The 127,611-nt window shown below is 30.3% G+C and overlaps 1 protein-coding gene across 3 annotated transcripts; it reads right to left on the minus strand.

Annotated features, from left to right (window-relative positions):
- Nucleotides 1-5,896: 5,896 nt before the first annotated feature.
- LOC125066979 lies at nt 5,897-98,573 on the minus strand. Of its 3 annotated transcripts, none has more exons than XM_047675322.1 (6): nt 98,443-98,573; nt 83,651-84,142; nt 29,893-29,938; nt 23,141-23,267; nt 7,997-8,106; nt 5,897-7,881 (listed from the first exon to the last, which is right to left on the minus strand). In XM_047675322.1, exons 2-6 carry the CDS (start codon nt 83,752-83,754, stop codon nt 7,522-7,524), a joined length of 747 nt encoding a protein of 248 aa, XP_047531278.1. In that variant the 5' UTR covers nt 83,755-84,142; nt 98,443-98,573; the 3' UTR covers nt 5,897-7,521. The 3 variants fall into 3 exon arrangements, with proteins under 3 accessions (XP_047531278.1, XP_047531279.1, XP_047531277.1); XM_047675323.1 differs by lacking the exon at nt 98,443-98,573 and adding an exon at nt 91,867-92,030; XM_047675321.1 differs by lacking the exon at nt 98,443-98,573 and adding an exon at nt 91,713-92,030.
- Nucleotides 98,574-127,611: the final 29,038 nt, after the last annotated feature.

Consider the following 127,611-nt stretch of genomic DNA (forward strand, 5'->3'; position numbering starts at 1 on the left):
ACAAAGTGAGACAAGTAACTTATAATTTAACAAAACCATACCGAGATCTTTTATAATTATTCATCATATAGCTTGGAATACTACATTACTGTTATAAAAGTAACACAAATTTATGTAACATTAAACAATAACGTCATATTAAACTATTATTCTCATACACATTCATAAAATAAAGTACACGAATAGTTTTAAAAATAGCGTCTCTTGATTCATACCAGGTAGTGGAAGACCGGCTTCATATTTGAACTAACTGTTAGCAAGAACCTTAACTAGTTTGTCCCTGTATCATGATTTTCGATTAACATTCGTTTAAGAAACTATTCAAACGTCGGAGCAAACAGTGTGTACACATCCTAAGAAGTTTTTCATTATTACCAATTTAATAGGAATTAAATGAAATATGTTTAGTTTTATGAGCATATATTTACATTGATTTAATTTATGTGTACATACAAATTAAAATAAACTATATCTAATAATAAATATATATCTATAATAAAATACTGCCTGGAATGGTGGTAAGAATACTAGCAGCATTCTCTCGTTGAGTCTCGTACTATCTAGACGATAAATTTATCACCTGCCATTTCATCAGGTGCAAATATAGCAACGTCAATGCGCCACCTACCTTGAGAATTAAGTTGTTATGTTCCATGTGCCCGTAGTTACACTGGCTCACTCATTTTTAAAACCGCAACACAGCAATACTGAGTATTGGAGTTTGATTATAGAATATTTTGTGACAGGGTGGTATCTATGGGGCTTGGGGCTTGCACAAAGCATCCTCTACTAGGTAAATTTTATATAAAATTAACAATAAGGTTATTCTTTTTCTCGAGAATAAACACCCAATACTGAAATTTTTCTACGGCGATGACGCCATATATTATACATACTTCAACAAAAGAAAATATAACACAACATATACTTATAATGAGGTACTTTGATATCGTCATATTTTGTGAATAAAAAGTATATATATTTTTCTCTACAAAAAACAACTGAATTATATTGATCCTAGTAAGATATTAAATAATTCGGTATGAAAATATAACAGAAATGATACAAGGAAAACAATTTAAAACTGCAACAATTTTACTGTAATTACACTTAATAAATCATAAAATTTCGTCTATTTTTAACCTATTTTGCCCTTTAGTTTTCCAAGATACGTTTTGTTAGTTTGAAAGGAGATGAGCATCGATATTTCATCCTCTCACACCCTGTTATATCCTCCATTACAAACACACCTGTACCGAAGTATACTAACACATAGGGCGTCAGTTAGCGCCTTCATCACCGTGTGTCAGTGTTGACAAAACGTCTACGAGTTTGGCTCGAGAGCTTACAGAGTAGATACACTATAGAGTCCTTCAAGTTTAACTTCATATTATATTTACTGAGCAATTGAATGTAATCAAATCAATATTATGTCTATATCTTAGCTTTTCGCAGGTGGCTAGATGGGTATCACTTATCAAATATTCTACCAAATCATTATCGTATTATGTAAAATGACAATTTATACGTAGTGACGTAACAAGAGCGTTAAAAACGGCAAAGAATGCAGCACGTGCGCACTATTACAATGTAAGTACACTAAAACTAGCAAAGGTAATGCATTATTGCTAGATTATGTCATAACTTGCAATGCGATTAGTGATTGCGTCAGAAACATAATACATAAAAATATTTTTTTAAGGGTGTTCTTTTATGACATAGGTCATCGGATGGGCAAATGGGCTCCTGATGGTAAGCGGTCACCAGTGCCCAAAGACGTTGACACCGTAAAAAAATTCAACCATTGCCAATGCCCCACCGAACCTATCAACTAAAATGTTTGTCCCTTGTGTCTATAGTTACACTGGCTCACTCACCCATCAAACACAACAATACTAAGTATTGCTGCTTGACAGTGGAATACATGATGAGTCGCGCCATCGACTTGACATCGACATCGTATTGAGACGGGCTTGCACAAAGCCTAAATAAAATGTAAAGTCTAAATATATATGTAATAAGTAATCAAATTTATACTTAAATATATTCAATTAGCGTATAATCATAATTAAACGAATGAGATAATAATATGTGAAATAAGATAATATAATTATTGTAATAAGCGGATTATAATATTTTTAAAATGCTTGAGTCATGTATATGTTACTGTAAAAGCTCGAACTAAAGTAAATCTTAAGATTTTCCAGTAAAACCTAAGATTTACCGATATGTGTTGGTAAATGTAAGTATTTATTATAAAGGACGACATTTTCGGACTTTTACCATTCCAACCTAACCTAACCTAACATGTAAATCCTAAGATTTACCAAGTGAATGATGGTAAAAGTTCGAATCCCAAAGTTTTATGGACATTTACCATTCATAATCGGTAAATCTTAGGTTTTACTGGAAAATCTAAAGATTTACCGTAGTTCGAGCTTTTACAGTAACATATACATGCTTACACTTGCAATATTGTTATTATAAGTGTTTCCCAATCGATTGATAATTTCAAAACAATATGTATTTACTAGATTTTAAAAATATACATTACAAATCTGGAAATTGCAAAATAGGTAGGTTAGGCTTCTTTCTATCTATACTTTCTTTGACTAAATTCCATCAGGTATAATTAATATCTTAAGTACACTACATACATGCGTCAATTTTGATGTAAACCTATAATACTATATATATAATTATTTTAAACGACATTAAACAGTTCTATTACAAAATATTTATAAATATTCCAGGAAGTAGTCCAAAACTCTATTCAAATATTTTTAAAAACAATTATAATTTATTCCATTGTTATATAATAATAAATATTTGGTCTCGTATTATATAAAGCGTGGCATTACTAAGCCAAGCGTTAAAAAAATGATAAATAATATGTAAAATACGTCACAGCGTGAACAAAGAGTTGATGAAAAATACATACTATTGTCATTAATAAGTACCGTAGTATCTATTGTTAATACTTAATTAAACATGTGACCCTACTAGCCTGGTCTATTATACATCAGTTATTGTTAGAAAGAAAACACCCGATAAAGGAGAACAAAAAAACTAGATACGAAAAGTTTATAAAAAGAAGCATAAGAAGAATATTTATACAAGAAAGTTACGGTCATCAAAAGTTTCAAATGATTGCATTATATTCAACAGTATGACACTATAGTTATCGTACAAAAATAAAACGCAACTTGTTTCGGGTTATTCTAGACGAAGATGACGGTTCTTATATATTTAAAGGATTTCCTATAGTTATTATTTCCTCACAGCATTGATATTAAAAGGTATTTTATAAACTAATTAGCTTCCACCCGCGGCTTTAACAGTGTTTGGACCGGGAGATGTTTCATTCGTCAAGAATTATTAATTAAATTATCTATATTCAAAATATCATCTTAACCCTAATTAAAAAGGAACGACAAATTATATACAATCGCAACATCTTCCTGTTCAGAAATAGTTTCTGGATTAAAAAGGCTTCTATGTATATAGGATACTTCACATTTATTATATTTCACTTGTGGTCTGGTTAGTGCCACCCACACAACTCGTTACAATGCCAAATATCAAACTTTTTATTGCTCCGGTTTGAAGGGTCAATGTGTAGTGTACTTACTTGAATAAGGGAAACAACTTAGATTCTATGGTTGCCAAGAAATTGATGTACCTCACCATTTTTTTTCCGATGAACACTCGATATATTTTGCATTATCACCGTAAAACAGTCTCGTCGAAACCAAAGTATATTTTAGGTTTAAATTAACGAAAAAATGATGAAAGATTTAAATATTTGTTAATTAAGTCGTTTTAATGTACTTGGTTTGTAAAGATTATCTATATAATTAGATGTATCAAATGAATGTACAACTGAATCGCAGGAATCCATATATATTTTAAAGACAAGTTACAAAAAAAAATTTTTTTAAGAAAGATCAGTATTGGTCCTTTTCCTAATAAATAATACACTAATTTAAGCATGTTTTGGCCAGTAATTCAAAGGATATGCTAAAGATATTTCAATAAAAATATATTTAAAAATTACACTGGCAGACATTGGATTAACTCAACGCAAGCGAATACATACTATATTATAATATTTATGTATGTATCTTTATTTAAAAAACGAATTTCATCATCGATTCTTCGTAAATATCACATTCCTAACCGGTAGTAGTTCTACGTTTAATTAACATGATTATCTTGTAAAATAGCCAACCAGAAGTGCTTTTAAATACCTACTAATTTAATTTAATTTAATTGTAATTAATTCGGAATCGAAAAGTTTAACTTGAAAACTTGACCTATTAATAGATTATATAAGACCTTGTGGGACATTGTTACATCGTTGCAGTCCTTGATAAAGTTAATGATATCAACACAAAGACTTGAGACGTTTTACGATCGTCCTACAATTTACGATTTACATAAGAGTACTTTATACACCCGTATTGCACAATATATTAGTTCGATATATTTTAAGTAAATTTCGTTTTTATAATGATAATAATAGAGATCAAAATGTTTAAATAGAATTATATTTTTATTTTGTTTCCAAATTGATCAAACTGTCTTTTAAAATGCAATAAATTTAACTTTAATGGGTAAGCTATAAGAGGACACTATGCGAGGTATTTTTCATAAATAATAAAATATAGATTTTATTGTATTATTAAAAATAAATTTCCATAAAAGGAATTAGAAGTTATAAATTTTATTAATGTATTAAAAAGCCTTCAATTCAATGACACTAATAGCAATTATCGGTCGCAGTACTTTGGAACATTAAAACTGAAATTATTTTATTAAACGCAAATTCGAAAAAGGAATATTTAATGTCACATTGACGTTTGACGAAACGTATGACTTTTTGTCTATGATTTTCGTAATTTATTTTTCTTAACATGAACTAAATCTTCTTTTAAAGATTTTTTTTAATATTAATTGCATTAAGACAAAAAACATATTGAAACGTTAGTTGTACCACTGCAATCTATATTTTACATACGATTACTAGTATGCCCATAATTATGTTCATAGACGTTTGTCTTTGAATCAACGGTTTGGTTTGGTCAACGGTTCATAATATATGTTTAAACAAAATTACCTAGTCACTGAAACCAGCTGACCACACAACTCCAAAGCCGTTCTCAAGGAACACACACGCGCATTTCCCCCAATCCATATGTTTGAACTGTCTGCCTCTGTTTTCAACCTACTCTCGGAGCCGACTAGGTGCTAATCGTAGAACTCACGCATATGCAGTATCGTACCTGTTAAACATACTCAACCCTGTTTATTCTTCGAGTTACGTTTCTCCCGTAAACGGCTTCTTCCGGCCAGATTATTGGAATCGCCTTTGGTTACCGACCGACTACTTTAAATCGATAAAAAAGCGAAATCTGTCGACATATCTGTTTAAAAGAAACTCTTCATGGAAACTCAAATCTAACTTTTTGCTATGGTAATGGAATAAGCTGACTCTCTGGGTTACATGGGAAGCTATCCCGTTTAATAAAATAAATGCCAGTTTAAAAAGTCATCAAATATTTTGATACTTTACAAACACGCATCGATTTCAAAATTATGGACTTAATCCTATAATAAAAAAGCAGTCATTTGCCTAATCTTTACAAACAACGTTGGCGTAAAATGCAATCCAAATGGCCCTGTCAAATACATTGAAATATAAAGTTAAAGATTCTGTTATTTGGAATTCTGTTCCAAGTAACCAATAAAAGAAACCCCAATTAGGTATTACACTAAACTAACAAAATTAAGACGTAGTCATAGAAAAGCAGTTATGTATGAATTGCATCACACTTTTCAAAGCTGTAGTAATTTTTTTATAGGATAAAGTAATAAAAATGAGTTTCGAGTTAAATATGATTTAATTTCGTAATTTTTCTTAGCAATTATATGATTTCGTTTTCAGCATCTGAATAATTATAAATATAGACACGGCATTATATAAACGGTGTCATATAACAAATTTATTGTGTATTTAAGCGCATACATCGTAAACTATTTTTACACTTCGTTTGGAATGTATCTATGTCATTTATACGTATTGTCGACTATAAGAACATCAATGAAATTATGGAATCTAAGGTGACGTTTACACTAAACGTCGAAAGCAACATCGAAACATTAGCATATACTGGATTTAAATAGACACTGGGCGTAGGATACACTATGTTTTTAATTCAGTTATTTGTCTTATGTTAAACAATTTTTATCTACTCACAGTTTACAGACATAAACTTAACACACTAGATACAATGCAAACACAAGGTCATACACTGCCACCACACTATGGCACAGATCTTAATAAAAAAATTAAATATTACAATGTCCTTTATCATTTAGAAACGGTTATGCAACTTTAGCGGTGCAGCACGTGAACAATGGTGTCTTTAATTTAGTTAAGTAACGGAATGTAGATTAAAATGTATCACGGAATATTATGACTTAGGTTGTTTCCATTAAAAATAAAGATACCATTTTACGTCGAGCATTCGGATTAAGGACCAGAAGAGATTCGAAACCTATCACTCACAAACAAACACTTAAAAATAATATGTACAAAACGCACAAATCATACACTTAGTTCAATTCAAACAAGAAATTAATATATAAAATATAAAGACAGACGTTTTTGGTGGAGGCAGAAAGAAATCTAGGTCATACATACATAATCAACTGTGGCTAATCACAAGAGAGCAGTTGGTCGGATTAAATACCCCTTTTTAAATACAAAACATTTTAATACAACTTTACACTAACATCTACGCTTACAAATTTTTGATTAAAGTTTTTTTTTTTTGATAAATAAGTAAACACATTTAGTATATTTACAAGCAGATAACACGATCCGTACTAAATTAACAGTAAAGCATTAAATAATAATACACTGAGAATTGACGTAAAGGCGCTGTAACTATATTATGGCGAGCCAGCCGGAGCAATCGAGGTTCGGAAACTCAAACGTTGTCATCTAAAGGTTCGTCGCAAGGAACGGACAAATTTCTTTCGACACATATTAATAAAGACGCGCCGCATAATTTCCACGTCGCGTACAAGCATCAAAGTTCAGCGGTGGTCTGTCGGAAGACTCGTGACTAGCGAGACTACTATTTGCTCTTTCCACAGAAAAACTTTTTTCCTTTTAGAGCACGAGTCCGAGCGCAGGCACAAGAGCAAACGAGCGCCACGATGTTACACGACCTTAAGGAATTTCACAGCTACAAACGTCGCCCCTCGGCTCGGCTTTTTCTCCTCATTCAAATGTTTGCTCTCTCTCTCGCTTCAGCTACCATTCATGCGACGTTTGAAACGCCGCGGCCATCGCGGCCGTGTGCTAACCTAACGCTATCCAGTCCTCGTCACTGTAATAATACTGCGGTAGTTGACTAATACTCTGTCCACTCACAAGGTCCATCGACAGCTGGCAACGAAACGCGCGAAGCGTTGAAGCGTAAATGAGCTGCAAATGATGAGACGCGTCGTCTACGTGCCCTCGCAGTTCCTTCGCCTCGGATGCCTGCTGTGGCGATGGCGGACGTGATAGGGTGGCTTATTGGGGTTTTGCGATGGAAGCCGAAGTCTACGCTGCGGACGAAATTTGGGCAGGTCGCCGGCAATCATAGTGTTGTGCCTGTTTATATCGAAGTCGTGGGCTTTCTTCATGAACGAGAAGCATTTGTGCTGACGCTCGGGTAAGTGACTTTTCCCGCGTCTCACCTGGGCCCCTCGCCTGTTGAACCCTATGTAACGGTCTTCGTTCTTCACTAAGTGATATCTGTTGTAGCCGTCTACAAACTCTTCTTTGAACAGGCAGTTCGGTTGTCTCTCCGCTTGAAGTCGCGTCTGTTGATAAAATGTTATCCGTTATATTTCTTGAAATAATACAAAAAATAACAATAAAAATCTTATTTGATCATAGAAAATAAATAAACGTTAGTTAAGTGAAATTATTTCTTACCAGTCGCCTGCCGACTAGTCGGGAACGGTTGAAGCACAGGTACATATCCTGTACCGGTGAATGGATGAGCAGGTCTAAGCTTAAACCGCGTGTGCTGATGGTGAGATTCGCTGCAACAATAATATAATACCAGTTAATTTTTTTTAGCCTGACCTTGACTTAAATCTTTAAGAATAGTAAGAATAGACTTAGTAGAAGATATAAATACATAAATGTATGTATGAAACTGATAATTAATATGCCTAATTATATCGTGTGGTAGAAATTTTATACAGTGATGATTAATCGCTCATAACATAAATGTCGACTGTACATCATAATATACACCTGCTTGAAATCACGCCGCTTGTGGTCACATCGTAAATTCAATTACCAATACACAACCATAAGAAAGGTTTAGGCGCAACAAACTAATCGTTAATGATATTTGAACACTTACAAAGTACAAAAATAAAATGTCAATAAATATTAATCTATTGCTGGACATCGAATACGCGGATTAAGATCGGATTACATAGATCTGTATGTAAATTTGAAAAAAAATCTGGAATTTTATAATATTTTAACAAACCTAAAGGTAATTCAAACGAGATTTATAACTATGCAAGTTGAATGAATTTTAATATTACATAATTCATATCAATCCCAAATGATGGATATGTAGGAAGTAAAGCATAGACATACAATTAAAGTTTCTAAGCAAAACTGTCGTATTCGAATTCGAAAAAAGTTTGTACAATTACTAAAATATCAAACCATCAGTCAAATATGTCATGCATAACAAACACGTAGCGAACTATATAAACAAAAAGATTAAGAAAATAAACACATATACTACATAATAATAATCTATCAACATTTACTCTTTATATTATATAATGAAAAGCAATTCTAACATCGTTGAAAATATGTCGTACAATATTCTTTATATACAAATCGAATGAATGAAGTCCTAAAACACATAGTTTAATGTGAAACATGTTATCTGATTTCTTCAAGCGCTAAAAGGAAGTTCCCATGTCATCGAAATTCGTGTCATGTAAGCCTACCCCGGTCATCGATTAGATAACATAAGAGAGGAAAGTTGGAGTATGGAATTCGATGACCAAACGCGATGGGACGCTAATAAAAAGAATTAATAAAAATAAAAAGTACAGACGACCGCCAGTGACACGGACCATGTCATTTCAATTAACATTAAAAGAAATAAAACCCTTCGAGCCGGTGCTCAGGAACATAAATTTGTTATAATTTCGATAGTCCCGGAGTGTGTGAATGTGATAACGCAGTTTACGGTTTAATGGTATGCTAGTACGTTTATCTTTCGCCTGTTTCTTTGACCTATTTCGTTGGAATTGATTGGTTAATTAATATTTATTTTAATAATTTATAAAAAAAAACATAATGTTATCATCCCATATTATAATACAATGAATAAACAGATCTATAAAGCCACGATGTCTACGAAAATTGTTTTTAATGAAGCATAGTCTTATACTATTTGATTAAACTCACAAAATATTGTTTATTAAAAGATAAGAGTCGTAAACTTTGATAACAATTGTTATAAAGGGGTTTATAAGGTAATCTAAATAATTAAGTTTGTTTAATTTTTTTGTTTGTTTATGACTTTGTGACGCAGAAAAGATATTCCGCTATCACGATCCTTATACTACAACTTATTTATAAGAGATTTTTAATAATTGTTGGTTTAAAGTTTCAAGTTCTTGTAAATAAAATTCTAATACATTTTAATGTACCAATATGCATTATAGAGCAGCGTAGTGGGATTAGCTACAAACATTCTCCTTAAAGCGAAAACCGCGCAATGGAACACTTAAAAAATTTTATTTACTTTTTTAAATTATATTTAAACTTTTTGTAATTACAACCTTTTTTGAAAATTAAAAATATTTTGAAATAGTATGGTAAATCTACTTATAGTTATCGTTAACATTGGCAGTACAATAAGTACATAAACACCTTTATTGTTAATACATCCTTGTCTGCTATTATTTAATACATTATATCCCTTGTGCCTGTAATTATACTAGCTCACTCACCCTTTTAATACACAACATTAAATAGCGAGTACTGATGTTTAACGGTCGAAATTGTTGGGTGGTATTTTTATTTATTCGTAGACAGAATTCTCATTATTTAATTGCCAAGAACTATAGCACCAAATATCACTTGCCATATATTCATAAATTATTCCGTAGTTGTACCGTACGTTCGTACACATACTTTTTCCTTAGTTAAACAGAATGAAGCCAATTTTACGATGCTCATACTTCATGTTTCAAGTAACAACGTGTATGGGTCTCTCAAATACTCCGACACAAACACTTATTCGAAGGCGGACAAACATAACCCGGTCCGCCAATGGGCCATATTTCTTTCGTAACAAGAAAAAACGTAAACATTGCCCAACCATCGTAATAGGCATAAGCTAATTTTTGAAAAGACAACGTAATCTCGACTTTACAATCCAAACATGACACTTTGATCGCGCCGACGCCACGCTTGTAAAATATTTTTTAATAAGGATCATAATATTATTTATATTTATAAAATTAACTGACCCACTCACTGACTGACAATGATCTGTTTAATTTATATAAAAATATTTTTATTTCACTCTATTATGTATCCTGTTGTAAACTCTTGTTTTTCATAAACATTTTATGACATTATAAAACAACACACCGGTAACCAAAAAAAATAAATTGTTTGTTCATAGTTGTTCTCTGCGACTGTCTACGCGAAATTGATTTGTACCGAAGATATCGTATTTCTAATAATTTATAACATATAATAATTACATAAACCTTATCTACTTATTACAAACTAATAATATTTTTTCGATAACATAACGAGCATTAATACAAGAAAAAAGTGCTTAAAAAGTTATTCCGCCGTTTTAAAATAACGTACGACTAAGTCTTTAAATATTCAGTTAGTACATTGTATAATACAATGGACAATACCAGCTCTTTTGTATTGAAAGGGATTTATGGAAACGAGATTTTCTCTTCCTCTTGTATATAGACGAAGTCGCTACAAATTTTCTCCCGTTCCATAGAATTCTTGATTCGATACGCGGTTAGAACGTGGTTTGTAGCGCTCTATTTCTATATTTTATCAGTCAAAGACTCATCAAACGTTACTTGTATGCCATAACTTTTGTAAACAATTAACGCGAGTTATTTATATGTGAAATTTCAACCAAAATTATTCTTTAAAATTAAATTTAATTTGACAAGCAAAGTATGATATGTGATAATTCATCTGTTTCTTTATCATATATGATTTTGATTTCTTGTAAATAATACGTTTTATTCGTTATTTATGAGATTTTAAGAATGAATGATGATGTTTATATCTTATCATAATTATGGCCAATTAGATTATATGAAGGATTAAATCAAATATAGTTCGAGAGAATTTAAAGTTAATAGTTTAAATAAATAAAAACATTTTAATATACTTTAATCTATGTGTATATAATATGTATACAATATATCAATACGTGTCAAATACGACTCCTGTTCATATCACAATTATATAAAATATCTTACGTAAACACATAGAAAATTACATAACACATACCTTGGCAAATAACATCGTATTTAAAATCAGAATTAATTGTGCGTAAAAATAGTATTGAATAATTCCATTAAATTTATAGTCACCGTTTGTAATTGGTAGAGCGACGAATCACCGGCCAACGACCGGCTATCGTCCTGATAGTGTTATATCGACATAATCTTATTTGTAACCTGCATTTTCTTTCGAACGTACGATCGCTGGCTACCTACACTTTTACACTTTATATTAATGGCTTGTTGATTTATAACATTGGTTATCTGTTTTAAAATTTATGCTTACTGCTTACGTAGAGTAAATTGAGTCGTTATGGCCGAATAAAATAGTGGTCAGAATATCCGAACCTTAACTGAAAATTGCGAGTTCAAACCCGGACTAGCAGCGCTAAATTATTTGCCTAATTTATTATAAACAATTCATCTCATGCTCAGTTGTAAAGGAAAACATCGTGAACAATCCTGCTTGTATTAGATAAAAGTTTGACATGTAATTCTGTATACACCAAACCGCATTGGAGCAGCTTAGTTAGTTTCGTTTTACGTTAGTTCACGTTTAAATATCACTAAGCATTGTGTTTTTAATAAATATAAGTAATTTCATCGATGTATGTTATAATTTATTAATATAATTAAAAATAAAATATATATTATTTAAATTAAGGAAATCGTTGGTGAAACAAATAATTGCCTGTTTCGAAATTTATCTTCAACATTTAATAATTTTGTTAATGTTATTGATATTGATTATTTAATTGTTTATGTTTTAATTAAATCAATACATATATTATAAAACAAACTTTGATATTTCGTTGAACAATTAATTTTGTAATAAATACGTTATCACCAGGACCTTGTGCTTGTAACGTGTCAAATAATTTGTGTACTTTTGCGTGATTTTCGTCATCTCGAGATAACTCGTGATAAAGGGTCACGACAATGTTTTACGTAGTTTTACGAGGAAAGTTATTTTTCGGTATAGATATTAAAATCTTAAACGTTGCGTATTTACTGCTTTTACGTAGATTTTATTTAAATTATAAACCAATAAATTATTCATACTAATTACTTTCTAATTGACTCAATTGATCGAAATTTTTTTAGATATTCTAGAGATTTCTAGAATAGCAATTCAACGCTTTTTAGTTTTGTAATACGTATACTACAGAATAATGAGAGATGTGTCTATGAAAACAAATGAAGTTTTTTTTTTATATAATGCCTAAGTGAAATATCTACTAAACCAAAATATATGAAACTTAAACCAGAAGTTGCAGTATTTCAAAGGTTATAGTATACATTATACTTATATAAGACGCTGCGCTTCGCAACTTATAATTTTGACTTGTAACATGACAAGAAATAAATCCATGTTATACATATAATGTTTATCAAAAATATGAATACGAATGAATTACTCAAAACATTCTATTGTAGTACTATAAGTAATTTTTCAAGAGTCTTCCTAATCGTTTTATAGTTCATTCTATTTGTTTTACGATGTTTATCTAAGAATATTGTCGGTGTATCACATGATTAAGTATATCATTAATTACACTTGGACTTAAAGATCGCAATAAAAATAATTAACACGAGTTTGTTTATAAGAAATTTTAAATATGTAAAATCAAATGAATACTTCGAAATTTAAAAAGTATTTTCATGTTGTTCTAAAAATGTTATATAACTTTTTCTGTATTTTAAAACATACTAATAGGATTAACTAAAATGAGAAATCTAAACTGAACGTCAACTAAAACACGGGATTGCAATTTTCTCGCTTCCTGCATTTGACATATAGTTTGGCAGTTTTAAAGTGTTTCCCTGTTCGGTTTTCTGAATTCGTTTTCGTTTACGGAAAGTACTCGTCAGCCAACTTACCTATCAAAGCAATGTGTCTTCAAAAAAATTCTATAAACGGCCAATTGATTGGCATAACAATTTACTTTTGAAAATTCTTATTTTATTATTTTGATGTTGACTATGTTTAATATATATTATAAATGATAACTACCAAAGATGGCGAAGTTATATGTGTTTTTATTTTATGATATATATAGGCAGACGGACTAATGGCCCTCATGATAAGTGGTCACCACCGCCCAAGGACATTGACGCTGCAAGAAAATTAATCTATATCTATAAAATATCAAATAATAGTATTTTTAAAAATATCTTTAAGATAATCTAATTACACAGGCAATTGCCAGGCAACGGAATTACGTCTACATTAATAATTTTAATTAAAAGAGACACTCACGTAAACGTAATTCCATAGCATAATATCGTATAAACATATAGTCAGTATAACATAACATCTATAGAGCTTTTCTTAAGTTATTTACTTAAAAACGGGAGACATCCGTCGCGTTCATGGCGTCACAGTTACAGATATCTGAGCCGGAGGACAAACACGTTTAGACTACTTAGTCAGAGATTAGAGTAACGACGTCTAATCCAGGGTTCAACTGCGGTAGGTAGACTGAAGAGTATCCTGTGTTGAATTCCTACGCTCTTATAGAAGCATCGGGTTTGTTTACATTGTCTCACGTTATATATATTCTTGATATTAATCGTAATTTCAAAGAAAGACTTTGAAATAATAACATTATTGATTATAAATCAAGCTTTATAAGCAATTTAAGTTAAAAAGGAAAAATAATTAAATAAAAATTATGTTCATAAATAAATGAATGTCCCCAACTCGATACAATAAAATGTTTTTAATAAGCTTAGAGGCTTGATATAAATTATTATAGCTATTTGTAAATGTTGAGGTATTATAAAAAAAAATGATCTAGATAATAACTAAAAAGTTTGTTTATTTAAACGCTGTATTTTATGTAATGTACACGTACGAAGTATTTTCGTGAATTCGAGTGAAACGACGCGGATCAGAAATAATGAAGTGACAAAATCCTCGAAATGAAATCATCATGGCGGTCAGAACGTTGATACAAAGAGGCTCAACTATTTACAAGTTCATAATGTCTTATTAAAACTGTCAGTAAACGTTAATCCGAGATAACGGCCGTCTGAAATTGTACCACTTATTCCACATAATTCTTTTATAAAACATTTTTTTATCAATATAATGTAAACCGATTAATCCCACCTTGTACTGTAATTTTGGAAATAAGTCCGCCTTTATAAATGTATAATTCTAAAGCCAATTAACTAAATTTTGTGTATGTGTGCTTTAAAGATAACAAACACCAAACAAAAACGATTTTGTTTATTTATAGAGATTAAAAAACTTAAGACTTTTTAATTCGGGCGGTATTTATCCAGTTACATCAATTTACACTGATCACAAATTCAACTTTTAATCACATCTATAAAAGTAATGATTTAATTATTATGGTTGGCAATCCACAATGACGACAAAACATTTTTTTTTTGTAACGTGCAGATACAAAGTAAATAAAATAAAACCTATCGCTTAATAATAATTTATTAGATAAGAATCTACAATAACGAATAAGTTATATGTGTGCGTAGAGCGTATATGAGACATGTAAAATTATTTTTAACATTGGTAATATAAAAGTAATATTATTGGATATCTTATTCATTAGCATTATGAAATTATAATCGAGTGTCCGTTACTACAACCAGTTAAAAGATACGACCGAAAGTTACCACGCCATCTTTCAAATATGTAACTTTCAATCTAAGTAAAATATTCGTTACATATAATTAATTGCGTACACGCACTTGTTACAACGATAATCGTTTCTGTTTGTTGGTGCTGTTGATTTATCACTGAGAACCTTAGAACAGGAGGCTTTCGAAAGTGTACTGACTACATTAAATACTATTAGTGTTTCATCGAAGCCAGAAGAATAGCTGTTAAATTACAACAGAAACGATTATAAATAATAGTGATAACTCAATGTTTAGTTTCGTCACGTGAATCTAAGCCAAGACAGTAGCTTCAAGCGTAGATAACCATTTAATTTCCAAGTGCTTAATTTGTGGAAGGGAAGTAAGGAAAACATGTTAAGAATTTTATTTGATATGAGAAACCTTCTCATATCAAATAAAATTCTAACACGTGTTCACCAACTTGCATTGTGGATTAAATTCAATTAGAGGAGAACTTAAAGGAGAGCGGGTAATTCAGAAATGAGGCAAAAAATAATAATACGAAAAACAATATTATAATCAAGAAGATATTGTAAATATTATAAGTATTAAAGTATCTGGAGGGGTCATTGAACCCTTATATATAATTTTAATAAAACTCATATAACAAGTGACGACCAGAGACTTACCGATTAAGCATTTACATATATAAAGGCACTTCCAATACAATCGCTGTTCCAAGATAATAAGTTTAATCGTATTTCTTAATTAGTCTTTCATTATAAATGTTACATAGTTATTTTATTATAAAGTCATCAAATTATATTTTAAAATTTATTAACGTAAATAAAATATACAAAAATACTTCGAAGCCTAAACAGACACGTGAATTCGTTTCCTAAAATCGTATAGTTGTTAATAAATTAATCTAAGAATACATTATAAATGTCGTGATGTAACCGCTTGTTTCCACGATTACTTATTGAAGCTGGGTATCACTTAATAAAACATGTATGAAAATGATTCCTGCAAATATTGATTTAAAATTATACGATAGATAATTCTAATGCTAAAGTCTTGCAACAGCTACAATATTACAATGTAAACATAGAAAACATATTGCTTTTACGTATAATTGTGTAAGTTTAAACGAAAATAAATACAAAAATAAAAAGTGTTCATTGAACACGTACTAAAATTAATAAAATTTAGAATAATGGATTGTAGTATTGTCACACACAACGGTGGCTTAAAATTCCGTAACATTTTGATCTCCACATACTTATAAGGAAATGTAATTAGCTTGTAAATCTACTTGTAATTACATCTGCCTTTTAGTTGAATTCATTTAAAATCAGTTGTCAGTAAATAGTCATATCTAATTATATAAAATGCTTACTTTTCGGCGCAGCAATTGCCACGTGAATTTTGTTACTTTTTAACTTTGAATTGAATTGGGGAACCACGAATTAACAATAATTTGTTATAATACGAGAACCAGCTTAACATACTCCGCAAAGCTATTAAAGTCACTAACAAGGATGTCTTTTTTACTTAAAGTCGAAAATCGTGCGTTCAAATTACAATTTCACGATATATTTATGTTATAATAAATATTTTATTTGCTCTGATCGTATCAATATTTCAATAGATGTTCAACTCCTTGTCCAAAATATTATTATCATATTTAAAAAATAATAATTATAATTTATTTTAATGTGATTTTTAACCTTGTAAAAATCAGTGAATAAACGGTATGTTCTAGTTATCGTAGGTCTCCAAACATAAACTTAATGTTATTTAAAAAAAAATGTAAGCAATATTACACAGTACTAAAAAAAACTGTTTAGTTCTTGAAAAATTACAATTGACAAATTTATCAAGGTATTCATGTCGTTCCACTGTATCTAATCTTCCTCTACGCTATCAATAAATGCATTAGCCTACTATATCGGATTGCTGTCTAGTCTGACCAGACATGTGACCACTAACAATGTGGCATTGACACTAATAACCACGATTCTGCCACCCGAACTTATTACTGAATGCAAATATATTCTACATTATTGGAAATTAAGCAAAGGTCATCGTGCGGATCTGTGAAATTATACCGCATAATGCATGCACGGAATGCTGTATAGAATTCTACGTATAGCTGCATGGAAATGACGATTTAAAATTGTTAATTAACACATGTAATAAGTTGTTTTTCAAACCAAACGCAAACGCAGTAGGGATATTATACGACGACATGCGCTCGTCCGGAAGTCGGTTAAATCTTTGTTAATTATATTTAGTATCAAATTCGATATTATAACACTCAATTACATTTAGGTATTTTAAATAATAATTTTGAATTATTACAAAAAGTTTAACAGGCAGAAAAAAAATATAAACTAGTAACGGTTCGTTTCTTCAAGTACTGAGGTTCAGGTAAAAATAAAATGACAAAAATTAAAATAAAAAAAAGTGAATAGCTCTTAGACCAATGCTACGCTGAAGAAGAAATATATTTGTTACCGCTATTATTACTATACAATACAAATAATAATATTTATTTAAAAATTATTAACCCGTTAGCATCAACTCGAAAACATTCAGGACTACTTGACAACGAAACACTTGATTTGATAATTTTAGTAACATTCCTTTGTAATCTAGACACTCAACCGAACAAATCTAGACGTAAAGAGAGTAGGTGAAATCCGAATTTCGAACCTAAACTGTGTCAACAATTTATCCATACGTAGCCATGAAGATAATCAAACGAAAATACTTTTTATTTCGATAATCGGAAGAGTGAAACATAGCATTTCTCTTATCGAACGATATGACTGAGTAAGGAATTGTCACAACGTTGGAAATCGGGTCATCATATATTTTGATAACTAAGTACGTACGGACATCACAACCGATAATATATATTCGAGATTGCCGTCTTGTATTTCTCGAGGAATAGATTATTTAGACAGTTTTATAACCAGCGGTCGTGTGGTGTAATAAGAAATTTAAAAATTATTCGAGTTTTAGTTTTCCCTAAGACCTTAATGTTATCGAACGTTTAATCAAAATATAATATAAACACTCACGAAATACGCAAAGTGGAAAATTCCAGTATTATATTATCAGTTTCAGAATGTCAAAACATTGGATTTACCGAAAAAACTCAAGATAGTATTTTTATTATCCAATCTAAAGAAACATATCGATAATATAAAAATAATGATCTCCAACATCAACTCTGTTTAGTATTCTTTAAAAGATGTATTAAATTTTCATTAAAGCTTAACCTGTCTTAAAATCGGTGCTCAAACGTGTGGGATTACTCAAAACATTATCGTTTACAGAACGCGAGGCGAATCGAAAATAACATTTGAATTTGTGTAATTAAAGAATTTATTTAAAATACAAACACATAAAAGTAACGTAAGCACTTCAGAGAAAGCAATCGTTTAAAACAACTTAAAAATATCGCACCAGTCATTCATTAAACAACCTGAATTCGAATTTTATTACAATGTACTGTGTTTACTAAACAATGTATGTTATTTTTTATCCACGACAACAGGCCGGATCGACAGACGACCACCCAACTTGCAATTGTTAGCGAAAGATTTTTTTAACACAGGCAATTACATTGATAAGGAAGTTAGAACTTTAGGCACATAAATAAATGTTTTCATATCACTCGTTGGATAAGAGTAATAATAATCATTTTATATAAATTTGTTCTTATTTGAAATGTTATGAAAACATATGACTATTCCTGCATATTTTATAATTTTAAATTATTTTAGATTATTCGTGTGTTGATATCCTCGCGTGCTGCTACTCAGAATTTCCTGACATGAAAAACCTAATATGTTTGCATTGGTTCGACTCGGAGCTAGAACTAAGGACTACTGAATTAGTCTGGACATTCTCTTCCGGTGGAAAAAATAATTTAATTACATATCAGCCCGTGGTAATTTTACATTATGTTTTAATTAACATAACATTAACTAAATATAAATGTCGTCTTGTAAGTCATAAATCTTCGTATCATAATTACCTACCTAAAATCATAACATTAACAAAACACGTGAGAAAAATTGTAAAAACTCAAGATTTTTGGACGACCAAATTACGAAAGTCATCGAAAGTTTGAACACAAACAACTTGATGTCTGTTTCATTATTTAAAAGTGCTCCTTGACACGAACAATCGAATTCTTGGAACGTTAAAATAGAATCAAAGTTTTATCCCAATTATTTCTCCTCGGGCACAAAAATTGCTTCTTTTATTAGATTAAATATGTAATGGGGTTGAATGTGTGTGGTATGGTTTTTTGCGAAACGGAGGGCATTATGGGCATTTCATTATTATACTTTTTAAGTATAACGACTTAATTTGAGAAGGCGCCGCACCGCCTCCGTCGATTGATTTCGTATAATTTGCGGACCGACAATCCACTTTCGAAGAATCGCTACAAAAAATCTAGAAGAGGCGTTAAAGACTAAAGGCTCTGATTTTATTTTCATTTGTGTAACATACTTTTTGTTAAATCCTCTTTGGGTGGGTTGATTAAGTGGTTAAAGGAAATTGTGCTGAGATATTTTTTGTCTATGAGCAATAATTATAAATATAAATTTGTATCATACATTTAACACATAATATTATAAAAATTAAAATTAAATAATAAAAATTGTCTTTCCCGGCTTTAAAACTTTTACTGAGTACACGTTAATTTAATAATGATAAAGTCTGTTTACAAAACATGTAAATTTTTAAATATATTACGATAACTCTTGAGTGTTTTGATATTTGTACTGCTTATATTACGTAAGTACGCACTAAAATTTAAGTAGTCATTTTTATTACCCCAAGGCGTCGGCACTTCAAACACTTGCACAGTTCAGCTCTTCCTAACTCTATATGAATTATTGAATTTCTTTATCAGCGCATTCAAATCTAATTTTAATTAAAAAGCGTCACATATATTATGCGATATTGCGGCGGGGGGCGGCGCAATGCGTCCGGCGATGCTAGCCGACCAAATCACCCAGGCCTCCCAATTATTACAAAGTTCATAAAGAAAGTAAGATAAGAGGAGACCGTCTGATAGTGGCGGTTTAATATTATTTCGTTAAGTTTAATATTGGCCGTGGTTTCTTTTATTGCCTCCTTACTAACGCGTACTGTGTTCAAGTGATTTTTATAGCATTTATGACCTTTCTCACGCGATTAATTTATCACAGTGAAAGAAAAAAACCCTCAAATTTAACATAATATCGGAGCAAATATTTCATCGATAAATCGTAATATATAAAAAAATATTTTAGTTCGTAGTAGGATTTTGTATAGATATTACAGTCGCAAGCAGATTTACAATGGGATGAAGATGCAAGCTGGAGCTAATATATGTACATTCACCCTTTGCACAGCGGCTCCACGTAGGAGAAGACAAAACGCGTCTGGCTCAAGATAGCTATGCTATAAAAACACATTTCTATTAGATAAAAGAAAATAAACAAATTTATATATATTTAATTCCGAAAAGTTATAAAAATTATCCGGATATTTATATAGAACGACGTTGTTGTTATTATTGTATCTACAATTTTTCTCTCGCATACTCTGGAATCTTTCAATGCAATATACAATATGTAAAGATTTATATTTTGATAAAAAATAGTATTAATCTGAGCCAAAAAATATTATTAAAAGCGCAAATTAAGCACATAAAAATAGTGCTGATTGCCCTGATTTGAACCCAATATCTTGTTTAAGATTCACGTGTGCTAGTCACTGGACTATCTCGGCTCAATAAAGAATAATTTCTTAGATTAATTACAATCAACGTCAGATGTAATATAATTTATAATTAAATTCGCTCCATTATCACTAGTGTCTCGGCGTAATTATCTTTGAAATTTAGACGAAATGAAATAATACTGTGTCAATTAATTTGCCGATCAAGCGACTTGAACCTGCTATAAAGAGTTCAAATTCAGTTGATTCAACAATATCAACAATAATTCAAATTACCGCTTAGACATGAGATACAAAATATATTATTTTGTGTATCGTGTCTTATGTTTTGTTTTCTCTGAAATAGTTGGCAAATTATGTATTTTGATATTGTTTCCATTCCACAGAAATTTACCAACAATTAGACAACATTGTTTCAATTATTACTGACGACTTAAGTTCGTTTAAACGATTACATAAACTTTTATCACTAACGCTTGTTGACAACACAAATTTTGCATATTTTTCCTTTTATGGAAATGCAACTCGTTTCGGACTCACATTAATATGATATAAATATAATATCAGAGAAATACATTTTGTATGCTATATAAAACTTTTTATTATTATTATTATTTTATTAATATATAATCACAGTGTGAAATAAAGGCGTACCTTCGTATGGTTATTAAGATAAGGGTTGCCATATTACAGCAGATTGGAACCAGGACTCGTAGTAAATGATTTGTATGTAATTGTGCTCAATTCAATCAATCAAGAAAATCATTTTGCCTATATATTTGCCTCTATGCTTTTTTAACTAAGTGTAATAAAAGCTACTTACATCAAAAAAATACTAGCCATATGGCAGCCCTGAACTAGATCAAGGTTTACCACTACAATACATGAATATTTCTTATCAAATAAACAAAAAAGTAAATATAATAATTTACATTATTTATTTTATTCATTTCATTTTATGTTAATAAAATTTATATGTTATCGCACAAACAACACAATTAAATCTTTTTTAAGAAAGTAAATATCTAACCCTCAAATAAAACATGTCGTGTTTTAAGTAACGCCTTTAATTCCTTGAAGTTCAAGGCTTTACAATTACATGACCCTAACGTAAACATTCCATGTCTTGCTTTTAAGATTACAACAAAAAGGACAAAGGCGAATTCCTTTATTTATTTTCAAATAAAAAGGTCCTTCGCGTATACCGCCCGGTAAAGCGTGCGATAATTCTTGTGCAAACCACAAAGCGCTCACGAAATAATGCGAGGTGAAAGTACTTTTTATTTAGAGAGTAGACTATGCTAAAAAGTTGCGCGGATTTACAGCAAACATTGAGTAATGATGGCAATATATTACATATTTGCGAATACTTGAAATTCTTTCACTGAACAAGACAATGTACACTTAAGTCTTTCTGCTTTTGTGGCCTTTAACTCAATACTCGTTAGAAAACTAGTAAAAGTCTATATTATATTTTATTATGCTTCACTAATATTTTAGTGTGTGTTTAAGCTATTAATATATTATTTACTGATACCAAAATGAGAAGAAAACTAAACAATCGAAAAAAAACTGATATAACAACCATTAATAAAAATTGGTTATTCAGGATTCATTCCATTCATTCATTCGATTATTTAACTGTAAATATCTGAAACATTAATAAATATTTCAACAATTTGAAACAACAACGACAACCCCCCCGGCTTTACCTTTAACTAATATAACAACAATATTAACCGTAACTGTATTGCACCGCGGACTTTACCTTGCAGCACCTGGCCAATGACCCTTCAAGTATTGACATATTACTATAGTTTCTCACGTCTAGCTCCCGCCATGATTACAGCGAGCTTGGTATGCCTTTACAAACGTATGCCTTCGAAATTCCTTCGTTTATTATTTAATTAACGGCATTGAACTAATAAATTAGGACTTAACTATCAGTAATTATTTCCTGATTAAGAGAAATTTTGTTATTTTTAGAGTCAATGAAACGTTTGTAATGATTTAGGTTAGTCAAATATTTTTGAATTCAGAAGACGTAGACGAAATTGGAACTTGAGTTTCGATTTATGACAATGTGACGGAAGTGATCTATGTTGAAAGACCACTTCCTGTTACTCAACTATAAATGGAAACAAATATGTCATTTTTTTAAAAATGTTTATAATTATTTAATAATAGAAGAAGTACTTACGCTGGTCGTTTCCATCGGAACGGGCCATAACAGTGCCGTTTGGGAAGACGTTGACGTACATGTGAGAGCACTGGCTGTAGAGGCGAACCGATCGAACCATCGACGGCACCGCACCGCAGATTACCACCTGGAAAATTGAATGACTTAGTTGAGAATTATAATTAATGCATTTGACTCGACCGGAGTTATACTGTAAAAATAATTCTAGAAGATATTACATTACGTAGTATTGCCGCCACAAGACTGGTTCAATTTTGGAAATATTGAATGACTTATTTGAGAACTGTGGTCACTGATAGATTTAACTTGACATTTGTGAAATATATAACAACCTACTTATTTCTTCTGATGTTGTCAAGAGGTTTGAGTAATTTCGCCAAGAGTATCGCTATTGCGATTTAATGGACAAACGCTACCCGCATCATTACCGCCAATTTAAATATTTATTTAATTATATATTACAAATTATTAAGTTAAAATTATAAATTCGAAAATCACATTAAATTAACTGAATTGACCATCTTTTATGATTTGTTCGAATATTAAAATTAAATTAAGATTACAATTATTGAAATTAATGTCAAAACATGTTCGGGTGACATAATTGTTTTCCGCTAATTATTATTTTTTTTTCTGTTATCTAGTATATTGACAAAATATGTTATCGTAGGACTTATTTGACCTTTCATTTCAATTACCTCTGATAAATATTTATATTTATATGACTCTAAGATAACTCCAGCTGACTACCGGTTTCGAAGTAAAATTGTTGAAAACATCACGAAAAATATGTGCGTTTAGCTTCTTAATTCAAAATTAAAGTAATGACGTTTGTTTATAGTTTTAATTATTTATTTACACTTGTGCTTGTTTTCATTTTATTTTAGTGCACTTGGGTACACGTGCGGTGTGAATTTTCCAAAGCACCCCGCATTGAAAAATTTAAATAAATTTTCTTGCTCAACAGATTTTTTGCTGTTGCTTTAATGGCGCCTAGAATTAAGCCTATATACATCAACATTTAAAATGAACTTGTCAACTTAATATTAATATATTAAATATTATTTTTATTCAATTAACTATGGTATAGATACACGGTTATCAAAGTTGTCTGATTAAAGGCAGATACGAAATACTAATATCGATTAATTGTATCAATATACAAACTCGGCGATAAAAGGCGTGTTGCCATTTGGGATGTTATTATGTTAATAAATCAATGAGAAAACATAGAATATTCGAAGATCAAATTAAATTTTATATTAAATGTAATATAATTTTGTAATTATTACTAGAACCAACTATTCCGAGCACTACAATAAGGAAACAATCGATCGTTTTTATAGGTCAACCGTGCTCAGCTAATCCGTCTGACTGGGGGTTCAAATAAAATCTGTTTAGGCTATTTTAAGTTCTATTTAGTATACATTTGAGTTCTGTTCTCGTTTTTATCTGTTGCTGTTTTAAGACCATTCGGTTTCACGAATGTGGTGTCATATTCAGGTGGGAAAGCATAGGCTACCGCGTCGCGGTCACCATTCAGCCATATTGCGTTTCAAGAAGACTTTTATGAAAACAAAATTTTAGTTTTAGGAATTTAACATTGAGTTTTCAATGTCTTATAAAATGATTCTCTAATTGACGTTAAAATGCAGGAAGCATTTAATGTATTTAAAAATTTGATATTTTAATTTAGTTATGACTATGTATTTAAGGAATTTCAATATTAAATATAATTTTAATGACAAACCTTTATTTTGACACATTCCTTAGTAAAATATGTGTAAACCAGTGCTATAATCGTTAACACGTCAAAACACACCATATTCAAAACTAACGCCCGTATTCTGACATGAAAATAAAATGTATAATTATGTTAATCATATTTTTATCATACCTATTAACAAATTGCACTTTATCTTAAATAGTTAATAAAACACGATCTTTATACGTAACAGTCTGGTCGAGTTGATTAAAATCATAATAATTAATAATATTTACAGCTGTATATAATTGAATGTGTGCTGATTTCAATTAGCAATGGCGGCAATATTACAAATGTAATTGATTTGTTTTGATTAAAATTTACAAATAAACATTACACTGATAGAAAATAAATTGCAATTCTACGGTCTACTTTTAATCCCATGTTGTACGTGATATAAGTTGAGTAAATAAATTACTATGAATTTTATTAAATAATTACTGAGATTCTAGGTTTATAAACCTAGGGTGGCCCAATTTAAAGTAATGATTTTTTTCTTAAGTAATTCTCAAAAGCAGAATTTTTAACGCTACATGTTCATCCGTCAGAAAGAAAAGTCACGTAAAGCCGTTGGCTCACTATTTCTCTCTCATGTCTATGCCTGTCAGAAAAAGAGGGAGTTCAGGGATTTAGGGAACAGAGAGTGCAACTCTGATTTTAATATTCGTAGCTGGGACACAATTTTATTAGTAAGTTCTAGTAATAGTGACCTATATGGCGTTCATCATGATTACAGGAGGTCACTGCGGTAAGTGTCATTGGACTTATCTCAGTCAAACTGACGGCTTCCATTATTGACACTTGAATACGTTTCAGCCCAAACCATTGCCTATATCTGGAGCAAGTGTATTGGAAATTTTCATGAATGTTGAAAATTGATATGATCATACCTATTCGATCATTATTATGTTATTATTTACTTAATATAAAACATTACGAGACCAGAGTATTTTTAATGTATATTCTAATTTTTTAATTAAATACGGAATGGAATATTACTTATTGATATTCAAATTGGAAAGTACACCTACGCAACTACTACCGACAAGGGCCCGAATAACTACAACTTGCTAAGTTTTTTGTAACATATTTTCAAATAAAAATATATGGGTTGTATTTGTTCACATCGAAAATTTAGTTTGTTGTCTTATTGTGTGTTAGCTTGAACACACACAGTCAGAAAAAAAAACTTAAAAAAACTCGTAAAACGTAAAACTCGTTGAAATAATTATTGTAAAATTCGATTTAAAAAAATCACTATCGTATAACTCATATATATTTCGAATCCAACTTCATGTAATTGGACACGGCGTTTATCCTTCCTGATATAATGCAGCGATAGCCTGAAATTGAGCTAAACGTTCGTGACGTCCAGTTTCTTAGCATATTAACTCGTTATCATCAGAATACCTTATTCGAAGGATTAACTTGGCCACACACACGCCAGATAACGCGGACGTAATAATTGTTTTGAAAAGATAGTAGCGACAGACGTCTGAAGAAGTTTTACATTTTATTAAATACAAGCTAAGTCTGTGACTTTGTTTTGTAACGAAAAGATACAAATAAATAACTCTCCTGTTTTATTAAATAAATATGATATTGATAATCCAAAGTTTTAAAAATGGAATGGACAATGAATTTAGTAATCCATTTTTTCTCCAGATTGACATCTTCACTTCGCATATTGGAAACTGAGTTACTGTGATTCAGCCTAACATTTCAAGGTCGTATTCATGTATGAGTTAATTCTAACAGTAATAACACTGCTTAAAATCATGTTAACGAAAATACGACTTTTATAAAAATGAACACGTTATGCGTTTTTTTTTTATGAAATGTAATAAACGTATCTAATACGAATAGCCTTAACCCAGCGTATATCTTACGCTTTATTTAAAACATGTGCAATCTCCAACTTACAAGTGTACACTACATTATATTACCGTACATTAGGCTACAATACAACACAATATAATTATATAACACTTAAACATGCATACGTATTTATCCTTGATAAAAGGTCGAAGTGATTATCAATATTTACTTGTGAGTTTTTCATAAATTTTTGCCTTAATTCGCAAACCTTAGATGATAGGTCCGCGAGCCTTTTAACAATGGCTGGCAAACAGATCAGTTTAGTGCTAAACGATCGATCACGTCATAGGTGACAATGGAATCCGTTAAGATGGACTTGTTGTGTTGGATTTTGGATTTTAGAAAGTTGAAACGTCGGAGATTGATTTTAAACTACTCTAAAATGTCGTTAAATACAAGAATTAAATAAACAAATCATAAAATAGTAAGTTTTAACACATTTTCAGATTCGTTTGTAATTTTAAACTGACTGCAAAATATAGTTAAATTATACGAAAAAAATAGTTTATTAATTCGGATTATATTCTATTTCATTAAATTATTAAGAATTTTCTTAAAAGTAAATTTAAATGTACCTACTTAAGAATTATCTTCAGGCCAACTGACTATTAAAAGGAATTATTTATTTATATCCACATTACAGTTATTTTTCCGACTCTAGTGACATAGATGTAATATTTGGATAGCGAATAAGTAAAAATACCTTGTGTCGACTGGGACAAACATATTATTAAGGTTACTTAAGCTCTTAGGCATAACAAGGTTGTTTATCTCAAACATCGGTGTCATGTTGTTGGGAAAAACGAGAATATAATATCGTTTAGAATTCGATTTCTTGGAATTTTCGTTAAAATATATTTATAAATATTTAGCGCCGGCGCCAATGACTCTTAGCCTTATCCGATTTCCCTAAATCTGCTGAATATATTCGATATATTTTATAAACGACACTTTGGTATTTTGTAATAAAAACATGTGACAATAATCCGAGTTATTTGAAAAATATAAAAATCATTTAGATTTTTTTATTTATTAATACCATATATAATTGTTTACTTTTAACAAAATATCTGTATATATAACAACTAGTACAAAAAAATACCTATCCTATTTTTGGTAAAGGAAAAAATATGTCATAAGAATATAAACTATTCCTTTAAAGCTAGAGTTTTTGTATAAGTATATGACCTATATATGATATCTACTAATATTTTCTTATAGATTTTACTAAATAGATTTTGTAGGTCTATATAAATATTTCGATATTCAGATTTTCTTCTACAGAATGATCATATACCAAACTATATTACTCTACAATCTCAAAAACACAACGTATGCTTATTATTCAGTATTAAAATATGCTGACGTAGAAATGACGTCAAATATTTCATTCAATTTATCAACCGAGTACATTAGCTTCGTTCTAATTTTTTTAAAGCACGTACTAGTATTTAAATTTTCGTGTTGTTGCGTTAAGCAAGAACAAAATCATTCTTCGTCTTATTTAAAAAAAAAAACTGTTATAACGCTTAAAAATTTAAAAGGTAGGGGAGTATAATAGTTGTTTATTTATTAAAATAATATATAATTAAGGTACGTAGCATGTCGTGGTTCCTGAAAGTAAATTTCTTCATCGAGCGTGGAAATGAGGCACAATCATCGCAAATGATAGGCGATCGCTAAAGACTAGTGATATTCTATGTATTAACATAAGTAACACTTATTTGCGTTGACTTACACTATATGTACGCGAAATTGTGGTGTCATTAAAAAACTATTTAAATGTATAAATACTGTTTTGATAAATCAAAATGATTACGATTTTCGATGAATGTAAAAATGAATGAATGATCGCAATCTTTAATCGATGACGTAAACCTTCGATAGTTTTCGCGTCACTACGAATTCCAAGTCAACACACGTCTGCAAATCGAAGCATAAAGTGTAATGAAACACATTAATACAATAAAAAGGGCTTTTGCTGTATTGACGTTAGTGTTATTATTTAACCATCTGGAATGTGCCTTGATGTAATCATATTATGCCGCGTGCTCATGATTTTTTCAGTAGGCTCATATAATTTGATTTATTTTAGTCAAAATAAAACTATAATGATGCAATATAACGCATATTTAAGACAAAAAAAATGATGCACTCTGCGGCTTCGCGCGGGTTGTGGCGACGAGGCAGACGTTTTCCTATTAAACTTGGCTAATGCGAATAAAATGATAGTCGCAATTGAAATTACTAATCCTTTTATACCGGTTAAGTGACCTTTTTTACTTGTTACGTAAATTGTTTTATTAAGATCTTGCGATATCGTCCGTCGTATACACGGTTCGGAATTACTGTTTGCCATAGTACTATATATTTATATAATTTATATAGAAAAAGTAAAATGCCTGTCAAGCAAATATAGGATATATGTACTGATGTTAATGACCGAATTCAACATTTATATAAACACAGGTTTATAGGCTAGGATACCTCCCGATTTCTTCTTTAACAACAGACATTAAACAAAAACTGGCTTAGTTACAAATCCTTTTCAAGCTTGCACAGTATCTCATAATTATACATTCTTATGGTACTTTCTTTACGGCTAATTTATTAATAATTTTACAATATTTCCCGAAAAAAAAAACAAATGTAAACTTCGATAATGGTGATTGATTCTAGTTGTTTTGACATTTTGGAATTAGCGAAATAATATTTTTTTTATCATTTAGACACTATCCGAACTTCTAAGAAGCAAGCTAGTACCAATTTAGGGATATATGATTAGAATATATATAATTATGATAAAAATGAAAAAACATCCGATAATATACGCATTCTTCGTATTCTGAAATAAAACCAATCAATCAAAATTATCAAAATAAGACTAAGAATTTTCATTAGAATATTTTTGACACAATTAATTTAATTTATAAAAAAAAAATACAATTATTAGTAAATATAAAAAAAAAAATCGTTAACAAAACCATTTTTTTATTTCCTAGTCAAGAGTAATTTTACTTAAAAATGTATTATATATTATTTCATAAAAATGTCCTGATTTCTACACTAATTTATATTCGTATGTATATAATAAATAATAAGAACTTACCATCAGGAGGCACAATATCTTTGCAGAGACGGCAAGCTGTGGTAACCTGAAATAAATTGTTAACATTAATATTTACTTTAAAATAAACTAAATTAATAACTATATTTACCCGTGAAACTTTTCCTTAAAATTAAGAGGAGGGTATACATTTCCTCAAGTGATAAGAAAATTATTTAATTTATAGCGTGTTTAAGTTCATCTCAGTGTAGAATAATTTTGGTCATAACGTAATTTAAGGCTGTATGTCGCACTGAAAAAAGCTGTATTTTTGTCGCGGGCGAAGCCGTATCAATTTCTATACATAATTCTAATCGGCTTTCAGAAATCTATCAAAATTTATATAACAATACTTATAAAGTTTCAACAACAGGAAATACTTTTGACGTATTCTTTTTATTTATTACTTACGGGTTTCAATGAACACATATTTATCTCTGTCACTCATCATTAATTTGACATTCGAAAGAAGAGATCAAGTCATAGTTAATCGTCCCTAAATCATTTGAATGTCCCTTTTAGTAAGCCATGAATTTATCAACTATGTATGAAATAGCATTACATAAATAAAAATAGTCAATAGGCAAGGTATTCTGAAATTCAACATTTCAATTGATATTATGTATAATTATTTATAAAAGTTAAAAGCTATAGCGTGAATGTATTTGAAGTTCTCAGACGTAACTTTGTAGAATTTAACCTTTAAAATTCACCCTCGTTAGCTTTACGACTATGTCGAGGCAATTCGATTAAAGTCTTTGCGCAGGGGTAAACTGCTTTCTATGTAAGGTTTATTTAATTAAATAGGGGAAGGAAAATAATAGCGAATCACTACGTAATTTAATTTTGCATATCAATCATAATGTTTAATGAATGATATTGAAATGTTTATTTCTTAAGTGATAAATAAATATATACGACCTCATTCGTCAATATCTTCGACTGTTCATTATTAATATATTTAGAAGTATTTAGTAAATTAATTAGTTATAAATTACAATCCTTTTTACGTACAATAACTCGAAAGCTATATATTTAATAATAACGCTATGCCAAATTTAATATTAATATTTTAATTTTAATATTATGTGGCTTAAAATCAGTATATTTATATACATGTCCTATATATATGTGTAGTATATTATATTGCATGATATCTTCAAGTACATAAAACAGGAGCGCTATTTTATGTTGCTACGCAAACCAATCGTGGATTAAAGAGAACCTTTATCACTCGTCACGCAAAGGAAAGTAATTCATAATATAAAACTATTAAACGTCATCTGATTTTTAATTACCTTAAATCAAGATAAATGTTACAATTGAATATACAATTCAATATTACGAGTACATATTACGACATTTATTGTTAAATCTTAAATTCTCTTGTCATTTACAAAACATATTGCTCATTGCTTTAGAATAATATTATTTATATTAAATTATTTTAAAATATTAAACACGGATTTTCGTTTAAAACTTCTTGCGAAGAAAGTTAATTTTTGAAAATCGAATATGTACGCTTATTATGTAACGCATGAATATTTTATATGATACCGTAAGGGTATTTGATTAGTTTAATACATGATAAGTTTGTAAACAAAAAGAAGACAAAAATTATATTTTTTTATTACTTGAGTGTCACTGATAATAATTGAACTGATCAAACAAGGAATGTTATACCATTATTTAATAGAAAAGCCCGATGAAGAACAGACTAATTAAACATGGAGGTATATTTATTGTCGATTTAATATTCTTGTTTTACGATGTGTCTACAAACTCAACTGCTTTTCAAATTGTATTCGATGTTCTTTATTTAGAATCAGTCTTCCTATTGAATACTTCATACAATTTTTTATCTTATAATGAATATGTAAAAATAATTTAATAAATAAACTTTATTAAATTTAAATACGAAATTAATAATGTGCAACAAATAAATTGTTATAAAAATGTCACCTCTTTAATACTCTTGTATTGGAATGGGTATAATAAATTATCGATAACTTTTATTTTTAGAAGGATTTATTTACAAAAAACATATATTTTTTTTTATATAAATATGTTAAATATGTTTATCGAAACCACAACACTAGTACATAAATAAAATATCTTTAATACGTTTTATTTGTGCTAGTGAGATTTTCTTTGATATTTACCTTTTGTGTTTATAGCATAATTCTACGTTCAAATAACGTTACGTATAAATTTTATAAAATAACGATGAACAAATTTTATTTTATGCGCTATTGGTGCATTTTATGCGATTCAATGAGATAAAGAGAGCGGTTGATAAATTAATTTGCATATAAAACTTCGGAGAGAATTCTACGCTATTTTTTAAACATTCTATGAGCACGAGTATTTTTAATCCGCATCGTGATTATAGGGATATTAAAATTTACCTCTAATACGTAATTATAGTACTGAATACTCGTATAAGCCGTACCATATACTATATAAGTACCTACGTCTGTAAACCATATTTACGTCGGCAACGCCTAGACGAGCATAAAGCAAATATTACAAAGCAATCTTGAAATATGGACTCTGCAGTTGTTCAAAGTTCTTATTAATACCTTCTAGAAGTATTTAATATAATTTATATTATCAAAATTATTATTTATGCGAAAGTGGGTTTGTTTGTTTGTTACGTTTTAACCACTCAACCGATCATTGTGAAATTTTGCATAACGAGTATGCAGGGTCAGAGTCAGGGTAGATTAGGATATGTAACCTACCACCTGAAAACCAGCAATAAATATTTCCAGGGTAAGTCCCAAATCTATAGAGTAAGTGCAAGGTTATGTTGACGATGGTATAGGAGTACTTTGATAAATAATAACAGTTACAGTAAAACAGGAATGTTTTGTATTGTTGTGGGTCGGAGAATAGTGAGTGGGCTACGATTTCAAGAATCCGGGATAGTAACTTATGTCTTTTGATTGGTAGGTTATGAATGTGAAGGAAAGGCAGAGTTTTCGCTATAATAATGTAAGTTTAGGTTGTTGTGGTACTTACGGTAATATAATTAAAAATTTTTTTTTTTCATATTAGGTAGTATTTTATCTGTGAATAAAAGTATAGAAGCTCGTAAATATTCTGCTGTTAAAGCCCTACAAACCTTTTAAGGAATAGTGTTGGAGCATATAACGCCATATTTCACCAATGCGGGTTGGTGGATTCAAATTTGATAATCTATCCACCGAACCATTGTTCTATAAGTATATGATCATGATAGTCTAATAATATTTTAGGTTTATCATATTTTATTTTAATAAATAAAGTTGTATCAAATCTAATTCTTTATCATGAATATTTTTTTTATATAAATAGATTTAAATCTAATATATAGATAAGTAAGTCTTATCAATATCTATTCTATTGTATTTTTTATTTATATTTATTTTATTTATTTCAAGTCGTAGGTAATATAGTCATTACATAAGGGCCATTAGTTGTACAAATCTAGGATTAAATTACACAAATCGGTGTAATTTAATAAACAAATTCATTTATTTCTTTAATAGTAATAATTTTAATAAATATAAATATAATCTTCTTTATTTTATGTCACTAGCTTCTCCTCCCCGATTCACACGGATACGGATACTTTACTCAGGCTGTATAAAGAACGTTTATATTATTAAAATATAAACACAAATAAAACCTTGATTTTTTGAATTAGGAATATTTTCGGTCATTCGCGTACGCATCAAATTCTCATCACGATCGTATAATGGTTTAGAAACGTATAAATACAGACAAAATTTATTTTTACTTGTATAGATGAATAAAGTACGTAAGTCATACGCTATTAATACTAGTAGCTCACTAAGTATTATCTGGACCACATAAATACGAAACTATCCGAGGACAACCACCACGCTCTTCTGAGGATTAGAGCAATGAACGTATGCACACTACCAAGATTCCCAGCCATCCACTGGACTATGTTACGCGCGTTATATTTCATACATAACGTTAATATAAATATTTAAATTGCCTACAAGGTGGCACTTCATTGTGTTTGTAAAGTCAAGAACCCTTTATTTACAAGAGAAAATGGAAGTGTAATTACTAGGATGGTCCTTGTCGTATGTTAATACGTACACGCTTTTAATATACATTAATAGTGTTGATTATTTTAATACAACTCTATCATTATATTGTAAAACTTTAATAACGTCTCCTGGACATATAACGCAAATATAACATGGAAAATATTGTTCTTACGTTAATGATTCAAGTTTGAATTCTTAGCATGAATCTTGTGCTAAAAGACTTTATAAATTTACTTTAGACTTAAGATATTTGTTTTATTTTTTAGTAATTAGCTACTCTTCCCGACTTTATATGGATTAAAATTGATAGATTGGTATCGAGCGATATTAAAATCCGCTACGCTAATACTATAATTCCCAAGTACTTTTTCTTAAGGATTAATCAAAATATTTTTTTAATATATTTTATCTACAAATTTTTTTTTTTTTACTTTATTTGCGGTTATGGTATAACAAATTATCATCCCTTAAACGTCCCACCTGCTTCTTCTCCGTTTGAGTAGAAGCTTGTCATATGATGAAATCAGTCTTATAGCATAACAGTGCGCGCTTGAAAAACGAATGGACTGATATTTTCCCTCCAATTACGTTGACATAAGAATATAGATATGTTATTATAGCCGTTATAAATTCTAAAATTATAAGGAGAAGTAATATAAAAGTTCCATATAAACTCCTCACAATATAAATACGATAAATTAATATGATATTTAACACACTGTGTTAATGTTGCCGATATAAATCTTGGTAGATTGCTACTTTAAAAAGGATTGGCGGACATATTTTTTATATATCCTTTTTTTTTACTAACACCAGAAGGCGATATTTTCATTCCACCAAGCACAAAGTGAATTGTAAATATAAGGGCACTTGAAAAACTCAGCGGTGCTCGCCAGGATATTAACCCACGACCTTCGGTCCGTGTACGGCACGTGTTACAACTTTGTTATTTCGACAAGATTACGTACAATTAAAAAAAAGATATGTAATTCAACAAAAGTATAATCGTCACAATAATATATGTATTTTTTTCGATGCGATAAGAATAATTTCAAATACCGATTTGAGTTTAATGTTAATTTATGAAACGTATACAAAGTTGAATGCGTAATAGAGAATATTATACTGAACCCAAAATACAGAGAAATGATAAAGTTGTCGCATAATAAATATTAAATTAACCTCTTCTTCCGAAAGTTCCATGGAAAGAAAACCCCTTTGAATTCGATATCATCACAATAGCTAGAAGGCGGTAATAAAGAAAGGCTTCTGATATAAAATAACATTTAAGTATCAATTTCTAATACAATACCAACAGTACCATTTCCTTGTAAGTAACCGCATGTATCGGTCAATCGTAATGCGATAGTAAGGGTTTCACATCCTGTAGGTTTCCTAGAAGAAAACCGATTTAAGGCTGACATACATTTTATAATAATACCGTCTGGTGTGGTGGTTGACATACCTTACGCATCAACCGTGCCAGGTTCGTTCGTATAGTGTTTACGTCACATTCTTATTAGTCTTCTAATTATCGAGCACTACTAGGTACTACCACAGATTAAAAATTACCAAGAATATTAATAAAAAAAAATATATTTAATTAATTAATAAGTACAACACGTGACAAATATCAATTGACATATCAATTTGTATAAAAAAAAATAACATAAAAATGAATTCAAAAGTGATACGAAATAAAATAATTGAATCTCTTAATATATACATAAAACTAAGAATTGATTATAAGGGAAAGAAAGTCGGATAATATACAATGTATTTATTGTATATTATCATCTTTAAAATAGAAATATTCCATATATAACTTATTAGCATGTCGCTAAATAACACTTATAAACTAATAGTACTCAAAAGATAATAGTTATTATTATACAATTATTTCCTAATTTAAGTGTTTATTTATTATATACAACTATCTATTTACATAACATAAAAACATATACGGAATGCTACGTACGTAACTAATAATTTCTTTTCATTCATGTTCAGAAAACCTTACTATAAATATAATCTACTCGAGATTAACGCGTCCGATAACAAACGACGGAAATGAAAATATTTCATGATGATATAAAAAGAAAATTAAAATTTTAACTCGCACTTACATAGCCGAACTTTGCCGTCATGTTTTGTCCCGTTGTATATTATGTTGAACATACATCTAACTGAATTACACTGACGATTTTCCTTTAGTCAAACTGAACAATCCACTTTTATGTAATAATTAAACACACGTCGCATTCAATAGCAAAACACTCAAAATACCATATTTACACGCTTTAATAAGCGTTATTTCAAACAATAGCCTTTGTAGTCACAAAAAAAAACTAAAGAAAACGCTGAACGCAGCTGAAGGGAAACACCGCAATGTTCCACAACACTTTCATATTTTTCCCGAATAGGCGTACGCGGTTTTTTAACGCTACACGTTACGCTCGTCTGACGCCTTTAACGGTCGACGCGTCTTTGACTAATAGGGGAGGTATTTTTTTTATGTTTTTTATGTTATATACGCTTAGATATTTTCACGCGCGTATTTATGATTATAAGGCTTCAGCGCTGACGGGTAACATGCGCGCTGCGCGGCGGGCGGCCAACGACTACGAGATAAAAACGTCGCTTGATTATAAACTTATAAGCTAAACTTTTTTATTTGTGTGCGTGCGTTCGAGATGTGTGTACTCAAGACTTTTGTCGGTGACCTTACAAAGTTTTCTCTGACTTTTTCTTGTAGAAAATTTTACTTTTAACACACGATAGATTTTAAAAAAACGTACGGAAAAAGTAAATCAGTAGTAAACATTTTAATACTAATAATAATTAATATAAAAATATCATTAATGTTTTTTTTATATATATTTGTATGTCTATGAAACATTCTAAGAATGAAAAACAAACAAAGGTGAAGTTCTTTACGGTCACAAAATACGATACATGCACCTGAGTGCTTGAGTGGACGTAATCTCTGTCCGGCTTTATCAAAATGGGCCAATGCGCGTACCTACTCGTACTTCAATCCTTTTTATTTCGCTGAGAAATCCTTCACCCGCACGATAACACCGTTTTGTTTTAAATAAATTACCTTTTTATACACTGTGTAAGGCGATTGCACTGTGGTTACAGAGCAATGTAAAGTTAAAAAAAAGAAGGACAATGACTGTTAATTTCGCGAAATTAAAAGGCATGGCAGGGGATTTATTTTAATCTAATGTTACAAAATAATCTTATCGCTCTTTATTAGATCTTTTCTTATTCATATATATGAATGATTAAAAGTTTTTTCTATAAAACAGTTTGTCATTTATAATAATAATACTATGTAAATAAATTAGTGAAAAAAAAAAATACCAAAAAAAATGCAATCTTTAAAGAAATGTAAAAAAGGGTATTGCTACATTTATATATATAAAGATAAAATTTGGTAAGCTTGTACTTAAGTGTAGCTTATTGGGACCCAATTATTTATAAAGTAAATATTGCGTGTCTAGCCGTCAGTTTGTTCAGTTGCAAACCCACGCTTTATTACATAACTTTTACAACCATAATCAAAATAAACATAGAGTATGTATATGTTTATATGAATCAAAAATCAGGTTTCCTAATAAAATTCAAGCCAAGAAAAATATTTGATGGTCATTGTTACTGTTCTTGGCCGTCAATATATTTAACTAAAAAAAACATTATTCATAGAATTGGTGACAATAAGGAAATAAAACTAACAATATAACGTCAATGGTATTATATTATAATGAAACGTTTTATGGAAAATTTAATGCATAGTTTTTCATAGTGTAAAAACTAAAATTAACGATAAACTCCCCATTGCTGGGCTATGGAACAATCTCCTTTTGAGGTGATGATATGCAGATCCAATTGTGACAGATTATCAGCCTATACATTTTATTTATGGCATCGGTAGACGGTTATATGAGCCACCTGATGGTCAGTGGTCACCACCGCCCATACTCATTGGCACTGTATTCTTAGGATGGTCGCAAGTTTAAACAACGATATTCTTCCAGATTCATTTAATAATACTATTTTCACATTTATTTTACCCACTAATCCGTGTTTCACAATACATCCCGTATTCTCCAAATCTCCCTATAATTCTCATTATTTAAAAATAATTAGCATTATAACCAAAACACTGCCGCCGCGGTCGATTTCATTACATTCTTTTTCTTACCGGCCAGTATCAGACATTCGGCCAGTATTAACCAAAATTAAAATATTACATTACAACATATTCTAAAAATAGTCAATCGGCATATTAATAATTAAATTATTCTGATAAATTATAGTTATACAATGTGTAAAAAAAGTAACTCTAACAGTATGAAATTTTAATCATTTCTTATATAACCAATGCCCCACCGACCTTGGGAACTGAGATGTTATGTCCCTTATGCTTGTAGTTAAGCTGGGTAACTCACCCGAACACAAAAACACTACATATCGAATATATTATAAGATTGTGGTACTCAAACGGCTTGCACAAAACCCTACCACCAAGTGAAATGTCGGTTTCCTTGTCGTGTTTTTCTTATTATTCCTTATTACTGCCGAGCATTAAATAAATTATAAATACAATTAACCACTACAAACCCGCGATCTTAAGTTTATATTCTCGTGTTCGAATCACTGGGCATTCACGGCCCTTACATTGTGTGTTATGAAGAAATTTAGTAGTTTGTATGTATTAAAATTTTACAACAATGACGAAACATTTATTGGACATCATCATTACAATAGTTGTATGACTCTAATTATAGGCATAGTGGCATATTGTGACAACTTTCCAACATTTCACAATTGTCACTCATTTGTTAAATGTCCCTGAGTTTTCGATTGTCAAATAATATTAATTTGTAGTTTTTTTTTTTTTTTTTAATTTAGATTCACTTCTTTGTAAATGTATTATAAACTGTGACTATAATAAATCTCGCACTCAGAGGTGATATATCGTGACGATCTACCAAATGTGTTTCCACCAAACCGAATAGTTTTAGAGCGGCCTGGTGTATAAAATCATCTCTTTTTAAATAATTTATTTCTTCTTTTTAATCAAAATAGGAGAAAATATTGAAAATAATATATAATTTGACATATTTTACAAATCAATTTTTCACGTTAAACGTTATATATAGTCAAGAGTGATACTGTCACATCCGCAAACTTTCTTGTCGGGGGCGTGTATAGTGTTTTAAGAGATATTTTACCAACACTCTATTATACAACTTCCGACTCACAGTAACTTGCATGTTTTAACAAATACCAATTAGACGGATAATTGCTTTGAAAACAGTTTAACCATTAGGCTGTATACGAAGTTTTATTTGCGCATACTGTTGGCGCGCTTGTTATATTAAGTTTTTTTAGATATGTCATCATTGCTTTGTCATTGATTTTGTTGCTTTAATAATGTTTATAGAAAACAAAGATTTGTTTCGATAAGTTATTTGTATATTTTTATACAAATAATTTATATTACACACGACCCACTCGAAATGTTAAATTGTGTATTGTATTTATTTAAGTTTACATATTAAGTATTGGTGAAATTTAAATGAAACAATCTTTTTTGGGATTATGGTTTGAGGTTTTTGCCATTTAAATATTCTCATAAGAAAATATTAATAACATATACAACAAGACTTGAAAGCCCAAAAAATAATCATAATGAATGCTACTATAAATTACTAGGTAAATTCAAGGGACTTAAAAACATCATTTAACATTACATACACATAGAAACAATTTTATTCATAGTCTACATTCAATCGATTCTAACTAAACGAAATTGACACTTCCTCGTTCCGGAGTCGTTGACACGTTTTTTAGTTCTTCCTCGTTTAGTCTGTGGTTAAATGTTTTTTAAAGAGGTTGATTTAAACATTACCTTGACCTCTTTAGTACTGACCCTCGATCGCGGGGCCTTTTATTTAACATATTATTTTTTCTTTATTTGCTGTAAACAGCTGTATCGATTATGTACAGAGTGGTATGGTCATTATAGAAAATTATGATATGAATAAAGCCATATTATTTCTGATAGTGCAACAAAATGAATTGAATGAATGGTAATGTATGTTTTTTCTCGGTCGTTAACCTGTAATAAAACGCTCAATAATATGAATATTTGATTGGTATGTATTAACGCCTAGTTATTAAGATCCTGTAATTTACATAAACCTTATAATTTTTCTATATCATGTTCATTTCTATAGCTAGTATATTAGCAAGTCAAATCGTGACTTTTGTTGCAAAAATTTATTCAGACAGATTTTATCACATCAGAATTGATGATAAACTAATGTACATTTTCCTCCCCTTATGGGTACCACACAGAGCAATCTATTATGTACAGATTTATCTATGATTAACTTTACTTGTTCCACACAGTAATAATATGTGAAAAGATTTTAGACGTATTCCTACAACTCGTATAGCATTCAAATATAATAGCATACCAAAGTAATGAGCAAAGAATAAAAGAAGAATGGATACGTAGCCGAACGCTCAAAAGAGTAAGTGCTCACCTTTACTTACAACATTAATAAAAGGAGTCTTCAACACTGACGTCTTATTCCAGGTTTATTGCCTACAACAAAGTCTTAAGAACATTCAACAATTCTGATAATTTATGCTCACACGTTAAAAGGCAACATGAAATACACTCGCTTGAAAATGTTTAGATTTAAAAGAGCGAATTAAAAGGAAATCGCATCGTATATAACATGAACGTTTATGATTGCATGATTATGTAAACTCCTTAGTTTGTAAAGTTTTTTTCTATTGATTAACTGAATTAACATTAATCATGGTCTTCTTCTTCTAAGAAATTATCCTATAAATGGTTAATATCGTAACGGTTTACGGACTGCCTAGCATTGGAAAAGTCGCAGGTTCGATTCTGATACCTTGAGCTATTTCTTTGACATACCTAGCACAAGCTATGGAGGGATAAATAGGATATTAAGTCATCAGTAATATATTGGTGTTAAGCAAAATATTTCAATGAAGATGTTTTAACTATAAAATAACTTTATTAAATAGTATTTAAAATTTTACTAGTAAATAATATTAATATTTATTAGCTATATATATCGTCTATATAAAAAGATACGTACTATATCTGTTAGTTATATGTATGGGTAGTGGAATTTCATAGCACATATAAAAGCACTTAGCATTCTATGATAATGAAATTAATATAATCAAATACATAAATAATAGTAAACATGATTAAACATTTTACATTAATTTATTGTTATGTCATATTGTTCGATATTGTTTTTTTAAGATAATTTGTTCCTGCGCTCAACGAATCTGGAATGAAAGAAGTATAAAAATGATACCCTCAAAAATAAATATTTCATTCAAAAATCAAGTTTTTCTTTATAGTGAATTATAGCTATAACAAATTATTGAGGACACACTAATAACAATATACGGAAATACGTTATCTTCAATAACATTGCAATATTAATGAAATAATGACGCAATCATATGATTGATTTGATCACGCCTATCCTAGCTCAGGTCAAGATCGTCAAACGTCTTAAATCCTAATCATTTCTACTTTCAATTTTATATCTTTGAATTAAATACTATTTTCTATTATCACACAGTGTCACACGTGTTCAGTTATATAATACATACTTAACAATATGATGTCAAAACGATATTTTCGTAAACAATTTTGAATAAATAAAATATCTGTAAACTTTATGTCATGTATTTATGTCATGTTATTTCATGTATTTCACATGAAATGCAATTTTAATTAAATTGACTTACTCAGATTTGAATATGGACTCTATAAAAAAAAAATTGTAATTTGAAATAAAATCAAAATACACTTTATTCAAGTAGGCTTTTAGAAGCTAATTTAAAAACTATATTAAGTGAAGCTACTACCGGTTTGGAATGTAGATTCTGCCGAGAAGAACCGGCAAGAAATTCAGTAGTTACTCTTTTTCAACTTCTAAAAATACGGTCATGTTAGTTAAATACAATTATGTTATATAGCCTGCCTGGAAGTCAACGACGTAAAAAGAGTTTAAGGTGAATAAACGTATCAATAAATGTCGGTGTTTTAAATAAAGTGGGTAAATCCATCATCTACATCTTGTAAAATCAAGGTCAAATACCACCAGTATTATACCCTCATATCTAATGAAGATTTGTAGTACATGAGGAAGGTTTTTTACAGACACATTCAGGTTCCAAACACAAGATGAATTAAGAAAAGAAAAGCATATAAAAATTGAAGTCTTAGATTTGAAGCCACAATCATCGGTTCAGTCTTTTTAAGAAATTAATATTTTTTATGGAACGAAGTGTTTTTACGCGGCTTACAGTAAAGTGATCGCAGTAAAGCAGAGCAAAGCAGAAATCGTCATGTAAGGAAAAAGCGTTATACCAGGTTACATTTCTCTCTCATTTTCTTTCTATCTATCTCTTTCTATTATATTCGGTTTTAACGAATATTAATAAGCCTAAATTTTATGATTCATCATATAGCTGAATAATCATTAAGGAAAATTATATTTATGGATCAAATTCAAAATCATAATATAAGATTATTACCTTACGGTCAATGCGCTTCTTCGAATTTCGTACAATTGTATCAAGGATTAGATTTTGTCATATACTACCTACGATGATATTATGAAGTCACTGTTCTCAGAAACAACTTATTATAGGATATCAGATAATAATTATAATCAACCGATGACAATTATTACAACCTCTTTGTTCGTAACTTACTAAATTTATGAATAGTTATCATATATTTCTAGGAAAAGTGTTATAATATTGCAATAAGAGGCGACGCGAAACGCCATGTTGAGGTGATAATACATTACATGTGAGAATTTGAGTCTTGACTAAGGTCACGGATTCCAATATTGACTAGGTAAATGTTTTAGACTCTCCGTTATGTGTTCTGCTAAGCTTAAGATTTTGGTTGATTAAAATCAAGACTATTTTTTTAACTATAACTGTACTCTGTGAAATGTATCTTATTAAACATGCACCTCTCACCTTGGGCTAGAGTATGTTATGCCCATATAATTACACTGGCTCACTGAATCTTTAAACGTGACTCAGTGATTTCATATTTAGCATTCGAATAACTAGTGAGAAAATGGTAGTTAATAACTACCATTACCCTTAAGTTTAATTTAGCAAGGCGATGAGTGGTACCTTTTCCAGCGATGGAAAAGGTACCACTCATCAGATATCCTACCGCCAAACAGATATACATAGTATTTTTATTCTGGTTTGGTTTCTGGTTCTGGTAAGCCAGTGTAACTAATAGCCTCAATGTCATTGGGTGGTAGTTACTACATACATTACATTTAAAAATAAATCCAATTTTTAAAAATGTAGGTAGACTTTCTGCGCATGATCTTAGGTAAAATAAATACGTCTGTTACTCGTAATATATACATGAAAGTCATTCAACTCCATCTGGTCCACATTTGCTTAGCCTTGACTAGCCGTTATGATAACGTTACCCACTTAGGTCTTGAAAATACAATCAGATGTCACACTTATTGCCTAATGCAACTCACTCGAACTTAACAGCTGAAATCAATAACCTTGAAAACTGTTTATACCTAAATATTTAGTAATGACTTCAATATTTTGCAAGTGGTTTTAAATCGGAATTTCACACTGAATTTTTTAGAAGAGATTACCCAAATGAATGTTACAATACTTATATTATATATTACTGTTTTTTTTATATTAAAGATGAAATTATTTCATTTTTAATCTGTCAATCAACCATGTTTGTACGTGCATCAGACAATTAATACATGGTCGATGTAAATGGAATGGTGATTGTGTATTATAAATTAATATTTATAATTCCTATTTATTTATTATTTTTAAAATTTATTGCACACAAACTCTTTACATGTACCATAGACATCATCAGTACAAATAATATACAGCGAGTTAAAAGCGTGCAATGGTTCTTATGAAGTTTATAGATTATTGAATTAGTTAATTTCTAAGCATCCAGCAAAGCGGATCGATTTTATATTTTTTTAATAAATAAAAAATATATTGTTAAAGGCACTGGCTTAAAAATTTCAAAATAAATACATTTAAATAGCGTAGAACGTAAAGCAATGTATGTCTATAGTGACGCATACGTCAACAAGACCTACAAACTGCTGTACCCAACCCGATCCAAACCGTTAGCTCTTGAATAGACGATTTCCACTTCAAATATCTGCATCGAAGTAACAACACTAGAAGTGTAAAGAATTTTTTTATCTATTTTACTGGAATGTATATTCGGTATAAATACCAATGTCTATTCCATTAACTTCTGTTTACACACGATGTGCGAGTCTGTTTTAAAAATAGTTTTATATATTATTTAAATGAAAACTACTTTGGATACTTTATGAAAAAAAAGCATTTAATTCGGAGAACAGTTGAGGTAGGGCAATGTAATAAATATAGTTTTAGTCAATTTTCTAAACGAAAACTGTCGATATATCAAAATGATTCTCCCAATAAAGTTATTTTCTTCGAAAAATAGGTCCTAAGTCAAATAAATAATATATTTCAAGTAAATTGTATTTGCCAAACTTAAATATCCCAACAATATCCCAACTATAAATGAATCTAACTAATTACTACCTATCAGAAATATTTATAAGAATGTTAAAAATATAAATCCCAAAAACGATTCCATTCACTTACGAATGTTACGGGCTTGGCGAAAGTAAAACAGTAAGTGAAAATAGTCGTAACTGAATGTTCCCTCGGATTATCTGACATTGTATAAGTGCTAAAACTAGATACATTAGTAAATCTGGCATCCCGACGGTTGTGTCTGTTTGTACGAACAATTACATATACGAGGCGCCAGTCGACAAATATAACTACGGTAAACTTATATATGTATTGATGAAGCATGTTGTCCCCTACTAATGTCTACTTTGGACTGGTTGTGTGATTCGTTTAGGGCAACTACATACGGAGCGATTTGTCGTTTGTTTGTTGTCAAAAACAACATTGCCAGACGTGAATTTGTCATAGCAAAATATGTATTCACTTGATATTTATTTATATCAGACGGTATATCTTATCTAGGAACGTGACAATATTTCCAATATAAATACGATTATCGATTTCTGTATGCGTTTTATCACGTCTCGTAGTTGTTAATGAAACTAGAGCCACTTTAAAATGCAACACACTAGACGCAATATTGATATAGCAATAAAATGGTTATAAATTAATACACGCATCGATAGCAATAACGAGAAAATTAATAATATACTGATTGCAGCTCTATATAAACACAAACATAAAATTTAAATTTGTGTAAAGGTTGTTTTTATTATTCTACCATAGCTAATAATTACAACGAAATATTTTGCTTATAGTTATTATAAAATGGGAGAATTTATCTGATTTACCCCAAAGACCTTAGTTGCTTTTAATGAGGAAGATTTTACATTATATAACTTTACATTAAATGGGCGAAAACTAAAAGAACGGCCATCTTGAAACAAACGTCAAACGATATATTAAGCTGTATGGACCATCTTCATAGCTGTTTCAAATAGTTTACTATTACTAATTTGAAACTGAGGGACATGAAATACAACATAATCAAAAATTAAAATAAATAACTGCATAACATTTGGGATTCAGTAATCAAGTCTATCAATATTTAAATAAACAAGTATATCCTTATTAATACCATAAAGAAGTAATAAATTAATATAAAATTTATTTTCAATTGAATATAATTGTTTATCAAACTTATTGAACGTTATTCAAAACTTTGTCAGTAAGTTTTCGACTAATCGGCAAATATATTTTAGGGTACATGCAGCAGGGCCTTTTTTAATTAAAATACCGACAGTGATGAATCGCGACATGTGTATCGGGCCTTACAAGTCAAAACCCGATAATGGGTGTACAAGATCGTACATAAGGTTTTAAGGAACGCTACGGGCGGAGATGACCTGAAAGTTGGAATGATACTTTAGAATACACAGAAAACTCTTAATACTTTCGCCTCAACCTGTTATTACAAGTATTTCTTGTTGTTTTAAACAACTTCATTTTTGTGTTCCGTTTCTTAGTTAGCATAATCAACACGCGTTGCATAGTCATTGTAAACTAACTGTAATTATCTATTAGGAGTGAAGACTGTCTGGTATGCGGATCGGTTTACGTAACCACCGTTTGCCATTCGAATTTTTACATTATATTTTCTTTGTTTTAGTTAGTTGTTTTTTTTTACATATATCAGAATCAGAACTACCAAAAAGCTAATTTTATTCGATACTATTTGAAAATCGATAAAAAATAATACATTTTTATCGCTATAACGCATTGGTACTTAAAGCATTTTAAAACGACTTGTTATCATTTTTATCATCCGACATATAACGATATAATTACGAACGATACGCTCATTTTATCAATCATGGCGCCAATACGCAATATCAACACTGCAGCCGTGAGACCATATTACGTAGCAATAACTTGACATTTTTATTTTCGATTTTTATTATTGTTTTTTTTTGTCCGAATTTCAACAACAGCAAAATCAATAATCCGAAGGTAGCCAATTATGCTTAAGATATTATAGAACAGTGCATCGGCTATTTCTTGGCTACGGACAGGATCGAAGAAATATCAGAAGGGAACACTAGACCACAAGATTAGGAAAAACTTTGCGTGCTTTTCGAGGCAAGGAATTATTATTCACGTGTTCTTGAAAAGGAAATATTTTATTGACCCGAACTATAATTCACATTTACACCTAACTCCTAATGCTAACAATGTAATATATTTCTTGAAATAATTTAAAAAAAGAAAAAAAGAAAATTTGTATAAGAAAAAGAACGGCCCAAGCTAATTAGAACAGTCATGTCTTATAAACAATGTCCTTAACATAGCGAATATTTCATAACACATAAAACATTTAGATGCTGATAGTATCAATGATGTTATTAAAGTTACAACGTAATAGAAACACTAATCAAGAATACCATATGTAGTATGACGACATTGACAGTCATATGACCAACCATTGAAAGTTCAACGACGTTTTATGTATCCCAATAACTAAGTATACTGAATTACTGGGATTAATACACAAATAGAAATTATTGTATGGATTAAACATTCGTTTATATCAAATCTGACTGCAATATTCCGATATTATTTTACGTTATTGTCCACCTACTTGCACCGGAGCAGCGAGGATTTATCCCACTAGTGGGATAATTACAGGCCGTTCCTACGACTAATTTTTGTGTTAATATATGCAGCTCTAAATTAGGCAGAAATAGAAAATTATAAATATAAGCTTAAATATATCTTATATAAGGTATTTTAAAAGTAACCCGTTTTTTTTTAAATTATTTTACTTAAAACGATTTACTTTGTATGATGGTTGGACGTATGTTACTGTAAGAATTGGCTTAAAATTCATATAATATATATGTATTGATACGCAAAATTATAATGGACCGTATATAAAATATTACAATATCAAGCTCACGGAGATAAAGATTAAACTATCATTACATTTTAATACTAAAGTATAAGGGTGCACGATAACATTTAAGTAGACCGTATGCGATACATTATCAAATACTGATACCACATTTGATGTAATTTAGAATATTGTTAATCCAAAAAGGCTGGTGGAGAATTTATCGTTAATCGTTTCCGGCTTACTATATTCTAAAAATAAATTTCTGCATCAATACCTTTATTATTTATTACTAAAACAATTAATTATAAAGCAACGGAATTATAATCTTACTTACGTCATTAGATATAAAATTATTTGGGCTAAGGTCACTTTTCTGTTAAGGAGAAGATCAAGTCCCCAAATTTAGATTCAGATTTTAACTTTTCCCCATTGTGACATAAATACTTCAGATAGTTTCATTTAGTCATTTTTCAGAAAATTGTCAATAAATTTCCTTGGATTAAAATGTGTAAGGATTCTTGGAATATTTTTTTCGTTCAATAGCACAATATCTTTCGTTACAATCTATAACACTATATATCTTTTATAAAAAATATCATGACCTCATTTGTAAATCCGAATAATCTGAGTAATTTCTACGTGAGTCATACACAAAGTTTAACGAGAGCCATTGAAAAATTTACGAATGCGTTAGCTAATTGGTCTTAAGTCAGTTTATATTTTAAAATGTGACTTTGGCGTAACTAATCATTTTCAAAACATCATAATGAACAATTCATATGAAACTCACAGCTGGTGTATTTCCTTGTGACTGTGTGGAATTTAGCTCTCCAGGGTACAACAGGAAAACTACAAGGTGACTAGGTGACTGTCTGAAATATCTTTACTGGTGCATTGGGTTCCCGCCCCGGTACGGCTAGTTGAGGCACGTAAATGTTCAATGATATTTATAAATATTCTTAACAATATATCCTTTGCTCAGCTTTTAGGCGGTAATTAAGTTAAGGTATATGTTTTATTATATATTAACATAATTAAGTTAAATTCTAGAATTACTATATAAAGAATATAGAGTCACTTAATAAAGAACTTCAAACGATTTCTATTTTATCTATAATAACGTATATTATATTACAATATAATAATATAAACAGATAAAATTTGTTGGTTTGTATGTAGGGGGTAATCTTCGGAACCAATGATCCATTTCTATTTTTTTTTCTCTGATAGAAATATATATTTCTGAGTTATATATATAATTTCTTTCTTCGGTGCTTAATGTAGTCTTATCAATAATTTTCTTTATTAATAAATTTTCGAAGACGGACTGGGTCGCTAGTACGTTGATAAATTAACAATAAAACATTTTTAATTACGAAACTTCGTATATATCCTGTTGGCGTTTGAAAAGTTTCTTTATCTGGAGCTGATCGTAGTTATGGAATCAAGTCATAGATATTTTTCCAAATATCATTGATTTTTCCTTTATTTTAGTCTAAGCTGAACTTTGGACTATAGTCGTATGTGCTGTAGGAATGTCAAACGTTTTCCTTAAGCACCGGACAAGGACGATGCTATAAAAATCAAAGTATCCGTCATTTTGTTTGATTTTCTTGCTACTTGTATTTATAATAAAATTACACAAACTAATAAAATAACATAAACGAATGTCTTGATATTATAAAATGAGAGAAATTGTAGATATGCAGAAAAAACTCTTATAGAAAATCAATGAAATTTATTTAAATTTAAATACTAGTTTTCGCCCGCAGCTTTGTCCGCGTGCATGTGAAGTACCATAGTAAGTATGATCGTAAGTTTTAGGTATAAAAAGTAGTCTACTTATGTAAAAGCTTGCTTCATATTCAATTTCATAAAATTCGTTTTAGTGGTTTAGAGTTGAAAGCGTAACAAACAAACAGACAGAGTTACTTTCGCATATATAATATTAGTATAGATCACCAGAAAAAAATTAACATTATTATTTATTTTTATCGATTATTTTAGTAACACGTCTTAAAAATCTGCACTCAATACTAAAGTTATATTAAATTTTATATAATAATTGTTATTGTAAACGTAACATATATAACACGAATAAAATTTATTACATTAAGAATTTTCTATTAATGTATTCCAGTCAATTATCTTTTACAGTACTATTAAATTTACGATTAAATTTTATATAATATTAAATTAAAATTGTGCTCAAAAATGGTACTATTTAACAAATTAATTTACCCATAAGGAAGCTAAATCTCTTATCAAAATAGCTTAGTCATAGCCATTGCTCACTGCTGTTCGGGAAACTGTAATCTTATTAGCATGTGGGCCTGATTAATGCTGAAGTGTTTTGCTTGTTATGAGGTCAAGAGCGAACCGCTGGAGGTCTAGGAGTTTGTTTGTGAGAAAATATAATGCAGAGAGCTTCGACATTTTTTATTAATTTATTGGCTCTGTTTTTATACACAATGGCGTCATAACTTTTTTTTTCGCTGTTTATTAGTCTAATGAATATTTTTGTGGGCTGAATGTATTTCGATAGAAATTGTGATTAGCCTCATGAGTAACTTTTAATGCAATTTATGATATTAATTTTTTTTGTTAAGTTATTGAGATATAATACAAAATAAATTTATTACAATCTGATGAATGTATATTTTTTAATTTTCTAAATTTAAGAATTCAAATTGTGACATGTACATACATTTTTACAATAAAAAGCATACGTATAAAAATATAGATAAAATACAGGTTGAATATATCACCTCCACCACTAAAAAGTCGTGAAGATATTTATATCCGTTTTGGAAAACTTAAACGACGAAAGAATCGTTATATTGATCCGAGGATGAATTTCTATTAATTACTTTTTGTCTATTTATCAAATAGTAAACAAGTTTTCACAAACATCACAACTCGCCAAAATTACTATATATGTATATAAGTAATACTCAACAAATGTTTGAAGAGTGCATACCTTAGCAACGCTATAAAACCACTCTGTATGCATACATACAAACAAACGGTACAATCAACTACATAAGTGCATCCGTTTTAAGCGACCTCAAAATTGAGAACTAGTGTATGCGTTTTGTTTATAATTCAGAAAGAACTACCCACGGTAGTAAATAAAAATTATAATTAATAAAAAATCTTTATATACTAGACTAGACTAGACTAAAAAACAGAGTCCAGTGGTTGGGGAATTAAATTGAGAAATAATTACAGGAAAACTGGAGTTTCTTTGATATGATCATTAACTATTTGATATTGACTTGTTTTTAATCTCCCCTACTAAGAGTGTAACCTCATAAGGACAGGTTTACAATAAAGGTTTTAATATCAAGCGCGTCTATTCATTTTACAAGCTGTAAAATGTTTTTCACGCTTTACTGTAACTTCTGCGTTGACATCCTCGATGAAAATCGAACATAAACAACAGTATTTCCAAATTTTGCTTAAATAGATAATCAAGCGATTTCAGCCGCTAAAAAAAATAAGAATTTTATGGCAAAATTAAATTTACCAATGGCACAAGATTAAGGCTAAATGGATTGAAACAATTTCATGTTTTTTTTGTTTTCTCGTTGAGCAATTCAACGACAACATAATACAATTAAAACGAGAAAATTAAAATTTAGTTAATCTCATAAAATAACATTTGATATGTTTGAATAAGACAATTCCAATAATATATTCAAGATATTTTTTATTTTACAATAATAATAAAAGTAATATCAAAACACGCTTCAGTTAATATAAACTAAATTTAGTTATAATATTTATATAATTTAAAATCGTACGGGATCAGAGAATATTTAAAAAAAAAATCGTAAACTTATTGACATCTTTTACTAATCTGTGTCCACCGACATGAATTAAAGATTGAAATTTACGTAAACTCAGAGATTATACGCATTTTTGTATGAATCATGGATTATATTCGAGTTATGCTAATGAGTAAAAAGCCGTCCGCACAATCAGTTATAAAATTTTTACTTTCTAGTAAAAAAATTTATACCAACAACTATGTCTGTCTATAGCTGTATATTTAATACCTTTAATTACTTTTTATATACGTATATTTAAAATATAATTATTTTATTTATAATGATTCACCAATAAAAACCTAATCAATATTAATTATAATAAATTATATTACTCATTTATTTCAAAATAATTGTAATAAACATTTACTCGGCCATTAAAACAAATAGAATAAGTCACTGCAATAAAATATATATAGAGGAGTATTTTTATACAGTATATTACTGAGCTCTTCCGTGTATAGGGTATATAATATCTGGTGTAGTATATTATACGCCTCACTAAGGGACACTGCGAGCTTAGCTATAAAATACGGCATAATAAAGTGGGTCAGAAATAGCACAATCGTCTACAAAACGAAGCCCCATTATTCATATTTTCTATGAACACATGGCTTTGTGTGTCAAGTGATGTTTGTCGCTTATTTCAAAACTGATCTGGAATTTTCCCGGCTATTTACAAGTATTTGTTGTTAAACCTTAGTCGTCTAATTAATGCGAACGCACGCTCGCGACGTTAAAACGAATACGAAAATAAAATTTTCGTACGCCACCTGTGAAGAATTTGTTTTTATAATTACCATACAAATATTGCGTTAAGCTGAATGTACATTATATAATGTCAAATAGAATAGTACATAAGAAACATATCAACCACGTTCTCAATCATGTTCGACATGTTTAATCTGGACGCTTGTTTTATGTCAACTTAATTTACCAGACTCATCATACATTTTAGTTTGATGCGTGTCGGAATCTATTATGCAAATATAAACTTAAAGCATAATCGTATATTGTATATGGTAAAATAGTGAAGTGCATTTTCGGTGTATTTATGAAGCAATGACGATTATTGACACTTTTTAACTGTCAATTGACATGCTGATATATATTGTTACTTCGTAAACGTTGAGTGACGAATCAAATTGAATTTTACGTCGTTTCCCGAAGAAGCCCGAGCTATAAACTCGGAATTCCGAAATAATTCACCCTAGAGCATTTGATTAGGAAAGAATTTAGTGTTGTAACTTCACAGACGCTAATCGCGGCGATGGTATTGCGCAATAAAACGTGCCATTTGCCCGACACAATCAAGGCTCAAGTATCAGAGGAAGAAAATATGGTTATTAGGATGGCACCGCGCGACCGCACGCCAGAACAATTACTTCGAGGTTTTAAGCAAAAACCGCAGCCTCTAGCTTGGATTCCGAGATTTATAAACATGGATGCATCTATGAGGTAATACGAACATGATACTAGCCAGTATTACACTATGTATATTCACATGTAATTATTTGCGAATCATTTAATAGGAACCTTGTGGACTTAACTGTGATGGCTCGATGAAGGTTCTGCCAGTTGCGTATTTATGATACCGATATATTTTTTTATTATTAGCGTTTCAATATTATAAAATCTATGATAAAAGAAACCGCTATAACTAAACCAGATGTAGAATAAAGCAAAACAGTTACATAGTAATTAAATAGAATAACATTAAAACATATATTTAAAACATACGATAAAGATACACTACACATTCTGAGATTCTCAACCTTCAGAAAAGGACCACCCACGCTTTGAAAATTCAATAAAAACAAACAAATACGATGACGGAAAACTACAAATCGAGTATTATTGTAATAAGTAAATGTGCAGAGTCAAGCACTTTACCGTGTTATGACATAACAGCTTATATTTTCAATGAGACAAAGTATAATTTACTTAAGCGTAGAAATATATGAATTTATTTTATTAAACAGCGTTAACCAATATGATATTATGGATAAAATTCATATCAAATTACGGGCGTCTAATGTCATTTAAGGGTTTTTCTTTTCTAAGTTGACATTCACTTCTTCGAGAAACCTATATAAATTTTCGAAATCGTCCTGTGACTCATTATTGAATCACAATACTTTGAAATCATTCTGCCACTAATATCATTCTTTTAAAATAGGTTTAAAAGATGTTTAACCTCTACTCTATTACAATAAGGGTCTCGGGTCTTAAAAAAATCGTATTTTTCTTAGACCCTATACTTTCGAAAGTTAGTCCACCTAAAGTATACTATATATTTGAACTGTTGAGCCCCCAAGCTTAGAATTTAAGGTGGTATATCCATTGCAAATTGGTAATACCTACCCAGACAGTCTTGCACCTACCACAAGTGGTCATTTATTTATTTGAGTATAAGTATCATTCTCGTAACCATTTTCATTATAATTAATAACGGTTTAATTAAGATTATGTTGAATTTGATATGCAAAAAAAATATTATAACATTATAGTGGTTGGAGCCTTCAAAACACGCTATCTTTACCCAATCATTATAATTCACAGACACGCGCTACCCGTGAACCTCGTAAGCGTAATGTTACGTTGCAGGAATAATCGAATTAGGGAAATTCAAGGAACATCACAAGCCTATGTTTATAATTTGATATCTAACATGAGTTTCAGTCACGGTCACCCTTCTCAACGGAGACAACTGAAAAGGAAATAATATTGTATTGCACGCGTGTGCGCAAAACACTGGGACACATAATATTCTTTCATTCTCATAGTCTGGTGAAACTGAGTACTGACATGACCGGAAAATTATCAGGCGGAGGACTACTGGTTTTACATCAAGCTTCCAGGTTGCTACTACGATTTTTTTTTTTTAATCCAATAATAAAAACCTGTTTAACCAAATCGTTTATGAACGCAGATTCTTTATGAGTTAGCCACTAGGCAATCATATATTATATAAATAATTTTGTTATTAAGGAACTAGCTACTACGAACAGCTCTCAACGTTTGATTTTAACGAAAATGTATTTATATTTACCTCAATTTCTATCTGTCTATAATCCAGTCTGTAATTACACTAGCTCTCTTCCCTTCAAAACCAAACACAGAAATTCAAAGAAAATTTATGAACATTACCCATTTGGAAGTTGTCGTGGTTTACTAAATTTTGTATTTAGCGGTAACTATCTGTTAATTGCCAGTAGAAGGCAGCTTTACGAATGAATTTTGCGCGCAACTTGTCAGCCGTGCAGGTTAGTAGGTTAGCTTCTTGCATGATACGAGGTATATGATGTTTACTAACAAAAACAGACGCCAAGTTTAATTAACTTGTAAAGTTCGTTTTACTTGTTAATAAATGTACCTAAATATAGTTATTAAGGCAAACGGTAATCGAAGCCGTCTTATATTATACGAAAATGTTTTTTCGGAAACGAATTCAAGCGAATATGAATTAAGTAACTTAATTTAATAATAAACGAATATTCATCACTTTTGATAATATATTGACCGATAAAAACACTTCGTCGAAACACTATTATGAGTTTTTCAGAAAGCGATTACAACATAGTCACTTTATCTTGCTTTACACAAGGCATTGTTCTAATATAGCACACAAATTCACACACACAAACAGTACAATCGATACAGAAAATACAAAAAGAACTTGCTAAAAGCAATGTACAAACATCACAATTTACCTTTATATAAACAAAAACGTAATGCGTATTGTAGTATTACAATAAGCATATCGATCGACATTTTGCTTTTGATCCAAAGTATATTTGGTCTAGTGGCTAGTTGGAGAGACCGTAAATTCTGAGGTTCCTGGAGTCTGAAAGTTGGAAGTTGGACCCGTCGAAAAAATTGTGGCCAACCGTTGGTCACATAGTCCACGCACATTAGTAAAATATACGTTTGGCGAGTATCAAACGTAGCTGTCACACACACCAATATAATAATCTTGGTTCTTTTGTTTTAGGTATTTTGTAGTGCGCCACTGTTATAGTCTGTCTAGATTGCCGTGCCTCTGAAAGCATCCTGATCACTTTCAGCCGTGTTCGATTTACCGTGCTATCAAATTGTGAGAGAGCACCTGTTTGCGCACACTCTCGTGGTCAATAACATGTCGTATGTAGTTTGCTAGAATAAGCCGCCTCGGTCGAATATGGAAACAACATCATAATTCAAATTTATATACATTTATTTATTTTTGATGTTATTTATTTCATTTCACGAATATTATCATAAGTCATAAAATATTACAAACTTCCAACGGTTGTTACATTTTTAATGGATAACTAAAAGTAAAGTCAAATACAAATAGTATTTCGTTATTTTCTTCGTTATTTAAGTTGCGTACTAAAATAACGAAGCTTGTTAGTCAGACTAATGCTTTTCGTAGATACGTCTTAATTCAAAGATAACTCCGAGAGACGACATTAATTAATGTCAGCCTCTTTCTATATGGGTCGATAGGAAAGAAGATTGTGAATACGTAAAATCATTCTTAGCCTTATAAATCTTATCATGACGTCATAATATTTAGTTTCTAAGCTATTTTTGTTACATTTACTTGAAACGCTCTTCGATGTATGAAACACCTGTGATTATTATATATTTGATACATTTGAGTCGTATATATTTGTCGCTATTCAGAAGTTCTTGAAATTAGCGAACTCTGATTGAAAGTCGACTTACAGGTGGCTTAGCCCAGACAACATGTATGACATTACTTCATGATATTCGATTGAGTACTTAAGACGTAAAACAACAAACTCACTTACGCTTTTATAATATAAGGATTATTAGATATTTTGTCAGTAGTTAAAGAAGGTAATGAAACATTGAAGCCTATATGAAAATGTAGTTGTCGACCGCGGCTTCGCTCGCGGTTTGGTGGTTGGTCGTCAAGAGTTAGGTTTGAGAAAGTAGCCTATATCCTTTGGGGTTCCAGCTTGCTTCATAACAATTTCATCAATTTCAGTCCAGTGGTTTGGTTGAGAAAGAGTAACGAACAGACAGACACAGTTACTTTATTCTGTCTGAGTCTGGATTTATAATTGTTATTAAATCAAATCACTTTAGAAACAAGTCACGAACAAGTATTACTTTGAAAAGTAGCAATTCAATAGGTGTATTACTTTCACGGGCTTCTTGTATCAATTGGATTAATTCAATAATACCGACCCTAACCATGCTTAGTTTTACCATTTTACAATCACGAACACTTATATGGATTAAATATTCTACTTTCATTGTTGCAACCAATATCTGCTGATTTAAGGAAATCTTTCTTTTTCTAATATGGTTTCATATAACATAACAACTTAAGCTCGCCTGTCATCGATACAACACAAATATTAGCTATTTAAAAACGGTGTTCTGTTCAAAAATAAGAATAAGCCAACGTTATTATCGACACAAGTGGAGAAATTTTCAGAAAATTAATCAGATAAAAGAATTTTATATTAAAATTATGAATAATCAAATTCGCAAACAAGATAATCTTGATGGATTTATAACTTCTTAGAGAATGTGACGTCACTAATCTGAGTAAATTCTTAGACTATAGACGTCATTTGAATTTTTTTTCAAGATTATATCACAAGAAATTGTTATTACCGACATTAACTATTGAAAGACATTCAAAAGCTTTTGTTTTCAAATATTTTTTAACTACTTATTGACTAACTACTTTTTACTGGGCATGGGTCTAAAATTGCGACTGCGCTGATATTTTCATAGTCTATTGTTATTTAACATAGAAACGTATATGTATATATATGATGCTTTTATTCGTTTTTGTGTTTAGATAAAAAAGTTTTTTAAATCAAAGTAAATCTACTGTTTTTTTACTTCATACATAACTTGGTGGTAGGGGTTTGTGCAAGCCCGTCTGGGTAGGTACCACCCACTCATCAGATATTCTACCGCCAAATAACAGTACTCTGTATTGTTGTGTTCCGGCTAGAAGGGTGAGTGAGCCAGTGTAATCACAGGCACAAGGGACATAACAACTTAGTTCCCGAGGTTGGTGGCGCATAGGTGATGTAAGGAATGGTTAATATTTCTTATAGCGCATTTGTCTATGGGCGTTGGTGACCACTTACCATCAGGTGGCCCATATGCTCGTCCGCCAACCAATGCCATAAAAAAATCCTTCCAGCTCCCACGGTTTATAAGGACTGCTGATTTTTTTACAGCGCAAATATTTATGGGCAGTGGTGACCACTTACCATCAGGTAACACAGTTGCACGTCCACCTACCTATTTTATAACAATAAAAAATATTTTAATAAATAAAAATATATAAAATCATTTAATTCCTATTATTTTATATTTACTGTTTTGCACAGGTCTTGGCGCAAGCATATTTAGATACTATTTAGTAATCAGGTAACTTGGCCTATCAACAGTGCACAGTGTACAGATCACATTAGTCACTAGATGAATTAAACTTCCATGCTCTTGAACAACTCACTTTATTGACTCGAATACAATATTAACACGTAAAGCGTGATTTAAAGGACTAGTAATGCCATCTATACAATTTTATGAAAATAAAACTAACTGACATAAATTACACGAAATATTTTAGATATGGCTTATCATCAATATGTTGCTATATTCTGATTTGAAATTTCCGACAGAGGTATCTGACGCACATAATTTACTTGTTCTTATATTTGAAAGCACATTGACATTGTAAGAAATAACAGGTGGTCTATTTCAACATCGTATTTTAGGTATTTAGCGATAAATATATTCAGCAACCATGTTAATGCATTTAAAATCGACCTTAGTTGTTAAAGTATTTTATATCAGAAAAATATACTAATTAGTTGTATACTTAGTTACTCGATTGTATTTACACAGACGGATTTACAAGCAATGTTATCATTATCACGTTCATGCAAGCATCCCGCTTCAATACATGCGCTGTAGCACACATACTCTATACAAATTTAAAGGGCGTTCACATATGTTCCTTGCAATAATTACCCGTAATATAATGGCATTATTGTTAAAGAACACATTTGAATTATTATATGTGAATGTATAGAAGTAAAACTACCGCGCCTCCATGTTGCTCTAATTTTTGATCTTTCGACACATTCGTTTTTTTTTTCACCGCAGAGGACTAGATACTTTATAAAAGCAATTACCCTAAAAGTATAAGCAAATTCATGTTTGAATTCTACGTTTAGGATTCACGTGATCTCTGGACTATCGGCTTTGTCAAGATAAATTTTAGATATCATATTAAAAATGGCTAATTAAATAATTCAAAGATACGAAAAATTTAATGTTTATAGCGAACCTTGACCAATAGACTTTTCTGCATTGCGGTCTCGTCGCCACGTAGTGACGTACTTCATACATGTGTATGCAAATTTAAATTTCTCGTCGTTAAAATACTTTCATATATTTTTTTATAATTCTTTATTATGTTTTCATTCCTTTAATGCCTAGTTTTCATTAACTTAATAAAATTTAACCTTAAACCAGGTCAACAAAATATATAAGCTATTTTGAACTAACATTTTATTAAAAACACGCATCCAACACATAGAAGTCCGTTTACCTTATTCTAAATTCGGTTAATGGCCGTTATTATTTAACTACGAAATCTTTAACTAAGGAACGTTTTCAAAAATATATATTAATACATTTAAATACATAGATAAAAGATATTAAATTCTTCAATGGAGAAAGTTAATATACTTTTAACAGCTCTGAAGTGTAAACCAACATTAAACGATGTTACAACTTATAACCCACTGTGAATATTACTTCTCATTACAACGTCATACATAAATATTTCTCGAAGCGTTATAGACATTTTTAAAAATCGATTTAATATTCTGTAATCGATGCTTACAGTCATCAAAAATCGTCAGAATGCTATCAAAAATTAATTCAAAATCCATCAAGGATTTGGAATTCTAAACAATTATTTTTCAACGATAAAGTTCGCTTTCATCGGCTGTAAAAATGTCCTACTTTAATTTATTAATAATAAAAATATACATTTAATTATAAATCTGAATCAGGGAAAAAAAACAGTATCAAATTTAAATTTAATGAAATGTTTAAATAAAAATAGATTTTAAATATTTAGTCATAAATAAACTTAAAGCTGTTATCAATAATCTTTCGTCCTGTTAATATTTTAATAGTATGATTATAAATTAATTTTGTTGCTAAAGACAATATATTGTCAGATAAAGAACACGTTTAAAATTAGCACAAAAGTTTCCAGTGCTAAAAAAACTAATTTGAAAGAATAAATTATTTATACCTAAAAATACTTAAATAAATAGTACAATAAATTCCCTCACCGCAAACAACATTAAAGACAAACAATACGATCAAAAGAATTAATAAAATTTTTACACAAAAATCTAAATTTATTACCGTCGTTGTGATGCGTCATAAATTTTATATTTGGAATCAGGTACCAGTAATATTGTATATATTAAGACATACACAAGCATAAGACAAATTATATGCAAGACAATTCTTCGTCTAATCGATTAGATATACATTTAACATAAGAATTATCAAAAATATCTTGTTGTCATCTAGTAGTACTAATATCAAAGTTTCATAATATTTAATATCACAAAAGGTAGAAAGAAAAAATAACAACTTTAGCATAGAATTGATCGAGATCTCAAATAATATGGTATTCATGGTATTGATTCGTAAAAATAAATGTTTTAAATGTCGGTGTCGTTATTAGCGAAGTTTTGCATGTTGAATTGAGTGTAAAATTACACGTAAAGTATAATAGTATAAATATAACAGAGCAATTATCAAATCGCATGTAATTTATATATGTAGTTTTATTCAGCTGTTCTTGTTCTTCGATTAGAATGGTCTATGGTAGTATGTGGTTAGTGTGCGCAGGCTCTTTAACTTATGAACGAAACAAAGATGTAAATAATTAATGACGGTTGACATATTACTGCAAATTCCTTAGATTTTAATCTTAGACGACGTTACTTAATAACTATTTGTCGAAATGATAATTTATTGTCGATTTATGATAATTCGAAGACTAGTAGGCGACATGAGCTGGTTTTATGGAATTTTCATGAGTATTTTTATTGTTTCAATTCTTAAATTCCATGTATTATATATATTTTTATAAATATTAACCAGCAATCGTTCACAGCATTATTGCTTTATATTCTTAGTATACATAATTAATAACTACAGAATACAGCTATTTTATTGCCAACGATTAATGTTGATTTATTGAGTTGCCTTTTTACATTTTGATAAATTTTATTGCAAATTAAAAAACAATAATATATGATGTATATAAAATACTTTGATGTTACGTTACTTTAGATTAAACGATTTTATATTAAGCTAGTACTGACCGCGGCTTCGCTCGTGCTTTAGGGTTTGATCGTAGGTGTAGGTAGGTGTTAGGCATATGAAATTAGCCAGTTTGTCCTTCCTTGGAGTTCAAGCCTGCTTAATAGCAAATTTCATTAAACTCAATTCAGTGGTTTTTCCGTAAGATAGCAACAGACAGACAGACTTTCGGATTTATAATATTAGATTTAGATTAGGTATATTGCATTATTGTAAGCTTTACCATATTATTAAAGTCTGCTGCACCAATCAATAATATAAAACGTTTATTTTTTCTAAATATAGAATATTGGAACAGTTGCATTGAAAAATTAATGAATTGAATAATTTAATTAGTCCTAGCCCTAGTTTGAACTCAGGACTTCGGGTTATATATCTTTATAAGTAAACCACAAGGCCTGTAATTCGTATAAAATGTTTCTAAATAAAAACATATACGAAGTCGGGACAGGTAACTAGTACTGTATAAAATACATAAAATGTAATATGTCATATTTTATACAACCATTGGTTTTTATTGACAATACAGAGTAATAAACAAGTGATAATTAAATAACGCAATTAGTAAGCGGATATAATTCATTAATTAATCAATGAAAAACACAGTAAAACCCAAACAATCAATTCATATTCAAATTTTCTAACACATCCGTATGACGTATTTTCCATCTCAAATTTATTGAGGCGCGCGTGTGGCACAGCCGAGAAATATAGAAAATTGAATTGTGCTTATAAATGACATGCAAATCGGCAAATTTACAATCAATATGTGAGTCGTTTCGGTCAATTATTGTGATTTTATTACATTCCGACTTTATTTCACGTGACATGAATGTTTATTATGTATTTTATGTTCGAAACATAAGCTTCCGTGGACATAGCAACAATATATTTAAATATTTCTTTCCCAATTCCCGTACCATATTTTTTTTCCGTTTTCCTTAAGATTTTAGCAAAAATAACTATTTATTATATTTTTGTAACTATTCCACATTTCTTCTGTTTGTGTGTGTGAGTGTTTTTGTTTATATTGTAAGATTTTATGTTTTCGACTATTTAATTTAGTCAATTAATACATAATATAAGAAATGACATTTTAATCTGTGGCATAGCTCTGTGAATGAATATTTCATTTGAACTACTTATCACTTATTTGATATAATTAAATACTTTGTATTTGTAAATTCCGGTTGGAATAATTAACAAAAAGAACAATTTAGTACATCATTAACATAACATCTTAAAAGTTGTCACCGAATATATCAAACAATACATAATGTGATATTTTGTTGTTGAATATTAAATTACTGAATGTAATAAACCAAAGAAAAAATTAAGGCAAGCAAATTAAACATCTTATGGTAAGATTACCCTCGCTCATGACTACGAGTACATCGATGTTTTAAAGTTCTGTGTACACACATAACTTCAAAAATATTCGTCATTACTTACAGCATCAATGACCTACTAAGTTTAGTATCTTAAATATTATAATGTTATTCTTCCGCGCCTTTATTTACACTGACTAACTAATACTTTAATCTAGAACACAGCAATAAAATGTACCACCTGTGAGAAAAAACTTACCCTTGTAATTTAACTATGCAAACTCAATAAACATTACCACTTATAAATAATGATTGTCTCGCATAGTTATTAGCTTGTGAAGTTGCAGAGCTCAGATTCCCGGATCCAATCATAAAAGTTATTAGTAGATTGAAATTTTGTGTGAAGAAAGTCTCAGTAGCAATGCCAAGTTTGGCAGTTTTGCCTCAGAGAGCACGTAATGCTGCTAGACCTAAGCCTGATCTCTCTTCCATCTCGTCGAATATAATTTGGAGACTAGAGAGTTTACTTGTATTCACGAAATCACTTTAATATTAAAAATTCAATGTTTATGATTAACTAGTTTTCGCCTGCGGTTTCGTTCTTGTTTTATGGGTTAATTGTCAAGTATTATTCACACATTATTTTAAAAAATGTGTTATTCTGAATTATAAGCAATATTATTGTAAAGTTTCATTAAAGTCCAAGCCTTAGTTTTTGCGTGAAAGGGCAACAAGTCGAAATGACCTATTGGTTAGAACACGTACATCTTAACCGATGATTGCGGGCTCAAACCAGGATAAGCACCACTGCATTTTCATGTGCTTAATTTGTGTTTATTGAAATTGTGGTACATGTGAATCCACCAACCTACTTTGGAGAAGCGTGGTGGAATATGTAATATGCTTCTAACCTTCTCCTCAAAGAGACAGGAGGCCTTAGCCCAGCAGTGGGAAATTTACAAGCTGTACATGCAACAACAAGTGTAACTACAGTTGTAACAAGCATCCATACACTTTCGCCTTTATAATATACGTAAGGATTTAAAATAAAATTATTCATTATTCAAATATTTCAAAATTGTAATAAAAAAGAATGATTTGTTTTAATCAACGACGAGAAAATGTTACAACGCAAAACAAATAAAATAAAACAATATTTATAACCGACACTAAATAATTAACAAAATTCAGTGTAACAATAAACAATTCCCAAAATCCCATCTTATTTGTATTCATGGAGAAGCAACACCTGGTGGGCTCGAATTTGTATGCCTTTAACACTGGTATCGATTTAGTACCGATATCAAATTGTAGTTACGTTTGCGCTTCGAATACTAATGAAGTGATCTGTATTCATTTTCTCTATTACAAAACCTTAGTGATAAATTTGTATTTGAATCAATATGTCAATATATTTTCTCGGAGGTACTTTTATGGAAGATCTCACTTGGGTCCAATTTGTGAAATGTGGAATTTACGGTGATTCGATGTATGTATTCCCATATTATTATAAAGTTCTAATTATTAAGACGGTTGGTTTCATTTTACAGAATAGGTCTATTGATACGAGATAGAAAGTACCGTTGCCGTGATAAATACTTTTAATTACTACTATTCTATATTTAAAACAGTTTGCCCTAAATAAGATGACAAAATATATTTTTTTTCTACTTTATTCTACCTAGACCAAAATTTTGCATAAATTATAAATCTAATCTGTATGTCAGTCTGTGTTGTCAATAAATGGATCAATATTAAAGGAGGTAGTACGAATACATGCATAGAGAAAAGACGAGAATTTCAATTTTAATTTAATTATATATTTGTTCTTCAATCTAAAATATGGATATAGATCCTTATTGTACACGCGTGAAGCCGGGATTAGTAGTATGTATATAAAACAAAATGCAGCTCACTTAATGTTTATGAGAGCATCGCGCAAATATGAATGAAGATGTATCAATATTATTATTATTTAAAATTTTATTTCTTTACAATATCAGGAAATCACCTAAAAATATCGTTTATTGTAAATAGTTGACCCTGCAAATATAAATACGTTTTATCTAGTTATAAAATAGTAATTAATTACATAATCAAAAGAAGAAGTGTGCCAAGCTATATAATTCACAATAACATCAATAAACAAGACGGAATTACGAGACGTACGTATACTTCGTGTTGCACTCAACGCCACCGACTTGTAATACAAGCAGCTTTGACTATCATCGCAGATTGGGGGCAGGCTTGACACACAAGAAGAAAACGGCAAATATAAAAGTATATTTGATGTTTAACGTTAGCAATAGAAAATATTAGTTACACACACTTCCAGCAAAGAAATATATTTTATTATATTTGATGTTATGCATTTGCATAACATAAACAAAATCGTCAAATGATTTTTGATGATCCGATCTTAATTTTGATCGTATATAAATACAACATCTTGAATTTACAAATGAACTGTTAACTTAAAATTTATGATAGTTCGTGTGTTCCCACCCTTATGATGTGCATTCTCGATTGTTTTGCATATCATGTACCAGCTTTAGCAAAGTCGTTGTAAATTAATGATCAAATGGAATCTCGCCACTGAAACACACGCCGACACGACGACTTAAACGCTCCCCGACATTAAAGCGCATACCGAACAAATTCACCTGTCAAGCGCATTGTGCCCTCAATTTCAACTCTATATCGTACACTAAAACATGACAATGGATAATGGGAAAACTGTTTTTGTCCTATAATTCAATTACCAGACGTTGGCAAGTGTGCGATCAAGACCAAGTCCATCAATCACACTTTAACTGTATCAAGTTTTTTCTCGCCGCTTGCGCCATCGCCGCTTTTTACGAGACCGCCCGTTCAGACTGGCATAATTTGTCAAACTTTTTATTCAATTAATTGATCATGGTAACCAGTGATTCGACATGATGGAGGGCATATTGAGGAAATATTAACATACTCGACGATTACTTGGTTCCTTGTGTACCCAAGAACTGAATGTCATTAACGTTTCCCGCACAAGAGTTTCGAGTGTTCATCTTTTCAAGTCGGTGTGCTATTGAATAAATATTGTTTAACAAGTTGCCAAGTGACATTTCGTTGCGCGGGCGCATGCCAGCCACGTCCCACGTCACCTCACCATGTCCACTCTCATCGAATATAATTTATTTTCAATGCGTTTTATGCAAAATATAACAATTAAAATTGTTTTATGAATTCATAGAAGGATCGATTAAGATTTCATTCTGATAAGAGTTGCAACCTTTTGGTCTATATCATTAGACTTTATGACGATGTACGACTAGTTACTTAATTTATGGAAGCTATTAAGGCCCTACAATGTTTAGCCGATGTAATCATGTTGTAAGCAAAGATAAATACATAAGATTAAGGCGACAATCAAAATAAAATAATTGTCAGGTTTCAGTGATTGTTACCAATTTAGTAGCCACATAAAATGACTTAACCATACTCGAAAAAGTTCGAACAACAGTAAAGTTTTCGCAGACGATAAAAACGGAATGAAGATTTAACGTCACAACTGAGCGGCGCTCTGCCACGTCTTTGCAATCCATGGATTTACGACTCAGAAGTTATAATGGCATATACGCCCACAAAACTACTTCTAAATAATACTGCTTAACTCTAACAAATGTATTCTCACATTCGAACGAAAAAAATCGTGCCAAATATTATTATTTTTTTGCTCAAATTACCATCGTCAATAAAATATGTGGTACTTAACAAAATTAAGTTGTAAATAACCTTGCCAATAAACCGCACTGCTTTGGACGAACGTAAAAATTTTAAAGTTGCAAAACGAATAAGTGCGATGATGGTTCTCGGCAGCAGTGCCAATTTACTTTACCCATTAAATAAAGAATAACCAATCTTCATTTGCACACATAAGCTTCCATTGTCATGGCATATGTCATGAACTTGACTATTGTCATGTAAAATAAAGTTTGTCACGTGTAAGCGTAAACATAAAAGAAAATGTTAAATAGTTAACGTTGGCTAGTCTCTAAACGTAGTTACTTGCAGATGCATTAATAGGCTTTAATTAGAAAAGGCCATTTTTTGATTGACTGCCTTATGTCCAAGTAATTATATTTATGATTCTTTAAGGCTGTTAGGATTATGAACGATAACGTGTCATACATTTATAAGGGAATTATTAAGTTCGTAACGTGTGTTACATTGCTAACTATGTATGTTTCTTTTGTATGAAGTTAATATAATGATAATAATAGTATTGTAAAATATTTAAGACTCTTTGTTTGGAGAATTTTATGTTTTCTCTCAGTGGGTTAAAACTCAAATGCCCTCTACAAAACATCTTAAGCTACAGTAGTTTATGTTTAAGTTAACAATACAATACAATGGATAATAATTACAGCAACAAATAAGAAAGCAAATATATATATATATATATATATTTGTTCTTATCATTCAAAATTACAAAGGAACGCATCAGACGGTTCTATGGTTACACAACAATTTAAATATTAACATCGAATAAGTCTTCAAAATACACAAAGCTAATGAGTGTTGTCTGTCAAACGATGACTGCACAGATGAACTTGCATCTGATTCTTGTATACCGACCAGTTGAGACAATCTAAACTGTAGACATTTTATATTTCCAACTCCAAGACAAAACTGACGCAACTCAACTCACAAGTTAAATATATATTGTAACTAAGGTTTCTACCTAAAACATGCTATGAATTAAAATCTATATCATTTTTATTGAGATATGAGTTACCTGTCACTACATACGTGTCTACTTAGGGGTCTATATAAATAAGAAAATTTAAAATTGACTTATTAAATTCGTGAAACTGCCACGTGGTTCATAGTTTATAGCTTTATTGGAAGAAAATATGGAACATCCAACGAAAACAGATAGTCTCCTATTTCACTATCGAATGTACATATGTGTGTGTATAAGTATTAAATTAAAGACAATTCTAAAAATAAAAATGTACTTCGTAATGTAACAAAGATTTATCTCAGACAAAACTATGTTATGTGTACAGAAGCCCCTAATATTAGTTTCAAAATCATTTGTTTGACACGCGATCATTACTACAGATTGATTCTGATATTGATTGCCCACTTCCGCATTATTCGTTTCACGATCGTTCTTCAATATTGACTTTGAACTGTTTTTTTTTTCAACAAACCATTTCGATAATGATCAATGATTATTGCTTTATACCACTTAAGATTATTCGTCTGTAATGATCTCTTGTAAGTTTTTTTATATAATTTCGTGTGTCTGATTGTTATTTTTTATTTTAAATTAGCTTTACATTTTCTTAAGGGATATTTTATACGTATATAATAATAATATTCGAACAGTTTATTATTTATGCTTACGACGAGTTTACACTAGACATGATTTTTTTATTTAATAATTTTAAATGGCAACCCACTCTTACTCAACATGTGTAGGGGAGACCTGCGTAGTATGTTTACAGACTGACACTTTCATAAGTAGCTCGTAGATTAATTGTTCTATGTAAACGAATGTAAACTAAGTGTCAATATTATTCTTTTCGAATACAAAACATTATTTTGATCTATGCCCCTCAGATTTAAGTGGCATACATAATATTAATAACTGATGATTCAAATTGAATAGCCTATTTCGGATACCTATAATACCTAGAAAATATGAAATACTTCCTAAAACCTACTTGCAATGCAATTTAATCTTGAATCTTAATGACTCACATTTGTTGAATAAATCAAGGCAATGTAAATTTCGATTAACATTACAAAACACGTGTTAAATCATAAAGCGACAGCCGGGGCGTTATCAATTCACCGAGTCTTTAGCGTAAATTTGATTCGTACTACATAAAGTCTGGACCGCCTTAATTGAATGTTTCGGCAGACTATTAAGAGACTACAAAAATTCGATCTATTACGCATGCACATAGATGTATAATTAAATAACGCTCTTTTGTATTATAAATAGTGATTTTAACATTGAAACCATAATAACTGATCCGTTAAAATAACTAATAAGAAACCAATAAAATTCTTTAAGCTCGTCATTATCCCTTTTAATAGTAACTTACATGGACATAAATACTCATTTTTATTATCATTGAATCCAACACTTAATTTTATTGAATCAACATTTACAAATTGATTACGCATTAATTCTTGTGCACAATATGTCATCTGTTATAGGGCAAGCGCTCGCTTTCTTCTCTATTCTCTATTCTCTCTCGTAAATTATTATTAACTTTACATTGTTATCTAGATCATCAAGAGAAAAAATATTATTAAATCTGACTTTTATTTAGCTTTAAACGAGTCCTTTATCTGGCCATAATGTAAAAAGTCCATCTACTTTCACTACGCGTTATGTTAGAATATAGAAAGGTTAGATTATTTATTTAAGGTATCCGAATGTTACATAATTAACAAGATAAAACTTTAAATATCTTCGTAATTCAAACACGTCGAAAATCAAGTGGACCGTGTAAATGAATCCAAAAGAATTTATCTTGCATCGTATCTCATGCCTACTTTATGCCAATTACAACTCCGTATTCTTATCTTAAACATGGATAACATATGCTCACAAAGCTACTGTACAACTTTATCGAAACAAAATTCAGATTGCTAATTGGTTACTGGTATTACGAGTCAGGTGTATGATTGGATTTAACTCGTTTTATCTCGCTTCGGATAGGCTCGCGAACCGATACGGGGACCCATTTATATACACAATGTATTTCTCTTAGTGGAAAAAGATACGCATTAAACTATCTTGCTTAATTTTTAACAATATGTTTTTATTAATGTGTCTGGGACAGAACTTGCAATTGAACTTTAAGCCAGTTCCACATAATCGCTTAAATTGAAATTTTATTGTTTGAGCTGTGACAATACAATAAAATACATGTTACTTAAAATTGTAGTTTACTTATACGTTTTTCTTATTGTTTAACTATTTTTTATCTATATCTAGATGAAATGGGAAAATCTTAATGTAATTATTTATCAAAGGTATTGCATTTAAATTATTTATTTGTGAGTTTTCATATTTCAAATCCAATAATGCATAATAGACACAAAAAAATACTCATAGTAACATAATCGATATATGTAAATGCTTAAATGTTTTTTTTTTATAAATAAACAACATAAGAAAATAGACATAGTGGAACTTAAAAATAGTAGGTATTTTCTCCAAAATATAATTGTAATCCACCAAGTGACAGATAAAGAAACCGATAACGATCTGTCTGATCTTGAAGTAGTTACATAAAGTCCCAGACTCGGCGAATACGATAAAAATCTAGCTCAGATAGATGCCTAGATAGAGTGGTTTGAGCTCTTGAATCGGGTCAGGGCCTTAATGAAATATGCATGTAGATAAGTAAAGAACCCTTTTTATCAACTTTGCGTGCCTTTACTATATTTATGAATTTTTAGAAAAAAAAAACTTATTCAAACAAACGACTGAGCTGACATGGCCCAGTTGGAACATGTTAACCGAAGAATGCGGGTTCACGTTTTCAATTTGAACCATATTTTTCCCACCAATCCACACTAGAACAGCGTGGTGGAAAAACACCAAACCTCCTCCTTGATAGGAAAGAAAGCCTTCGCCTAACAATAAGACATTAACGGGCAGTTACTTTACAAACCGAAGGTGAAGCCATTAAATCATTCTCCCTCGTGTTACAAACATCTGAAGCGACTGTTAAATTTTGAAAGTTAGACGTTAGTCGAAGAAAATTATACAGTGTGGTGTTAATTACCAGTCATTGAGGCTAATTGATAGGCTTATATTAAAGGCCGAGTGATTAATACTCTGGTCGAAGGCATTTTGTTACTGAAACCAATAAACGTACTAATCTTATATGTAGATAAATTCGTGATCAATATAAATTAATTGGTCTAATATTTTAATGATAGTAATAAATTATCATGTATTAGATGCATCGATATCTGTTTCTTTTTTTATATGTTAAAAATACTCTTAGCGTCTCCGTTGCTGTAAGAATTTATCAGATTGTTAGGATAAAAAACAGAATGTAGTAAAAATGTTTTCCATGTTAAGATATTTGAAATACAACAGAAGCCATATCTAATCAAAATAATTAAAAACAAATCTTGATGCCGACTTCTTTAATATACAAGGCCGTGCTTCATATAAAAAATATCAAAGTAATGTAAATTCAGATGTAAGAAGAAAATGGGTATTTTTTTTAATGAAACTTATATCTATAATCTTATAGTATTTTTCTCTCGAAGAAATACTTTATTATAAAGTCTGACCTATTTTGCTTACAGTTATGCGTTTGTCGCACAATAAATACTATCAATATTTATAGAAATTAAAATAATTATTTCCATTCTGTAATATTTCTCTCGTTCCACTTGCAGTTTTGAACATACAAGACTGACCACTAGTATCGAATAAATTTTAATTAAAGCGAACATTCTCTAGATGACCGCGTCTACCAGAATAATAATTGACAACTTCTTGATGAATCGCTGTACGCTGCACCTGTATATAGTACCCAAAAATTCCTTAACACATTAGCAATAGAGACTAATATTCAATAAACTACATATTTAAATTTAAGGCTGGCTTGTTATAATATAACTTGGTCCCATCTATCTTTTGGTGGCCCACTGTGGACAGTGGAAAGCTTTAATTTGATATAAAGTGTGTGAGTGATATATTGGTTTACGTTTAGGTATTTTCATTCACTGGCTTTTGATGTTTATGTCTGCGATATACCTATTCCTCATACCTCTATTGCGAACCACTTTTATTTAGAGTGACTTGTGACTAATAAGAAACCCACGACATTTATTTTCAAATAATAAATTAAATTAACCCCTTGTCCAAAATTAAAATAGATCTTATTTAATGTACTACAACCTTGCATTATAGTCAAATTCTAAACAAAACTAAAGGCTAATTCAATTAGCAATCAAGTACGTATCATACAGCAATACACATACATCTTTATTTAATTCCACAGACTAAATTAACCATCAACAGCCGAATCGTACAGATGCCGCTTACCAACGCAATCATTTGATATTCGCTGTCACAACCAATCGACGCCTGCGTAATAAATCGTATCAAAACAACATTATAGCTAGACTAAAGTTATAAGCATTTATAAACGATAAGCAGTAATACGTTCAGTTATTAAATCCATGGGATAAACGTATGTACATATAGAAGCTTTTAACGGTATAATCTAAACATTCCTAAGGATTAAAAAAGAAAAAGACTATTCATTTATTTCAAGTTTAGTATCAGTAACACTCGTCGCTTGGAATTATTCTTCCCCTGTCACAGCCTTTCAAGATACACAATTAGTAAAGGTATAGAAAATTTTAGAGGTGACAATTCCATAAATATGAAGTGAAATTGACTCGTTGGTTCTACTTTAACATTTAACACAAATATTTAAATATGACATGGGATAAAGTATTTTGTATTGGTCCTGTAAAGAATATTTTGACATAACTACTTGTTTAATACTTTGTACTTTTTATTTATTAATTGTTTTTAAAATATTCATATAACTATAAATACTTAAAATGAGTTGATTTTTAATTATAATTTTTATATATTTTTACGTAATGTTTAGTCGTGTCTATATCTTCTTAAAATGCGTAGATGCTTTTCTGTAGTAAATAGTGTGTCGCATTACATCAAAGTCCTTTTGGAGTTATTTAATATTAATCTCTCATCCCGCGTCAAATCGACGAGATAAAACTACACGCAGATTATAAAAATAAACATCGGTTAATAAATTCTTAATAAAAAGTAAAAAGTCCAATCAAAAATCTTTGTATTTTTATAGATGTATGACAAATTGCTTTGATATATATTCAAACAGAATGAATGATATCTAAAAACATTTCTTAAATACCGACATATAGGAAATAAGCATACACGTGATATAAATTTAAAATATTAATACCGTGACGAAAAACGGATTAAAAAACATAATTACATAAAAAATTATGAGGCGGCAGGATACAGATGGATAATACATTAAAAACGGGGATTCCATAATTAAATTAGCATCTACGAATTAAAAATTTAAAAAACTTCGGTGTCCCACCAGCCGCCGCTGGGCGCCACCGTCCGACACATACCATCGCGTTTTATACCCATCAAATCGCCCGATAATTGAAATGAGTTCCTTGTAAAAAGCAGAAAAACGATTATCCGTATACCTTTTAAGACGTCTCAGATACACAAATGGACTTTGTATTAGAATTTATGTCACTTAAAAGAGATGATATAAAAACGCGCCGACGGCTTTACACGCAATAAAAATATGGGAACGACGAGAATGCCTTCCCGGTTGTCAATCGGGGGGTTTAATAATCGTAAAATGTGTTTTGATATACTCAAAGTTTCTTCTCAATAAAACAGTGGATGTGGATGCGAGCTGATGCAAATATGAAGGAAAAAATTTTGTATTACAAAATCTATCTATTATATCTAACTGTGACAAAAAATCAAAATAATTGATGTAATTTACCAATTTGTTGTTTCCTTGTATAATTAAATTTCGTGATCAAAATAATTATTGCTGATAATCTAAACTAATATTAGAAATGCAAAACTGACTATGCCTGTCTGTTACCTCGTAACGACATTGCCACTGAAATCGATCGTAATTAAATTTAACATTAAGCTAGCTTAGGACCGAGATAAGAACCAGCATATAAATTACTTTATATGTTGGTATAATAGTTTTGATTCGGGAAAGTCACGGGCAAAAGTTAGTTTAGATAAAATATAGTTATGTAGATATGATGTACGATCAAAAATATTGTGAAAATCTAAAATATCACATCACTCATAGCTTTGCTTTGTTACGTTTTCGTAACATAGCAATCCATCAATTCAATAAAACTTAGTTTCCTTAACAAAACTAGTTTTCATCTTCAAACTCACGTCTCTGAAACTATATGAATAAAACTTTACACGAACAGGTAGACGGAGTATCCGTAGCGTGTGCCACACATCAATATGCAGATATTACGTGTTTTTATAGTCGTTTGGATGAACACGAATTATTCTTAATCTTTAAAACTTTACCTCAGTGCTTTTACGACTCATCGAGACATTACGCATCTAGTTAAAACGTAAAACGATAAAAAATCTTTTTAATGTTTGTGAATAGTAATAAAATATGTTTAATTATTGTAAAATTTATATTACGTTGCTCTGTGAAATCGATAGTTCTCTCGGAATATCGAACAGAGAATTGTGTTTCGTATATGCGTGCACGCATGGCCCGAAAACGCTGCGGCCGAACTAAAGTATTCCGACACAACTAATAACTTGTTACTATAATCGGTAGGTAATTTATATACTAAATTCTTAACGCCCTACGCGATTAAAAAACGATGGACTTTTTAATATTCATAATGTTCGTTCGTTTCTTTTAAAAACGGATGCTCAATCAATCACCGCTTTTTATTGGTTCGACAGAGGTATTGTGTGAAAGTTATTCAACATAATATAAACATTAAAAAAAACTTCAAGATCAAGTTTTAGTTTGTTTTATATTCGGAACTATTGTATGTTGACTTGCCAACGCTTTGTAAGATTTGTATGATTTTATCAATTAAAATCTAAGCCGAGATGAGATAACTTAGTGGTTAGTTAATACGTGAATCTTAACCGAAGATGGTGGGTTCAAGCCCGAAAGACACCAAGTTATCACCAAGTGCTCATTTGTTAAGGAAATAATCGTAAAGAAAACGTGTGTTGGATGAAATTCTAAGACATGTGTATCCAATAACGCCACCACCAATTGGAACGGCGTTATGGAATTATTTCAAAAATTCCTCCTCAAGGAGAAGGCTAACAGTGCAACTTTTACATAATTGAATGATAAATTAGTCACTATAATATTTTTGTATGATTTATTTGCCTAATATAAATACTAAAAAAAGATTAAAATATTTCTGTGTTAAGCAGAGGCATATTTTTCACGTACAAAGTAATTTTAAAAAGGTGACGTTTATTAGCCTGTTTATAGTGGCAAGGTAAGGTACATTTTTACGTAATTAAAAGCTTAACGCTGAATATATTTTATGATAAGTCGATACGCTGCTTTGATGGGCATCATTAATAAGACATCAAAGGCTTATCGTAAAAATTCATCCCCCGATTAAATGTAATACCTATTCATTAAAAACACATGCGCTGCGGAAAAATGAGAGTAGTGACAATACCGCGTAAGTGAGGAGCGATGCGTTTGTGGAAATTTTTATATTATATTATATTGATTAGGAAGAATTTTCAGATAAATATAATGTATGTGTAATGTATTCTTTATAACATCAAAATAAATTAAATTGCTTTTAGGAATAATAATACAAAGAAAAACCATTATTTTTATATATAAATTCCATTAATTTCAAATACTTTTATTATGATTTATAATCAAATAACATAATATTAAAATAATTACAAAAATGTTGTCAAAATTATATTGAGCAGTACCTGTCAATATGCATCCATAGTGTTCATGATTTTGGTCAAAAAAGGTACGTTCTGGACGTCATATAGCGTGAATATACGTTACATATATTGATTAAAGTTTGAATCAAACAACGTATTCTCCGACGAACGTAATATACTTTTATACTAGTACACAATAATTAAAATTAAATTTAAAGAAAATGGCGCATAAAATACTTTACTTGGTGTTAGGGCTTTTGCACCTTATCATATAGTTTAGTGCCAAGCAGCAATACTTGGTACATAATATGACTTGTTGCGTTGGTTTTAGGGGTGAGTCAGCGTCAACACGCACAAATGACATAACATCTCGGTTCTTATGGTTGGTTGAGCATTAACGATGTAAATAATCCTTAAAATTTCTTGCCAATGTCTATGGACAGTGACTACTTACCATCGAGTGGTACATTTGCACGTTCGCCTATCTAAACTATAAAAAAAAATATTATTAATGCGGTCGCAATATATAGCGCACATGTAGCGCTATATATATATATATATATAGCTGAAATTGAAAAGAGTTTCAGTGAACAACTAAATTAAAACAAAATCCAAAAATATTAAAATCCGACTTTATTCTGGAGTCGGATTTTCATTATTTATACATAAATATATATGAATTACATCTCATCAACAATAAGGCCTTTTTGATCCATCAGTGGATACTTCGTTGCTATTTATAGGCAAGACAAATGCTAATCTTGTACGAATACGCTTTCGAACAAGATGATATGCTACCTTCCCGTTCAATAATAGATAAAAGTGCTGGAGACGGGGACGCATGAGCGGGTGTGCGGGGTACGGAAAGCGAAATATAAGAATATATCGCTCGATGTACGTCGAATTTATGTGTGTGTATTTTATATTAAATTTTATCCCATGGTGACTTTACATTTTTGTGTACTCACAAATAGCCTTGTATGTTAAAATGTTAACGGCCGCACCTCCGCTATTAAGGTCAGCTTTAGTGGGCGGACATTTTCACTGAATCTTTAAACAACGCCACCACTGCTCACTTGCGCCGGTGTACGAACGCTAAACCCACAATTACGCATATTGGAGGATCACATCAAAAGGACCGACACTGAGCTATTATGAGTACACGAAATCAATGTGAACGTTTAATTTCATATGGAAACTTTATTACGAGGTGTCAGACTCAAGGATCCGTCTATTTAATTAAAATAATTTCAATTCTATTCTTATCCTCAAAATGAATTTCTTAATAACGTCAAATTACATTTCAGAGTTAATTAATCCTGTGATCTCAATAAAAATTTGATATCGAAGCGTTACTGTTTCGATTATTTCAATGCTGATACACAACTCCTCAAAGTTTTGTGACATTATTTACTATTTTGTTTTTAAAGTAAAGTGTATTTAAATTAGAAATAGATAATTCTGTGAAAGAGAAATATAGAGGTTAAATTTTTCTTCATAAAAGACTGACGTTTAAGCGGTATATGAGAAGTATACACTCCTTACACTGTCAATGCGCCTCATACTTTCTATCTAAGCTCTTTTATTGTGCCTGAATTTAGAAGGACAAAGTGTTAATGTTTGGAAGCAGGTGATGATTACGTGGTAACCTAGGCATGCCTACACAAGTCCATACCATGAATATATTTTATATTCATTATATGTAGTGCTACGCGTCAAATTTATAAATATATTATCCACATTTAATCACTAAGCACTAATAATCATCATCTCAATGATATTATAACTGATTATCAACTTTGAATTATTAAAATAGACCTTTAGTATTTTAATGTGTTTCCTACGTACAGTATTGAACAAAATTTTGAATAATAAAGTGGTGTTTGATGCACAAACATTTCTTAATTGTGCATTTTTAAAACGCTCTTCCTATTTACTTGGGCGTTTAATTTATATATTTTATAGAACGTAAATCGCTGTCATATTAATATTTCCTATGTTCTCCTGATAATAATCGTCATACCCTTTCATCCCTAAACCAGCATCCCTCTTATCTTGAGACGGACCACCTGACATCAGTCCAAAACAGCTGCTTTTTAAAAATGTTATGCTAATTAATTTATATTCCTATTAGCTTATACCCGAGAAACATAATAAATTCGACACGGATAATTAAATTTATATTTAATTCTAATGTCAAAACTTATAATTATTGTTATATATATTATACATGATGTTTACATTTATGTAACTTTATTTTATTGGATATTAATATTAAGCCTGTGTAAAGCTTGTGATGGTTTAATTTGTACATTCGTTTGTTTTTATATTTCATCGAACGCAATAAATAGTGTAAAGATTAATTTAATATAAAACTCGTTAACAGAGTTAAAAAATAGATAAAATAAATAATAATCAAGATAAAATTTATAACACGACAATGCAATAACTTTGATTTAAACAAATTATTAACATTAAAATAAGGTGTAAAGCTGTAGATCATATTACTAACATTCGTTAGTAAAAATTCAACTGTCCTTGTCGTCCCAAATAAAGCCGCCCACACACACGCCACAGTAAAAGTCGCTTTCCAATTGTACAGTGACTATAAAGTGACAAGTCAACGAATAATGTAACTTCTTTTCACGCGTAACAATATTTAACTTACACATAGAGCCTAGGACACATTAACATACCAACAATTTCTGTATTATGTAATTTATATACTCTTTCCTTTATTGTTGTCAAGGTAATTTATTATTTATTTAATTGACTGCCTCAATGGTTCTTTAGTTTGAACGGCTGGTGGTCGCATGGTCTCGAGTAAGAGTCCCATGCCAAACTAAAAACTGAAATGAGTTACGTTAAGTTATTAGTTCTACACCTGGTTTCTCTCCACACGTTTCAAATAATGACATTAGGGTGGGGTGATGAAAAGTGTTCATGTATTTGTACATAATCATATTCCCTATGTAGATAGTCTACTCTATTTGATTAGTCGTTGTATCCGAAATTCTGTAAAGAGCACCTACCACCAAACAACAAAAAATATGTTTCATTAAATTACGAATTATGATAAACTTTCAATTAATATTCTACGCAACCACCATATTTAGGTGGGGATCGGTCTACAGGACTCTCACATACCGAACCAAATGCGGCTACTTAGCTACCCCTTTGCGCAGATTTTTAGTGAGCGAGTGGTACTTCCCCGGGTCTGCCGGCCTATTGGGTTGCAAAGGTATACAGCGTGGCACCGCAACTGTAAAAATTTCATCTTCACCGAATTTAATCGTCCCTATTCTATTTTAACAAAATTAAATAGCTATACGCTAGATATATATATATAGGTTTTTACTTTGATTGCTTGCTGATTGCAAGTATTTCATAATTATTATAACTAACTATGATTAACTTCAAAATCCATAAACAATAAAGAAATAATTATTTATATAGGTAATGTCGTTTCATCAAATTTCAAAATAACTTAGAATAGCATGTATTACGTAAGACTAATTTATCAATTCATGGTCTCTTCGTTGTAATTTTTGGACTTGACCCTTAGCACTACACTGCGTAACTGCCATTCATCTTTGATCACAATCAGTTAGAAAACTAATCCGTCAATTAATATTGGACGACCGTCGCGTCGTGCTCTGAGATTCAATATAACTTATTAAGGCCAAGTGTGCTCGTTAAAAATACTTTTATTCTATATGTATCGTACGTAACGTAACCACCATCTTTCTAGTGGTATTATGAAGTTGCAGATGCCAAGGTTTCAGGTACTGGTTGATAAACATTTATTTTCGATCAAATAATTTTTAGTACCAGCCTGGGGTTTGGTAAAGCGTAACCTGTGATATATTAAATTGTTACTAAGCTAAATTGGGGCTTATTGCACATCTGTCTTCCTGAAACGCCAGCCTTCGCCCCATAGTAAGACATTTACAGACCGTTACTTACTTACGTATGTGTATTGTTCTTTAAATATATATTTCGATCAAACTTATCACACAATATACTATTTATCAAATGTTAACAGTACAATGATAAGTGTAAAAAAAAGAAACAACCTCCCACTTAAATAGATTCAATAATAATTCATTAGTACTATATTTGGTCGGCACGTGTTGATATGAATGACATATGAATTAAACTGTTTGGTGTCATTGCTCTACCAATTAATTAACCATGGATTCAATTTAACATCTAAAATGGATGGTGTATTTCATGTGCTATAATCAATTTAACGAGATTGGTTGATTCTGATTTTGTATCCTGCTTATAATTTTATTCTAAATTCAAAGTCATATTGCTACTGTTAAAGCAAAAGGTCTTATATACGTACAAATTATGATTTAATTTTGAGATGCATAAATCGTTTCATAATATTCTTTTAGTGAATGCCTTGAAAGTTACACCGTATATCGATATGGGCATGGGACATAGAAACAGTACAGAGAAAATTTCAATAATAAAACTAAAATTTAAAAACACCATATTAAATTTGAATTTTTGCGACAACAGTACCTCGCGACATGTTACTTCAGCTTGACGTCAATTACGTTTTCACGTTATGACTGAATAATCCTTACTTCTTACTTTTTATGTAATAGGACAAATAAACCTGACAGTAACCCACCGCCCATAGACATTGTCGCTGTAAGAAATACTAACTAATCCTTACATTACCAATACGCCACCATCCTTCGGAGCTAGAATGTGCCTTTAGTTACCTAGTTTAGTGTCCCAGCACCGAGTACCTCTTCTCTTACTTATATGCACATTCATGAAATAAATATATTTTTTAAATTTTTAGACACTTGTTTTTTTGTCAAAAATTTAATTACGAAGTTCTGTCAACTTATATTTATTTTCTCTAAGCACTCATAAAAGGAGGATCCGATCTAAATTTCACAATGCCAACTTCAAGTTTGGACTCAGCGGTAGGTCCACAGTCACATGTTTATTTATTAACATATAAATTAGAATAATATACTAGTCTACAGAAAACATAACGAAAGAATAACTTTCAATTTTACACTAATTACATAATAATGTGAGTTTCTCAACAATCAGTAAACAGGAAATTTCCTTAACCAATAAGGTAACAGACGAATACGGCGGGGAAATTAATTATCGCGTATTTATTATAATTATAATCATTAAAATCGTGCCTTCAAAATATATTAATCATATTTGTGACAAATAAATTACGAAGTTTTTTAAAGAATCTTATTAAAATTACTTTAGATAATTCTTAATTGTATCAAGATTTATTCAATAATTGATTTAAAGACTTTATTGTAGCGACAAAGAAAATGAAACAAAAGTTGGACTTAATGCCTGAAGGCATTCTCTGCCAGTCAACCTTTAGGTCAAACAAAAAACCATGAAGGCGGTAATTAATAATTGACAATACACAATAATATACATGCTTATATATAAACTATAGAAAAAAATAACATATATATGCATAAATTATCTATAATAAAAACAAAAATAACAAATAATAGTGCATTATAGGCGTCATGAGAACTAGAGGTTTTCTGAAATTATGTGCTAACGTACGAGCCTTAAAAATAAATTTAAAGGTAGCTTTTCTAATATTAGATATTTCTAATAATAGGATGTATTCATAATTATTTCATTTCGTCAATCAAATACTGCACTAGAGGTCAAATTTTTTTTTCACAGTTTACTGCCTAATCCTCGTCTTGAACCAGACGATATACTAACTATCAATGTCACATCCATTATAAATATTTGATTTAGTTGCATAACGTGTCTGAAAGCACACCGATGATGATTAATACGTTTTTAATACACACCTACACAGTATAGTACAGTAGTAAAAAAATGTCTACTCGGTTATGTTGTAATAAGTAATATGAAACCTCGTGTAAGTTCAAACAATAGTGCCCACGTATTATTGTTGTCTCAACTCAACGACGATTCTTAATGCGCAAATAAGAAGTCAAGTGTGAGACGGTCTGCTTTAAAAGTTTTTATTTTTTTTACCAATATTACAAATTACTTGCACAGATTTTAATGTCTAAAGCGATACGTCAAATAACTAAAAATATATTAATTCTGGTATCTAATTTGTTTATCATGTAGCTTGTTTATTCCCTTTTATTTTAAATGTAACGATGACCAACAGCAAATAAAACACTATAACAAATGTAATTTAAATAGAAAGGATATCATTAATTTATATTACAAAAACGATAAAAAATTGAAACCTGTTGAACACATATTTATTTATTTAACAAAGGCAATCTATTTATTTGTATACAAATATATATAGGATATTATTAATTTAGGCTATAATACGACTTGCATGAGTTTCAGAAGTGACTACTTATATGCCAATAAAAAGGTCCCATAAGTACACTAACAATATATTAAAAAATATTAAGCTTTTCATGTTCGTATCGATAACTGGTCGTAGTAATAAATAGCTTTAATAAATTGGTCAAATGTTGACGTAAATATGAGACAGTGTAATTAGAAGCACTAGGAAAATGTCATATTAGTACCCGTGATAGTATTAACCTTAACTATTAAGCCTTTACGGAATAATGTAAGTAGAGGCGCAGCCTGACGCGGCGGCTTACATATAGATCAAAAGATAAAACGTGCGCAAGTGTTATGCTCGTGTGTAAGCTTTTAAAAAACATGTGCACAAAAAAATACAATATTGTGTGTTGTATAATAAAAATAATTAATTTTTTTGGACAGTTCAATTTATTTTCGAGTCGTCTTTATTTAAATACTTTATCTGTATCTCTGAGCACGATTTCGTTTTAAACGAACCACAGATAATATAACTATAGAATTACATCATCAAATGTCATAATGTAACCGTGATATATTTATATTATTATTATAATAGGAAATTAAAATATGAATAATCCCATTGAGCGATATATTCCCAAGAAAATAACGTTTATTTAATCTGATAGGGTAAACAGTGGAATTTAAGCTGAAACAACACAATCTTCTATTGATGTTAAAGTAGAGGCATGAAAGAAAGGATGAACAGACGAACAATTTACTTTCTCACGATTTATGTAAAAGTATTTATTCAGCTTTAATATAATGTTGCTAAAATAAATATAAATAGTCTTCAACAATTGTCTTTATTAATTCAATAATCTACTAACTTCTTCAGCATCTTAAAAAGTACATACAAGATTGAGGTAATTGTGTTAAGAATTTTAATTAGTAATCCATAAGTGCAGATGCCATCAGATGGCACAAATACCGGACGGCCTTCAAGATTTTCAAAAAGAGATACTACAATTCTAAAAATCTAATTGATTAAATTTTAAGCGAATAAAAAAATTCAATATATATGCAAATTTAATATTTACATGACAACATACGAACGTTTGTTTGTTTTGCTTCTGATTGTCAGAACAGACTCCTGCTGTGATTATTAGATCCTTATAGACTTGTCTATTATGACATTATATATTAGAAATCATAAAATATACCAAAATAATACCTATTTATCATACTCCGTCTCAGGCATCGTTAATATTTAATACTACCATTGTGACCTAATTTGGGACAAATTAAATAAAACGAGTGGGCCGATCTTTTTAGTTAAGGTAACAATATATTAGATTTACGCTATGTTTCCAAAATATAATATTTTGAACTTATAAATCTGTGTTTTGGATACAGGGACACCGGTTCGTGTTTTATAAGGCGAGTAACTAATCGTTGTAGACGCTTGTATTATTGATGTAGAATGCTAATCCCATTTATGGGAGACAATAAAGTGTAGATTTATTACATATCAATTTTAACAATAATTCCATTGTTGATGAGCTATAGAACCCACGTATTCAATCGCGTCGATTTTCAACACGTTAATTTTCACGTAAGGATAATTGGGCTTACAATATTACACGACGGAAGAACAACAAACACCAGAAACAATTAAGTTCAATTAGATATAATCTAATGTAACAACAGAAAATCATACGTATGTTTGTCCTCAAATAATATTAAATTCAAGACAATTTAACACATCGTCGCGATTTTTCAAACCAACTAAGAGCGCAAACATTTTATGTTGTTGCCAAATTTTCAATGCCCACTTTATTAAATGTTTACAAAAATCTGTTAAAGGGTGTGTCTGAATATTTAAAATAAACACGCTATTTAATGAATGACAATGAATATAATTATTGTAATTTTATTAAACAATGTTTTCGTTGTCTCTAACACTACGAGACATATAATACACTTATTAAACACGGTCCGTGCTATATAAGTATTTGTATTGAATTGTTGTGTCCATTTTAATAAGTTATAATGTAATATCAATTTTATTTCATATAAAAAAAACACTAGTAGACAAAGTATCCACTAATAGGTAAAGTATTGAAAATTTTAACTTATTATAAAGTTAAAATTTTCAAAAGATTATATGAACTCCTCGAAATAATAGCCCGCAATAGTAGTTCCAGGTGGCAACTTGGAATTTGTGAATTTGTAATGAAACTGTAGATCATTGGTCCGTAAAATTGAATACATCAACTCTGTTACTTGAAATTAATTTAACATTCGCTATCAGAAGTGTACAGTTGCAATATAGCGTCAAACAAATATACTTAAATGTCATCATCAAGATTTACGTTGATTGGCATATAAACGAAATTGAAGCGATTACCTACTAGACCTGATAGACTACTTAAACCTATGAATACATTTTTATTTTTAATTGACGTATAGCAAACTGTTCGGCAAACGTTTGGTAATTATTCAAGTGTTTACTTTATAAATTGCCGTTACGATAAACATTTTGGCTAATCTACGCCCATTGTTGAAATTTAGAAATAACGTGTCTTGTTTAAGACAGCACTTAAGCATGAAACAATACAATAAACAAATCATTTCACAAAATACTATTTAGGTTATAAATAGAAACCATGAATAGTCATTTATATTAGAAAATTTTAAATTATAATATTCAATATTAACTTTTAAAATCGTCGACTTCTAAAGAAATCCTACAAACAGGTTAATATTTTACAATCATGTTTTAAATGTACAGAGTAAATAAAACAGAGATAAAACGAAGTTGTACTCACGTGTATACAGTTAGTAGCATCCAGCACTGCAGTCGCGCGCCGGGAAGCCACGTGACGTAGCGACCAGTCAGCGCGCAGTCGATACAAGGTGCAATATAAAGCATACCACCGTGGTGGCCTTTCCAGTGAACACTACTCCTTAGTTTATTTCCTCTATTGGTAACTTACTATTGCTACTATTGTGACTGACTAGCTTAATTAACACACGATTTATTTTCTTTTCGATTTCGATTAATATTTTTTTATCATGTAAGGCCAAATATTGTCAATGTTATTTAAATTAAACTATTCATTTACTCGCGTACTTGTCTAGGCACCGGCTGTCAGCCGCGCTCAAATGGATTTGTATCGCAAAGAAGACGATCGAGGTCACTTCCCTTAAAACACACGCCAGCATCTTTGTTTTATCGCGGAAGAAAAATGAAAATTTGCTACATAAATATAAATTACAAGTCTCCTATTATCGTGTCCAACTTCCTTTCCATATTGCACCTGAAACAATAAGAGCAACATTAATATTGCCTAAATACTAAATCTGATTTTATCGTTTCAATAAAAAGGCGGTCAAGCGAGAACTGTGAGGGCTAAGTAAATAAATCACACCTTCACACGAGCCCAAGTCCCTTTGTTTAATCGCTACTAAGACATACAAAAACCTTTTTATTCTGGCAACCCTAACAATAAAAAAATCAAGCCGTCGAAGATTGTGCAAGATCACAACAGAAAATCATTAAACAATGGCTTTGCCAGGAATTGAGGTGTTTATTATATCGGTCCACGCTCGTTCCGAGTCATGCAAAAAAGTAGATGTTCAGGTAAACTCGGACGACGTTTTTTTGCACTCCCGAGAACTTATTATGCGGGATTTATGACACTTTTTGTTGCGTCCAAGCTAATTATTGTTATCTACTATTCGCTTGACCATAGCGTTTTCTATGGATCAATAATAGTCCACTAATTCTCATGACACCTTCGAAGTCAAAGCGTCAATATTCCGGACGTTGAATGCTATTGTTCGTGCCACACAAAGCGACCCGCAATTCCTACCGTTCTTAAACGTTTTTTATCGTAAGTATCTTCGATGTCTCATTCAAGTCGCACTTCTGTAACCACTTTATGATTATAATTTAATTTCTTATCACTAATTAACTTCACTTTTTCGTTTTAGCGGTTGATTACCATATCGCTGATTCATTCAATCGCGGGGCTAATGGGCTAACAAAGGGATTGCAAATTAAATTTCGTGGCGCGTATCGGCATGCGGCAAAGCAAAAAGTAACAATAAAATATCGAATTTAGAACAGCAATCCGGGCGCGGGTCTTATTATTTTAGCCAACAAAGTAGAAAACCATTTACAATAAATCATTTTGAATGCTTTCTTGGTTCCCATGCGTCGAGCGGGCGACGCAAAGGGTGATTTCTGTCTGAGTATACATAAATAAAGGTTTTGTACGAACCTCAGGTACGTTTGATTTGAAGTAAAGATTAAAAGAATTTGCAATGGGAGAAACGGCATTTGTAAAATCAGCTGACTTTACCAATTTATGCATTTAAACACAGAGGTATTATTTCAATAGTGTACGCGTGTTCTCTGAGGAACGATTATAAATTATGTGTTTAAAACTCATTCATATATTCGTATTATCACTGTACATTGTGTACACACACAAACACGTATTGAATATAACACTGACGTAAGCTGTATTTACGTAACTTTTTAAATTAATATTTCAGAATTCATAAATGTAAACAATACGTCAGTTCCATACAATCACATTTTATACAATAGTATATTTTTTTAATTGCATATAAACAATAATGAGCTGTCATCTGTCTATACATATATACATATACATATATCGTAAGCACCAAAATATCGATTTGCTTAGAAAAATTTCTAAAATTTCTATTTTCTTAGGCTAATAAAAAGTCTCATTACACATATATTGCGACGTTTTATTATAAGTCCATAAAAATAGAAAAGTTACTTTAAAAAATTAGCTCTTGTTTAATATCTTCTCGCTTATGCCACTTCCTTAAACAATGCCTTATGTTCACATTTGTGGTTCCGACCACACATAGTTCGAAGTTACCAGGCGATTAGACGCAGCGGAGCATCTACGAACATGGCGTTTAATAGAAAACTTTGGCTTAAACTTTTACTTCGAAAATTATTTATAAAAAATATTTCAAAATGTTAATTTTTATTTAAGATACATGTTGGACTTTAATAAATCGAAACATCCGTATTTGTTAAATATATAAAAACCTTTTACAGCCTAACTATAAAGTAACTAAAACTTGAACTAACTTCAGACAGATTTCATGATAATATTTCTAAGATGTTTCATAAAGTAAATTAATATCATAAATATATATATAACAAACCACATAATCATTATTGTATAGATAATAACAAATTCTATCATCATATTATGGTTTGGTATATTCCGTGGAATAAAAATATATCTAAATATGTATTTTATTTCTACATTCAAAGTCGTACGCTAAGAAAGTCTCCGGTTCGTTACTACGAAAAATATTTCATAAAATCTAGCTCCAGAATACTTAAAATTTAATTAACATTCTTCATAATCTACGCATTTAGTTACATTTTGAATCGTCTTAAAAACAGGTCAAATGAAAAACCAGCGACATTGCACCTGAAAACCTTGCACTTCTAAGGACCGTGACTCTATCGTCGACGCAAAATATACGTGTTGATTCTCTTTCTATAAAATGAGTATAAATAAATATATATGTTTTTAGGAAAACTAAAACTTAAGCCTTTGAAATAAGAATTTATTTTCAATGAAATGCCATTCCCGCGCTACTTGACCTGTTAATTACTTGAATGCGCAAAAGAAAATATTCATTTGAAACGAACGCCGCACTTCAATGAAAACTTTAAACTAGACCTCATTTTCAGATTTTTCTATTTCTTAATACTAATTATAAACTAAAAAGAAAAAAAATTTTTTTTTTTGTTTATTTAGTAAATATTTAGTTCAATACAGATAATTTTTTATAGAGGCGTAATAACATTCTGGGTATAATGCCGTAGGACATCTATCGAAAGGCAGTAATTTCAACTTGCATATTAGATCTATTTAATAAAACTTTAATTTTTGTTTTATATTTTGTCGTTATGTAATTAAGTCTTGTCACATAGTTTATTAGAATAAACTATTTATTATTTATTTATTATCGAAAACAAAAAAAAACGAAATGAATATAATAAACATTTTCTTATTTTTAATTTTGCAAATTATTGACGAATAAAATCCTCGTCGCAACCAACTACCCATTAAATTTAATCGCAAGAATTTGATTAATTAAACAATAATAAATGTAATGTGTAATAAGAAAAAACTTTTATATTTTAATTTACAATACAACATTTTGTTATATCAAACAATTTCTTTTTGTTCTTTCAGCATCGAACAAATATTTATAAAAACATACAAAATCAATCAATGACACGGACAAAGAAGCGAGTCATCTTCTACATCGAAAACAACCTTTACCGTTTCCGTAAAAATATCCAAACCAATCATAAATCACTGAAGTTTTAACTGACATTTTATTTTGGAACTGCGAAAAGTTGCGTACTCACAAGATATATGCACCGACGTTGAAAAGTTTTTGAACGCATAAACGGTGCAACGAACGCTATGCGCTACACGCGGACAATTTAATCTGAAATATTTATGATTTTTAGATCGTTCTAGTGCTTTATAGACCATTACGCTGTTTTACTATGTGAGAAAAGTGTTAAGTTATAACTCAAGAGAACATTTGAATATATAAATTGTGTAGACTACTCATTTAAAAATTGCCATTTTCTTCCAATAAAAATTCCTAATTTTCAAACCAAAAATACAAAACTTTGTAAAATTAACAATTTTTAAATTTTATTTTTTTATAAAAGACGCAAAGGAAAACACTTTTAGTCATAGTTTAATCGTACATAGTTTCACTAACAACATTTAATTTTAATATTTACTTATGTGAAATGAAACGTACTAGAACTAATGTTAATAATATGTATACATCATAAGCCCAACGCAACTCTACACTGTAGCAAATAGTAATTATGTACCGAACGTAGCAGTAAGAACTTAATAGAGTGCTGAGTGAAGTATAAAATTATAAATGTTAGTACAACATTATACTGTGTAATGTCTGGCAGGCTGTTGTGAACTGACGGCGAAACTATGTGCGAAATCTGCCTAAACGAACGAAAGCGTATTATAGAAAATGCCAGTAAAGACGTGTTAATACAGTAGACAGATATCCCGCAACGTACGAGTATACTTGCCTTATATCTCTTTTGAAAATTTAAGTGACTTTCTAAGTTATAATCATAATAACAACCCTGTTATATCACATAAAGTATGAGCGGTACTAACGACAAAAAGATAGTACGATAATATTAATAAGTCAATCAATACATACATCGATTAGTTTGATTAAATGGACTAATGTAATGATGGCAGAGAGTACACTGGCTAAGCATATAGAACAGTTTTATATCGAAAGGGAATATTTACAAAGCCATCCTTCAAATCCATACTATACAAAAATAATTGTATTTGTCTCTTTTCTTAGGTAATCCATGGAACGGACTTCGATGGTTTCTTTTTTTGAGCTAGCTGAATAATACTAATATTATTTTCGTTAAGTTCAGAATATATATACATACAAATATATAGCTAATAGATATATTATTTTTTCTGATTAAATGCCTCAGGATATGATATAATCTGAGCGTTATTTCTTCTTCTTTTGCATAAAATGTCGTAAATATTATATTATATTCCACCGGAAACATTTTACATTCTTACAACGTGTTGCAATTATTTGTCCGGTAATTTACTTAATTAAATATATGTTTTTGCGTTCCAACATTTAATTAAAACACCATTTCATCAATCCAGCAACATTTATTAACATAATCAAATGTATTTCTTCAAAATCAAATTTTATACGCTTTGAAACTTAAAAATAAACTCGCCCTCTAAAATGTCAATACAGCCAAACTGGAAATTACATTATCCTGAACTTAAACTTTTATACAATAGCACCTATAAGTTTTAAGTTATCTGTGACGTATAAGAATGTTTATTTTACGGTCAGGTACAGTAAGTTTTAAAGTTTCCAAACAAACGCAGTTCGGAAGATCCGCTCCAGAACTATGGCGACAGTTTCATAAAGTTATTTTCTACGAGTCAATAACACCATTCCGCGGGATATATGGGGGTGAAATTTTAAATTCCATTTTCAAATAGAATTAAATTTATAGACGCGTGTTATTTACTGCGTAAGCGCTACTAAGTATACTTTGTACGAATTTGAAGGTCTTGCCAAAATCTTGAGTTATACAAGTGTTTAACATAAGTACTTCATAGTTAACAAATTTATTTTTATATAATTGGCTGAGATCAGCTGTGCGACGTAATACCCAATATGCCTCTAGTATTTTTAAATTAAATTAACATTTAATTATATTTTTTTCATTTCAACAAAAAATATGTAATTCAATTTTTATAAAACGATAAGTATCAAATAACCACAAAAGTCACGAAAAACTAAATACCTAAAAGGCATTTATGACTTAATTTTTTATTAACAATCAACTTTGAATAAATACAGTACATATTATTTAAGTTAATCTACTATTTAGCTACAAAAACAATTCAATAAATTTAAAACCTTAAATATTTATGCTACTGTCCTAATTGTGGTTAAGCGATTATCGTAATTATTTCGGTCCAAATTTCTGAATTCCAAATTGACCTATTTAACTATCAATAATGAACTAATGTGTATAAATATATATAAGCATGTCATCTAATATCATTTAGTCATGAATATAATTTATGTGCTTGTTATAAGAAATCTAAACTTCCCATCTCCGTTTATAAGAGGTAAGACCTAGGCTACGAGGAAAGCGATTTATGCACAAATTGAAGTCTTATGTAAGCGAAGCTGAGGAGAGATTACATAAATAAATATTTGAAATCATTTTTATATTCGATATATTTTTTGTTGTATAAACTTTGAATAGTTGAAATTCTAACAAATAAATTGATTTCAGAACGATGACAAGCTGATATGGAACAGTAGATAGAACAGGAGAATTTTGACAGGAATCTTAGGATCAAATTCGCGAAACCATCACTAGGTTTTCGTGTGCTCTATTTGTGCATCGTTTGTGAATATCTTGCAGCGTTGAAAGATTACATCCTGCATGTATAAAAAGAAATCAATCCACAGTCCAACATTTTTCCAACAATGTTCAATTACGGGATGTTGTTTAATTTACATTCGATAAAACATTTCCATGTAATTTATTATTTTATGTACAATTTAAAAGAAAGAAAATCTCGAAGACGTTGTTCTTATGAAATTTTTAACTTCAAACCTAATTTAACAATACTTTTGCTCTATTCCTTTTAAAGAGGAAAGTAGAATCTAATTCCACACGCTTTTTCCCGCTTTCGATACGCTTGTAACAGAATTTTACTACGTTATCTTGCTCTTACTATGATATATTTTTTCCGTTTTTTAAGACCAATTAATTTTATAAATACAAATTTACCAAATGAACAGTTTAGCAGATTTTAAAGGCTAATCTTCGGTTAAAAACCGGGCGTTCTATCCACATCTCGGCTCTGGCCTCATGTTAAATGAAGGAGATTTTCTTATTATTTAGTCATTAATTTGATATAATAAAATATTGATATTATATAATTCAAGACAAAGTTGGTATAAACTAATTTTTTCAGGTAACTTATCCTCACATTATTTTCTTAATCAATTTTCTTTTTTATTTTTTAATCATATAAGTGTTCAAAAATTGCATAAAAACAAGTGCAACAACTGTTATTCACGTATATATTTGGAAATCGTCCGAAAAGTATGAATATAAAAATTTACTACATAATACTGTGATATAAATTCACAATTTTCATCTAATTCAATCTCGTTGGAAAAACATTTTTACCTTTTTTTTAAATTATAATTTAAAAAGTGAGTTTTTTTTAGATCATATTTTTATGAAAGGTTATATTTAAAATAAAACATTGATGTACAATTCTTATACACGTTAATGACATTAGTTTAATTATAATAAGCCTTTCTGCCTAGAAAAGAAAATTGTATAAAATTAAAATGATCTTACTAAAAGCAACGAAATAACTTTTAACTGTAGTACAGATGCTCAAGTTTCAAGTTATTATCATTTTATCTTTATTGTAGTGCAAAACAATTATAAAAACGATATTTATTTATATTAACATTATTGCTAGAATTAAATATTTACCGCTGATTAAAAAAAATGTAACGTCGTAAATTAAATTCTATTTTCAAACGGACCTTTAAAAATAGAATTGGAATGTTTTTGGTTAACACAAACCTTTTAATTATCGTAACGATTTTTTTTTAATAAAAGAACATCTATTGAAAATAAAACTATTTTGTTTAGCAATTAATGTAAGGTTAGAATTGTAATATAAAAAATATATCAACGAGTAAATTTTTCCCTATATCATAATATAAAATATTTTGTAGATTCATTAAAACTTCATTTATGTAAAAATATCAGAAATAACGGATGTCTGATATTTTTATTGAAATTGAAATTAATTTTAAAAAAGGTAATATAAAAAATAGATATAGGATAGCAGTATAATGTTAATAAAATATATATACAATAGTGGCGCCTTGATAATCTTACCTAGTAAATTAATCAAGGTATCGCCGCTCACCGCCCGCAATGAATATTTTCCAACTCGTCAGAAACCCGTTAATACAAAATGATAGCATTTGTCGAAGGAAATTAATGGACTCCTGATTGATTATACGGAATCATTCAGTACTGATATAGTAAGTGAAGTAATAGATTAATTTATTTGGAATTGTGGACTATGTACATAACGTCACAATTATAACGTAGTTTAATTAAATTAATGTTTGCGCTAAAATAAAATAACAAATACGCCTAATATGTCCAAAAATTGTATCTAAAAAAATAAAATGGCATAAATAGCAACAAACCAAAAAATTCCGGAGCAAAAAAAATCCAAAATGAAAATATGCACAAATAAAAAATAACACTTCACATCAACATAATGTTTCGGTACACCGCACAAAAATAAAAATAATCTTAGAAGCAGTATGCAAAACGCACTTTACAGACACAAACACTAACTTTACCCGCTTGCCGCCAACAGGAACTTCTCAATCGGTTCGCGTAAAGTTCAAAAGGAAAATTGTTAAAAAAATCGCGCTATGTTGCGATGTTTTTCGCGCCGCGTCGCGCGTCTCTGTATTTCGAATGAGGAATTTTCGGCTATGATGGGGAGGATGTGCGCATAGCTGTGGCTTAGATGAGACTGTGGCGCTATGTACCGCGTTCGTACTGTGTGGCCGAAGCCGACTTTCGCCCCGACCGGTCGCCCTACAGCTCCGTCGATCGGTGACGCATCCAGGAACATTTAATTCATTACTCTTAACACTTATTTTTCACTGGTTCATCTCAAAGCGATTTGACAATCGAGGGTGGGTTTCAGTTTAAAATTCAATATCTTCATAATTGTATTTGTATCTATAATTGACATTAAACACTGGTTATATATCTATTTTCGTTTGAAACTTCAAATACAATCATATTGTACACTTGAAATATATAGTCTTGGAGGTAATTTACTTATTTAATATATCAATATTATATATTGATTGCAAATTATTTGATGTATAAGATATGTTGGCTCCGGTCTGAATACGAGTCGATACTACGTAAGGGGTTGCTTACGTAGCAATAAATGCATTATTGTTTATGCGGGGATTTTTGCACGAACGCACTATTGTTCTGGTGTGAAATTAAATAGGCATATTGTTATGTAGATCATTGAGGTTTTTTTTCAAAAGGAAGTGCATTGTCACTCTTAAGAATAAGCCGAATAAAGACCGAATGGAAATGAATGATTTTTTTGTTGGATAAAAGCATTATAGTGAAACAGTTGATTATACGGTGTACGGAGTTTATATGAGTAATTAATGTTGTGTATTACGGTTACTACTCAATCATTTTTATTTATTCTAGTTAATATAATGATGTCTGTCTATATAATGATAAAAATGTTCTGTATGGAAATGAACGCTTTTTATTTCAATTATTATTGTATACTGTATTAATCCTTATTTATAACATTGAAATGAATTAATAGGTAAAATAAACATTTATGTGAAATATTATAATACAAATAATAATATGTTAAGTAATTTTCAACCAGAAAAAACAATGCAAAAAATCGAATCATATATAATTTTCGAAATATTCGTTAAATAAGTGAACATTGAAAACACTTCAGATATTTTTAAATTGTATAACATCAAATGTCAAATGCCATATACAAACCAAAAGCAAAAAACAATAGAATAAATACTATTATATTATAATTAGATTTAATTAAATATATTAGATACTTTACTATGATTCACCATTATTAATATAACTTATTGTGATTAATCTTCGAAACACATTTTGGTTAGTTCTTGGTATACCCATTGATGTTATTGCGTCATAAGCTGGGAATATAAACAATAGCTAAGTAATTTATATGATAAATTCTATTATTAATAAATATATTTTTATTAAAAAAAAACTATTTACAAGCTTGACTAATACTAACGTAATAATTACCATGGTACCATACTTATGTTATATTGCAAATATATATTTTTTTTCGTACGTAGGCATACTAGATAAACAAAACTAAATCTACTGTACCTACTCCAATAAAAAAAAACTTATTTAGTGAAAAATCAAACAGTTTATTCAGACAAACAAGCGAATCCATGAAATATACTTATTAGAGTATAAAAATATATATATTGTGACATAGTTACAAAAGCCATAAATTGTAGTTTATATCAACTGATGCTGTAACCTAGTTCGAAAACAAGGATATGTAGGAAGCGGCAGGATGTTGCGCCGCAACTTGCAGGAACTAGTGGCAATGTTGCCGTCACGATACCGTTCAATTGTGGATACAAACTACATCGAACTTTGGACATCGACAGATATTCATAACGCTTTGTTTAATGCATAAAGTTGAATTGTAACAATGCACTGTGGAGGATTTCATATTATTTTATAACAATTTTATTTTTTTTTAATATTTTTTATGATAATATGTAACTATTTAAAAAGTAGTAAATGTCTATTTAATGCCTTTTATTAAGTAAGAAGGTTATGTATGAGTAAGATATGAGCCGAAAAGACTAACAAACAAGACTCTGTGAATAATACAATCGTAGATTATATTAATACATATATTTAGATAATGTCGCATAACAAAAGAACTAAAACAAAATGGTGAAGGTTATTATTTTGATATGCGTGACAGCTACGCTTGTCATTTGCCAAACGTCATACCAATTTGCTAGTGTATACTCAGTGGGCCACTATTCTTTTCGACGCATTATCAGCTTTGTCATTCTATCTAGACATAAATAATCAAAGTATACAATAGTATAATTAGTATAATTCAGTTTGACTCAAGGTATAAGATACATTTCTTATAATAGGGATAGCTAAGACCTGTAATGTCAAAGTAAAGGCTTCAGAGCACTTTTTTCAGATAACGAATTTGATTGCCAAAGATTTTTTTTAACTTCTGTTCTAAACTGCAAAATAAAATCGTTTTTCGTATAATTTTTTATAGAGGCTTTTGAACCGTCATATTACAGGATTGAATTGAATGTAATTTAATTGTAGATTCTACCGAGAAGAACCGGCGAAATACTCAGTAGTTACTCTTTTACATAATCAACTATATACATATGGTATATATATATGGTAATCAATGAATTAGACAATTTTAAATATCTACATTGAAATAAAAAAAATAAAAACATTCTAATTACAATGCGTTTGATTAAACTATAAGTAGATGGCTTCAGCTGTTAGTTCACGCGACCATTGACATTACATACAACCCACATACATAGAAAAATATACTCATAAGATAAATGAAGAATCGAAACGCCTGCAGAAATTATAAAAGTTGACATGCCATTAACGTTCAATATAGATACATTATTTTGAAACTTTACGATTATGAACGTTATATCGGACAGCTAGTCTGTTCCGCGTGATATGTGACAGCGGACATCGCATATACAGCTAGTATTCGTGTTAATTATATTAAATATAATTCAGATAGCTCGTCCCAATTATCTGGCAACAAAATATGATATATAACTTTACATTATTATACGTATTCTAAATTCTTTCGTCGTTTTGTTATTCGCCGAACAACGGTGTCAATTAAGCTATGTGATTGTATTTTATTATAGTAATACGAGATGCCCGTCCTTAGTTGATCCGTTTAAAATAAGAATATTTTCTTTCCAATCGCAGCGCGTAAAACATACAAAAATTGCATCGAAATCGGTTCAACCGGTTTAAGAGAAGTTTAGTATCATACACAGGTACAGAAGATTTATGTATATATAATTATATTAAAATAATGTTATCCTATTTCTTGTTCTTAAAGTATATTCAAACAATTTACCTACTTGCAATTAATTTTCATTTAATTATCTCATTTAATTTTAAAGTAAGTTACAGACAGAAATGTTGAGTTTCATACCGATTTATATTAGTTAGTAGTTTTATATATCTTAATAAAGCAACATGCCGAGTTAAATCTGCTTGTAGAAGTCAACATAAATAAAAAATATTTTGATTTCGGTTGATCCATTTTTCCGAGAACTATATAACACTTTAGGAAGCATCTATATTAATAATTTTGTTCCTCAATCAAAGGCATTACTTTAAGCATAATATGTATATAACTCTTAACCATAATATACTATGACGTCTACATTTCACGGTTGCGTCAAGTACTTGCTAACGAGTATGTGCAGGAAACCCGAAAACACGTTGCGGATAACATCGCATCTATTCGATGGCTAAACGATCAACTATCAGGCGATCTCGCGAACAACTCACTCGTCGGGCAGCTTAGCTACCGTCTGCAGCAATAAACAGAAATCCGATATCCTGGCCTACGACAGCCATTTAAACAGATCTCTGATAAGGCGATCGTTCGCTTTATTATTTACTGCCCGCTTGCCGGCTCTTGCGCCAAAACCACTGAGTTTTTATTTATTTGTAGTATTACTTGTTGTGATCAAGACTTTAGTTATCTACCTGAAATCATACAGTAAATAATAATATAGACAATTAATGTCTCGTATACTTTTTACGTTATTTAAAATTCGAATAAATAACAGAATAAAAAATATATTTCGTTGTGTCCACAAATCCGTTGTGTCATTTGGTCCATAACTGGCTGTGGGCTTTGGTTTTACCAGCACTCATTTTGTATTATTATACATGGAAATATAAAAACGTACCAATATTTACGATTTACGATTTTTAATATTTTTTTAAATATCTAAAATAACTGTCTACTTATTTGCCTCAAATAGCAGTAAATAAACATGAACGTAGAATTTATGCTGTAATAAGTTGTAGCCTCTTTATATGAATCAATAAGTTTTGATGAAATGAAGTGTAAGCCGTTCGTATAATAGGGAGAATACTCCCTATATAATAACTCATTATTAATTATATTTGTATTTTTTTCCCATTTTGAAAATTACTCTGTAGAAACAGACAGAGGAACAAATATAAAAATGATATTTGTTATCGATCTGACAAATACTTATATTAGATTAGTTCAACTTTATTTATTTGTACGTATAAAGTATAGATTACAATATCAACTTGTTAACATAAGTTGAAGCAAATATTTGCTCTTGAATTTCAAATGCAGAATCGCATTACAGATGCAAGCACACAGCTGCAGAATTTAGGATCCTTTATTAATTTATTCATTTACCCTTCACGCCCCAAATCCCTCGATAGTGAAGGGTTGCGCCGCGTGCGCTCAATCCATCATTTCGCTGACGCAAAACAAATTGATTTGCGAACACGTGTGATTTGTTACTATCACGGATCACAAGCGACATTCATATCCATAACCTTTGATGCTAAAAATAACTTTATTACAGTGTCATAAAAACTATTTTAGCTTATAGTGTGTAATATATTGTGTACGTTGTACATATTATCGCGATCTGTAATTTCATATACAGAACAATGTATCGTTTTTGGTGATCTGCAGTCAAAGTCAATGCCGTTCATTATACAACATCGACAATGATGTTTATCTTTATCACACCTCTGGTTTAATGAAGGCCGGAATGTAAATTAAGAGTGCGCAATCGATTAAGCCTAGCGAAAGCAATAACGTTTGTTTTTTATATTGTTTTCAAGGAATAATTAAGCTGCCTACTTAAATACCTGTCAATTAAAATTGTACGATTCGATTGCAATATCGATTTTATTCAATTTAGACGTACATACTCATAGGTACAGTAATTGTTTTATTTAAGCGTCGTGGTTTGTAATGTATACTAATATGTTTGACACTACTCTATTTAATGATTTAAAATCAATGTTGTAAAAGAAATAATTTCGATTTGCTTTCAGGTAAGTATATTGTATTTTTTTGTTATTTAAAACTAAATGTTGCGGCCGGCTTCACTCGCGTTTTAGTGGTTGGTTGTCAGGTGTTAGGCATAAAAAGTAATATATCTCCTTCCTTGGAGTTAAAGTACAATTATAATTACCATTATATATAGCCATTAAAGGCAATTAATTACAACAGGGTTAAAAGTTGGTAAAGACTGTTTGTGGTAATGTGAATGTTCATATTCATAGAATGGTTTAACACATTGGCACGACGAAGCCACAGTACAAAAATCATTGATTTTAATATGGTATTATAGATATCGTTCGGAAGCACGAGGGTGAAATCGGAAGCGTTACTGGTTTTTATTTCCGCCCCACTATCTTGTATCGACTCCCCATTGTCACCACAACGGGGTGTTACTTTGGAAATTTTTTGATTGATGTTCTTCGTTATTTGTGAACGAAACGCTTTGTAAAGATTAAATTTTATTGATTCCTTTCTAAACGTATAAAAATTTAACGTCAAAATATTTTTATTATTACTATAAAGTTTTAAAACTATTCGATTGGTAGGAAATTTGGTAATTTCTGATATAGTCTGATGTTGTTAATATAATTTATTTTTTTGTATTTGAATAATCTTTCATAAAATCGACTCTATCCACGTCCCTATTACATACACATAAAAATAACGTTACAAATTTAATACGTAACGATTTTAATATCAGATCAAACATCGCTATACATTAGATTCTGACAATGGAATCACAGCTTAAACTCTTTCGTTAGCTCTAATGCATATTTAAATCTTTATTGTAAAGTACACACCGCAACTATAAAACCACACAACGTTATAAAAACTTCAATCTATTTTAGTTCTTATTATAATGCAATAAGACTGTCTAATAATAAAACTTTAAGAGATTTGTGTTAAAATAGGATTTGTATTGAATTGGATAAAGATGTAGGATGCAATAAGCTTGTGCCAAACCGGTCCGTTTCAATGGAGCCGTGGCTTTACCGAGCTATTGTTAACATTTTAATTGGCATTAGTAGAATTACCATAAGGCAAGGGTCACAGCGATTTGAATAAATAGCTCCCTGAATTAGAAATGTTATCGTAGCTATAATAAAAACAAGAAATAATAACAAAGTTGTACTTTTATTTAAACGCATAACATACAATATCAGTCGAAATGAGTATTTTAAAATAATATTGTTTATTTTTCGACTTACCTGTAACGCAGTCTTTCACAAATATATTCTGAGATAAAATAAGTAGTAGTTATCTCACAGCTAAGGTCTTTTTTCTCGAGGAGAAGTTTGGTGCTGATTCCCACAGTGATTCAATGTGGGTTGATGCGTAGGTACATCGTGTGGCTGAAATTCATTCAGTACGTGTGTTTCTTCACGATATTTTACATAACCGCGAAGCATGATAATAAATTGAAAATTCATAATTCACTGGCGCTTAGATCGATTTGAACCTGCAATCACCGGTTAAGAGTCACGTGCTTTAACCACCAAGCCATCTCAGGCTGTCGTACATTATACTAATTAAAAGTAAATAGGAAAAATATTTTTAATGTATGAAGAACATGCGATAGCTTGTATGTCACTTGTCTTACAAATTATCCCATACCATTACTTTAAATATGAAAATATAGCTAATTTATTACCTAATAAATGGAGTTTCTCAAACACAAAATAAGTAATAATTATAACCATATAATAATATATTTTTATTTCTATTTTTTTAATGCTACAAAATTGAGATTACAAATTAAAAATACGAAAAGAAAAAAAAAAGTTATTTTTCGCTCCATGACAAACTACTTAGACGCATGACTTGACACTCACTTGACCGGAATTCTCGACTTCCACTTCAAACATTTTTTTGTACACGAAATTATTTATTATATGGCATTATAAATAAAACGTACCATAAATTATAAATGCAGTATTCAGACATTCTTTTCAATTTCCACTCTTATTACTATCTATGGATTATGCAAAACATAATAAAAATGTAATCATCCTATAATTTCATATTCAACCAAATCAAATTACACACGAATCTTAAGAGATAAATTTTGTCTGTGCATCCATAAAATGAATGAAATGGTATATTAGAGACTGAGCGATAAATTAAACATTTATGCTCGTAGTAATATTAAACATCTGTAAAATATCAATAAACGAATAGGTCCGTAACGCAATAAAATGTATTGTGAAATCACTATAGAGTTTTTAATTTGACAATGGGTACACTGGGCAACATATTGCTGGTTAAGAGATCGATTAGTTTCTGATTTAATTTGTTTTCAAAACGCGACTTTATTGTGCGGATAAATATATTTACCTTTGAAAACTTTTTAGTTTCCATATTTAAAACATCTTTTGAATTTTCCCAGTAAAATAATCATTTTTTTTCTTAAAATTGAAGCATGTTTATTGTTTAGTCTTTAATAGTATTTTTATATGTGAGTGTATGTGCTTCACACACTTGAACTTACTCCTTCCTTAAAGGCCGGCAACGCACCTGCAAGCCCCCCGGTGTTGCAGATGTCCATGGGCGGTGGTAGTCATTTTCCACCAGATGAGCCTCCTGCTCGTTTGCCACCTATAACATACAAAAAACTTAAGTAAAAAATATATTAATGGCCAACCTAATGCCATCCCCTTGAATCCGTCCGCTGCTGGGTTGATTTCTACCCGGTTTATTAAAGTACTACGTAAAGAATATCCTTTAAAGACGAATTACGACAGTCACGCTTTAAAAATGGGTACCTATTTATAAACTTTAATCACTTACTGGTACAACAATACTTAGCTGTGTTTCGGTTTTAAGAGTGAGTGTGCCAGTGTAACAACATGTTGAAACATTTGTAATGACTGTCATGTAAGCGCCAAAGTATATCGGTGGCGGTGACCAACTGACCACTTACCATTAGATGGCCTATTTTTCCGTCTACCTACCTATACCTTTAAAAAAAAAAGAAAAAAATACCTCGAATTATTTGCTTGTAAATTTAACTCAAACCAAAGAATCCAGAAAATATGTTATTACCGATATATAAAATAATATTTAATCTGTTAACCGCTTCATAATAGTGAGATATAATAATCGTCAAATGCAACGCTTCCATTACTAGATATCTGTGAGCATAAAACGCCATGTTGCAACAGATCCAAGCTCACTCATATAATGGTAATATGGAAAACTCACGGAGTCTCATACCAATAAAACAATATAAAAACTTATTGACAATAATTTATTCAATACGACCGGTGTAACGTGGGTACGAGATCGAGTGCAGCGAACGTAGAATAAACGAATTTATTAATTTAAATATACGGTCCACATTGATAGTAATAAAACAACAAAATTAATATATTCAATAATTCTAAGGGTTCAATCAATGTTCTCGCACCTTTTCTTAATTTTAAACTTGGCTGATATTAAAAAAATTAATCAACCTGTTCGAACGCATGCCACTTTCGAATACCTCACGCACATAACTTTATCATGTACTTGGATACTTTCCATATTCTAATGAATTATAAAAAAAAAAAAAACTAATGTTAATTCATACATTCATGCTACGCTAAGACGTTTACAATCTAACTCTATGGGAAGCCCAGTGGGCGGCGATAATCTAGTGATTACAAGGGAATTATTATCCGATGAACCAAAGAATCAAACATATATTTTTTTATATAAATACGTAATTTGCTATAAAATTTAAATAAATGTTTGTTTGTTCAACGCTTATCGCATGAAATATTTCTATGCGTCAAATAATAATAACGCCTATACGGACCCCTATGTACTGGTATTTATGTCCAAATATCAATGATATTCCTTTATTGTTAATCTTTAATAAAATTGATTACACACGATTTGGAACACAGTGTATACAATTTATTTGTGTATTTTTTTTAATACATTGATAAGAATTTTGTAATTGTATATTAAAAATCAATATATTTTTTTTAAATATATGACATTGAATGTATGAGCCTTATACTTACATATACATAATAAAAATAACTTAAAAATACAAGTAAACAGAAATGCGTTTCCATGTCCATTTCAAGGCAGCGTCACATTCATTGCGCCGGCGCACCGAGTCATCGCTCCTTCAAGTGTTGACACTCGATTGTTTATTCTCCTCGACAAACAACAGTTGCACAGACTAATTACATACAAACATATCTTCTTTACATACTGCCTGCTGAGGCTTAAAAATTTCTGCTGAATTTTGAAGTAAAATATTTTTTAGAGATATTTCTAAACGAATGAAAATGTTTTTTTTTCAACTATAGATCCATTCAGTCACGAAAGCGCACCCTTTCGCAATAAATATATACTCTACGTGACATATATTGACTAAGCTAGTATGAAAAAGATCTTATTCTGACTGAATCAAAGTCTTGACGGAGGATGTGTCACAGTTCAGGCCTATATATGTGCATTAACACATGGTCACTCACTAGTTTTGCAGTGTCATATTGTGGCTTTACGTACTTTCGAACTCAAAACTGCTACTGAATGAATGAACGATTGAATGATTTTTACATAACAACCATATAAGTGAAAGTGATTATTACATTTTATTCCATACATTTAAGCATTCCACATACGATAAAGTAAGCATACCTTTTTTTTTATTTTGAAACAATCTTTATTTAAATAAAAAAGTTATAGCCAGTAATATAAAAGTTTAATGATAGATTCAAACCATAAGTGTTTGATAAATCATCCATAGATACAATCTGATGTAATATAAAGATGTTAACTGTACTGATCTACAGTCAACAAAAGTATAGAACAAAAGCAAAATAATATACATAAGACAAACAAATGTATATTTTATTTAAATCAATTTATTTTTTACTAGCTACCCGATCACACCCGATTTGCACGGGTAGGACAAGGGGTTCCAATATCTTCAACATAATCATAATAATTCAGCCAATATACTCAAAATCTTAACACTCTGAAACCTTCCTCATGGACTACTTTGTCCATTGGTGAAATCCGTAAGAAAATCCGGTGGTAGGTTTTGAGATAAGCGCGTTCAGACCTGACAAGAGTCTTGGTTGTAGAATACTTATTCTGTATTGTAATAATATACTTCTAAGTAAAAAAAAATACTCTAAAGCAATGTAATAATATGAATACGATAAATGTGTCACCTGACGTGATTGATTATATAATATAGTAATAAATTTATCAAAAAAAAATAATTCATTGTTTTGTAAATATTAAATGTATAAAATTATAAATACATTAAATACTAGCCATTTTAAATAGTTTTTGTTATAAATTGAAGAGCATTTGTCATCAAATATTTTCAGTGTCATGTCCCTAATTGTAAACGCAAACTTCCTTACTTCGCAATCGCGACTGTTTGGTGAATAAAGGAAGGTACACACTTTTTATTGCTATAATTAATTATCAGATATTTAGTTTATATTTATTATAATAATTAATTATTAGATACTTAGTGGGCCTGGCGCGTTCGCATATAAGGCTATTGATCCTGAGATCCTAGGTTATAGCCCAGGGTCGGGTTAGTAATTTATTCGTCAATAAGTTCTCAACAGCTGCCTAGTGTCAGAAAGTTCACCTCAAAAAACACGTAAAGCGTTAGTATTTTACTTGTATTTGTGCAGGCACTTGTGTACTATAGCATTTCCTGCACAGTTGGCTTTTATCCCTGGGGATTGAACGTCGAGGCCAAAATCTGTTAGAAGTACATCACTATTTATCTCAAAAGAAATCACCTAAGAAATATTTGAGTTTCCTTTCACTGTTTAGATAAATAAAAAATTATAAAATGTAAATCTACTCGAACTCTAATGAAAATATTCATTTTTAAGAATCTTAAAAACACACAACTTCTATTTATGATCAGATTATAAATTCACTTGCATATAATTCGTACCACTAGGGTAATAAATCATTTAATGTGTCCAATAGTGTATCTGCAGCTTTAGTCAGAGGCCACAGCCGACACGTAAAACAAGCAAGTATGATATAAACATTGGTGCATTCGTATGCGTTGAAAACAAACTAACAGACATATTCCACAATTCTTATCCTGTATTTTAAAAAACTCTTCGATTACCTGTCAATGTAGCTTACCTTAGGTTAAAGTTACATATTTTTCCACGTAGTTTGGTTGATATATGTAGATTTGTATTTCTCGTTAGTATTGTGTACGCTTGTCATTGATGTAAATCTCAGTGTCACCCTTAATATAATATAATATGTATATGTGTACATTTAATCAATACTAATATTATAAATTCGTAATTAAACTCTGTCTGTCAATCTGTTATGCTCTTTCAAGGCCAAAGCACTGACCGAATTTGATGACAAATTTCTTCGTATGAAGCAACATTGAACTCCAAAGAAGTACAAACCAAGACTTTCTTATGCCTAAAAATTGATGGCACTAGTTTAGTATAAGCATAGTTAACTCCCAAACTCTAGACTGCTACTGCGAATTACAATAGCACAGTATAATTTTATTGACCTGACCCAGGTTTTGAACCCAGCATCTCGAAATCTGCAGCATTATATATCCACTACACTAACTAGACAATTAAATTATTAAGACACTTACCGTTTTACAGAAAAGTTCAAATACTCAACTGCACTCTGCACTCGATTCAACTCACTGCGCCGTCCATAGAACGTTTCCTTGCAAATACTATCAGAATTAGAAGCGAAGTCATATCTTGGAAAACCTTATCTTGTAGATGGAATGTTGAGTACAGTCGCAGACTTTTAGGTGTTGTTACTGCGAAAAACACAAACTTACAAAGTAATCATTATAGTAAACTCATGTGTTGGTCTTTACATACTTCTCTGCTTACTTTACTTCTCTACTTAAATTAAATATGACTGAGTTCACAGAGATAAAGTTTTATTTTTTGGTGATAGTGGTCTGTGCTAACTCAAACTCTTTATTCAATATAGAAGCATTACACTTACTTGTTGGTAGTCAAATTAAACACTACCACCGGTTTGGAAAATACCATGACCAGAGAAGAACCGGCGAAAGAGTCCCGTCTGGATGAGTGGTGTATAAATGGGGCACCACTTTTTACCGTCAAAAAATTGTACAAAGCCATGTTTGGCTTTGTACAATTCAAGAAACTTCACTAGTTTTAATTAATCTTAGATTGTGCGGTTTGCAGCATCTCATTGATGGTATAAATGGTGTAAGGTGAAAAGGTGATCTAGAACTACCTCGTTCTAAAGCAACCGTTAAAGAAGTAACGGCTTAAAGTGTAAACAGTGCAAAGGTGGTCTAGTGACTAAAAAACCTGACATTTCATATGATACTCCTTTTTTATTATTCTTTGGAACTTGTCATTCTATTACTGCTTTCGAAGAAATCCTTTCCGGTAAAGTGTATATATTCAAATGTAACCGCAAGCTAACCACATATTAGTTTGTTCTAAAATATATTTCACTGAGATGTCATTCAAAAAAAATGTAAATGATTATATAAGTAACATGTTTCTTATTTTGTATAAAGTATTTGTGATGAACAATATTTATATTCGACAATCAATATTTCCAATATTTTAATAATAAAACATTGATTTACTAAGTACGATAATAACAACAATACATGTCGATTCTATAATCTATTTAAATCTTGATGTTATCAAAGTTGAAATAGTTATCAAGTTTGTCACGTATCTAGAAATCGCTTTATTAAATTGATCCTGCGCCTGTATCGGTATAATAGACTATTGCATAGACTATATCACTATAATTTGGCCATTGTACCTTAAGTATGGCTGCCGTGACAAAAATCTGACAAAAGTTGTTGAAAAAATTGATGCTTGTAAAATGGAATTGTACGATATTTGATATACTTAGTGATATCAAGGCAAGGATTGAAGGCAATCTTAGGCATAACTTTGAATTGAAGTGCATTTATTATTGCTATTTATATTGCGATCATATTATATATTTGTTTAATCATAAATTAGAAGTTTATTGTAATAATCATCATCACTAGCAGCCAATCGAATCAAATCAAACTCTAATTATTCATTGCTTAGCATAGGCACGTACAATCATCAGGTAAGGTATATCAAAGATATATCATGATTCTGTGCTCCCTCATCTATTCGGATCTCGCTGTCTTCTTCAGGTAATCTACACTGCGCCTCTACTCTAGGTTTCGACTGTTCAAAAGCCCATCGGCCTTTGGGCATTGGTGATCAGCCTACCGCTTCTTTTGTATTTTTTACCAATTTATAAAATAAAAATAATATCTCACAATACAAACTGTTGATAGTACAGGATTAAAAGCAATAATTCCTAACTAATGTCAGAGTATATTAGAGTATCTAGAGCCATTGCAAAACATTAACCTCTAGTATCTTAAAATCGAGTCGTAAACGTTAAAACGATATTCCTTAAAGTTAGTAATACGATGCTTGTTCCATGGACTAACCCAAGCACGATAACCAATAAAACTACATCATCACAATTTTTAATAAAACTGTTCAACAGATCAGCAAATATGAGAAAGCTTAAAACTATCCACGGATAAAATAAAAGCATTCACTCGTGTCCAAAGCAATAAAGCTTTTCTGTATGAAATAAATTTGACGTTTCATGTTTGACCAGAACGTAAAATTTTCCAAACGTTGATACGCAATTTTAATACGTCTGTCCTTTAAATATCATAATTATTGTTATCAGTGTCGCATATCACTTAATGTCATTTTACAATCGAGATCGGCGACGAGTTTCGAGTTAGTTCTAAGCGAATAGCTCCTCAGTACATTGACAAGTAATGGCAATTGTATCTAAAAACATGTTACGTCTATACGAGAGTGCTTATATTTTGCCAGTCACGCCACTCGTCGCCTCCAGGATACGTTGAATATGCTCAACTCGTATTAAATTATATGAATTGTAATATAAACACATTCTGATGTTTACATGACGTAAAATAACTTACATAATTTATAACGGTAGAATAATTTACTGTTTTATATATATATATATATAAGGATTACAATTAAGACTACATTTCTTATTATATTTTATACCATTGCGCAATATTGATATTATTATAAAAGCAGAAGTTTTAAGATATATCTGTTGAGAGATTAATTTAAACGATTTGTACCAAAGTTTGTGTGCAATATAATTAAGACCAATTTCAGATTTCGCTGATTTGTTCTCATATAAATTATACATATAAGGTTAGTCCCCCGTAGGTTCAACTAGATAAGTAAAGTAAAAGCGAGAGCATATCAAGTTCAGATCGAAAATTTTTACGATAAAAATTGTAGTTAGATTATTTTATTTATTCACAGTATAGCTGTCATGCTATTCACGTGTCACGTGGTATCTTCCGCCTATAGGTACGGCAATGCAAAACATACTAACTAAGGCACGTTTGTTAACTGTTTAAACAAAAATTCTATTGTTCAACTAATCAATTGCTTAGTGACATAATTTATAAGATCTTTTTCCTAAATGCCTGATACTTCTACTAAACTTGTACGGACTATTTATTTGTACATCTTTATATGGTGTATACTTTTCGTATATAGTTCATTAATAATTAAGACCTTAATGTAATCCAACGAAGGAAACCGATATAACACGTCGCGTTAGTAAACTAAAGTGCCAATAGGCAAGCTACGCTTCAACTAATGGAGAAGAAAAAATCCGCTGAATTCAGAAGGCACAATGCCGGAATGGTGCCAATTAGGAGAATTAATTACAATATATCACATTATTCACTCTCAAATTAAACAGCTTATTTTATTTACACAATAAATTATCCGTATTATAATAAGATAACTTATTCTGGAATCAGAGTTTTAATATTGACAACAACTTTCAAACAAACAGTTTCATTAACAAGTCTTGACTCGCCTTATATAGTATACTGCTGCCTTTATTTACTATTAACAAATACAAAGATATCGATATCATTCAACTACTCATAACTACGCAAATTATCCTTATTTATCTAGGTGTCTCGAGTGTACGTAACGTGTTATCTTGATGTAATGTATTGATTATCTTTTGATATCGGTTCATATTCATCTAAATATAGTTTTATAAATTGTTTTAAATATTTTATTTGAATTTTTAGTGTTTGGTGTATTTTTTACGTAATACATATAATATTATAGTTAGTTTATTACACATTTTTGCTTTATGTTTGTTTTGTTTTTAACAATCAGGGTTGTGTAGACCACATTGTCAGTTTTATTATAATAACTAAAGAAGATCAGTAGTAAGATTCTGTTAGAATTTACGTCACTTGTGAAATATTGACAACCGACTTACATTGATACGCCATTTTGATACATGGCCATATTTTAAATTTTATAATTTCTTATAGTCAATGTCATATTTTAAAAATTGGTAGGTACGGGATGGATTCGGGCTGCTCAAGATCGGGACGATCCAAAATCCACCGTCCAGCAGTGAACGAAAAATAACTGAAAAAAAAAAGAAAATTTGACAATATCCCATACCACATATTCTGACAATTCAGCTATTACTGAATACCTCTTGTACCTCTTCTACTGGTGCTTGTAATGGTTATAAATTAACCCAGTAATAATGTCAGTAATTAATACAATTATCACAATGATCCGTTTGTAGTCGGAAAGTTAGGTACTCAAAGAACAAAAAAAAATATTTACCGGATATTTGACAACCCTTGGAATTGCATTTGCTAGTGAGTTAGGTTCTCTGAATATACAGTTGGTAAAGAGTCTTAAGTTGATTGATAAATGATCTTTATAAAATTTCTGTTAATCATCTCGTACGACATCCACGCTTCGAATGGGTTGCACATTTTTACTGGATCTGCACGAGACTTAAATTTTTTTTAGACTTAATTATTGACATAAAAGATCTATAATATATAAATCACTTGTATTTAGAAACTAAATTATTACATTATTGTAAAATTATGTTTCTAGATACATCATTTTTTTATTATTAATATATAAACATAGTATTTCCTGAAAGAGTTCCATGATTACCAAACGTAAAATGCTTTACATATTAGTTTAGCGTGAATTTGAATATTATATATAGTACAGACAATTGACACATGCATAAAATGGTAATATTAAATACCTAATAAATAGCTATAAAATATGTTCTTGCTCGCAAAATTCGTGTAAACAAGTAATGACCGAAATTAATAGCTATTATATCTACAATCTGATATTTAAATTAATGTATTTCGTGTACTAATCAAAATCTTGATCAGAATCACAGTATTGAGTATTGTCAAACCGTCGTTTGTTTTTCTTGGAACACTTTACTAAATATATTTAAATTGCTAGCCCGTCTAGGTAGGCACTACCCACTCATCAGATATTCTATCGCCAAACAACAGCACTCGGTATTGTTGTGTTCCGGTTTGAAAAGTGAGAAAGCCTGTTTAACTTGTCTACAGTGGACATAACACTAAGATTTTTAGTTCTTGTGCCAGTAGTTCCCAAGGTTGTTGGAGCATTGGCGATGTAAGGAATTGATAATATTTCTTAAAGCGCCATTTTATATAGACGATTTGTCTTGGCCTTTGTCTATGGGCGGTGATCACCACTTACCATTAGATAGCCCATTTGCTCGTCCGTCATTCGACCAATCATTGTTGGTATTATGCTATATCTTCTGTGAAGCGAGGACTGCAAAAGTAGAGCACAACTGCAGTCAATCGGTATCTGATCGAAAACCAGATCGCGATGGTGGCTGGAGCTAGTCGGCATCAAAAAATAGTGCCTCCTAACTCCATGTTGGTGGTGCCTAGACTTATTGAACGAAGGAATTGAAGAGACTCACAAGTTCTTTATGTCCTATTTTCAAGCTATTATAGAACCTAGCCCAAACAGCTCCTTTTTCTATGCCTATGAATGTCTCGAAGTAAAGTAAACTAAAACCAAAGGCAGCACATTGAAATATGCCTGCACTGGCACAGGGATTTTGGCAATACGTACACGGTTTTTCCGTTTTTCAAAATAATTATCTCGTTTAGAATATTCCCAGAAAATAAACTTGGGTTTTCATTTTAAATGAATACAACACACACGCGTGACATACGACGTTGACGTCGAATACATTACAATGCTTGATAACTTAAATACATCTTCACTTAACTACAACCACCAAATAAAATGAACGCTCATATTAACAAAAGAATAACAAAAATATGTATAATTAAAAAAAGCTCTAAGGTTTTGTACGTAATACAATAACGCTCTTTTTCTTGATGCTAAGACAGAACAACATCAACCACATCGTAGCAAGGACAAAGTCAATTTTGTTTAATTACATAATTCGTTTTTTTTTTTTCATTTTTAGACGAAAAGAGTCATTTTTATCCGTAAATTTATTTGCATTGACAATTAAAACTTAATCAAGTGGTAATGAAAAAAAATTAAACCAACTATAATTGACTGATATTATAACTATTATTATTTCATAAGTAAAAAAAATACCTGATTTCATCATTTTAAACACATTATATACTTTTATTCTTCAATTACATAGTAATGCATGTTACGATAATGTCAAAAACCTATATTATTAATTACAAGAACTGATATAAATGATGTTTTACATAATAATCAGTCGATCTTTATGCAAACATAACAGTAGCGTATCGCTTCTTGCAAATATAGTCACAATAAACGAGTCTCATTGTTAGCAAGTGGACCGTATCAATAGTGGAATATGGTACTAAAGATAGACCAATAAAAACCATAAGCTGACACGGTATTTATCTGTTATGGCAAGATGAGGCAATAAAATGTTTCGTGGTGGTAGGCGCCAATCCATACAACTATAAACTCTTGTAATAACTGCGCTTGTAGTATCGTTTTGTGTCACGTCTGGTTGGTTAGTTTAAATATTTTACACAAGCTAATAATTAATGTAAGGATATTTGATACTATGTCTTTAAGCGCGTATGTATTGAGTTGTATTTAATTTAAATTGTAATTGTAATATGTAAAAGCATTTGAGTTTGAATAATCGTTAAATATAAGTAGTTAAGTTTAGAGGCCACTCATTAATTTTTTTAAACATAGCAATATTTAAAAATATTTTTTTTCGTTTTCGTTTGAAACATTGTTTTTATATATAGTATAAATATACTTATGCATACTTTCTAATGAAATGCAGTTGTGGAAGTATTTGGCGATAAACCTAACTAAGCACTAGGTGTAAAAGATCTTGTATAAAATTTTATATATTTAAACATAATACATTCATAAGGTAATTATTAAATCGATATATTTATAAATCAAATATTTAAACGATTTGTGAAGTCTTAAATTGTGATAAAATTATATTAACATACATCCTTTTTCTATTACGGCAGCGAAATAATCATTCTTTTACCGTACAAATTAAAAATGAACTTAAGAATTAAAAAAAATCGATTTTAATTCTTAAAATAAAATAAAATATAATCATATTTTATTTCCGCACTGATTATATTTAATTAGCAATGGAATGTAAAGGATCAAGATCATGTAGTTATTTTTATCAGAAAACCAGGTGTCTTGCCGAGTTCAATCTTGTTATAGATAACCGCAGATCAAAGAATACTATTCAGTGAGCGTGTAATTCCAACATTAATTCTCTCATTTTCAAAGCAATTCGTTTTACCTACATGGTTGCCATTACGCACATACGTCAAATACAAAATGACCAACCATTACGCCCTAAATAAATCGGAAACGGATAAATTCACAGCCAAATTGCTCGATTTCCGAATATAGACGACTCAATTCGCCACGGTATAGACAAATTGTCTGCCAATTACACGTAAATAGTGCTCATGTTATGTCAACGTAATATAGTCCCTAGTTTTACTGTGATTGAATCCAAATTACATTGCATCTCCGTAAAATGAACATTCAAATAATCTGACAGTTGCTGACCATTATATGGGAATTAAATACCAAAATATGGGATAAAGAGAGCATTGTAAAGGAACAACTTATTATAAAAATCCAGTAACATAATGGCGAATAATTCGTAAGCGACGGCTTTCATCATCGGCCAGATGCCCTTTTTGGCAAAAGGAATATTTTCGCCACGTGTCCGTCGCCACAATGGCAATAAATTGTATTAGCGTCGATTATTGACACAATAGGTGTCAAATGGACTATAATAATTCAAACATTGCGGTCAACTGTATTAACTTTGGTACTGTTAATATTTTTGGATCGTGCAAGCAATTTACAGTTATGTTAGCCTACTCTGCCAATTCCGATAAGGCAAACGGTGAGCAATATTTTCTTTGATATTGATTTTGACGTAAACATTGTTTTTGTTGATGAACACAAACACGCGATCATTACCATAAATTAAACAAACATTTCAAGTTAAGTGTTCAACATTTGCTCAAAACATCCTACTATTTGAGATATTTATTGAAGGAATCGACTCGACGCCTACGCTGATAAAACAAAATTATAAAATTAGCAATACCATTAATAACATCATTGCCCGAAGAGCAAGGCACCTTCTTATGACCTTCTACATTGTCCAAATTGACTCATATTGACATTGCAAACCACACATCAGTGTCATGGATGACTTTGTCTTTGTATTATACATTGTAGATATTCAATTAGCTATTTTTTACACACACATACACATCGATACAAGCATGCTTGTGTGTGTTTAGTTTAATTTCTATAACGCCTTGAACTTCTTCATTGAGAAACAATTAAAATTATATTTATCATGTTTTTTTTTATTTTTGCTTTCAGTATAGTCTACTTAAATATAGTGTAATATACTACTGTGTACTTTATAAAATAGTTATATATGAAAAGAAAAATTATTAGATTCCTTAACAAACAAACAAAAACAACATACAATTTGAAGATAGGAATAGGTAATTAGGTAGGAATTAAATTACCTAAAACACATTTGTCGTAAACATAAAGTTTTAACACTTAAAAATTTAAACACATATGTACAACATGTATACACTAATAAAAATAAAAAACGCTAACATAGATAATTTTAATGATGTCTTGGTATTTTATTAATAGTATTTATTTTAAAAAAGAGAAGGTAAACTTACAGTATTAAAACTGTATCATAGATATGCACAAAACTTCTGTTTAAAATTCGTCCAAATTCTTATTTTTCTTTATATTTCGAGTTGAACCCGAATTTGATCTACTCTGTACCAATATCGTACAAGATTGAAAAAATAATAAAATAATCAAAAGATTGCTAGTGCCAGAAAGCTATGTTAAATTATAAAAACCGTTGTAACATTCATAACTTCCTACTTGTTTTTAATTTAACACATTCGCTTCGAGACTATACTTTGGTATCTTACATATTAATGCTATAATTGATTATGTTTCGTACCAAAAATTTGAATAAAAAGATTTAATAAATTATACAAAAACATTCCTATGAATATGGACATAATTATGCAGTCTGTTTATGAACCTAAAGTGCGCTTCAAACTTTAAAATAACATCAAATAAAATATCTGAAAATTGTTTTAATATAATGTTACTATTGTGAAACTATTACAAAAATGAGTACCTATTTGTTTTGAAGACATTCGGCGCGTCATTATTGATTATAATAATAACAACATTTAACTTAAAAATAAATAAACTTGTTAGAATTTGACGTTCTAACAATATAGCTTATACTAACTTCAGTTTTTATGACTGATAGTTAAGTAAAAAATATAGCTCTTTGTGTGTCATATATAAGATTAAATCTTATGGTAGACAGCGTGCCGCGCGCGTTACTAACTAATTTATATGACACAGAGCTACTAAAGTTTATATATGATGAGTGAAATGTCAAAAAATTTGACGTGAAAATAGCACGTTCCGCTATAAAATCTATTTTATTGACATAACTTTAAACAGAAGTCGGTTATAACGACGTCAAATAGAATTGTAAATTAATATAATTTCTAGTTAGAGCAACAGACCGATTTAAACATATTCATAGCCTTGTAGCGAGCTCCCACTTGAAAACTCTAATACTATGATACCTTGCACTAAGTGCAAATTTTATTTAAATTGAAATGTAATTTGACCTACAACCAAATTATAGTAGTCGTAACTTCATGCTACGAACATCTGGACAAATCAAGGCCTGGGAATTAAGGAAGTACGTATGGCAAGACAATAAAAAACTAATAAACGACTATTTCGACATCATTAAAGATGGTCGTGAGCAAAAAATTCAATACAAATAACGCGTCAAGCAAAAACAAATAGGCAAAAAGTAATGAGCAGTCAAACCAGATCATTTGCTTGACAACATACAGTTATTTTGATAGATATATAGCACCGTAATAATAAAGAACATGTTGTCTAAAGGAGATGATACACGCTTGAGACATTTTTATTGATTAACACTCAAGGTGAAAGCTATATCGTCATACGTCACGTCAATAAATCACATATTTTTGACAATAGTAATCGTTGTTTAATTAACAGCCTTCTTATAATTATGATTCTAACATTATTTACTTCACTTCTTTTAGTTTAAAATTTTTAAATGCTTTAATCATTTTTATTTTATCACCAAAAAAATCATGTATATTCTTAGCTTAAGTTTTGTGTACCTGTATTTATAGAAACGCTCGTTACATTAATTGCTATAATAAAACATTATTTTACAAAACATGTTTCCTTTGCTAAACCCGTAACTAATATTAACCAAAATAGTATAATTAGTTTTTTCGATTGAAACATAAAAAGTTGCCATATAAAAACTGATATTTGATTATTATTTCATACGGATTTTGATGGATTATACTAATTAAAGAAATGTGTGATAATATTTAGAACGAGTTTTACTTATGATGTATTGCCTTGAAAGTGGTCATTTTTCTTGATAAAATTAATAACTGACTATTAGTAAATGTTTTCGTTATACTTTTTATATGATATAGGCAGGCGGACGGGTAAATGGTCCAATTTGATGGTGAATGGTCACCAACACCAATAGGCATTGGCGCTGTAAGAAACATTAACCATTCCTTACATCGCTATTGCACCACCAACCTTGGGTACTAAGATGTTTTGTATGTAGTTACGCTGCCTCAATCAACTTTCAAACTGGAACACAAAAATACTCAGTATTGCTGTTTGGCGGTAGAGTATCTGATGAGTGGGTTATATCTATTCGGGTGGGCTCGTAGAAAGCCCTTAAATCAAAACCAATTAATAAAAAAACAGTTGAAAATTGTATATATATTTAATTACTTAATTATCACCGTCACGCAAATAACGTAAGAAGAATGACATAATATTATCTACAAAGGTACAATTTATCACATATAGACAATACAAAACAATAAGTTTACACATGATCGCAAACGGACATAAGCGGGAGAAGCCTACGTAAGAAAATAACGGATGCATCAAGATTGCGGATGTAAATATGCAAAACATCCTTTTGTATCACGTTTTATTATAGTTTCTAAACTAACTATGATAATTCACTTATAGTTATTTTTCTATAGTAAATTGTTTGACTGCATCCTATTCAAGACTTACAGGGTACTTTTTTTGGTTCCGGTAAGGATAATAAGAGATCCTGGATGGGATTAGAAATTATAATAAGAATACAATTACAATAATAGTACCTTTGTTGAGTACTATTTCTGACGGAACCACAAGATAACCATTTTACTCGTGGCATAGTGTTTATGTTTCGGTAAAAAAATATTAGACAATACTTTCATATATACTAAGTGTAGGAAAGCTTTTTTGAAAACATTAGCACTAAATGAGGACGTGTGTTTATCTGTATGAATATATTTATAATGAATAGCTAGTCCATTATATTAAAACGAAACACATACGGCAAACGACGCTTCATATTACCCGTGCGGAAACGTGGTGGGTGGTTAAAAGTTATGTTTCTTTGAATAAATATCCTTAATCGCTGACAACAGCTCTATAAATTTCACATTGTTTGTAATTTCAATTTATAGAAGCCATCAGAATGAGAAGCGCAGGAGTAGTATTACACAAACCGCAACTTCGGTCGCTTCGATGACTGGCGCCGTATCACATTACAATTCAACGCTGTTTTGGTGTTATTTGTACTGATCGTGGCACAAATTGAATTATTTTAGATTATTAGCTTTCACGAATTTATTTAATCTATACATTATTCATTAAAACGTATGTTTGGTTGAAAAACTTATAAATGCACAACAAATAGGTCTAATTTATTAAAAGTTAGTACTTAATAACATTAAAATAAAGATTTATTGCATTCCTCGAAAAGTATAATATTTTTTTGACGACGCCTCAAATATTATGAAATATATTTGATACTAATGTATGTATTAAAACAGATATAAACAAACTAAATTGATTTACTGACCCATCATATAATACTCAATACTAGGTAGGAAAGTATTAGTATTGATTTAAAATATCTCTCAAACTTTGATTAAGCAATTATAAAATTACTTTGATAGGTGACGGCATAATACAGATAGCGGCTTTGAATCAAGTTATTTCACTAAAATAAACACATAAGATAATTATTTTTTCTCTTTATCATTATATTGACGAATACTAAATTAAGCTTGTCATTACTAGAAGGAAATAAAATTGATTGATTGGTGACATAAAAATTTAACGCGCGGCCTCTGGATCAATCAGGCTGGTTGAACTGGTATTTTGAACAGATCTAACGATAATACGACAACAGTTTTAGCGTAGAACCTTTTACTTACACGGACATTTAGAGCTCATTTAATCTGAATACAGATAAGTGACATGGAATAGACTTAGTGATATTTCGTAAGAAGTTTTATTGAAAGAAGACCACACCTTGGGGAATTATTACAAATTATATTTTTGTTTTATTTTTAAACAAACACAAAATGCAATCCAACATACTCAATCCAATACTGTTCTATATAAGGATTAAAAAAAACGTTTGCGTGAAAATGAAATGAATTTATTTGGGGTGTAAAAAATACTAAAAGTTCACATACCTATGTACTCAAGGAAAACAACCAGCACGTGTCGGATGACGATCTGCCACATGTAGAATAAGTCCAAAAATATCTTTAATAGGTGAGGAGGCCTTAGACCAGCAGTGGAACTCATAGGCTTTGATTATTAAGGTACTGCTCGAAGAAGGACACTATTAGATATGTATTATTTAAAGTACTTAGGTAAGACTATAAAACACCATAAGAACACCATAAAACACCTATACCTATAGCCATCGCTTCAACTCGATATCCTGTTCTATTTACACTTAATAACATCTAAAAGATATTAATAATAAATTCATAACATATCTTCATTTAATAAAATAATCATTAATCCAATAACTATTTAAATAGCAATGAATATATAATGAGTTTTGATGAAATTTTTATATTTAAACTCATTAATTTCAAATCGGACACAATTTTATTCCTATGAATATATTAAGCATACATAATTTATTGTTTCGAATACACATACTTATATCTACATCTTCGACTAATGGAATGTTTTAATTGATATATACAATTAAATTTACTAAACAATACACAGGATTGGCGGTGGTAGGTCTTTGTGCAAGCTGTTGTCTCTACGTAGGACCACGATTACTCTATACTGCTGTATTTCGGTTTGAAGGGTGATTGGGTCAGTATAATTACAGACACAAGGAATATGACATCGTTGATTGTTGTAAGGAGTAGTTTTTACTTCTTGCCATGCAAAGGTATTGTTTTCCTTTATTAGTTATTAAAATATAAACAAAATGAGTTCAGGAAGACGAAGTAAGCAATCTTTAACACTGAAGTACATTTTTAATCGAAAGTTTATACGATAATAAAATGTTTTACACCAAATTAAAAAAAATGTTCGTCGAATATAATGATGATAAAGTCGAAATAGTCTTGGCTATTAAGGGACATCATTACGTAAAAGTCATATAAATACACCTGGAAATTGAGCGAGCGGAATATTGAAAATTGTAAATTATTACGTACATCGTCAATAAGAGATATGATGAATATAATATAAGTAATAAATAAATGTATCTTCAATATTGAATAACGTCATTTAAAATTCTTTCAGTATCAAAGTCTCTAACGAAGGTTAACACTTGCCATCAGGTAGTCTTTTGTTGTACCTTAAATAAATAAACTAAAAGAGATAGAAGGAAAAATAAACGAATAACAAGCTTAATTGGTGTTCTTCTTATAAATGTATTATCCATGTTAAAATAAACACTGCATGGAAATGTGAAGCCCTCAACGAAGTTTTTTTATACCCGTCTAGATGGAGAATGTTTGAAAAGAACAAAAGAGAACGGAAATCAGAAGGAGTTATTTTGCTAGAAAATACCTTTCATAACAACATCGCGATTGAATTATAAGGGCGCGTACATATTAGTGCCACTTTGTATACAATATTTTGTCATATTTATAGTGAAACAATAAGGCACATTCTAAAGACGACGTTAGAATAACTAAAAAATACATTTATGTACTATAGAAAAATAGCCATTCCATCTCATTTAGTGGATTGTGTCAATCAATATTATGATGAATGTAAACACCTCAGCCAGCCCTCTGATATGGTGACGGGAAACCAACCGTCACGTCCGGTCACGCAGGCAGCTGGCCTGAAATGTTCGTAAATTATTTTAAATGTAGAGAGCGCTAAGGCGATAAACACCCTGAAATAAATGAAATAACACGTCATATATCATGGAAGTTCTTGAATGTTTACACATGAACGTTACTGTAATGACACAATTATATAAAGAGAATACCCATTCGATTTGTAGAAGTATCTAGAATGCCAAAGACAATTAATAATAATATCATCCCTTTAATACATTATTACATATATTAACATGTTAAAATCATATTATTAATACGCCATCGTAAGACTTCAGACGCTTCATGTCCAAATTACTAAATTAATTAATTACTATAACGTACAAACGTTGTCCGATGACCGCTTTTTAATCATTTAGTAATCAAACGTATCTCGTAATAAAACTATTAAACTAATTAAAATATTTGGTTTAGTATGCATATACGACATTTATATCGTGTTTTCTCTTACCAATTTTATTGTAGTAAACTTGAACTCACATATAACATAATAATTTGTTAAAAAATAAAACAAGCCTATTAATTTATTTATATTTGCGATTGCAGTATTTTTTTAAATTAAAATGTTCAGTAGTACAAATAATAATACATACAAGTTACGCAGAAATATAATAGTCACTATGAAGGAGCCTTAGCCTGGGAGTATGCAAATAATTTGCAGGTGTACGTAGGTGCACAGCTCCGAACCAATTAATGGGGCGCATGATTCGATTTTGGAAATTTTTATCACTTTGTTTGCAACCTTACATCGTATTCAATTTGAAATGTTTACTGCGCTCAGGAAGTTGGGCGAGACGTAAACATCCAGGGAGCGTCTACGGCTCGCGGCGGAGAGATATCAGTTTACGTAAATATATTTATCGTACGTAGAGAAACTTTGGCGATATTTTTGTTTAATCACAGTTAAAAATAAGTTCAAAGTTTGCAAAGTAACTTGGAATCCTTGGAATACATTACAATTAAAGGGAACTTTAGCTGGATGTATATACGTGTTATTTCTAACAATTCACATTTTTATGCATTTATATCTTACTGGCAAAACAAACTGGCAAAATAACCGAATAGTAAGTAGTCACCATCTGTTACTCGTTATAATGTTATATACCTTGTGCATTAGTTTAACTGACTCACTCACTTACTGAAACCGAAACACAACAATACTGAATTATTGCTGTTTACTATATCTCTCTCAATTATCTCACATAAAATGATAATATTATGTATCACGTAGACAAATTCATTTTTAATAAATCAGACGAAGAGTAAAAACAAACATATTATGCGAATCGTTACACTTATTTAATTAAATGGAATGAAATACATTTATCAAGAACTGACGATTGAATGAATAAATTAAAAAAGTAAATAAAAATACGTAACGCGTTATTCGAAACATTTTCTCATTCGAATAGCATAAATTGAATTGCACCGATGAATCTGCAACTGCCCGGTTCATTTATTAACTAGGTCTCTGGTACGGTTATCGGTATTCATTTCACTAAATACTTATTCATTTGAGGTTAATTTAAATGAAATGTATTTTAAATGTTCCACGATAATGTTGCATCGATCAGTAATGATAATAAAATATATTCGTTTGACTGAATATGTAATTGACTTAATAGAATAAGCATATCACCACCAGGCAGGTACCACCAAATCGCCATTTGTTTATTCTACGACCAAACGGTAATTAAATAGCATTGCTGTGATTAGGGCTTGAAAGGTGAGGGAGCCTTGTGCCCATAATAATTTAGATCATTGAAGAAAATAAGTTTTGTCGGTACCTATGGTCAATTGTGACCACTTTTACCTTTAATAATCCATTTGCTAGTTTTCCTTACGAAATATTAATGAACTTATTTATAAAATGAAATATGAAATGATTTCCAGAACGATAGATTGTGCTTTATATTTTGAAAGCGAATTTATGAATGAATATATTTAGGGTACGTTCGTCGTTGGCTCCTTGCCATATCGAAAAACGTGGGTCGTACAAATAGAAAGGCCAAGGGTCAACGAAAAATCAATGACATAGATAGACTCAGATTACGAGAATACTTGTGTTATAAGAGTTAAAATATGAAAACTAATGATTTAACGTTTCTAACTGAAACAAGTTCGCATACAATAATGGATGTCTTAATCAACTTCCATTAATGATACCGTAACAAATGATCTGTTCCAACCTCTCCCACCTTTGACTGCAGAACACAACGATCATGCTCATCTTAACCTTTACCTACCTTTCAGTTTTCCAATTATTCCATATTAGAAATTTATCCATAAATTTAGATGTTAGTCCGATAATGTTCTTTAATATGAAAAATATTAAATTATATATATGTATATATATATTTCTGCCCTTTAAACGTGACAACTTCTTAATGTCATACTGCTGGGCTAATGTCGCCAGTGTTTTAAGGGAAAAAGTTTTTAGTTTATCCATCAGGCTGCTCCAATGCTGATTGATGAATACTATATAGTAGATTATCATTTGACATATGTAGACTTCCTTAAAATGCTTTACTCCATAGCTGAGTACGAGATGCTTTACTCCATAGCTGAGTACGAGATGCTTTACTCCATAGCTGAGTACGAGATGCTTTACTCCATAACTGAGTACGAGATGCTTTACTCCATAGCTGAGTACGAGATGCTTTACTCCATAGCTGAGTACGAGATGCTTTACTCCATAGCTGAGTACGAGATGCTTTACTCCATAGCTGAGTACGAGATGCTTTACTCCATAGCTGAGTACGAGATGCTTTACTCCATAGCTGAGTACGAGATCAATTATAAAAACAAATTAAGCTCATGATAAGTCAATTAGGCTTATCTAAGACTGAACCTAGACCTCGTCTACTTAAACTCCATTGCAAAAATTTTCCTCCGTGCAGTTAGGAAAAAGCATTCACATGTGCCTAACGATAAATAAACACCACATATAATTGTAAACGAAGGTGACCACCGTGTGGCACGTTTGTTCAACTGCCATCCTTAAAATCCTAAAAATACTATTTTACAACAGTGATTTATAGATTACCTACTATACCATTTTCTAAAAACAAAGGACTCTTAAACAAGATGTTATACTTTTGAGAATAATTCTTCATGGCTATATATATCAAGTAAGTAATATGGTAGTAGAAAGCATGAATGAAAAGCGAGTCCTGGCGATTGTCCAAAATGGCGGGGTAAATAGCGTGGGCTGGGCCGTCTTGCAAAGGTTAGGGGTGACGAAAATAACGTAAGAAATCTAGCCATTGCGTAATATAAAAACACTTTAATGACATTATGAAAGATACAGCCTGCCATAAATTAGTTCTATATGATGAAATAGAAATAAGACAGAGTATTTTTTTTTTTCAAAATCTTTCATCGAGTAAAAGTAACATTGTCTAGCTTTATGTCACGTTACTTTACGTTAGCGACCATCTAACTTCGCACGGATAACACTGAGTACATATAGTGTCTCGGAATTTTCCTTAGAACTAATTAAGATGATCAATATACTATTTAAATATGACTTTATCGTTTACAAAACCACACCCTGAAAGAAATGATAAAAAAATATCTTAAAAAGAATAACTATTTTTTTCAGAAATGTCGCATTTTTTATAGACTCAACTCATCAAAGTATCTATTGGTGAAAACGGAATGTGAATATTACTGAGATATAGAACAAAGATATAGATATCATGAGTAAACAGTATCAGGCATTACTAACTGATACAAAATCAATATTCACAATAATATCTAAAAGTTATAATGATTGCAAATGCAAATCATATCTTAATGACTTAATTAATAAACATCGGCCTCCAAACAAATGTTAATCTTCTGAAATCTGATAGTAATGATCGCCTAACATGTATATTAGTATTTTTAGTACTCTGACTTTTGCATCTCAATGATAAACGACATGTTTCATGTACTTTTCCACGAAGGTATTTACAAAACTAATTATTACGTGAGTAATTCCGTATTTGACGTTGTTCTTACTATATAAATCTTTATTCTTTGCATCTAATAATAATAGATTTTTACTTAGATCATTATTATATATAGCAATATTTTTGTTTTTATATTAGTAACTTATCTTTAGTTACAATAAAGTACATGAAGAACAGATAATTATTTCAGTGTTTAGTTATATTATTGTTGTCTGTGTTTTCATTTTTTTTCTCTTCCGTTCAATTGCCAGTTTTCATGTACATTATTTGCGTTAAATTAAATATGGTGTATCTGATAAAATGTATATCTGTCAGATAAAATTTAGTAGTAGGGCTATTCTGTAAGAACAAACTCGAAACTCGCCGCAGATTACGAGCGTGAAATGTGTGAATTTGATTTTGCCTCATTGACTAAAATAATTATAAAGTTTATAGGATACACGTAACAAAATTCCGTAATGTCATAAGTCCTTTGTCAACATTTCACGAGTGAGATACGAAGTGAATTCTTACAGAATCGCACTGCTGCACCGTATCTGTGTCATGGAATAAGCTTTTCTTTCTTAATACGTAGGCAGAGGAAAACACATGGAATGTTTTATTAACTTTTTTTGTACTTAACACAAACATAAAATTTTTACAATGTCATTCACTTACGCTATTTGAAATATAAATCGACATTTGAAGGTGTTTTATATTTGACAACACAGTACCCTTCTAAAACAGACTAAAGAAATGTTATGAAAAAAAAAGTATCTCACAATAAAATTTAAATGGATGATCTGTTCAATAAAGCTACGGAAACTTTTTTGTTGTCAATTAGCGCTTGTATTGCTAACTCAAGTAGTTAATTTAAAAATATACATTACTCTGTAATTATTGATGTCTTTACGAAAAATTGTAACGAAAAACAGTTTCACTTAAATTAACAACTATTTCAGTGAAAGTGCTCAATACAGGTTACGGCAAAGTTGATAATCAGACGAAGCATAACCGTAACAAAAATACACTTTATCTTTTTTTTGATAATGAGTTTTTAAGATTTTATTTATGTAATAATAAGAGTAAGTTAAATATATATTATACTTATACATATATTTGTTATACATAATATATATATTTTTGATACAAATATAAATTAAAAATTATTACCGTATAAAATATCATACATTTAGTTTTATATAAAATATTGGCGTTGATAATCTTTCATCTTATGTTAATTGTAATTTATAAATATCCTTAGAGTAAATAGCATATAATAAATAAATAAACTCCATCAGTGTAAGTAGCATATTTAAAGAAAAAATCATTAACATTACATCATTGCCTGGCATCTATTCAATATATGAACAACGCAAGGCTTCTTCCTGCGAACGTGCATGTCTATATTCATTTATTGATCTTCCTTCTGAGTATTTCGCAACATTCAATTCTTAGTACTTAATACTACAGATTCCTGCTTTTCTTATGTAGCAGATTTTTGATACAACAGTGACTACTTACCGTCTGACCTGCTTGTTTATACACATAGCAATTGTAACGCCATTGTATAGAAATTTTGATGTATTGCTGAACCAGACATGAGTAAAAGCCATTCTGGTTGGGTACAACCCACTACTCACATATTCTACTGCAAAACAGTAATACTTTGTTACATTGTGTTACTTGCTTGAAGGCTGAGTAAGCCAGTGTAACTATATGCACAAATAACATATTCTGAGTTCCCAGTGTTGTTGGAGCATTTTCGAACTTACAGCGATAATGTCAAATGGTCCACTTGAGTTGATACAACGTGTACAGTATAATGGTTTTTATATTGTACACGTTGTATCAACTCAATAAACTCCGTGAAATAATACATACATACGTATAAGCCCTTTCATTATAACCAATCAAACGTGTCTAGTAAGTCTCAAACAGACATATTAAAATATTTTTTTATTTTACAACTATTTGTTTCCAAGTACGTTATTTTATTTATTTTAAATACTTTATTGCACAACTCATTACACTATAACTATAACTTGACAGTTATTGGGTATTAAAAAAAAAGAAACAACAAATGGTGCGCAAAGGCGGTCTTATCGCTTATAGCGATACGATATATTATATGATTTTGTATTTCTGCGGAAGCAACTTCATTTCTTACAAAAACTATATTTTAACTAATAACTTACTGATATCTCTAGTATACTCAGCAAGAGCAAGTCATATTGCATTTCTCAAGGTCAAGCCGAGGCGCCATACCGCCCTCGCGTCTTTCAGTATTCCCGTCAAGTTATTATAACGAAAACATCTAAATCGCCTACGCACTGAAACGCCCACGCCGTTGTTTTGTTGTGCACGAAAAATAAGAACACCATGTTTTGAATGTCAAAAGTAAATCGTATTTCTTACTTTTCTTAGTAACTCTCATATATTTTAAGACATTTGGAAAACTCTATCTTATATCAAACCATCACTATAAGTTAAAGTTAAGTAAAAAAGAACATTTGTTATTTTGCTCAACTTGAAACTTATAGAGGTTAAGACTTTTTGCGTTTCACTAATAATTTAATATAGATCACATAAAATAATTTCGTACTAGAAAAACTGAATATGTAACTCTACCTGACGTTAGAAAACAAAATTATAATATATTAAATATCAAGAATAATGATCTTATAACCGATACTACAGTGTTTTTAGAAATCGCATAAGATACGAAACTTTGTGGCGTCATCATTTATTGTACCTTACAGGAAGACTCGGCTCCATTGCATACGCGGTTAGAAAAGTTAGACAACTAACTGATATTGATACTGCTCGACTACATCTTGGTCATTTCCATAATATTATGTCTTAATAAGTATTACTTTGGGGTACACCATAGATATTGAATATGTTTTCATTTTACAAAAAGATCTGTCCGATCTATTTATAATATTATACTCTTGGAGCTCCAGACTGCCTTCGGCATGATTTTAGAAATGACGGAACAGTTATGTTACCTCACAATATATTTAAAATATTGTGATGTTATACAAGGATGACTTTGATAAGATCAATAATACTGCATAAATACGAGATGTAAGGATAAGCGTATAACGCCTAGTTTTCGATGCCACAAAGTCAATAAATCCTTCCTGGGGTAAAGTATTCGTTTTTATAATAAAATACCGCAGATATTTTACGTAATTTATAAATTCAAATAGTTTGTTAATGATACATTAATAAATAAACCATATTACTCAACACAAGATTATAAATATAACGAAGAAACGTGAAGTCAGTACTTGTTGACTTTCAATAGAAGGCAGCATAGGTTATATGAATTTAATTGTATTTGATTGACATAAAGTTGTATTTAAAATGTTGGAAAAGAGTAACTACTGAGTTTCTTGAAAGTTCTTCTCGGTAGAATGACGTATGTAAAATGACGATTCAAAAGGGCTTGGGCTCCTATTTGAATAAAGCATATTTTGATATGATTTATAAACTAAGTGATATTATTTAAAAATATTTATCTCAAAAATATTTAACATAAGGGAATTACGTTTAACACTTCATTGGGTATATTACCAGTTAATGTTTTCCTTAATTGATTGCTTGTTATTCCTTGGTGTGGGAGTTATTGTACTATTATAAAAATAGGCCATGTTGGTGTTTATACCGAAATATTTTATACGACATGACAAAAATTCACGTGTTATTTCATTTATGTTAAGTATATTAGTTCTTATTGGATAGAAGTCGTGAACCTTTACCAATGATTTCGTGTTAAAGATTATTTTTACTTCAAATAAAGGCTTTCTAACCTTTTTTATGAAAGGAAAATCTTGAAAAGTGTCAAATTTTGGGAAGATTTGTATGAAATACATTTGCAATAATCATATCCCACACAGATCGGAGCAGCTGGAGGATTGTTTTGAAGTAACACATTTGCACGCACTCTGTACACTCTCACACCAGAATCACATTACCTGGCACAGCTTACCTTAGTACTATCCTCCTCTAAAGTCTGGACTGCTTAAAAATAGGCGTGAGTCGAACATAAATACAAATTTTGGTTAAACTGCCTATGAAGAATAGCTGTAGCTGTTCAAAGTACTTTCAAAAACATTGCTTAAACTATACAATCAATTGTTATGAAGGAATTTGTATAAAATAAATTATCTTACTTAACCCATTTCTTCAGATAGCTACGCTTACTCAAGTTTTTCATCGCAACAATACAGGAAAACAACATTTGTCATTATACAAAAACTCGTCGCTAGTGGTCTGCATAAGAAATGCGCGTAATTTATTAAAGGGCGGGAATACATACATCAGATAAACAAAATACTTGTTTATGTACTTATTGTTGGTTTTCTTTTGCGAGATTTATTGCTTAAGATGATTTTATCTAAATATAGAAATTTCTTGCTTTGAGTGGACTCTTTCGCTTAGTTAATTGCGTTAAAATATTTTCTAGAAGATTTTATGGCTTGTACAACATTAAAACTAACACGATCAACGTTACTGTAATTATTAAAAACAAAAGTCGAGATCATTATTATTTCAAATAAATTTTATATAAGAATCGATATGGCCCAGTGGAAAAAATGTGTGAATCTAAACAAAAGATTTTTACAGTGAAAATTCTTTTGTTTTTAATTTTCATTAAACTGAATGTCCTAGCTAAAGGACCATTTTAAGGAAATCGTGTAATGACTGTCATTTTTCTAGAAATAAATCTCATATATATGTATGAACTATTTTTAGGCTTTAACAATTACATAACAATGACCAAAAAGGATAATAAACGTATAACATGGTATGTTCGTTTAAAAAATATAATACATTAGCAGCCTGTAAATTTCCCACTGCTAGGCTAAGGCCTCCTCTCCCTTTGAGGAGAAGGTTTGGAGCATATTCCACCACCTCCAATGCGGGTTGGTGAAAAAATATAATGTTATGGTTAATACTACCTAACTTTAAATATTTTTGAAAAGCTGAACACGGTCAGTGTATATTTTTAAATTCATTCTAAATAGTAATTGGTCGATAACAGCTGATGTCACAATAGACAACCAATGAGCGTTCAGCATTTAAGGAGATTTCTGACTTTGTTAATAAGTTCAAAAACCGGGGTTAAACATTACAAAAAACAAATCATTTTTCTAAAACATTATAAAATTCAATAAAACCAAGATAGTATTATAAATCAAAATAATAATTTATAATTCAAAGATTTTATATAAAAAAATCACAAAGACCGTAACCCTTAAACTAAGTCATACAACCGTTACCTACTTCACAATCGGTCGCTTAGTGGATCTAAAGAGATTTGCACGCCGCGTCGTTCCTTACCTCGGCATGCTTTGTATCGTCAATGTGTCCTTTTCGAAAAGATTAGCGTCAATAACAACTGTATGGCGCTACTAAGGGCCCGTTTTCATTCATATCGTAAGAATAATATATTTAAAATATATTTCTATGGTTATGTTTCAATTTAGAATTACTATATGTTATAAGTATTATAAATAAAAATAAGTACAGATTTATTTTCACACGGCATTGTAATTTCGATAAGATAAAGAAATGCCTTTCGGGAATTATTGTTAAGCTCATTTGATTGACCGCCTAAACGCCTCAACCGCCCGTATGGTGCCAAAGATTAAATCATAAGCTATATAGCGCTTCAGCATCTACTTCAATACAACTTCACTCGCTCAAACGATAATATGGGATCAGTGGTCGCATTCAACAATATTTATTTTATATTGTAATAATATAATTAAATA

Source organism: Vanessa atalanta, chromosome 10, assembly GCF_905147765.1.
Source record: "Vanessa atalanta chromosome 10, ilVanAtal1.2, whole genome shotgun sequence".
In the NCBI taxonomy this organism is placed as follows: Eukaryota; Metazoa; Arthropoda; class Insecta; order Lepidoptera; family Nymphalidae; genus Vanessa; species Vanessa atalanta.

Excerpts from the sequence above, each read along its gene's own strand:
- LOC125066979 (XM_047675322.1), bottom strand. The coding sequence starts at position 83,754 with ATGCTTTATATTGCACCTTGTATCGACTGCGCGCTGACTGGTCGCTAC. Across the intron at positions 29,939-83,650 it reads ATGCTACTAACTGTATACAC|GTTACCACAGCTTGCCGTCT; the intron begins GTGAGTACAACT and ends AATTTATTTCAG. Across the intron at positions 8,107-23,140 it reads TTCCGATGGAAACGACCAGC|CGAATCTCACCATCAGCACA; the intron begins GTAAGTACTTCT and ends TTATTGTTGCAG.